Genomic DNA, 123,251 nt, shown 5'->3' on the forward strand with positions numbered 1-123,251 from the left:
GATTTCCACATTAATAAATGGTTTTCTATTAGCATTAAGTGTTTTTTTAAGGACTAACGTAATTTGCATGGGTTGGATCAACTCAATTAAATTAAGTTCGACTCAACTGGAGATGAATAAGTTGAGTCATCATTAATTAATTAGGTCGGTCTAACTAAAGTACATTAAGTTGGAATAACAGAAGCAATATAATCACTTGGAAATTCCTTCCATGATTTTTTTAAATGTTCATTCAAAGAGTTATTTTTTGAGTGCAAGGCTGAGTAGGTATAAAAAAGTACCTGGTACCAGGTACTACCACCAAATGGAAATGACTAAAAACCACATTGAGTTAAGTCGAGTCAAGCCATAGGTGCTAGTGGAAAAGGGGCATAATAGTAAACAAAAAAGCTACTGCTTATTTATTTCTTTTAATGTAGGCGCATTTTATTAAGAGATAAGTAATCATTAAATACATTTAGAAAGGTCAAAGACAAAATTTGTGTTCTTTTAGCTTCATAGCATTCTGAGCGCTCTGAATTTGTTTCACCGCATCTTTTTCAGTCCAGCGACAACCTAACTTAGCTTCCTTTTTAGCTAGCAGTCCATCAGAATGAATACTCAAATGGCTCCTTTAGCCACTTAGTTGTGGGAAAAGAACAGGTAGTAAAGATTCTGGACCACATTTAAGACTATAAACTTGACAGAAAGGTCTTTTAAAGTATTTACTTACATGTAGACTATATCAATGACAGCATCAACTGTCTGCTAACCTTTTCATGTATGTTAAAGATTATTTACTGTAACCTGCAATAAGGGGAAACAAGTGAACAGTTACAAACTGAACAGATAAAAAAAGTATGAAGTTGTTATTACACTTGACTGGTTTAATCTTTTTTGCTTAGCAGGTAATGGCAACATTAAGCTAATGAGATACGTTAGCTTACTTAGCTATTCTAGTATCTAGCATTTGAAAAGAAGAAAAAATTCAGGGTGTCATTTGTTTAAATTCATAAAATTGTATTATTTAAACATATTATGGATTCAATTTTTATTCATTGTGTTGCCTGACTTCACTAATAATAGTGCTTTTGACTTTAAAACGCTTCCACACATTAGGTCTGTATTCTTTCCTTGTCTGATGTTGTGATTTTCTTTTCAGCAAGTAACTTTCAGGTTATGATATAGTTCAATGTGCATATTTAAATACAAAAGAGGTATTTCACAAATCAGCATTTGGGGTGAAATAAAAATTCAGTTCAGGGTCACAGGTTCTGCACGACATTATAAACAGTAACGAACAAGTTACTGTTCTTGTTCGTTAAAATATACAGAATCTCATCGTTTCCTAACATTAACGCAGCGTTTACACCCTCTCACTCCTTGGAAGGCATACAGTTACTCCTACAAGAATGAATGTAAAAAGGGCCCCAAGTCTGCACAGTGGAGCGAGTGAAAGCAGAAACAGGCCTATAAAATGGTAAGCAGGCATAAACAACAAAGCTGTGCCTGTCGCTGAGCCTCTCTCAGCCTCACACTGTTAACTCGACTATAATTACTGCACCGTGCAGCAGGCTATCTGAGATTACAGAAGTGAGTTACACCTGATGCCAATGGAAAGTACTCCATACTTTAAATATTTAATCAGCCCCTTCACCGTGAAGCAAATGAGGCGAGGTAAAAGTTGCCGAGTGGTTGGAGGAGAAGAGGGACGGAGGGGGGCTGCCCCGGCTGCATTTTGTGCACATGTGAAATATGAGTGAGTTCACACGAGAATGTGCCAGCACACACACTCACACAGACACACACATAGCTGCACACAGGGGAGTTAAGTATGTCATTACCTTGTGATTTTTCTGTTGATAGATCTTTTGCAGTCTCTTATTTCAGGGCAACTTGAGCACCTCTAAAGTGAATATGTACAGCATGTGTGCGTATGTAGTAGGTGTGTGAATAAGTGTGTGACTGTGGAGGGTTGGGTTGGGCAGCCTACACACCTGTCCAGGGTCAGAGTTGAGCCTCAGTAGGTCTCAGCTACATCCAGACACCAGGCGTGAGGAGACAAAGGAGAAATTCTCCTCCATGTTAAGCCGGTTAGAGCTCAACCTGCTTCAGTTGAGCAACACGGGAAGTGACACAATCGGGCGCTAAACCCTGCATGCCTTGTATGTTCAAGTGACCATGAAATGAACCATCCGCAGAGGTATATTTAAAGCGACACCTGATATGCTCAAAGAGAGAGCCCATCCACGAGGTGCAGCCTGATATTAGCAGTAACTACAAACCGAAGGTATCTGCTCTGTTTATTGGCACAAAAGCCATATTTAATTTATTTTACAGATTTTGAAACGTGCTGGTTTATGTAGTTGGTACTGGGATAGCCTTCCAAAAGAGCTACTGTCATGTTAAATGTGTGATTTGGATAAATGTGTGCAAATTAATTAAACAGTATATTTTTTGGTCTAATTTAGAAGGAGACTGGTTACTGAGACTGTCCATCGCCAGAAAATGAACAGACAGGTTGTATGTGCAAGCAGCTGTTACAACAAACTATAGTTTCATTCTAAAGTTAAGGGATCTCCAACACTCGCATGTAATGTGTCCTTTGCTGTCATCACCTGTAGGTGGGGTGGAACCCAGGAAAGCTGGAGGGTGGTGCTTTTTAACCATGTCAACATTGTAAAAGAATGTACTTTAACCCAAAACATAATCTTTTCTTAACCTTGTCCAAATCGTCTTTGTGCCTAAAGCACAAATAAACAGTGATTGAAAGTGAAAGTTAAAGTGAAACCACATGTGACTCAGACTGCAGTTTCCCACCCAAAAAGAGGGTGTTTTGTCTTCATAATCTCTCTGCTGCATAGTATCGATCCAATTATGGCCTGGATGACATAAAGGAGGTCTGATTTAAGTTTAGAATGAAAATTGGCATTGTGTATGACAGCTGATTGTTTTATCTCCCATAGTTTATCCTAATGGACATCTGGAACACCTAATGTTTGATGGGTGTGTCTTCAACAATATGAGCACTGGACCAGCTGTTGAAAGACTGGTGAAGGGCCATATATTGGATCACTGACTCACCCCATCCAGAGCCTCATTCTGGTGGAGGTTTCTTCCTGTTAAAGGGGAGTTTTTCCTTCCCGCTGTTGCCAAGTGCTTGCTCATAAGAGATTTTTGGAGTCTTCTCTCGTTATTGTAGAATATTGTACAATATAAAGCGCCTTGAGGATTGTTGTTGTTGAGAGTAGAGCTGCTTCTCCTCCACATTGAAAGGAGCCACTTGAGGTGGTTCGGGTATCTAATAAGGATGCCCCCTGGGCACCTCCTGGGTGAGGTGTTCCGGGCCTGTCCCACTGGGAGGAGGCCCCAGGGCAGACCCAGGACACGCTGGAGAGATTATGTCTCTCGGGTGGCCTGGGAACACCTTGGACAAGCTGGTGGAGGTAGCTGGGGAGATTCAGGTCTGGGCTTCTCTGCTTAGGCTGCTGCCCCCGCGACCCGGCCCCGGATAAGCGGAAGATAGATGGATGGATGGAAATATTAATAACAACCTTTGCACTGTGTTCCAGTGCAAACGTTAGTGATCAAACACGTTGCATTGGAATCAAGTTAAATAGAAGTTCAGCCTCACTGCAGTCATTTATCTAGTTATTTCTTGGTACAATTTGGGTGTGTATGTCGAGGTGAAGGTGGAGGTCTTTTTACAACTCCACAACCACTTAAACAGGTGGGTGTGAAGATATTTACATCATGTGTTTCCAAGGTTTACTCCATTTTTCTGTGACGTTCCACAGCGCTCAGTCACGCCAGGGCCGTGCCCACATCATGATTTCATCACACGCTGACATCAACCTTGCACCTCTGTCATCCGAGAGTGATGCGTCCGAGGTCTGACGCCATCTCTGCCGTGTTTACTGGACTGCTCTGTCTGTCAGGATGACATCAGCACAGCTTTGCCTCCCTGAAAATGGTGAGTCAGCCGCTCCTGTCCGCTTGACAGAGAGGAGGGAGAGGAAAAGCAGAAGATGAAGAAGAGGAGGAACAACTAAGATGCAAATATGTGTGCCCTTTAGAAATGCTTTCAAGCTCGGTGAGATTGAACACTGGATGTTTTTCGCTGCACCCTCACTTTGAATTCAGGAGTATTTTAATAATTTAAATAAAGTTGATCAGAATTGAAAATGTGTACAATTAGTCCTTTCCCTCATTCTCTTTCCTGCAAGATAAAGATTACTGTGGCTGATCAAACTAAAGGTAGAAGATCAAAGAGACTGAGCCTAGAAAAAGGAGCTTGGCAGGGGACAAAAAGGTGATTCCACTCGGTTTTTTTTATCTTAATCAAAGCCCTTTAAGGGAAAGACAGCATTTAGGTAGTTTGTCAGACTGTGTGGTCACATAGAATCGTCTACGAAGGGCTTGTCATTTGGTGGTTTGTAATCCTTGCTGGGCTTTACTTCTCCTGGCCCTTCCCCAGAGAGAGTAAGTAGAGATGGCTGGAGGAGAGTGATGCTCTTTAGACGATGGATCTTTTAGAAAGCTGAGCAGGCAGAGCCTGTGATAGATGCTGCTCCCTGGAATAGCAGTGGAACTGATCTTTAGGGAGAGGAGGGAAAGAAAGAATAGGAGGTGAAGAAAAAGAAAAAACAGGCATCTGAAGAGTTTCCTCTCCTGAGATTTTCCTCCGCTGCTTTCAGAAGTGGCTCTGGGTGACGTTGCACTCTTTATTAATGCGTGGCAATTTACTGGGGGGGAGTGAAGTTGCAGGCAACATGATGTCAGGTACAGTATGATCAAAGAAAAAGTCAGTGAGTGTGAACTCGGAAAGGCAGGCTTTTTCTCTCATGCCTTTGCCTCTTTTTCCTTTGTTTTCCTTAACGTTCTTATTTGTGCCAGTGTGTGTGTGTCAGGAGGAAGAAAGGGTTTGTTTCCGTACAGAAACTCTGTATGATTCATGTTTCCTCTGCTTTGATCTGTGAGCTGTGCACAGCCCCAAGATAAACCATTTCAGGTTGTCTAAACAATTTCCAATCACTGTTTCCATATTTAGGTTCTTATAAGGAGGAGAGAAGAGAGGGTCTTGCATGCTAACACACTCCTCTCTGAGCAGCGGAGAGGAGAACCTTGTTCTAGCCATTTAGAATGAGGCCAGATGGAACAAACATACATATGGACACACACACACACACACACACACACACACACACACACACACACACACACACACACACACACACACACACACACACACACACACATCTGTAGAGCCATATGCCCTGTGAGGTCAGCTTACTGGTACCCACCTCAATAGCTCATCTCTTTTTCCAAACACACATCTGCCCCCCATCTCTGTGAAATCAACCCAGGCCCACCCTCGCTTACTCTGCTCACCTTTCCAATTGCCCAACATCCCACTCTGCAAACCAGAACCCTTCAAATCCGAATCCAGCGCTTGATTTAACAAGAAAAAAAATACTTGTGCATGACATCATTCAGCTGTTCCTCTGGGCAGGACTTCATCCAACTAAATAATCCAGGCCAGCTCCATAAAGCAGGGAGTGCCGCCACATTACCCCAGCCATGAAATATCATGTGGTATTAAGTCACCGTAACTGTCAGCCTTCTTCCTTCCTTTCCCCTGCACTCACACATTAGCGTGCACACTTCATTTACTTCAATTCAACTGCCATTTGCTGCATGCAAACTGTAAAGAAATCCAGCAGCACACGCAATTTTTTTCCCTCGTCTGTCTCCGTTTGCAGGACAGTATCAGATGTGCAGTACTTGCAGCAGGTGGCTCCACATTAACCCTCGCCCCGTAGTCTGAGGAGCGCAGCAAAAGCGCAGTGCAAGGATCTGGTTTCATCCCCCCCTCACCTCACCTCACCTCACTCTTCCCTCCATCCCTCTATTCCTGCATCCCTGTGGACTCCCATTATACATGACATCAGAGCCTCTTGACAGCCGTGCACAGCTGTGGCCAGAGTGGAGCTGAGCAACACCCAGGATCCACCCCATCCATGCTGTCCCTAAACATCGGTGGAGCTGATTTAAACCCTTGTTTTCTGACTTTTTGTGTAATCAAAGCAGTTCTTTAACATGTTTTGAAAAACAAAAATGCAGTTCAGGTAAATGCTGGCTTTTAAAAGAGTAAGTAAATGGTTGCATTCTGCTTGGCTGAAAACTGCCGATTAGCTAATCCTGCTGTTTTTGGCTGAAGGAGACTGTCCAGTCTCGAAAGATCAAATTTAACAGTGTAAGCCAATCAGGAACCTTTTTTAGTGACCAAAGTAAACTCAGTTGTAACAGGTTTCAAGAGGTTTTAAAAAAATTCTCATAACAACTTTTCTTTAATTGGATTTGTGGAATGTCACTTCCTGTGTGAAACATTTGTATTTCATCGCAGTGTCTTTTTTCACAACTGCTGAGGAATGCTAACAGGTGCTAGCTCTGCTTTCAATCTGCGTAATGGGACAAAAGAACAACTGGCGTGAGCACCTGTTTTCTACCAGGCTGGGAAACTGGATCTCATTCCCAAATCACACTTGAGAATCAAAAACAAAGCACCTCTATCCCCGGCCTTTTTTTCTTTTGTCGCAGCCCCAAGATAAGTACATACAGTTTTCATCCAGTTAACCCTTTGTGTTCTGTTTGATGGACAGCCTGTGAGCTGTGATGACGAAGATTACAGTTGGCCTCTTCAGGCTGCACCACAGAGACACCCTGTGGAGGCGATGCACAAGTATGTTTAGTAAAATATATTTACAAAGCATATCCAGTTCTCTCTAATTAAGCCACAGCCCCATGTTATAAATTATCTTTGATTTTTTTCGTATTGAATTAGAAGAAAGCATCTGTGCTTTGGAAACTGGAATGTTTTGAGTGAATCTTACTTTTTGTTAAATCATGCTGGTCTGCCAGCACCTGAAAAAGATGAAAGATGGTGGTTATAATGCATGAAGTGATGGAAAGATCTCAACATTGACCTCGTTAGGTGTCAACTTGTGTTATGTAGATATTAGCACCAATACACATCAAAAGTCAGTGAACAAGCACTTGGCGACAGTGGCAAGGAAAAACTCCCTCTTAATAGGAAAAGAGCTCCGGCAGAATGATGCTCAGGGAGGGGTAGTGACTGATCTACAGACTATCTAACTTTTATTTCTCAAACCAGCTAGAAAGGTGGACTAGTTCTGCAAAAAGGTCCATTACAGAACTGGTTATGCACTCACTCAGACCAGTACAAAAAATGTTAACACACTGGTGAACCCTTTGTTTCCAGGCCCTGGCTTTCCTCCTTCTTTCTCTGTGTCTTATAGGAATCACCTGATCCAGCTGTCCTGAGAGGTGCTGCTGATCCACAGTGAAGTCTTCCCCAGGGCTATTCATTTATTTGTCTGCCACCATTTCCATCTTAAAAAACATTGCTTAAACATGGCTGGGGGTTGTGACCCTTGCTCGTGAATGTATACACACAGTGCACATTTATGTATTAGTACACTGTATACTGTGGGCAGCAGACTGCTGCTTTTACTGTGCGACCTGTGTTTTATGCTCAACTTAAAAAAAGAAAAGAAAAAGGGGTAACAGCTTCAATCACCCTGCAGAGGGGAGTGATGAGAAAATTGAGCTGAAGCCACCTGAAAGGCATAAGGTCAGCCATTACCCAGAGCACTCTGCAGAAGACAGCTGTTACAGTCTGTTTGCACACACACACAGACTCAGGAAGTCATGATGGCTGGCTGTGTCTTCTACGGGGTCATAGGTGTTTTGTGGAGCCATATGGTCGTCGTGGATCACCACCTCCACTCAGGGTTCAGAGGGGCCTCATTTCTCATTGACATTAGATTAGACACATTTAGCAAGCTTTAACCAGACACACCCTACCCTGCTCCCATCCCACTGTCAGTATACAGCGCGCTTTGATTTGACTGCACTATTTATTGTAACGTTCAGAGACTACAGCCAAAAGAAGTGCGTGTCAAACGAGCTTTCAAAAGGCTCGGAGAAAAGCCTTCTTTGCCACCATCCAGGAAATTTGACTTGCTGCAAAGAGAAAGGTAAAGTCTTCCAGAAGATTGATGCAAATGAGACTTAGAAGCTAAAGCTCTTTTGTGTGTGTGTTACTGCCTCTGTGTGATGCGGTGAGAGCTGGCAGAACATGCCCCTCTGAGGTTAGACACGCTACATGGAAAATACCCCTCAAACACCTCCAAAATAATTCAACAGCCTCTCCTTCGTCTCCTTTTCTGCACTATCTTTGATCTCTCCGACCCAAGGCTTCTCCTCTTCCTGATTAATCTGTCTGTACCTGCCTCTTCACGGCACCACCCTCGTGCTGACTCCGTCTCTTTTCACTGAAATTGGATTCAGAGGCTGCTTTATTCAGAGGGATCTACTTCAGCATGTGTCATGCCCCCTTCGTCTTCTTCTCCTTTCCTCTACAGGCAATAGCACAGTGAGAGGAGGATAGCAAAGAGAGAGAGTTAGAGAAACAGAGGCCTCTCCAGGATTGTATCTTCATCAGCATGGTCTGGTGCTGTTGCTGCGGTGCTGTTGCTGCAGCTCTGTTGGCAATACTGAAAACAAGCTTTGTGAATAAAAATGCACCCTCGGTGCGTTCTTCCATGTCTCCTTACCTTAGGGAAAAAAAGACACATTGGACAAAAGCATGGGCGCTGCATGTTTCTCTGAGACCTCTTGGGTGGGGTGGGGGGTGTTCCTGATTGGAGATGATTGAGTGGCACCCTTGGGCAAGGCTTTGCATCTCCTGAAGTGGGCCCCATCTCCCCACTTCTCACCTGAGTAAATGGCCTCTTGTCTGCAGCAGCTCGTGATTACCACCCTTCATCCGAGATGGCGAGGAGAATGGATCGAGCGCAAAGAAGAGGGAGCTGCATGAGAGTGCCTGGAATAATTAAAACCAGAAGGTGCAAAGAGGCATCTGCAGCAGACGTTCCCTCCTTATGACTGGCCTGCAAGAGCCAGACAAGTTTGTTAGCGGTTTTTTTTTCTTTTCGCAAAAATATAGCAATAAAAATATAGTTATAATGAATGATTCATTTCAATTAAATTTTATTTGTGTAGCGCCAAATCACAACAGCCGCCTTGAGGTTCTTTATATTGTAAAGCAAACACCCTACAACAATAGAGAGAAAAACCCAACAATCATAGCGCTTTGGCAACAGTGGGAAGGACAAACTCCCTTTTAACAGGAAAAACCTTCAACAGAACCTGGATCAGGGTAAGAGGAGGGAAACAGGATAAAAGACACACTGTGGAAGAGAACCTGAGATTAATAATAACTAATAATTAAATGCATATTTTTGTATAAACACTTAGTGAAAAGAGACAAATGAAGAAGAAACACTCAATGCATTACAGGAAGCCTAGGCCTATTGCAGCATCGCTAAAGGAGAGTTCAGGGTCTACACATACATACATATATATATATATATATATATATATATATATATATATATATATATATATATATATATATATATATATATACACACACACACACATATACATATATATATATATATATATATATATATATATATATATATATATATATATATATATATATATATATATATATATATATATATATATATATATGTATAAAATGTTTTCCCTAAAGTCATTTTATTTCTCATTACTTATAGGTCTCATGTTAGTATCCATTTGTGTAGGTGTGTGTTCTGCAGAGAGAGCAGAACTGTGGGGAATCAACCCACACAAAGGCTACAGAGTTACAATTGCAGTCTTCCAACAAGCCAGCAGTGTGTAGACTATGATGATACCATGCAAAGGTAGAATACTTAGTGGTGGAAAAGTTGGCTTGAACAATGATGGGAAGCAGAGTTCATCACAAAGAGGAAGTCACATGCCCAAAGATCAAATAAGCACAGATGTGAATCACAGATGAGGTCTTCATTGAAGTGAAGAATACTTCTGTCTGTAATCTTTACAATAGAAAAAGCCCCTGAACGTGTCTGGTTGTTGGTGGGAACCCCTGCTAAGTCTAATTTAAATGGTAAATGGTACTTTTCTACACACTTTTTACTACAAGTTCATATTCATACAAGCACTTTTTTCTATACCCAAGTGCTTTTACAAACACACACACTTCGATGGATGCATAGTGGGCAATTGAGGTTTCAGCATCTTGTCCTGACTGGTGAACCACCAGTTCGTCTTAGTTTTTGATGGATCATTTTTCAGCTTCAACTTATTTTAGGTAGACTCACAAATACATTATGGTTAAGATCTTTAGCTATTTGTTTTTCTTTTCGTGATATTCAAGTCAGAGGACTGTGGAGGTCATTCCAGATACTTCAGCTTGTGTTGTTGTGGGAGTAGTTGATGGTGCATTTCAAAGCCTGCTTTGGATCATTTTCGTGTTGCAGAAGCCAACCCTTCTTTTCAATTGCACTTTCTTGGCTGACTACGTGATGTTCACAGACATTTCCAGATTTTTTGATATGTAGTGCAAGTAGTGAAGGGAAATGTAGGAGTGAAGATATAATCTTTGGAACAGCAAGAAAGTTTGTATCTGCTTGGCAGAAAGGTGGAAAACCCTGAATATGACTGCAGAGGAGCTGCAGGAAGGTTCAGCTGACACAGGAGTAGAGGTTCCACTGCACAGCACTGATGGACCAAGAGGGTCTACATGGAAAAGTTATTACATTGAGATTTGCCCTTAGATCACTATTTGGCGCTAGAAGCCAAGAAACCAGGTAAAATTTCTAAGTCCACCTTCTGCTATTTCCAGAAACAAATGCCGCTGAAGCTTTTGCCGTGTCCCTCACTGTCCCCTGAGTGTCCATGGGTATTAGCAAGTTCAAGTTCAGATTTTTACAAGGTCTTAAGGCTAAACTTGTTATAGAAATAGACATCAAAACTGCAGCAGGCAGACTCTGAAGGAGTCAGACTTCTGTTTCTACTTGTTCATACCTCTAAAGTAGAATTGCCGTGGCGACCACTTTAAAGTCTCTTTGTGCTGGTTTTCCTGTTTCCTTTGTCCCGCCAGCTTTGTATTGATATATATATATAAATACTAACATAGCATGCACATCTTCATGCCATGCAGGCACAGGGAGAACATGCAAAACCCACACAGAGCGCCGCATCAAAACAGTCCAAGTAGGATTAAAACCCAGGACTGTCTTGCTGTGAGGAAGAGTGTATAAAGATGTAGATATGTAGTTGAAGTAACACGAGTAAGAACATTTAGGACCTGTCTAAAATTAATTTAAAGGAGCTCTGCCTAACCTCAAACGACCACTGCTGTTAATGATTTCAGCTGCTTTGTTGCTAACGTTTGGAACAAACTTATTTATGCTAACTGTTGTCACTGGAAGTGGAGGACAGATGTCGAGGGAATGCAACGGGGAACAAGCTCAGTCGTCACATCCTGTGGATTTTGGCAGACAAAGTATTTCCATGGGGTTTTAGAGCCCAAGCAAACATTTCAGTGTTTGTGTCCTCCCCTGGTGGTCTTTTTCTCTACATTTTCAGTCATAGTTGAGCTAATTAGCTTCATGTTTGGCTAGTGCCATCACTGGGTTTATGATGCTGACATCAGGAACAGAGAAGCAATATTTATAACAGTCTGACAATGAAGTTCACCATATAAACAAACGAGAATTCTAGATATACATGAATGTAAATGGCTTAAAAGTGCTGGTTACTGTTTTACAAACAGGTCTGGGTATGTGGAGAAGCCTCAGTGAGGCTGCCTGTTCATGCCTGTTGGGCTTGGGAGGTACAGAGTATCTGCTATTTACGAATAGTTGCGTCAGTCTGCGTGTGCGAGTTTCTTTGGGCAAGACACTGAACTCTAGGTTGCTTTCTAATGTGGAGTGTGAATGTTAAACATTAACATGTACTGATTAAAAGACAGATGAATTGAGTTTCTTCAGTGTAATAATCTGATCTGTGTCTCTCACTTTGTAAGAGACACTCTAGCCTATGTATAGACGATGTCAACATCATAATGCTTTCATTGGTAAATATGTATTATAACAATTTCAGTACAGTGCTGTGTTGTTCTTTTTCTATGGCTGGATTTTGTCTGATAAACACTTCACAGAAAACCCAACATCACAGTACCCTTGGTGTGTGTTTGCTGCAGACCTTGTATTTATTCCTTTTTGCTTTAAAAATCTACACCTAGGGGTGTCCAAGCATTTGGAGGATTTGTCAGTTTAAAAAAAGAAGAGAAAAAGGAAACAGCACTGTTCTCAGTCAGTATTGCACCCGAGCTCTCAGATTCCCATGTTTTGGCCATCTGACAACAGCTAAAATAAACCTCCAGCTTCCATTTATCTCCTGCAGCACTCACCTAGCTCCCAACTTCCTTCCTCAGTCGTCTAATCACTCGGTGCACTTTGTTCCAAACTCCTGTAGAGATAAGTTATGCAGCAGCTGCTACATTTTAACTTGATAGTCTGCATTCAAAACAGGAAGAAAAAAATCTGAAAGACAGCACACACCTGGGCAGGCGTTTCTTTTTAGAGTGCGTCTGAATAAGATCTGTGCTCTGTATAATGGATTCATGGGCTACCTGTGTGTGCTGATAAACTCCAGAACACACAGGAAACGCAGCGGCGGCAGACCGTCAACTCCAACCCGCTCGCAACGCCGACCGGCCTCCATCTGTTGCCACTTTTGAAAAGAGCGGCTGAAAACACGTTTGTGTAATTTGGCATGTTCTTTCAAATGGAAATAATCCGCCTGTTTTTCCTTCCGAGGGGAGGCTCCCCTCTGTCGTGGCTTTCAAGGTAAGATTAAGAGGACGTTTTTATCGTGCAGGATTTAGCTCTCTCTTCCTCTGGTGATTTCACTGCCTTCAGTCTGGCTGTTTGAAACGCACAGGAGGCTGTGAGCGGCACTCCAAGCCCACTATCAACCGGCGAGAAGGGAAGTGCGAATGTAAAAACTGTTTTATCTTAAAAAAGGAGAAATGAATAAAATTAAATTGTAAGATTTAATATGAGAATCAGAAGAAAATATAAAGCAGCTCTTGGTAACTATTTGTATGTTGTGAAAAGCAGTTGCTGCTAAGAGTGACATGGTACACAAAACTGAATGGAAACACTACATCTATAGCATGGAGACAAATAAAAATGACACAAATACATCCTTCCAGTGTGTATTTGTGTCATTTCAGATACATTCCATCACACAGTTTACCCAGTATTTACACTCAGTTTTGAGGATGCTCTTTATTAAATTCATATACAGTAGATGCACCATTATTATTATTTGGTGTCTTCTAAAGTCTGAAATCATAGTTGTTAAATAATATCTGCCACAGCCTCTCATGCACATGAAATTAATTCTGAGAAACATGTAGTGTTGATCCGCAAGCATTAGTTTCACCTTCTGGCCTGAGAATGGGTCGAACAGATTGGAGATCTGTGACTCTGTCCAAATGACCAGCAGTGCAAACAAGCATGACTCAGGTGGAAGCATATGATAAGCGGTCTGATCCTGCTGATGAGGAGACTGGAGGTCAACGTCTGTGTTTTCTATGCATGAAAACCCAGGCAAGGAAACTGCTTTCAACAGTAAGTGAATGTGGCCCTTTTGTTTCCCATTAGAGGCTCACAGTGCTGAGGGCTCATGGGCATTTTTACTGCTTAACCCTGTTTGAGACGTCTACATGATTAGTGTGATTTTTTTTTTTATAACCCCCTTTTAATTAATTGGCCCAAAATGTCAGATGTAGCAAAAATTAAAACTCATATGTGCAAACTGATGTTTAATTTATTGCTTTTAAAACAATTCTCAGATTATTTCACCTTTTAGGCTTTATGGCATATTAGCCTGCATATAGCACAGTAGGACAAACAAGGATTCACCATAGCCCCACGATGCTGTTTAAGAGTCTGCAACAAGCTGTAGTTGAGTCTCGCTATATTATTACCTCTGCAGACTGTTTAATTGTTCAGTTCAGTGAATCTGAGCCCTGTTTATGTAGACTCAGATCCAGCCCCCTGTTCTCCAAGAGATCTGTATCTGGATATGGATAAGGTAAAACACATGGGATAGTGTGGGATGGTAGCCAGTGTAAACGCAATGTGTGTGTGTGGCATTTAAAAAAAATTAAAAATCTACCCAGCGGGTTCATAAATACAAGCTCACCTCCAGGAAGACTTTGCAGCACTTTTGGCCCAGCATTAAATCATGATGCGACGTTTCCCCCGACAAAGATTCACCTTTCAGTTTAAAAAAATCAAAAAGAGGGACTGTTTTTTCTTTTTGTACTTTTGTTGTTTGGCCTTGGGACAGAGCTTAACGTTTTGGCCCCTCCGAGTGCATCCAGCTGATGTAGGAGAGGTCAAATAAACTGCAACTTTATAAAAACAAGTGCTGCAAAAGCACAAAAAACAAAACAGAAGTAGGAAAAAACTCACAAAACACAGGGGATGCGTGTTTTTGACAGAACAGCTGCGTGAGTGACAAAAACCAGAACATGCAGAGTATTGCACTGAGTCATCTGTGTTGTGTAAAATACTGAAGATACGTGTTTGCAGTCAGCTGTTTACTATTAGCTTGTCACTTTCTCAGCTGGTCAATCACTTTACAGTCTTTGTGAGCTTTTGTGGCATTTTGTTTTTAATTTCTATTGTGTTTTATTCAACTTCCACTCTATTTTGTGTGAAGCATTTTTCTATTTGCTGCTGTTTTCTTAAGTTGCAGTGCATTTGACCTTTCAGGGCCACCGTACCTACTTGGAAAAAAGAGGGAGAGCATCAAACACTAAACATCAAAGTTCTAATGCAGGCTACAAACTGGGGCGTCAGCTCCCCGTTAGAGTAAACTGACTTTAACTTGTTGTATTTTTTTTCATTTATTTATTCAGAAGTAACCTGTAACTAGTCCTTGTCACATTTGTGCTACAACAGTGTAATTTTCGTCAGTCAGTTGGCCAACTGTATCCCTGCCAGTCAGATGGTTTGAAGTGCAGGTGGTGTTCGCTGCTGTCTGCAATCCGCCAGCTGCTGACATTTAGCAGCAAACATCACATGTTAGAATGTTCACACAAATGTAAACACGCACAAGAAAGCATTCAAGCATAGACAAACACGGGCTCTCTGTGTTCCACCTCCGCATCGCAACCACATCACACACTGAAGCCAAGATAAAACTACCGCAAGGATTGTAGTGGAACGGCGCACACTCACGCTATGCTTTTCAGGCTCTTGGAAGAGAACCTGGGCTCCAGCCTAACCCGGTCCGCCGGTTCTGAACATGCTGCTGGAGGAAGACGGGGAAACGGCAACACAACTGGCTGTCATGGCTCCTAGACTGGATGCCCGAGAAAGGGTGATGAAAGGTATCCAGCGTGCAGCTACACACCAGTGGAAGGATGCAAAGTTTTTAGTCAGCCAGTCATGCCTCAGGCGTATTGTTCTGTTTTAGTTCTGTTTTGTGATACACCCAGAGAAAACATAACGTTACTCTGAGTGTAACTCGTTCACCTCTGTGAGTCAGTTCAATCCCGCTGACCGACGGTGACTAAGGCGCAGTAGAATTTATTTATTTACGTTCACGTGTGTTACAAAGAGCTCCGAAAGGTGAAGATGATTGAGAGAATTAGTGGTTGAGACTGTAGCTGGACCTCAAATGATAAATATATTTCAGGGGAACGTTTTGTTTGGTTCAGATGTCTAGGTGTTTTTCTTTTTTTTTCTTCTCATTTCTATACCAATACAAAATACTGTTAGGCTTACTACTTTCTTATTTCTGAGAAAAGCTGATAGTGAAACTGTGCTGGCCTCAACCTGAAACTGCAGATTGGATGAAAATGTATTTCTATCCACTTTGTGTTTTATCTGACACCAGGACATGATAACCATTCAGGTTTCTGTGTGCACTAAGACAACCAGTTCTCCAATGTGCTGCATTGGAGAACTGGTTGTCCAAATTGCAAAACAACATGTTTTCTATCTAAAGCCATCCAGGTTTAGTTCTCCTGTTTCTGCTGTCATTGTTAATGACAGCCTCAAATTTCAGCCTCAACTCTCGCGGTACCGGTCCATGGCCCGGAGTTGGGGTCCGCTGGGTTAGTACATAAGACTGTGCTGCTGGCTCTAAAATGGGTGTTAGCAGAGGTAAATATAAGTACATAGAGTGGTTTCAAAGTGCCATTTAAATACTGGGCAGGATGTTTAGCACTGGAATGAGTAGACTTCTTAACTATGAACAAACTTTCACTGGATTGGATTATTAAGGCTTTTATTTATTTCCTGGTTAATTATTCGGCAGGAGATACATTAGCAAGGCCTCGGTACAAAAGTAGCAGTAATTCATTAAGGTTTAAACCCTGGTGGACTCTTACGTTTCCCTTCTTTTCCCCTTTATAATTAATGTTTAAATGCGTTTAACAGGATGCAACTTTAGCTCACTGGTTGAGTAGGTGTCCATGTGCCACATGGCTGAAGTACAGCAGCCAAGCTTTGAGTCTAAAGTGTGGTGCTGGACTCTGTGTCTTCTACTTCGCTCGCTATAACAAAATAACTCATTAAACAGGTGCTTCATGTTGGTGTTATCAGCTGTGTCAGCTGGTGTAACTGTACACTCTATCATTGCTTTTTGCTCCTGCCTGCCAAAAAACATTTAACTTGTGAACTTAACAGCCAACAACAAGAGTATGTTAGTCGGCTCAAAGCAAACAGAGCCTGCTCGAAATCACTATTTTAATCCGTTTTTCAGGTTTTCCATCTGTTTCCTGGGAGTCTGCGGAGGCTTTGCAAATACTGGTTGTATCTGCCTGATGTTAGACGATAGCTTCTCAAGTTGAGTGTTGGGGACGGGGTACGGGTGTCTTTAACAAGTGGACACATGCTCAGACGATGTAAACAAGCTTCATGCATACTCGAGTTGTCACACACATATAAGCATGCTCGCACGCTCCTCACCTCTGTTACGGCTCACCTTCTGGTGCCTGCAGGACAGTTGGATGTGGGCCTTCATCTTCATCTAGTAAACATACACTCTCACTGTCGGGATGACACGCTTTCCAAAGTGCATGCTGAGTCTGAACGAATACGCGTGGACCCACAAATGAACGCTCGCGACACCCCACTGACAGGCGTACAAGTGCACACGCGCGCGACCCCCACAGAGGAAGTGAGATTAGCTTTTTTGCTGCTGCTGTAATTCAGTTACCCCTCACTGCCGGAGGCCAAATGGCGAGCAGGGAGTAGGATTCTGCTGTGTCTGTACTTTGTGTGGCTGTCGGCTTGCTTATCCCTGCCGTACACAGGTGAGTGTCTTTTTGCATGCCTGTCTACTCAACCCCTCCACATCCCCCCTCCCTGTCTCCACACAGCCTCGACACAACCTGGGTGCCCCCTCGCTGCTAAGCTGCCGCCTTAAATCCACTATTGTGATGGGTAATGTGTGACACGCTTCCCCTTAGGAATATTACCATTGGCATCAGGGTGAAATCTCAAACTCTACAAAAGTGTTTGTATTCATAAAAAGGCCCTATTAGTACCTAAATTATCCAATCCAACTTTATTTAAAAATTACGACAGAGTCGAGCAAACTGCTTTCCAGTTAACAGACAGCAGTAAAATACACAAACACATTAATACTATGGAAGCAGTACTGAACAAATTGGGGAAAACATTTTCCTTCTCTGTTAGCTCCTTTGTTCTTCAGCTCACTAATGGTTTCTTTTTTTTAAAGCTTTTTTTCCCCTGTGTGGCTTTCAATTGTATATTAATTCCTTACATGACAACCTCCCGTCAAAGGGTTTATTTTGCATGTCAAACAGAGCCTGATTTTAGAACAGCTAGAGTAGCTTTGCATGATTCCCAGTTCAGAATAATCCTGCCTTATACTGTTCTTTGGTCTAGGCCTTTCCATTTAAATTTAAAACATGCCATTTTAGCTTCTCTCCCTCTAGGTCGCTCTCTAGTTACGCCAGCTTTAATCTTTATTCTGATTGGTCGGGGTTCTGTACTCCCAGTTCTGAACTATTGGTTTGTTCCAGTTCCTGGTCGGAATTTTCAAGCCCCTTCAACTAGGAATTTGTACTCGGAAAGCCAAAAGAAAACCCACCAATCCCGAGTTAAGAATTCAATCCAAGATGGGGGCAGTGAATGTAAACGGTAGTAAAATTGTAAAACTCGTAATCTATTTGTGACTCACTATAAATAAGCCATAAACAAAGCACTGATCAGGCTCTGTCCATGGATGTGCTACACTGACTTGTTCCTAATATTATAATATGTCCCTGATTCGACCATATTGGGAATATCTCCTGTCTATAACATCACAAAGATGTATAAGTGACACCAGTGAGGAAGTGCAGTATCCTGGATTCTTTCTAATTACGAGTACTGTGAAAGATGTCTGGATGTTTAGAAGTCTGTGGGAAAAGCTCGTGTCTCTTTTGATTCATGATCTCAGTAAACACTTTCCTGATGAGTTTATGGTCTCAATCACTAGTTTCAGTTCCTATTAAACACGATGTTCTTTTGGGAACGATTGTATTCCTGAGCGCTTCGGTGACTTATTTTGGCACATCATTATTTTATCCATTCGGTTGATTAGACCTGTTATTGCTGCTGACCTGTTTCAAATTAACTTTAAAGCATATTAACTTTTTGGCTCCTAATCACACTATACCGGGACTTCTCGATGCCGTGCGAGACTTAAAAAGAAAAAAAGATTAGCTTCATGATCTCAGACAGTGAAAGAAGGGCTGAGAGGGAGAAACTCGGGATGCAACAGTGGAGACAGAATCAAAGAGTAAGTTAATAAGGTGCAAATGAGTGAAGGTTTAAAGAAGAAGATGAAGGCGAAAAAGAGACAGAAACTGATTAGGAGTGGGTCGGAATTCAGCTTGAGAGAGTCTGCGAAAAAAGAAACTGCTCAGGTCTGACTTATCCATTTTTTAAGACGTAGAGTAAATGAGGCCCAGTTCAGAACAGGGTCTTTTCATATAAGGATTTACATTGTGTAACAGCAATATTAATGTATTGTCATTTTACTATTTAAGTAAGCTTTGTAGACACAGCAATAAAATGTTGATTTTTTTTTTCATCAGCAAGTCAAACTGATCAGATTTCTATGAAGTCATGATAAATAAATTACCCATCAACTTTGAGGTCGGCTGGTCCTTGTGTCCACCTTGATACACCGTAGTAGCCGATGCAAGGGAGGGTTCGGCTACCTGTTATTGTACCCCTACAGCCGTGATCTATGTGGTGTGTTCGCTCTCGCCAACTCTGCCCCCAACAAGCTCAGTAAAAGCTGAAACCTAGGGTACGTTGGCACGGAGGAGGGATTTTTGGGCTGAGATTGTGGTGGCGACACCAACGGGGCCAACCAACAGATCACAGACGAGCGGTGGAGCCAGTGAGCGGCTGGCGTGCCAGAACCAACGTCACTGAGCTGCAAAGTTGCAGTGCACACATACCTTGCATGTAGTGAGTCATGAGTGCGCACACGCATGTATTCACATGGTGGGAGGCAGCTGTCTGGCACAGGTTCACCACAATCCGGGGCTCTGCCTTCCCATCACCGCGGACCCCTTGCCAGGCCAGGCTTGGAAAGAGGTCACATTCTCCAAGGTGTGTCTAAACAGAAATGACATGTGGATGTGCTGGCACGAGATGCCGCTCTCGGCTCTCTACCACCGCATCTCATGCTCCTGCCAGAAAAGCAGCCGTGGTTGTTTTCTTTCCCCCTCTTTTCTCTTCTCTTTTTCTTCTCCCTCCCTGTGAAATGCAGCCCGGTGCCAGAGAAAACAGAATCAGTGTTTGTTTTAATGGTTGTTCCATTCCTCAGGTTTATCCTGACTTAAAAATACCAGTAAAGTGGGGAGCGAGCTTGACAACTGGAATGATGCTTATGTTAATTTGGGTATGCTATTGCTTCTTTTGCCTGAGGAGTTCTCTCTGTCATCTTTCATTAAACAGCTTTTCTACTGACTGACATGTTTGTGGAAATGTATCCCCGTGACTTATTCCCTTCATAACATGACAGCATAGTATTTATGGTATACGATGTATCATCAGATCTTTCTCAGGGCAAACGTCTAATTACACACTGATGGACAGCTCTAATAACAAATGCATGAATTAGTAGAAGGTGTCAAAACACACGTATACACACTGTTTTACAGAAAGAGTAAGATTAAAAAAAAAAAAAAAACGGGAAAAAAAAGAAGATCTGTTCTGGAGGATGCTGGTGCTGGCCCGATTCCTGATTACTGCGAGCTGTATAATTTGTGAGTGACACCTTCCTGTGAAACAGGATGTCTCCATTTAGACTGAGGTGAGCGGCGCGCATTAAAGATCCCCTCCAGACATCTTTTAAAACATTTAAAAATACTTTGCTTTGAACAATAATCTGTCCGATATGGTATCAGTAGGTGGATGTGTTGCTGGGAGTTTATTTAAGTTGCTTTCTGGATTACGACTGGCTTCCAAGCTAGCTGTGATGTTATAAAATTGGACTTGTACATGCATGTGTTCAGCTCAGACTTGAAGTAAAGTTTTACAGATGCAAATGGAAAAAAAAAAAGTAAAGCTTAGATTTTAAAAACTGTCTTTATAGTAAGTGCTGGATGTGATCATCGCGTGTTGTGCTCTTGTCTGTTTGTCTTTGAAACAGCACAAGTGAGCACTCACATCGACGGAGCATGTGCTCTCTGGCCAGTCTTCTAGTTAGACACAACATGATGCCCTATGCCTAATATTTTGTTGGTTCCCCTTTTGTTGCCAAAGCAGCCCTGACCCATCGAGGCATGGACTCCACTAGACCCCGAAGGTGTGCTGTGGTATCTGCACCAAGATGTTTGCGACAGATCCTTTAAGTCCTGTAAGTTGTGAGGTGGGGTCTCCATGTTTGTCCAGCACAGTCCCACAGTTACTCGATTGGGTTGAGATCTGGGGAATTTGGAGCCAAGTCCACACTTCAAACTCATTGTTGTGCTTCTCAAACCAATTCTGAACCCTTTTTGTTTTGCGACAGGCTGCATTATCCTGCTGGAAGATGCCACAGCCATCAGTGAGTACTGTTTCCATGAAAGGGTATACATGATTTGCAACAATGCTTCGGCAAGTGGTATGTGTCAAAGTAACATAGATGGCAGGACCCAAGGTTTCCCAAAATCGCCCAAAGCATCACGCTGCCTCTGCCAACTACCTTCTTCCTGCAGTGCAAATATATGAAATATTTAAAAATAAGCTCTGGTATAGTTTCTTAAAATTCCTGAAAAGAATCCAAAAACAGCTGCCGTTTGATTTCAGGGGCTTGATGTTCTTCAATTTCAATTTCAATTTTATTCAATTTTATTTTAAAAACACCAAATATAACCATAGAGTGACAACCCCAACAATCAGATTACCCTCTATGTCCAACTCCAGGCCTCGAGGGCCGATGTCCTGCAGGTTTTAGATCTCACCCTGGGCCTCAATCAAATGATTAGTTCATTACCAGGTCTCTGGAGAACTTCAAGACACATTGATGAGGTAATTTAACCATTTAAATCAGATGTGTTGGATCAAGGACATATCTGAAACCTGCAGGACACTGGCCCTCGGGGCCTGGAGTTGGACACCCCTGCTCTATATGCAACCACTTGGCAACAGTGGGAAGGAAAAACTCCCTTTTAACAGGAAGAAACCTCTGAGAGGACTAGGCTCAGAGAGGGGCAGCTATCTGCCATGAGCAGTTGGGAGTGATAGGCTGTGGAAGCTGGAAAAGAGCCAGAGAAAAAGAATAACCAATGATTAAATGCAGAGTGGTGGAGTCCCGGCATAAGGGAGGAGTCAGGGTCACCTGATCCACCTCTAATAATAGGAATGTTTAAAGCCTAATCTTAAAAGCAGGATGTTAGATATTATCAATATTAATATTGTGATATTCATATAAATCATTAAATGTGGGATATTTATGGAAATTAGAAGAGACATGAACCAAAACAGTAAAGCTGTAATCCTGACAATCAAAATAATGAGCTGAAAAAATGTATCCATCGTTAACAGACTTTTTGAAAACGAGACATAAAAAAACTCTTGCAGGTTTAAAAGTCTAACACCAGCAGAGTTTAATGTGTTTCTGGATAAAATATTCCTGCTTTGAGATTTTAAAATGGTAAAAAATGTCAGGGATATCAAGTCAACCTAAAATTTGGAAGCCTAAGAGAAGCAATCCTGCTTTTCAGGGAACAAATTAACTGCTTCGAGAAAAAACATTCAGTACAATTAAAATAAGTAACATCTTAATTCGAAGTCGCTCAAGTCCAACGCTGCTGCTGTGCTTTCCCTGCTGATAAGCTTTTTAAAGCTGACAGCGCAGGATCACAGCTATCTGGTGAATGGAAATGCGATGAAAGCTACCCACACTCAGCGGATTGCTTTGGCTTGCATCATTCTGCATCCCTGGCTGAATTAGTGCTTACTAGGTGGTAATAAAACAACTCTAAGCTGCAACATTGAGTTCAGGTCGAAAATGGCTCAGTACAGTGCGCTGGGAAACTACACTTCTAAGTCTAAGGCGTGTCCAGGTTTGTCGCAGAGCTGATTAAACTCAAACATGTCCTGTTTTTGATCGACTGCCGCCCTGGAAGAGAGCGTGGAACATCACCTGGATCTAGTTTGCACTGACAAATCAAACCCATTTGTGGTGGGTGGGCAGGGAGTTAACCAAAACAGGGACTTTAATCATTTTATGTATGGTAGGAGTTTATAAGTTTTAAATATACATTTATGTGTTCTGGCCCTTATAACTGAGGATAAATCACAGCAGTGATCAGGCTGTGGAAAGGACACAGACACACACTGAACACAGCAGGCCAGGTAGCACGCTGAGCTCAACACAAAGAACAGGGATGAGGTCCCTGGGGACAACATGGAAGTGGACAGGATCAGGTTTGCAGTGGACTTACAGTATGTGTTTCAGAGGATTGCAATGCACGCACAAACTGAAAGGTGAGATGTCATTTGATGCCAGACTATAAATATGATTGTTTTTATTGGCAGTATGGTAGCATTAAATAGCGTGTGATTGCTAGTTTAATCAGAACATGATGGAATAAACTCTGTAGAGCAGTTATGGATTTAAAGATTTCATTTGGCAGCTGCACAGTCGCTGAATTAGTTTTTAAATACACAGTTGTAACCCACATAAAATGGGGGTACCACTTTAAGGACTGATATGAGGAGAGATGGACAGCCTGCCCAACCAATCGAAATGCACAGGTCCCAGTATGTTTTGACCAATGGGAGAGCAGTCTGCCGCTGTATGTCCCACCTACGTGCTCTGTGTTTGCTGCTATGTGTGGAGGTAGTCGCGTGCTGGCAGGAGAAAAGAGAGACTGAAGCTTTTGAGCTGGAAAAAAAGTATTAGATATAAGTTGCAACCAACTGTGTTGCACATAAGTTCACTGGTTATCAGCTACCTTTCATGTTAAAAGTAGCCACAGTGAGTAAGCAGGCAAATGCTGCATTTTTCTGGTGACTTTAAAAAGTACCGCGTGGAGCTAAACTGTTAGCCTTTGTTAGCTCTGGTTGCTATCAACTGCCTGGAAGTTCATCTCAATCTGCTTCCAGAAGTAAGGTCAGGTTTTTTTTGTATGCTGAATTGTTCCTGAGGTGGATTCCTCCGGTGAAATAGATGGCGAGCCTTCCCACCTGGACTTAGAGAGACTGAGATTCGCTTCTTTTCCACTTGATGATCTGCTGCACCTTGCGGTGTGGTAGGACTGTATCACACTTTCACGCACAGCTGGTTATACATAAGACCACTGACTGACATTCTCTCATCCCTATTCTCTTTCACACCCTGGGAATTTTTTGGACTTTACCCCTTGGACATTTTTTATTTGGGACTTTAAATAACGAGCTGTTGTGTAGAGCATTCTCCACATGTGAAAAGAGTGTGAGATTTTCATTTGAATGTACATTGGATTTGTGTAATCTGTTTCTATAAGAGTTAAGGAGTCAGGTTACTAGGGTGCACCCGAGCATTGAAACCCGAGCATTGAAACCCGAACATTGAAAACCAAAAATAACACTTGGCCAAGTCATTGCTTTAGTAGTTTGTGTTTTACTTTTCTTTTAATTTTTGTAAGTTTCCTTTCTACCGTTGTAAAGTGTCTTTAACCTGTGCTTGTCAACCTTATGGTTTATGTCACTAAAGTTGGCTGGTTCTTTTGAGTTACATTCTTGTCTCTGTGTCTCATTTGAACACACCCCTGTGCTCCTATAGTCGAGCCTATTGGCCCATTGATATATTCTTTTCAACAATTCCCCTTACTGTGTTACACAGTCATATTGTTTATCTGTTTGTGACAGCTGCACTGTCCACCTGCAGATTATCCCCTGAGTCCATTAGCTGTATGTATGGACCCGAGACAGAGAAGCTGCACATTTGTGAGGTTGTGTCAGTATGTCATAATAACCGCACCATTAAAGGTGCACCCTGATGAGACCCAAAAACCAAACATTCAAGCATCACCAGCCCCATCAAGATCACCCGAGTCACTGGAACACAAACATTATAACAAAGAGCGTTGATGATGAGAACTCGCGAGCCCAGAATCCCTAGTCTGGAAAACAATAGTAAAGACCAATAAGCCGAGAACATCAGTGTGCTGTGTGAGAAACATGTATGAAAGTCTGCACGGAGAGCTAGTGTCCACCAGCACAGCATCACAGATGTAGTAAGGACCCAGAACACTGCAGAAGCTGAGGGACACCGAACAGACCCGAAGCCCAAGCGGGGCACCGGCCAGCACGACCCAGGCGCCACAGCCCACCCCCAAAGGCCTCAGACCCCGACCAATCGTGGAAGCGAGAGGCACTCACCCCAACCCAGTGAGCTGGGTGAAGGGACGGGACAGTGGGCACGGAGGGAATGCATCACACAGGCCAACACAATACATGTGTCACGGTCTGCGGAGACAGGCTGTGTGGTGGTGTGTGTGATGGACCCAGGTGCGTACACAAGTGAGTAGACGGGAGTGAACTTAACAGAAAGCGAGCCTTTATTATGGCTGAAGACAAAGTGTACAAACAAAGCAGGGATAGCGTGACTAAACTAGACTATAACTAAACTGGGAAAACTAGTACTGTGACAAACTAAGAAGACTCAGAGACTATGGTGATAACTGCAAAGACTGACCGTGAAAACATGGAGGTGGGAACACAGACGACGCGACACAGACTGAATGAATGAAACACAGAGACTAAATACACATAAGGGATGATCAAGGGAAGTGGAAACACATGAGGGGAACAGATGATACACATGAACCTAATGACAGGACTGGGAAAGTGAAACTACATACACTGACATTAGACACAGACTTTCAAAGTAAAACAGGAAACATGGGGATTAGACGTGACCTGAACTGAACATAACCACACAGACATGACGCATGACAGGTAGACGCACGGACCAGGGAGCCTGAATACAGGAGGAGATGACACAAACAACTAAGAAACAAAGGACTAAACAGCAACCTCGAAATTAACTAGATGAACTAAACTAGGGCACAAATGAATACCAAAATATATAAGAACTCAAACACTGGGTCACAGACCCAGCCCATGACAACATGGGAGGCAGATCAAGGAAAAGGGAAGGGTGGGGAGCCAGAGTGCCAAGTCAGACAGAACTGGCAGGATCTGGCAGTCTCCCCTGACATATCCTGCATTAATCCAGCCCCGCCCGGGCGGTCGACGCAGCCCCCACCCCCAGGACTCACACCAAGCTGGACCAACCCAAAAGCAGTTTTTTAGTTTTTTAAAAAATTGGATAAATATATATTTAAATCATGTATGTCATCCAGCTTCCTGATTGGGGACATCTATAAATTCTTAAAGTTAATTAAGTACATTTTCCTCATGCCTGATTGGTGTGAGCCCCACCTATAAGTGGTTTAGTGAGTTGCATTAAAATTGATGGAAGGTGGAACAGGAGAAAACGAGGCAGTCGCAGATAGTCCGACCACCATCCCAGCCCACCCTCACCACTTACAGTGAGTCGTATTCTGCTCTGCATCAGTATAGTTATGACTCGTATGTGTCAGTGTCAGTGCACTAGTGCTGTGGATTAAAAGAAGCGAGACAGGTGCGGTCATACCAACCCGTTGAGAGATAGTAAAGAAGAGGCAGAGTCATTGACCCCCCATCCTCCTGCAGACCCACAGATCCGGCACCCAGAGGAGTCTCTAGCCCGCCCCCACCAGCGGAAGAAAGAGGGCAGCCCAGAGCATCCACCCGGGAATCTCCAGAGAGACAGAAAGTAACCGATGAATTATGACCGGCGGTTACATCTCCTGCAGTAGTTGCGGTCACAGAGGCGAGGCAGAGGAAAGCAACCAGAAAGGGGTGGAGCTACAGAGAAATCAGGGAGGGGGTGAAAACAAGCCCACCAGACCCACGGCTGGGCCCGTACGTGCAAACTAAGCACAGTCGGCCAAATCAAACGTAATAAATTTTTTAAGGAGGCAGATACTCTTTTCACTAATATTTCTTCAATTGGTATTATTCAACCAGTGATTAATGCTAAGTGATTGCTTGATTTTCTAATAATAAGTATTATTTTCTTGGCAATGGCTGAAGCAGTGAGTGTGGGTTTAGCTCTTTTGGTTGGAAGACTAATTGCAGTTGTCTCACTGAGGAAGCACAAATGAGGAGATAGAGGAAAGCTTTTGAGTTGTTTCAAGCCACGGGTGAACACACTCATAGCTCACTGTAAGGTGGTAGAGAATATTTTGGCTGTCTAATCCAAATCTTTGGAACAGATTAGAGGCTGACATGAACTTTTACCATGAAAGATGTGATGAAGACGTGAGATTCCTTTCTGCTCCCATGTTGTAAAGTGAAGTGTTGCTGTTAAACTGAAAATCTAGATTGTCCCAAATGAGTGAGAAAGCACAGGGTTCAATTAAGGAACTGTATCCACACAATGGCTGAAAAAGGAATTAGGTTACTACGTTTGTCCTGGAATACTAACTCTAAATAGTTCACCAAGTCAGTCACTTTGTTTTTTCTGTAGTCATATCACCAAAAAGTTCACATAAAGCTCTCTGGTACAGGAAAAAGTCTGTCTAAAACTCACATTCACCCACTAACTCAACAGTTATGTCATTAACCTGTCTTTTCAGGAAAATTTTGGCCTTTTAAATTTCAATTTTATTTAAATTGAAACGATGCACCTTCTGTTTTCTTCACCACTTACGGTCATCACAGTGGAGCTTCTTAGCCACGATCTTCAACTAGGCCATCAGAGATAAATGGTTTAACTGTTCTGACTGTGAGGCTATAACAGAAACAACAGTAACACCTAAATTTCATAAATGGTACTAAAGTACAGTTTACATTTACAGTAATAGGGTGACCGTGTAGTGTCCACTCCATGGACAAAGACTTAACACTTTTTTAACATTTAGAAAAACATGTTAATTATCTTCCGGTTTCATTGTGTGATTTATGATTTGAAGTTATTTTCAAAGGCCTTTATTTTTGGGGTAAATAAAGGCCTGCTGAGCAAGTGCTTAAAAGAAGTGTACAGACTTCATAAGACACAAGGTTTAACACAACATTACCACAAACGCCAACCTGTTGGTGGCAAAGCTGAGGGACGACATATCCTTGGAGTAGAAGTGGCTGACCAATCAACTGCCAGCAGCATGGCTAAAGTCATCCAGAGAATGATATGAACCCTGCATTGCGGACTGCATTCTTTCTGCCAACACATAACATTTTATTTTGAGTCCCTTGACAGAGAAAGTTTGGAGCAGCTTGTAGGTCAAACATTTTATCAGTCAGATCAGACCGCCAGCCTGTCCATGTCCTCCTCTGACTGATTTTGTTCAGCTGTTCACTACTCAAAGTAAGTCCTTATTAGCCTCTTTTATTAAATGCTAATTACGCTTCAGACATCAGCCAGATGTTTGCACACTGCAGCTCTCGTGCTCTCCAGATAGCAGCTGTATGTGTGTGTTTGCGTGTGTGTGTGTGAGAGAGAGAGGAGGTGGGATATTAAATGAGTCTCTTAGTCACCTGAGATTGAACTGTGCCATAACAGTGATGGAAATGTGCTGTTAGGGGGCTCAGAGCGTTCAGCTTGTCTCCTCATCACTCTGCAGCGTGGCTGAGGACTTGGACAGGGATTACACACTTCAACATTTGGAGATGAACTAAAGAGAAAAGTGAGGTGTTTTTGTTTCCCCAGCTTTGGGGTTTGGAGAGCCCAACACTGAGGCAGCGAGTCCTAAGGCTGAGTCACTCGCTCCTCTTGGTTACACTGCTTTGTGTTTGTGTTTGGGTCCCTGTTTGTCTCAAATTACACACCTGACACCCCCCCCCCCCCCCTTCCCTTCAAAAAAGAAAGAAATTCTGACCAGTACGTGTTTTCTTTATGACACAAGCAACCTCTTCCTGCTCCGTAAATCCAAAAATCCACCTCTGGCTTACAAGTGTAGCAGAAAATAACTTGTGCAGCGAGCTGCTGAACAGAAAGCAGGCACAGCCATTGTGTATGTCAGTGGAACTGAGCTGGAATTTTAGCGAACTCCCCTTCACTAAACTACCACCACCCAGCATGCAGCCAGCTCTGCCTTCATCATCACCCACCTGGTTAGCAGCACCCACCCCCGCCCCCTCAAACATCAACTCGTCTGCTCTCCACAGCAGGCTGCCAGGCCCGGGGCTGGGCCACAGGATGGAGGAGCAGGAGGAGGATGGGAGTGTGTTTGTTGGTGTTGATTAGAGGATCAGATCTCTAATGATGCCAAGTGGTGGTGGTGGTGGGAGGGCAGTCTCTTGACTCCGGTCCAAAGGCTTTCGATTTGAAGGTGTGCTGAACACTTGGAAAAGCGCACACACGAATACACGTAATGATGAAGAGCGTGGTAGGGGAGCAGCTTTAAAAAGATACTTTTGATTGATTGGCAGATTCTTCACGCAGCAGCTACACTTCTTTACCCTGGTGAAGGGAATAAGTTGACCTAGACCTGTGCTTTGAGCCATCAATTGCAGAGGGAAAAGAAATTATACACAGGATGTAGCATACACAAGCTGGAGCCTCATAAGAGGGAAATGAATGCCAACATCTCACCAAGCACCACGTAAGTTGTTTTTTTGGGTTAAATCTGGAGTCAGCCAGTCATCAACCTTTATTCTATCCAAAAACTGATTTTTGAATTTTGATATATAACGTAGAGCACAAGGAGTGCAAATGAGTCATCCATGACTTGTTATAACAGCAGTAGAGCAGCCAAATCTATATACCACACAATGTGACGCGAACAAATCACCTAGGTACTGTTATACATGTGCTGGTGGTCAGAAAGTAGAGGTTTTTATGTAGAAGTTGGTTGGCAGTAGTGGAGATACAGGTTGGTAGAGGTCAATCCCTGGCTGCTCCAGTTGCACACTGGAGCAGCCAGGGATTGACTCTCTTTGGCATGCACTGCCAAAGTATCCTTGGGCAGGAAACTGAGCCCCAAGTTGCATCCATCGATGTGCGAGTGTAAGCTAAAGCTCTGAGGTGTAGAGTTAAAAAGGACCTAAGTGAATGAGGCGTATTGTAGAGCAGAAAAGTGCGATATAGAACCATGTGTTTTGGTACAAACCAGCCAAGTGTCCCAGTAGCTACCAATGAATATGGGCTCTGACGGTGTCCCACTCTGACCACTGAGCCACCAAATGTGGAAGAAAGTGGCAATCTTGCCCCCTGCCTGGCCTCAGTCAACTGGTGCACAAGTGTCAACTTCAACAGGGACTTCATTACACTGTTACTGTTTGTGGCAACAGATGGGAAATGCTGAAATAAAGAAAGAAGGATGTGGTTCTTCAGAGCAAAAGATTGGAGAAACCAATCTGCACATTGTGAAATGGTATCATAACCACTCAGTGACTCCTCTAAGGAACTACTTTGGAGTACCGAGTTGGTGACGCTGAGAGGTGGGACAGCAAGCAAAGGCAAGGCAAGTTTATTTGTATAGCACAATTCAACAACAAGGTGATTCAAAGTGCTTTACAGAGACATTAGAAACAAAAACAAATAAAAAGCATGATTTAAAATTGATTAAAAACAAACAAGCAAACAAACTAACTAATTAACAAACAAACAAACAAAACAGTATATAAAATCAAAACAGATAAAATCAGAACAGTAGATAAAATCAGTAGTTAAATGTAAGTTTTGAAATTTAAGCTTAAAAGTGTGGATTTGGTGCTTTATTCAAATGCAGCTGAGAACAGGTGAGTCTTCAACCTGGATTTAAATAAACTGAGTGTTTCAGCTGATCTGAGGCTTTCTGGGAGTTTGTTCCAGATATAAGGAGCATAAAAGCTGAATGCAGCTTCTCCGTGTCTGGTTCTGACTCTGGGAACTGATAAAAGACCGGATCCAGATGACCTGAGGGATCTGGAAGGTTCATACTGGGTCAGGAGGTCACTGATGTATTGTTGCCCTAAACCATTCAGAGCTTTATAGACCAGCATCAGGACTTTAAAGTCTATCCTCTGACGGAGAGGGTAATCACCTGGTTTCCCTGCCCTGCTGTGATTAGGTGGTGGGGATCTGCTTGATTCCTTGATTGCACTGTGGCTGATATTCCACTTGCTGGATATGACCGTTGTGATAGAGGGGCTGATAATATGCTACCGCCTTGGTAATTTCTCACACTTGAATGTTTCAGATCATCAAAATAATTGTAATATTAGACAAAAATAACCCAAGAAATACAAATTTCAGTTTTTAAATCATGATTTCATTTGTTAAGGGGAAAAAATAAATTTAATAACTTTTTGTGCAACCCTGTTAATCACAGTTAATTCATAACTTAATATATCAACATGGCTCCCAAAAAGTACCCCTCACCCCCAGACGGTTGTGCCAGATGGCTACCCCTGAGCCTGGTTCTGCTGGAGGCTTCTTCCTGTTAAAAGGGAGTTTTTCCTTCCCACTGTCACCAAAGTGCTTGCTATTAGGAGGGTCATCTGACCATTTAAGTTTTGTCTGTATTATTCTAAGGTCTTTACATTACAATATAAAGCGCCTTGAGGCAACTGCTGTTGAGATTTGGCACTATATAGAGAAAACTGAATTGAAAAAAATGTAACCAAATAGAGCATAATGTATCGCAGAATATATGGTCACATCCTACCTAGCATAAACTCACTAAAAAACACTTATAATGTTGATGTGGGCATTTACACCCAGATGTTCTTGAAAACTTTGTGAACTCCTGATGTAAATAATGACTTATGGTGACAGTAAATGCAAACAGTAATTTTGTAAACAAGAAAACCAAATGGGGGAATCTTCAAATGAAGGACTTGAGTTATGTAAAGTCCTTGTTCACACACTTCCTCCAGGAAATTATGACGTTTATTTAGGCCCGATTCTGTTTTGTCAGTCTCTTCAATTCATCTTCCAAGTAGCTGATATTGTTCCATTATACTCTTTCATAAATACTATAAAGTGTGCAGTGGGGGAGCGGTGAGTATTTCAGAATAAAACTTGTCAAGTCTCTTCTTTTTTAGAAAGATTTTCACCATCAAACTGAAAAAAAAAAAAAAAAGCTTATAATTACCCACATATGTCTGTCTGATGTCCCATCTATTACTCGAAACGTGTGCAGAGGAAGTCCAAACCTGTGGAATGAAGTCTAAACTCCTGTAGATCTCATAATGTGGTGTGCAGTCCCCTTCTTTCTTCTCCTCCAGCTGTGGAGCTTCAGGTAGTACAGAGCCTCCATCCAAGCCTTTAAAAGAGATTGTCCAGGTCTGGTCAGGAGACAGGGAAGAGATGCAGTGAGTGAGGGCGACCTGAGGCACGTGGCTACGCTCCACATTATATAAATCCACAGCACTTTTATGGGCTCCATCAGGGTAGAGATCTAAATCTGGGTTAACAAGCAGAGCTTACCGCTAAGAGTCCAGGGCACGAGAAAAGAGAGAAAAAGTCTCCTGTCTGAAACTCATTTCCCATAAATCATCTCGGCTCACACTCTTTGAAGTGGCTTTCTTAGAGTTTGGACAGGAAGTGTCGGGCTTAGGGGTTTTTTTCCAACCCAAAGACAGAGAGGGGAGGAATGAGGAAAGGAAAGGCAAGGAAAGGAAAAACAAGAGAGGAGGAACACATATGTGCTGTGATGCTTAGAGCAAGTAGTAATCCACACATAAATAGAAACGCTGCGCAGCATGCAGAAGAATATGTGCTAAGCCCGGTTTGGACTCATTGTTTGCTGCTTGTCATCTTCTGCGGATGCAGGAGAGGAGGAGGAGAGGGGAGGAGTGGCGCGGTGTAGGCTCCCTGCCAAATGCAAATATTGTGGAATAAATGGCGGTAAAGCTCAACCGTTGCCACTTTGCACCTAAGCCTGTGTTGAATTAACACTGTTATCATAAACAAAACATTATGTTAACGCGGCAGCGGGCTGAGCATCGACAGATGGGTAAGAGCATTAGGGAGATACCCGCCAAAGGGTGCTTTTCACCTCCTGTTTGGGCTATTACAATTCACAGGCGAGTCATGGCTGCAAAAGCGCCCATGGCATATGGCCCAGTAAATATTGACTGATATTTTAATTACCCTCTGCATAATCTAATAATTAATCACAAACATTACAGTTTCACCTTTACCCGGTGCCGCTTTTAAACAGGCACAGTCACTTTCTGTGGATTAAGAGTTTTTCATATTTTTAATGTGGCGGCATGGAGCAACACTCTCCTAATGAAATGCCTTCCGGTGCTTTCATTGAATATGTTTTTCTCAGCAAATGTTTCTCTCATCATCTAATCAAATGTTTTCTTTTCTATCACAGTCTACATCTGAACACATATTTGTGGATTTTAGGGCACATTTTACAAATCCGACTGGCTTTCACATGCTTGAAAATAATATTCCCCTGAATTCTATATCCAGGCTGGAGAGACTGGAATTGGACCCAGGACCCTGTGGACCTTCTTCAAAGCGGCCTAAAAGGGAAGCAAACCAGCTCCTAATGACAGACTACATTATGTTGATGAACCCCAAACAGAGGCCTCCATTGCTTTGCAAGTCTATTAGAGAGAGCTCTAGATTTCTGCCTTTTCTGTGCTTGAACCGCAACAGGTTTCAGGTCATGACTGCAGACTGTATATAAAAAATGGAAGTAGCACCCATTGATTTTGCAATTCCACATTTAAAAATGTCAATACTACCACCATGGTGGGTTTATGGCTTCCACCATGGTTTTATTATTACTGTCTTTTCAACGTTGGAGTTTATTTAAATAAATCCTGCATGTGTATCCTGCAGTCTGGAGACTGACTTGCGTTTAGAGCCAGGGCCAAGTGGCCACCTGAGGAACTGCACGGATGTAGCTGCAGATCTGCATCTCGGACAATTAGCAAAATGTAGGCTCATTTAAAAGCTGGCACAACATTTGAGCGCATTATTTTATGAAAGCAATATTTTCTTTGTAACTGCAGAGATGCATAAAGTTGAAAACAACAGTTTTTTTAACAGATATTTCTTGTTGTCTGAAACAAGCACACAAGCTTACTGTCACGGCTCAACGGCACGAGGGAACAGGGATGGACACAGGCGCAGAAACCAACCCGGAAGCGAGGTGACAGAAAACAAATGATTTATTTCCGCCCACAGGTAAACAAAGGTGAAACACAAAGCGACGCCACCACACTAGTGGCGCGTAGGATTCGTCGGTGATAATGAGGGCGACCTAGACACCTCTAGGAGACGGCTGAACAGCGGGGACAGCGGGGAGGTAGAAACAGGACTAGGTAGGGGCCGGGGGCACTGGAACAAGAGGAGATCACGATCAGAGGGATCCAGCAGACAACCAATAATCCTCCGCAGTTGAATTGAATTGCCTTACTTGGTTTCAGATGGAGGGGACAGGTGGAGCGGAAAACCCGGAAGGGGTCGAGGCGTGGGGAGGCAGGCAGGTGAGCGGTGGGCCGGCAGGCCACGTTGTGTAAGCAGCTGGCGGCCCAGGTCCAGGAGGACGGGAGCGAGGGGAACAAGATCTCCACTCCGGGTGCTATCGCTGAGGACAAGAAAAGACAGGTCAGTCATCACACGGCGTTAAGACAAGGTTTAGGATGCTCCACTGAACTAACATGGGAATAGCAGATACTCAGGCGATGAGTGGTTGAGAGCGCAGGTCTGATATACCGCTGGCACGATTGCTCACAGGTGGTCAGCCAGGGAGGGGCAACCGGACTCCGCCTAAAGGAGGAGGAGCCGCTGTCTGAGACCTGCAGGTGCCCCCACCAGACCCTGTAAGACAGCATTGTCCTCTGGGTAAAACGCTGCCTATGAAATGTGCTCAAAATCCCCAGACTTAGCAGCAGGGTTTTTTTTTTTTATTGAGTTTACTGTGACACATAAATGTTTAACGGGGCTTTTGGAACATTTCAGTCCAAATAAAAACATTTAACACACGTCACAGGAAGCTGATGAATGATGATGTAAGTTGGGAAAATGTTCTAGTGCATAAAATCATCAGGAGGCAAGAAAAGTCTAAATATTTGGCCAATCAGAAAAGAGAAAATACAGGAGGAGTTTCAAACACTGACACTGCACTCATTTTTCCACAATACAACAGGAGCATCTGAGTGTGCTGCATTCATGTCTTGCATTCTGTAAAGGGGTCGTATGCAAAGAAAAGCTGGTGGAGCTAAGCTCAGAAACTGGGCTCGGAGTCAAAAAACGAGATACAACACCCTCGTGCACACACACACACCTGCAGGGTGCACAGCAGCATCCCACTGTCTTCCAGGAGACACAGAGGGGAGGGATGTGGAGGAGCGGGTGGGTGGATATGCACCGGGTCGCCACATCAAACTCCTCGCAGGCCAGAGGAGTTCAGAGCAGGCATGTGTAACACAGCGATTCAGCATCCAGCAACTTAGCATGCAAGAGAGGGCGAGCAGATGAAAACCAGCGAGAAGCACGCAGAACCTTGCCAATCTTTTCGGAGAAGGCGGCAGCTTCTTCTTCTTCTCCTCGCTCTTGTTGCTGTTTCTAGGCAGGCTGTTGGATGGGTGGAAACCTGCTGTGTATATTGTTCTACTGTGATTGCATGAAATTCCCCTCTAATTGCTCTTGTTCCTCCACACAGGCCAACAGCTGATATTGAGAACATCTGAGAGCTCTTAGTGTGTGTGCGTGTGTGTGTGTGTGTGTGTGTGTGTGTGTTTATGTGTGTTTATGTGTAGAGTTGGAGGACAGCCTGGAAAATTAGGCAGCAATGTTTGACAGGTTGGACAGCTGATTGTAGCTTTCACCTGCGACTCGGTGTAGGTGGGCATAGAGGGGTCCATAAAGGTGCCATATGGAGACCATACAGACCAAAAGTGACAGGAGACTCTGACAGACATGCCCCCGACTTCATTTAAAGACATACATCTGATCTTTTTCTTCTGAACAATGCTGTGCTGAGGATTATCATCTTCGTAGTTTTGGAACGTTTCCTCTTAATTTGTCTTTGGAAGATGAAAAAAGTAAAAGCCTGAAAAGAAACGCAAAGACTTAGTTTGGCATGAGAGTGGTGCGGTTAGTGCTGCACCACCCACAGAAAGCAGGTCCTGGGTTTGAGTCCCCCATCTGGTCCCTGTGTAGAACGACATAGCGTTTGACAACTTTAAATCATCTCTCTCTGTGACAGGCTAGAACCTTTCCAGGTCGCCCTCTGTGGCAGGATAAGCCCCCCCCCCCAAAAGAAATCTGAAAAAAAAGAATCTGAACTGGATAAGAGTTACAAAAAATATAATGCATAATTTTTTCCCTCCTGTTTCTAATAAACTTCCATTGTGCGCATGACATAATCTATGCTTACACAATGACAACCTCTGTGTCGAGTTGTCATTGTGTAAGCAGCTCTATTTAGGTGAAAGTAGCATCACCAGACTGCAAACAAAGTATTGCCTCAGAATCCTAAACCTTCAGAATCTTTAGCATCAGCGTCCTCGGTCAGTCTCAGCCCTCTTTAATAATATTAACAGAAACTAAGGTGACAACACTAATTTAGGGCTGGCTGTGGCTCGGGAGGTAGAGCAGGTCACTTGCTAAACTGAAGGTTGGTGATTTGATCCTTGGCTGCTCTCTGATGTGTTCATCGGAGCAGGAAAGTTAGATAGAAAGCACTCAGGTGTAGGAAAAAACTGCTCAGTAAGACTAGAGCTATATGCAAGCACATTACATGATGTAGTACAAGACCACTTTGCTTCCATTTAAACTCAAACTGTGACTGAACCTTCAGCTACAGCTGAGGCCAAAGAGCGTCAGGAACGCCTCACTCTGTTGTTAGAAAAATATAAAATGGCAGAAAAACTGTCTGAAAGGAAGAAATAATAACTTCAATTGCCGTCCTCTGATCAGACAAATGACTGGACGAGTCACATGCTGGCTTTAAAACTTTGGGAACCTCTTCTTTAACTCCTTTCTATAATATTTGAGCACATCCAAGTCTGCAGACCCAAGAGTTTCTGTACTCATAGAAACTTGTATTTCACTGCCCTCTGCTGGTTGATTAAGAACGGTTGACACTCTGGTCTCACACAGTCCAACACCACTCTGAGTTCTGATTTAAGAGTCTTAGCTTGGTATGCATAACAATTTTGAGACCTCTTCTGAAAGAAGACATGACACCAGAGGTCAGTTAATAAACAACAATATTTAACAGAAACAATTCATTTTTCTTTGAAAATATTCCTTTTGAAACGTCTTGATGTATTCTCAATCATCCAGGTAAGTAAATCTCCAAAAGTTGATTCTGTTCATCTGGACGTAGCGTTTTGTGGGAGAAACGTTTCGTCACTCATCCAAGTGACTTCTTCAGTCTCAGCTGACTGCAGGTTTCAATCTTATAAACAGTACATTTGCATAATGACTGAAACCAGCCCACTGAAGGGACAATGGGCTGGGAGGTCAGTAATGGAGGACATCTAAAAGCTGACGTGTACCGTAAATCTACACATACGGATCAGCATTTAAGGTTTGACTCTCATCATCCACTGGAGCACAAACTGGGTGTCATCAGGACGCTACAACACAGAGCGAACACCAAAACGTTTCTCCCACAAAATGCTACGTCCAGATGAACAGAATCAACTTTTGGAGGTTCCTTTTGAAATTTACTATTTAATGATGGCGGAAGTGGGTCCTTGGTTCAAATCCACCTACTGGCTGGGTTTTGTCTGTGTTCTCTCTGGCTTCCTCCCATAGATGTGTATTTAGTGAACTTGGAGCTTTTACATTGCAGATAGGTGTAAATGGTAAATGGACTGATTCTTATATAGCACTTTTCTACTCTCCCGGAGTACTCAAAGCGCTCTATACAACATGCCACAATCACACCCATTCTCACAAGCATTTTCTCTGTACTTAGCGCTTTCTGACTACATTCACACACACATTCATACTTCGATGGAAGCATCGGAGAGCAACTTGGGGTTAGTATCTTGCCCAAGGATACTTGACATGCAGACTGGAGGAGCCAAGGATCGAACCACCAACCTTCCCATAAGTAGGTGACCTGTGAATGGTTGTCTCTGTGTTAGCCCTGTGTCACATTGGAAACCTGTCCAGTGTGTTCCCCACCGTTCATCCTATGGCAGCTGGATCAGGCTTCACCCGACACAGACTATACGCAGTCCTGTGAAAAAGTAATTTCCAAAGATCATAGTAATTTGATCTTTTTTAAAAAAAAAAATTTTTATTCTTTTTTAACAAGCAATAAGTGGTAATCACTGTAATGAAATCAGTTCACTATAACAATCAAACGATGGAAACTAGTTGGAACTAAACTGACTTCTCAGCTAAAAGGCTTTTATTTATTTATTTTTTTTAAATCACAGTTTACTCATTTATGCATGAAGGTAGGTCCTCTTTGTTCAAACAGAGAGGCTGTGAGCTTCAGAGTAAGCATGGAGCCAAGCTGCACCCAGCAGGTGAGAAGCTCCATAGAGCAGATACTCCTCACATGACCGCTGGTCAGTGCTGGGCCCAGATACAGGCATGAATCGATGCCCGGCTTTAAATCCAAAAACCACCATCACCACACAAAAGTGAACGAGCTCTCCCTGTGATGTCAATGAACCTCATGGGAGTAGGTCAGATCTTACACAGACAAATGGATAAATCAGAACTTTAATGTTTACGCGAGACAAATCATTTTCACTATCAAAGAAGGACATGGCCACTGCGACATCAGCCGCGTGAGTTGAGGATCACTCCAAAAACACAAGGGTTTGACAGGAAACTGGAGTGCATGTAGTGTCTGTTTGGTCAGCTGAAAAAGATGAAAGAAAAATGAAAAAACCCAGAATGTTCAGATATCAAACTTTCCAGGTTTATTTCTAGAATACATCTTTATATCACAAAACAGTCTCCAAAATGCAGACTAGGATCTGTATATAAACTGTACAAAGCAAGGCACTATACACTGAAAGAATTAAAAATCAAACATTTCATCATCATCCTTTGTTTGCCTTTAATCAGGTCTGTATCTGTCCCACAGTAATGACACCGTCATTCATATCAAGAGCTTCATTTGATCAGTAAACAGCAAATGGTGATCTGTACAGCTGGAACATGAGACACAAACCTCTGCAACATTTATTATACACTTTATTTTGTTAGGTTTTCAATATCTGTTGAGTTTTTTCTTTTTTTTTTTAAAAACATTCTACATGGATGTAATATAAATATAATTTATTTTTAATGCACAGACATACATAGCAGAGAGTATCATGTGGAGGGAGTTCAGCAGGCTGACAGACCTGCCGACACCAACATGGCTGCAAGGCTGACAGTGTAAGGTGCTCCTGCTCAAAGTACACAAGTACATACATTAACAGAGTGGGAATTTACATGACTGCCATTAAAACATGCATCCACTCACAATCCTCTCCTACAACCAAAACACTGGAGTATCTTTTCCCCACACATCCAGGCAGCCCCACCCTTGGAGTCTGAGTTTTCTGATGACATCAGCAGCGCCCAGTTTTTCATCATTCAGAAAAGTCCTTTGGCTTTCTTCAAGTTCATCTGCTTCCAGCCGGGCAGAGCGCCGAACTCCTCTTTGCTCATCTCCAGGGCTCTCTGTGGGATCAGTCACACTCAGAATCAAACAGACACGACGCTCTGCTGCACACACTGATCGCAAACTCAAAGTACTCAGTCCTGTAGCCTGCACTGTGAGTGACAAACATCTGAACACATTCATGCATCAGTGAAGTTAAAGACGCATTCGATTTTCCAAAGTGCTCACAACTCCAGGATTCAGTTCACACGCGTGTGAGTTGTGAGTGAACAGCCTGTAACCAAACATGCTATAGTAGAAACACGGTGTTAGAAAGGAGAGAAAATGGGTGACAATGCTGAACAAGGAGTGAACATCCCAAATCAGACAACTCACCTTCCCATAAGCCCCCACACCCTGGAGGGTGGAATCAGTGAAACAGGCAAGTTCATGAAGGGACAAAAGGAGCAAAACATGACACCATTAAAAACAAATGGAAGAAGTTGGAGAGTCAGAAGGAATGAAAGGAGGAATAAACAAGAGAAAAATCGTTAAAAAACAAACAGAAGTGAGAAGTAACGTTTGACTCATACACTGTCCAGCTGTTTGAAAAAAGTCAAACTACACGCTGGCTGCAAAGATGCATGACCTCAGCTGAGAGTCACAGATAAGGAAAAGACAAACAGAGAGGATAAGCTGGAGAATCAAAAGGTGCAACAGCAGTACTCATGCTCTGGGGAAGGTTGCTAACATTCTGGGTCATTAAACCAAACCAATGACTTGAAAGACAATTTCCCTGAAGTGCTGACTGAGCTGCAAAATTAGGAGGCGATCCTGTCTTGGTTCACCACAACAAGCAACTACTTAATGTACTGTATGCAGCACTTCAGTAGAGGTTGTACTACCTGTTGTTGCCTATGTATGAATGAACTTAAAACAACTTAAAAACAAAAAAACTGAGGTTCCTTCCTGGTGCTTCCTCACCTCCTATGACAGATTTTCTGGAAAATTAAAAGGCCGCTCCTTCCCTAAGTGCCTGTCTTGTGCTCTCTTACAGTGTTTTACAGTAGTGAATACTAACATTTAGTATTCTAAAACTAGACTACAGTCGATGTAGTCAATCTATGTTGTGACCGGCACAACAGAGTCCAGAGAAACTCTATGAGGACACAAACTTATGTGGCTTCAGAGCGGTTAGCTCGTAATGCCCAAGTTACCAGGTAAATTAATGCTGACCATCATTAGCTGGAGGGAAGCTAGAGCTAATAAAGCCCTTCTGGCCAAATTTAAAAGTGGAGGGCTGACATCAGCAAGTAATTTGATTCATGGTGGTGACCTAAATCGACCCAAGGCTGTTGTTCTTCTGACTGAAATAAGCCAACTAACTCACAAGCCAACACAGACCAACTTTACAAAAAAAGATTGTTGTCAGCTTAGTTGGAAAATGTTTTCTTAGAGACTTTTTGACAAGTCATTTATCAGTTCTAAAACGAAGCAACCTTTAAATAAATCACGGGCTCTTCACACTGGACATTTTTACCTGGAAGTCCTCATCAGACAAGTAGACCTCCAGGCGGAGGGGATCCACTCCCTCAGGCAGCGGCCGAGCTAGGAGATCGGCCAGCGGATATGTGGTCTTACAGAGCCGGGCCAACACATCCTCCACCAGAATAATCTGATGATAAATTTCTGCCTCCTAGAAACCAAAACAATACAACATAATTTTTTTGAGCTGATATCCAGACGGACCTGTATGCGAGTCTTTGACTTGTGCACTATTTGCTTCATATGTTGATATTAGTACGCACCCTCTCAGTGATCTCAGCGATGTCCTCTCTGTGCTCCCAGCTGGGGAACATGTTTGTGAAGGTGAGTGGCTCCAGACCAGCGTGGATCAAATATGCTTTGGGAGGCTTCTTCTCATTCTTTTCTGAGGAGAAAACGCAAGAAATGCATTTTAAAACAAGCAAACATCCTTCATTAACAACCAAGATTTCATTTATTTATCTGGGTTCCAAGATCCTGGGGTTGGTTTAGCAAAAGTGTCCACAACTACTGGATGGGTTGTATATTTATTAGGAAGAAAGTGGAATACCTCTGCAGTACTGCAGAACCGTCTCCATGGCACACTTCCTGTCCGAGTCCCAGCGGATTCGGGCCGAGCCAGTGCTTTCACTGTCCTGAGGCCACCAGCCCTGCCACAGGTACACCTCATGGTGGTTGTCCACCAGGAACAGGGCTGATAAATAGGTGGAAAAAAAAAAAAAAAAAAAAAGACGATCACATCTGGTATGCTTCATTGTCAGATTTTCAAGTGTTCAGTTAAGTGGTCATTTTTGTTCAGTGCAGCGCTGGACATGACTGATGGATTTGTCCTAACAGTTGAAAACCTAGACCTGCTGGTTCTGGTGAAAACTCTCAGCACACACTAAAGTTGTCATTCCTAGCATTCATTTCAATGTCTCATTATGGGATGTGCCTCAATCTGTATCCCTTCACGAGCATTTATGTCCTCATGCAACTCTTGATTGGCTGGTGATTGCAATGACCATGTTGGACAGAACCATCCACCAACTAGCGTGCACCACTACGCTGTTATTATTCAAACAACTCTTCTTGTTTTGGATCATCTCCCAACCGAGGGCTAAACAGGCTAGTTAGCTTAACTCTCTACAGACAGCTGCATGGTAAGGTAGTTTAAAATGCCAGGCATCACATACAGTCCTCCTTGTTATCACTCCAGCTAGCAGTGACTGAACCCTCTTTCCTCTGGGCTCAACTGTGCGTTGGAACAAAGTATCGAGTAAAGACACCAGGGCTGCTTGTTTTGCTTGAAAAGTCTCCAGCGATGGGACGCTTCTGCTCCAAGTGTAGCCTCAAGCAATGCTCAGGTCTGTGCCCTTACTGCTACTACTGAGATAAGCTTTTCTGGCAAAAACAAACAGCAATAATACAGAGAGAACCCCAACAAGAAGACAACCTCCTTTGAGCAAGCACTTCGCAACAGTAGGAAGGAAAAACTCCCTTTTAACAGGAAGAAACATCTGTCAGAATCAGGCTCACAGGGGAACAGCCATCTGCTGTAACCAACTGGGGGTGAGGGGAGGACGACAGGAAAAAAGATACAAAAAAGACAAAAGAAGTGCTTACCCTGAATAATGACTGTATAGTAGTGCAAGCTACTTAATGGTAGTTGGTTATTGTGGTCACCAACCAATCAGCAGCCAATTAAAGGAGATAAATGGTTTATTTGAACCATGCAAGGAGTCACACCCCATAGTGAGGGGTCTCATGCATCTCATTCTGAGAACTGGAGTTATGGAAGTAACTTTAAGTTATAGGGAAGTGATTCTGGCAGACATTACAAACATTTAATCCTTAATCACACCGCCCTTTGAGATTCTACTTCTTTTTCAATTATTAAAAATATTTGGTCTTCTCTGCTGAGTTTAGCTGAATTTCTAAAGCTGTTTTCATATTAAAAATACTTTATCAACCATGTCCAAAGTGCGACCCTTACTTGTAGCACTCTGGATGCAGCTGATGACATCAGCAAACTTAAAATCTCGAGCACAAGTTAATTGTCACATCCCTCAATAGACAACTACATTTAGAAAGTTGTTGTTCAGCCTGAAAACCTGTTTCAAGAAAACTCTGGACTTGTGTTAAGCGATTAAAGCTGCTTCAAAATGAGTGCAGACACCGTGTGTGTCTACTGTACCTGGTTGGGAAGCTGCATACAGGTCCTCCTGTAGGAAGGGCATGGAGTTGACCTGCTTGGGATCTCTGGCGGGATAGAGAAATTCCACAGCTGCAAACTCTCCTGAACTGCTGCTCAGCTGGTACAGATGAGGTGTGAAATTAAATCTGCCTGGATCTGAGGGTCAGAGGGAGAAACAGACAACGAAATGACAAATTTACAGCTGAAAAAAGTTAAAAGAATTAATACGTACAGTTACTTAAGTGCTGTGTTTTTGTTGTATACTGTACTAATACACAGAGCTTAAATATGTTTTTTCTACCACAATCTAAAATCTGAATTATATGAACAGCTGTGAAATCACAGTAATTCGTGTGGTTTTTTGTTTTTTTTAAATAGCTGGATACATTCAATGGTTTTTGCTTTTGAAAATTTTTTAAACAAATATATTAGTCAAAAAATAAATGGATAAAAGGAATACTTTGAAATCACATCAGATTTGATCATATCCCGATATAACCTAGGTTACGTATTAGCAATGGTGTGTCCAGCGGGGTGGCCTGGGGGGGGCACAGGCCACCCCCCCAACCAGACTGGCCACCCCAGGTGCCACCCCAAAGGCAAAACAATAAAATTCAATCAAATATCAAATGTCCGATTATGTTTTCACGGTGACGCTCAGATATCCGAGTGTAAGTGAATGCAGCATCGGCTTCTGCGCTATGTGCATCACGTTAGCAAAGGTAGGAGAGCCAAGCAGAAAGACGGCACTGCAGGAAACAATTTTTCGGTGAAAGAAAATGAGGACAGAATAAATGTCCCGGTAAGTAATATTAAGTTTGTTGAGTTTAGTAAACTTCGGCGAAATTAGAATACCAAGGAAAAAAATAACACTTAAAGAATTATTGCAGCCGTGGAATATTTCTGACAGTATGCTACTGAGGGCAGCTAACATAAGAGTTATGAGTTATAAGATTTAATCTAAGTCGTAACATTGCTGTATGGAGCTGCAGATTTGGTTGCAGGTTAACATAGCTGGACTGGCCATCGGGCTTATTTGACTTATTTTTTATTTTTTTTGTAATGGCATGAACAATGAGAGGTGGTGGATTGGCCAGATGCAGGTCGATGTGTAAAAATGACTCAGTTGTTTGGTGGTGGCTATGGCGGGGCTTCCACAGAGGCAGCAGGTGGATGAGGGAAGGGGAGGCAGGAGGAGAGCCCCGAGGCAGCCGCCAGTCCGAGTGTCAGGTGAACTGAACTTCAGGTAAGAAGTTATGACCTGCAGTCTATCTGGGTCAGATATAAACTAAGTTTAGGTGGAGTTTATTTTCGTTGTGCTGACTTTTTACTGTCAGTTGCAATAACTCATACTGCGTTCTAGCCAGCTTGGAGTTTTTATACAGCTGTTCGGTTGCTATGATGTTACTGATAGTGAACTTTATTTTATTCATAAGGTTAGTTAGTAGAGTTGCCAACGGCTCCTTAAAAAATGGAATGGTCCCTCAATCAGAGAAAATATTACGCGTTTCGTATTGAGCTGAGAAGAGACGCAGTTTGTCCCGAACTTCAGCTAGAATGGAAAAAGACACAAAGCTGGATTTATTCTGTCTTTACGCTGCACAGCTGCCTCTTCTCTCATCCTGCCTCTCCTGTTGCTACTTCAATCATGAAACTGATCGATGATCAGCTGATCGGCTTTTCTCTCTTGTTTATTTATCGCCCACTTTGCGCCAGAAAGAGGAAACCAGCAGATGTCGTGCTAAACAACAGCAGCACGTTTAAGCTTGATCGGCTGTTGTTAGAATTTATTTAATATTAATTTCTAGTATCAGCTGATGTTTGCTGGAGCCACAGCTGTAAAGCTGCTGGTCATGATGTCGGTTTGGATATCTGGTGAGAGGGAAACGTGAAGACCACCCACCAGGATCCTTTTTTATGTAGCTGACAGCTGGTAACTGTGCAGGGGCGGGTCTAGCAAAGTTTTGCCAGGGGGCCAGGTAGGGCATTAACAGGGAAAGGGGGCACAAAGAAATACTTTTCTTTCTTATTCTCAATTTAAATATCTAGCTTTTATTAAATAATTATCTAAATCTTACAACCAAAGTTTTTATCTGACGTAAAATGTATAGAAATCATACATATACCAAAAAGACTGTACATCACTGTCACAACAGGGTTTGTTTTCATTCAAAGGCTTTATGGCTTTAATACCTGGTGGGTCGGTCTGTAGTCAAAATGCCCGATTTTCTGTCCCAGTCCAGCCCTGCAGGTTAATACTGGCAGTGTCACCATGCCAGCTGAATGTATTTCATCATCAGCCAGTGTTGTTCTTTATCAATATTACCAAAGTTTACCATAAGGCAGCATAGAAAGTATTTACTTGCTTTCAGGTTTTATTCAAATATTAGTCTTTTCAGTTGTTTCCCCACTTTTTTCCTGTTTCAAAATCAAACACCCGTTTGTGAGAAGATTATCTTCTTTTTTTAACAGGCAGATAAAGTTTTGCATTGGCATTGGCTAATTTGTCAATTGTTTGCTACAAATGTTCGTATTTTAATATTCAAAAATGTTTTTGCCCAAAACATATGTGCAGTATATGTCAGTAAAAATACTATGCAAATATTGCTGTCCTTGAATGCTGAGTAAACACTGACAAAACACTGATTGTATCTCTTGTACTTTATCAACGCAGTATCTAAAAACTTTACACCGTAGTGGTTAAAATCTCATTCTAATAAGAGTTAAAAGCGCATTTGGTTATTAGGTTTATAGGATTATTGAATTATGGTTAAGGGTTGGTAGAATTTTTTTTTAAACATTATCTGCCAATTAAATCTGCCACCCTTCTCCAAATCTGTGCCCCTACCTGGCCCCCCCAACAAAAATTTTCTAGACACGCCACTGCGTATTAGGAACAAAAGGATGCCACATCCTTTGATGGAAACGAAAATTACAATATCAAACTACATACAGCTGAAATCAAAGACAGCCTGAAAACAACTCAAAAATGGCACTCAGTAGTTTGTATGACTCCTACATGCTAGTATGCATGCCTGACAACGTTGGAGCATGTGGCTAATAAGACAATGGATGGTGTCCTGGGGGATCTCCTCCCAGATCTGGCCCAGCCTCTCACTGAGCTCCTGGACAGCCCGAGTTCAACCTGGTGGCGTTAGATAGACCACAACATAACGTCCCGCAGATGTTCTATTGGATTTAGGTCAGGCGAGCGTGGGGCCCAGTCAATGGTGTCAATTCCTTTATCCTCCAGGAACTGCCTGCTTACTCTCACCACATGATGCCCAGGACTACCTGCACCAGCGCAAGAATCTAATCCTGATACTTAATAGCAGCCAGAGTGCCGTTGCCATTTTGTTACCGTTTTATGGTATCATGTGACAAGAAGATGATTTCATGGCCACAATAAATGTCATATTTAACAATATTATCCGTAGTCTCCATCAGAACAGGACAATAAAGAAACAATATTATGTGAGGCTGCAGTGTTTGGACTTGCAGGCACAGATGAAAAAAATAAGTCCATGGATCTGCATTAAGTGTTTAGCTTGTGATATTTTCTTAACATCAAAAAAAGATGACTTCCAGTTTTTATTATTACAGAATGACATGCATTTTTGGAGGTTTGATGTAAAATAATTCTGCTCTCTTACACAAATTAAATTCTTCCCAAAGCTTCCCAGATCTGGATCCGTATCATCTGTGCACATTATTATGTCGTTTATACTTTTCTAAGTATTAAAACTGCTATAGATCAAGATTTGCACTTGACTGCTGAAATTACTCTTTTTTTTTTTGGTCGTACTAAGTAATAAAAGCCATCGGTTAATTAAAAACACTAAAAATATCTTTCAGGGGAATAACCTCTGAACAGATATGATATTTACTAGTTCAGTGAAGATGAATATTGAGTTCATGTGCTCAGTAATTCCAGGAGCAAATCAGCATTTTTGCCTTTAATAATTTATTTACTGATGTTTTAGAGGTCCCTTAGAGGTAATCAGGAACAAATTTTGGGCTTAAAAGACTGAAAATCTAATCTCTGTCGTCATGAGTTGAAAAAGCATTATATATTATAATGCTATTCTGCATTATTTTATGCTAAAGTGTGATTTAAAATCCTGCTTTGAACACTGACCACCACAGCTTAAGCTTAGAATATCATATTTACTAGTGATACTATTCAGAAATGCCTGAAATGAGTGAAGTACTTTCTCTACAATTGTGAATGCAGGACTTTTACTTGGAAAGGAGAATTTTGACAAGTGTTCCCACCTTGCAGCATGCAGTCGTAGGCTTTCCTGTCCCGCCTCCCGAGGGCTTCCCAGAAGCCCGTGGGCTCTGCTCCCTCATCACATTCCTGGATGGTGACCTTGCTGCTGCTGTGAAGGCCGGCTTCCAAAGGACAACTGCAAAAAAACAGAGTGTGTCAGACTACGTGGTCACAACTGAACTCCTGACAAGTGGAAAACAGAGGTTTGCACTCACTGTTCTTTGATCTTATTGGCAGCAGTGCGCGCCACCTCCCGCGTGTGCACCTGAGACTTGCAGCCATGCCACAGGTAGATGAGGGCCTGGCTGATGCTCAGCAGCACCATGGAGACTCTTGAGCGCAGGCTACTGCAGTGACAGGCGACCTCCAGCAGATGGCCCTCTACCTCCACCTCCCCACGCACACAGTACAGACGCCAATCATCTGAGACAAAGAGGGCAGATGAACGGAAGTGAACGAGATGGCCAAGTTATTTGGAGGTGTTTAAAACAAAGAAGTTAAAAGCTGTCCACTGTAGTAGGCTTACTCTGCGAATTTTCCTCCTCCTCTTCCCTCTTTCCTGAGTGGATGACCATCCCTCCCTTGAAGCACTGCAGGAAACATGGAGGCTCCTTTCCCTGCTGGACTTGAACCTAAAAAACCCCCCCAAAAAACAAAAGATGTCAAAGCAATCATACTCCCATAAAATGAAACTGTAGACTAAGAAAGGCAGGAAACAAATTTCTATTCCATGCAAACTTGGTCTTTCAGACGCTCTTGTTGTACCTGTGCTCCACGCTCTTCATCCAGCTCCACCGTCATGAGTGCTGATGTTCCTTTCTCGCTGACGGTGGAGTTGCGGCCCTGCCAGAAGAAGTAGCAGCACTTTTCCTTCCCCGCTCCTGTCGTCTTCAGCTGCTCCGGGTTCTGTCTCTTCCCAACTGTAAGGGAGACATTCATCTGAGGTCTGTGTCTGCACACGGCCACAAAACCATGATTCATGAACATACATGCTGCTCCTCAGTGTCCTAGTAGATGCACCTGTGATATAAATGTGGATATCCTAGGTCCTCTGACCTTGAGGTTAAAGTCATCAGGATTCAAACTCGCCTGAGAATTTTAGTAGATCCATCTACGGTATGAATTAAAAAAAAAAATCCTGTTCAAGTTATGAAGATCCGAAATGATTGTCATCTCTGAGCTGATGAGAGGTTTTTGTATCTGCAGGCATGAAGCTGGTGTGTGACTCAATGAACAAACGAGCTCTCTAATAAATCAATAAATGTCTGATCTGCTTCGAACTTGGCAAGCTTTCTGCAGAGTCCAATTTTAGGTCATTTGGGTAATGTGTGGTCTCAATCTTTTCAATGTTGCTAGGCAATAACCACAAAGAATATAGCAGATTATGTAACAGAATAACAAGTCAAATTTAAATGTCTGTTTCTGTATCGATTTTTTAGTCGGTGCCCTTTTCCAAAACTCTTTGACAGAGACCTGGTGCTCATGAATCGACATCTGGGGGGAATTCCACAACAGCAATGATACCGCTGGAAGTACAACTTCCAGGAGAACAAAGCTTCTTAAAACCCTGTTCTGAGGCAAAGGCTGCCAAGCAGCCTTTAATCAGATGTGGCTGGTGATTTTATACATCTGGTTTTTATGTCTTGGTGGACGTTTAAATTAGAGTTCATTTAGATGCTGCTTCAACATAACCGCTCAAATATGCTTCTGAGGTATTTCAAGAAGGCTGCGCAGCAGTGAGACTGATTTATAGACATTTGATCAAAGCCGAAGATATCACAGACCGACTGTCACATAATTCTTCTGATCTTGGAATAGAGTATAGACCATAGTTAGACCCACCTACAAAGCACAGACTGATTGTATGAGAGATTAAGACCATCACCTTTGCTACTGCTTATATTCTGAAAAAGGTCCCTATAAACAAACTAAATCTCATACCATTCTCACATGCTAACGGCACGTTAGTGTGGAATTTTGGATGTAGCTTACACGATAATATTAGTAATAATATACAAGTAGTATTACAGAATTGACAGAACAGAATTTGAGTATTGGGAAAAAACAGTAGTGTACCACCATGGCACCAGACACAGCACTACTCAATTAAAACACAGCAGACAGGTCCAGCATAACCACTGATTTTCTGTGGCTGTCTAAAACTGATCACAGCAGTGGTGAAACCAACTCTTTCTTTCCTCCTTGTACTCTCCCCCTCTTGTATTCTAACAAGCATTTAGTTTGTCTAATCTGTAACATAAAACTGGAGTTTGTGGTATTCTGCTTCACAAGTCAAGAGCAGCGGCAGGAGCTGAGCCAGCTTCACTGAATCTGCAGACATTTGGCTGCGTGGTACATAACTGATTTCACCAACAGTCCTCCCCAAAGGTGTACTTTGGTGTTCTTGGAAGTACTCTGAGTCAGAGAGGATGTGCTATGTGGTTAAATTGGCCTAGATCTGCAGTAACAGACATAAAATCAAGGATCCTGTGGTTCTGTGGTTTAGGTAAACTGGAAATAAATGTATCAGTATTGTAGTCAATACTACAACTCACTCAATAAGACAACTTTTAGCAGTGGAAAAAGCAAAACATTATGTGCAAACTCTGCATACAAATGAAGAAATTATAACAAACATGCCTGATATACTGTCTCCACAACTCCATCTGCTGGCCAGTTTGAATGATTGACTCTTCTAAACACATCCCTGCACAAGTGGTAGATTGGACACAATCTACACAAACAAGTCTGTTTTGACTAAAGTGGTCCTTTAGGAATGCAGTTCATCAACTACTGCAAAATTACAAGGTTTACATGAATATATGTGCTCAGTACGCACCAGCAGTGCTGACCATGTATTTCCACTTCACTACATAGGTGTCACCCTCGTGGAACTGGCCAATGCTCTGGCGCGGCAGGCGGCTGTAGTCGAACTCCAGGATGTGCCAGACCTCCACTGCCAGAGTGCTGATCTCGTAGCTGCGCCACTCCTCTGCCTCCACCAGGCCGTAGCCCCGGCCCACATTGAAGCCATCCAGAATGGTGCAGACGGGTGTCTGATGGAGGGTCAGCATCAGTGAGGTATTGCACGCACTGGGCTGATCACGGGTGGGCTGCTCCTGGTGGGGATTGAAGTAGAAGAAAGAAATAAGTGTGCTGAATCTGCTGAAGCATGTTACTCCCACAAAAACAAAAAATGAGGATGTAGGTAGAATAAAGTGTTTGCTGATACCTTTTGATCAGTACTGTGATCGCTGCTGTTTTTTGTAGGACTGGGAGTTTTCCTGGAGTCGCTCCAGTCCAGGAACTTTTCTTTAAACAGGGTGGTCTCATTGTGTTGAGTCAGTCTGCCAAACACTGCCCAGTCAGGGCGACCCTGGCCTTTTCTACATGCGAAGCGGACACAGTGTATAGTGCATTATTATTAAAACCAATGAAGATGCCTGAAACACACTCCTGCAATGTCAGTTAATTTCTGAGGCGTTACTTAGACCAGAAAGTAAAAGAGAAAACATGACCATCTCTTTAAAGCTCTCTGCACAAAGGGCAAAAACACCATGTGTATGCAGACTTCCTGTGATTGACATTCTCAATATCTGTACATAACCATGCATCTAAGCTGTAGTATGTGTTTCCATACTTGGGTATGAGTGGGTTACACTCTCCTGGGTCCAGTGGGTTGATGTCACAGTTTGTATAATCAAAGGTGCCATTCCACAAGTGCTTCGCCAGCTGGAAAGCCACCTTCCTCTGCGCCAAAGTCACTTCCTTCCCGTGCCAAATGTACATCTCACTGCCAAAGTCAAAAACCAGAACCTGCAGAAAACAGAACGTGGTGTTTTCTCCAGAGCATTTATATCACCACTAGAGGGAGCCAAAAGTCATTTTAAATCTTACATGCTTGCACATGATTTTAAAACTTTATTTTAGATTTGAGATGGATTTACAGTTTGCAACAGTTTTAACTTAATTTGTCTCACCTCCTTAGGATTGAGCAGACAACAGCGAGGCATCTTGGCCCAAAAATCATCATCTGGGACCAGTTTGTCATCCATCAGGCGATAAATGCAGTTGGTCTCCACAATGGCGCCCTCGTACAGCTCATCTTCATCTGGCGTTCCTGCAGCTGCAAGAGCAAACATGGAGGCATTGGATTTCATCTTATTGAAACAGTTTCTTGGAGTTTTTCACATTTGAATCCTTACACTGATAACTCGACTGCCCCCCCAGGATCTTCCAGAACTCCTTGACAGCATGGTTTGTGTTAATGCCCTCTTCAATGACTTGGACATAGTTGGCTCGACAACCCAAATCTCTTTTGCTCTGGATGAAATTGGCCAACTCTGAAGCCTGAAAGACAGACAGACAGACAGACAGACAGACACACACACACACACACACACACACACACACACAATAAAAAAAGTAGACACTTCCATCTTAACAAGTATATTTATCTCATTTCTAGTCAAAATTTATCTCATTACACTTAAAATAAGACAAAATCAGCTACAAAGCAACATTCCAGTAAGATATAGAAACTTCTTCACACGGTGAATCTTGAAACGAGAGAAAAACTAGAGGATTTTCACTTGTTCCATTGGCAGATTTTTTCCGCTTATTTCAATGTAAAATATCTTGTATTAACACACGAAATAACTGTTAGAATATAAAGTACCAAAGTTTATGAAGTGAACTAGAACAACCCCATGAAAGCTGTGGACACCGGCTCACAACAGTCCTTTGTGTCAGATTTAGGTCACTAGTTTATTCAGCTAAAAGGTCATCAGAACACACACACACACACACCTTCCTGAGCTATGCCACTGTAGCTTCCTCCTAACACTGTTTACATCCTGCACTTGAAGCCCGTCCCACCTGCAGCAGTGAGACCCTTATACCACATGATTTCAGTTCTTAGAGGGCTGTAAATTCCCAAACAGTAAGTATACTGTACTCAAATCTAAGCATACCAACAATAAGCCGTTTTGTAATCACTGCTTTGCAGCGCTCTGAGTCGTAACCCACCTTGCTCTTCTCAATAACATTGGCAAACTCTCCGATCCAGATGAAGCAGTGTTGTGGCGTGATGAGCAGGAAACAGTCGCCGCTATTCAGGGAGGATGCTCGCGGCTCCACCAGTCGGGTCTGGATGTGCCGGCGGCCTGGTTTCACACAGACAGGTAGTCAGATCGTCACATTATTGTACTTGCAGTAACAGGGCAAGCATCTGCGAGTCTCACCACTTCATCAAGTATGTTATCTACATTAACTTCTAATTTTCCTGCAAATAAATTAGGGCAGCAAAACAAATATTTGTTAGAGTTTTGTGATTTTAGGACGCTTTTGGCTTCTACCATCTACCAACCATCAGGTTGGGACAGCTAACCTCCAAACAAAACAGTAACCCCAGTGTTGAGGATTTACTCTGCATTACAGACAGCAGGCTTTAGAGGAGTGGATCAGCCTGGGGCAGTGTGAGGCACCCTGGTGAGAATGATTTGGAACCACAGCTGTCACCAACAGACATAAGGAGGAGATGCACAGACATGCTCTCATCTCCAGTTTTAGATATCCTCCGGTCCTCTGGAAAGGACACTCTTGAAGAAGCATCCTCCAGAGCTTTGTGTGAACTGGTTTTTGTTTTTCCGTTCCTTAAACGATTAATTGTAGCAGCTGCTACAGACTCACTGACTGCAATTTAAAAATACTGAGCACACACAGTTTATTAACTTGTTATTCGGTACTACAAATTATTGCCTGGAATTTTTTTTCCACTTTACACTAGCTGCACTGTTTTTATTGTATTTTATTATTTTTCTTTGGCAAAATAACATTCAGCAGGCAGCACAGAGTTTAGCATCTTAGCAAGATGCTGCTAGATTTAAATGTGGGATTAATGGAAATAAACCTGCATGAGTGCTAAGCCTAAAATGTGAACCTGAATTAAAACATTGCAGAATCACAGCACATTAATCAAAGAATTTCTGAAAAACTGCAAAAACCAAAGAGCTATTGTCCTCGCTTTTAACAAAAGTATTCAAATATGGTGCAGTGGACTGAATAAAAAGAAAAGTAGAATTATTCCTGTTGTGAGGGTAGGTGTTTCTGTACATTTAGTGCAGTGTTTCCAGTATCTTTAACTGACCTTTGACCTGCAACAGCATTAGTTTCTTGTAAGGCACAGCGCTGTTGTTGGACATCTGCTCTGAGATGTTGACGCTGCGCAGGTTGACACTGCTGAAGTTCTCCTTGCTGGCCAGACCGGCGAGAGCCACTTCAGAGAAACCAGAGTTCTTATTCACTGCAGGAAAAAGAGCAGAGCACAGAGAACTGACATTAGACTGCAAGAAATACACACAACAATTTTAATTTATTACTCTTCATTCTTATACAGCAAAGACACATCCACCCAGTACACACAGCCATGACCACAAAGCTCTACTGTGTCTCACTACAGCAGGTACTAAAGGTTTAATGCTATGAGAGGAGGTGAAGGAGGATGTTACACATCAAAGAGTGTGGGTTCTTGTCTTCACAGTCAAAACAAGCTGCTGTGCACGTGTAGCTCGTAAACAAAGCTGACTTTTCCGAGGACTGCTCAGCACAATAACAGGAAAGGGACACGCATGCAGGTCTGCTCACATCCCAAAGCGGTGTGCGTGGGTTCATTCAAAGCAAGTGGAGAAGCTTTTAGAGTGCATGATACAAGTGAGCCTTTCTATATGAGAGTGATGCTATATTGCCCTCTTTTTCCATAGAAACACTGACTCAATTGGTCAATACATCTCTCTGTCAATATAAGGGGCAAGATATTTGCATTTGCTGATAACATGAATGCACACATCACAGGGAAGAAGAGAGAAGAGATTTTTGGCCTCTTTGTGCATCTGTCAATTTCACCAGCCTCCCACAACACGGCACAGTTTGACATGCAGGGTAAAGTAGGAATGGCAGTGTCCAATGCGCCTGGCAACAACCGCAGGAATGATAAATTACAACAACCTGTTGGTGCTTGGACAAATAGAGCATCGTCAAGGAGACTGTATATTATTTTAAACAGCTGCTCCTCATCCATCCTCACTCACTCTTCTCAGCCTTCATCCTTTTGCTCTCCAGCAGGCCGATGTTGAGCCTCTGCTCCGTGTACTCGTGTCTGATGTCCTCCCTGGCAGCCAGCATCTTTAGAGGGTTCCTGGATGACTGGACGTTACGTGCTGGGCGCACCGCCCGCTTGTGCTGTACCATCTCTGAGGTCAGCCTGCAGAGAGGTCAGCGGTAAAGGGTCACAGTTAACAGGAACAAGTCTCACCCTCAGTGATGAGTCAAAACCACATCAGGCATCGAGAGCTTACTTTGGCACCTGGGGACCGAAGATGGCATCAAAGTCGTCATCTATCTCTAGCTTGTTGGTGACGGAAGGAAGTTCCTCCACTTGGCGGTAGAACTTGGAAAAAGTTTCGTCTTCGAGGGTCATCACTTCCTTTACCTTCTTTTCCGTCACTGTGATGGTTGCTTCTGGCAGTCCAGACACTGAGGACAGACAGAAAGAAGCGACTCTTTAAAAACCACAAAAATACAGAAAATGGAAATTATTCACTTTCTTTGTGACTTTTAACTGGTGTTTTAACAAGCCCCACTAATAACAACCAACCATTCTGTGTGAGGGCTTTATCTTAATCATAATTACACAAATTGACTTTCATTTATCTTAGGTGTCTAACATGATGCTATAGACACAGTCCGCAGTACATGGTTTAGCTGTGGCCTACTGTCTTCTATTACAGGTTGCATGCTGACCTGCACGGGATGAATATGGATCAGATTGTCACACAAGCCCACTCAGAAACGTCCGAGTGAAAAGATCAAAGTTTACCTGGTTCTTCAATATTTAAAAAGAACAGTTTTGCAGCAGCTCCATGTCAAATGTTGCTTTTGTAGAAAATAGTTTGATATCACTTGTATCGTCTAATGATATCAAGAAAAGATAGTTTCTGCAGCTATCAGCTTCCATACCTACATGTAAGCAGGCACCATTAATACTCGTGTCTGTGAAGGACTCACTTTTATTGTTGAGCTTGCCCAGGAATGACTCCAATTTATCCAGCTTCATGTCTGACTCCAGGTTCAGATCTGGCATGGCCTTGATTTCTGCACACGCACACACACACACACGCACACACACACACACACACACACACACACACACACACACACACACACACACGCACGACAGAGCCAACAAAGTGTTTGATTTTAGGTGAAAAGGAAAGCAACATGAGGTTCTGCTCATACATGTCACGACTAATGTTGCTTCTGTTGACTGAATAATGAGTATAATGGAAAGTTACAGTCACAATGCCGTAAATCTAAACATGGTCACAAGCACTTCCAAGGCCTCCAAATGTGAACTCTTCAGCACTTCAGACTCATGCACATTAGTCCAGGTGATTGCCTTCCCCTGGGCTACGTTCTATTAGGCTTTACAAGCCAATAGAAGTCTCACAGCAACACGAGTCACATTAGTGTTGGTGATATTGGTGGTTTGGATGAGCGGCGTGATAAATGGCAAAAAAGACAAAAAGAGTAAACCTTCAGTATCAGACATCTGTTCCATGTCTTTGGAAAGAAAAGCAAAAACAGAATAACACAAAAGTATACATTTAGCACCTACGCAACATGAGCTCAGAGGCTAACGAGGTAACAAAGTCGCGTCATTAATTTAAATCGGATTTAAGCAATGGCTGAACTCTTAAAGTCCTGAAAAACCCTCCTGAAACCATCTGTTAACATGAAAGCAGGGTGACATGCTCTAACAGGGAAACACAGAAATGAAGTGCAACTGACCATCCTGTGGTTTAGAGATGGCAATGCTGCCATTCTTGGGTTTGGACGGCACAGGATTCTGAAGAGCAGCAGGGGAGGCCAGACCTGCAGCAACAGAGACGTACATATACATGTGATGACTCAGGTACAATCTGAAGGGGAAGGGCTGTTTGTGATTTTAGTAAAAACACAAATTCATTTGTTTTCATAGTTTCACAGGCAGATGCAGTACTATCAGTTTGTAGGTTCACACAGAAAGCAACAGGTGTGGGTGTCTTTGCATGTGTTGTATGTTACAGAGCTCTGGAATAATAAGCAGGAATAGTTAATGAAACTGTCCATCGTTTGCCACGTCAGGGTAAGTGCACAGCTAATGCGGAAAGCTCCAACCATTAAATAATTTCTGCTTCAGCGAAGGCCTTGGAGCAGCTACTCTGGCCTGATGGAGGGAAAACGAGAGTCATTCTCCCCAAGCTGCTAGCTGTGGAGCAAGCTTTTTTTAAGCATTCAGGACACAGAGCTGAGGCTGACGTTAACTCTTTATTGCTCTGCAGCAGTGCATAACGAGCACAGGTATGCCAGTGGAAAGTGAGCGTTTTTGCCCTCTGACCTTTCTTCACCATGCGTGCAGCCACAGTGAACTGGGTCGAGTCATTGGCAGCTCCGTGGCCTTTAGACTTCCAGGATTCCTCTCGGGCCACGATCAGCTGCTTCCTCTCCTCAATGGACATGTGAGCCTCGATGCTCTGAGACTCCATCTCTGCCTCTGCTAACCTCTGAGAAAAGAGGGAGGACAAGTCAGTGTCAAGTGTAAGAGAACAGGTGCCTTACTGCATCATTTGTAATGTGCGATGCATTCCAGGGAGCATTTTGTGAATGGGTAACCCATCACATCCCTGCATTTATTTAAATGTCCTTCATAAAAGTGCTTGCTATACAAACTCAAAGCCCACAGGACAAATATGGCCCTTTACAAATTGTCATGTGGCCACAAAATCTTTTAAGACTATTTATAAATTTTACCCTGCTTAGCTGAAGCTGCACAACGATCATTAAGCACCACATTTGGAGTCACACGCCAAATTAAACAGCGTTTCCTGTACTTTCATGGAAGTAAACAGACAGTTGATAACAAGGTCAGAAAGTCTCCAGAGACGTGGGAGACCGAATGCTTCTCGGCATCGACCCACGGATCCATTTGCTGAGATATAAACTCAGTTTTCTATTCTGCACGCCAGCAGAGGTTTGGAGTCGTAGAGGCGCTGCAGAAAGCTGCTGAACTGTAACGCAAAATATGTGTTGGATCCAAATGGCAGTGAAGAAGGACGAAAACTGCAGAGAAGCTGCAGTTTATTCACAGCTTTCAGGCGTTTATGCACAGAAACTTGATGCCAGAAGATTCGACTGTACAGTGCAGCTAACTTGCTCTGTTAAAGCTGTAATGTAAAGACAATGATTTTATAAACACCTCCAGTCTCCTAGTAGTTGTAATATTCAGGCTTTTGATTAACGCTGTGGTCAGCAGGGCTGTGAGGTGAGGAAGCGAGGTTGTTGGGCTAAATGGCACGTCCATTAAGTTAACTTTGTATGGACTTCTTAATGCCTGGATGTGGGTTTTATCTGGACAAAAACCAACAACATTTTGGGGAAATGCCAGATGTGATTCTCATTTTTGAGTGTGGCCTTTGAGTTTGACACTGTTCAAACTGCACTCATCACTAAAATCTACCCATCAAAATGGACACAGTACTGTATCTTTTCCTGTGTGTTTAAATGTTTCCCACATTCATAAACAACAAAGTGCCCAAATACACAAAGAGTACACACAGAGAAAATGAGAAAATCTTTGCCTCACACAGCGCTAAAGTCATTCACCTCTATTTGAACAATATTAAGAAATGACACATGACTGTGTGGGTGTTTAAAGTAACTCGTGACAGTAAAATGGAAGAAGTCTATTGAATATAGCAGACTGCAACTCATGGTGCTGGAGCTTTGATTGCTGTGTTTGTGTGGAGGCTGCCAGCGGTGAGTGGGAGGGGGAGGAATTGCCCAGAAAGCTGTGTATAGCTTCGAAAGGGTCACCTTTCGTCTCCAGGGGTGTTTTTCATCCACCTGCACGGGTCTGCGAGATCTGATGGCCTTCACAACCAGAGGGATGGATGAGGAAGGTAAGAAAAGATGAGGATTATGGATGAAAAGACGGAAGAAAAGATCCAAGCTCTGCACAAGCACGAGAAGCTGCAGGGGCTGCCATGCTGGCCCTGTGCTGATAACGATGTGCGACTTATATCAATATCAGTGTGCTAGTGCCTGAATGGTTTTGCCTCCCATACACCGCAGTGGATTTTAAATCAAAAAGTGCAGACTTCAGCTCTAATTCACCAATTACCAGTTCATTAATTAACCATTAAGGACATTTTTATACAGTCTCAGTTTTTCAGAAACTCAAAAGTAAATGGTGGTGTACAGAGGCAAAAATTAAAGAAATTCCACCACTGTCCAAATATTTCTGAACCTCAGAATGAACACATTAATAATGCATATTAACCACAGTGATGTGGTTAAGGAGCAAAGTTGTAGAATAGGGTTTGTAATGTGTGAGTTTAGTGAAGCAGGTGTGTGAGCAAGTACAACAAGCAATGCAAGGCAGCAAGACCTGTTGACACGTCCTACCTGGCTGGCTGATTCGGTTGCATTGTAAGGAGGCTCAGGAGGAGTAGAGAAAGTAGCAGCAAACACTGGCTCCTATGGAAGCCACAGAAATAGGAAATGTACACATACACATGAAGGGGATGATCAGGAGTATAGCAGCTGCAGGGGTGTCGCTGGGATTTTAGAAACACTGGCATCATGCGAAACAAGGCTTTAATGTATCAGTTTTCTAGTTACATGTAGTGTGAGACTCTTTGCAAAAACAACTGTACAATGAACTCTGCAGCTCTGGAGATTTTTCAACGGGTTTCAGGAAATAACAAGTTGTGTCACAGACGAGGCATTGGGATGATCTCAGTTTGGGGTTAGAGGCTCCAAACTTACAACAGAAAGTCTTCATTCCAGATGACCAACAAGGGAGGGGCTGATGAGGAGCTTGACTTGCATTAGTAAGTAAAGGTCAGGGTATTCTAGCCTGTGTCATATTGAGGGGAGTGTAACAATAAAAGAAAGAGATGATCTAATTTAAAGTGCAGTTCAGTTACTTTGCAGAAACCTTGTTTTGCTGTAACATTACAACAAAATGCAACAGCAGTTATTTAGACTCAAACCTGTCGGGTATGTTATCCACCACTACCATTCATTCAGTCTGGTTCAAGTGTTGTGGGTGAGCATTGTGTATAAGACAATCTGATCTCATTTGGTTGAATGGTTCTCATTAATTACCAAAACGCTGTTGCCTCAGTAGTGTTTCCCCAAGACGTACAGCTGCCTGCTCTACTCTGTATGTGCACAATCATGCTCGCTTAGCTGGTTAACTTCACAGTGAGGGTTTAAAAAAAGATTCACAATATGGTTCTCATGGACATCTTGTTTACTTTTTCCACTGATGTACCATAAGCTGAATTTAAAGAATTATGTCATGTTTGTGTTTTTACCATTTAAAAATTTCCCCGTTAGTGGTTATTGATGGTTTTCCTCACTTTTAATCATTTATATTCTTTCTTGTTACTTGTATCCACCAATGAAACAAACACATTGTGCAAACAATACACATTAATAATAAATTAATAAAAAAATCCCTGCAGCCACATTAATATGCAAAGCCACAGCCCTGAACCACTGGAACAGAGATGAAACTGGAAGCAGATTGAAGCACGCCAAACTGACTCTTGAGATTTTAGACCAACTTTCAGACAAATCTTACACCACAAGAAACATTTGTCATAAATGTGAGTCGATTAGAGAAGCAGAGGTTGCGTGCCAAAGTCAATATGATAAATGGGAAATTTTTAACTCAATTAAATTAGATTCATAGTGTAAGACAGAACAGGAAATTCTAACACAATTATAAATCTGAAACCTGATGAGCAGTGGTGGGATGAGGAACACAGCATAATTACAACAATCAGAATGATTATTAATACAATTTGTCTTTAAGACACACCCACACGCAGTTCCACCACCAGTACCACCACAAACAGACACACAAACGTAGCTCTGTGTGTTCCACCAAGGCTAAGAGTTTTCAACAGGAAACAAAGTTAAAGATGGAAAAATGAAAACTAAATGCATTTGACACATACGTGCACACACGTTTGGTTTCTGCACGGGCCTTACCCAAAGCTGGTCGGACACAGCAAACTCGTCAATCATCATCATCGCTTCATCATCCTACAGACGAGCAGCCAAAGAAAAAGGGACAGTTCCCAGCATTCATTTCACACACAGGCCAAAGCACATTACTCCCGCTCCCTGTGAGTCTTTACAGATTCTATACTCCAGGTATGACATTTATCACGCGGCGAATGGTTAATTTCTAGGTAAATATCAAGTTTGTAGTATGTGTAAAGTAAAAAGAAACAAAGTCCATCAAAAAGCAAAGTTGTCCAAACAGCCTTTATTCTGCTCTACTTGCCGTTTTTCTCTGACTCGGTTCTGTATCTGCATTATCTGTAGTTTTGCACTTCTTCGATTCAAAACAGGAAACCTGATGAATCATGTCTACTCGCTCGGATGAATTGGAGGATGGAAACAAGATGAAAAACATCAACTGCCCTTCCCCTTGACCTGGACCCAGCCATCACTTCAAATTGATTAGGTCTTGAAAGATTTCCCTGATTTGATTAAGACATATCTTTAAAAAAACCAAAACAAAAAACCCCCCAGAAAAAGCTCCTCAATCAGTGTGTCTGATTGCACACGATGAATCAAAGCTACGTAGGTAAAGTACTTCCTGACCTTAAACAAACTACTAACCCAAAATGAAAATATGTATGTGTAAAGCTGTCGAGCTGAGCAAACCTTGATAAGCTGCTGGAAACAAAAACAGCTGTGCCACGGCAGCTGAATATGTCTAAACAGAGAGGTGCGTGTCCTGTGCCTGACCTAACCCTTCCTTCAAAAACAGAAACGCAGTCAACATGCAGAGGAAAGAAATCAGGTTTATTTTTTTATTTTAAAAAAGAAAAAGTAAAGGACATGCAAACAGAGACAAACAGAAGAGTGAAAGTTTACATGTAACATGCAGTTAACTAGAAACAAAGGCCTAGCATGACTAAACACAGAGGCTACATTTTACAGTTCAGTTAGTACAACACTCACATGTAGCTGACAGTTTGAATACTTTTCAACTCTCAGAGAAAAGTTAAACTCTACAAAGTGCTCTCAGCTTTTCTCTGGAGGGGAAAGCCATCTCAGTATGTGAGTCATTCAGGCAACAAATAGGATTAAAATCCAACTTAATTAAGCTTCTTTAATATTCATAACAAGTATAAAACATACATGAGGCAAAACTTCAAAATTTGGAAGTCAAAGGCTGCAAATACTCATGTTCAATCATGTGTTCCAAGTTTTTATGAGTGACTGGCTACTGTTTCCAAGATGCTCAAGTTTTTTACATTCTACATTTATATACACACACACCCTTCAAATGAGATTAAATCCTGACTGATTAATTTTCACGTTTGTTCTATTAATATTTTATCGTCATAATGCAAAATAAAACTCTTAAACAGCAGGATTATTCTATGTCAACTCCCCCCAAAACTTATTTAGAGACTTGAGATATCCATTTCAAGTACCAGGTATACTATCACAAGTACAGTTATGTATAGTTTATTACATGGCTACATGTAGTAATACATTCATTCGAGCGGGGCTAAATGAATCAGAATTAAGTGAACAGCTTAGGAAGAGTGGCCCTATGAATATTATAGCCTGCGTGCTTTCACTTTTGCTACTCCAGAAATGATTCATCACAACGCAAAACTGCATTTGTGATTGTCAGCCTTGGGATTATATTACTATTATATAAATAGGGTTTCACTATTTATTAGAAATCTGATAAGCTAAAATGTTGGGATAACGTAAAAGTTACCCAAGTATTTGAACTGCGTGCGTTTAATTTCACTGCATTTATGCATTTTCGGCCTAAAATCAAATTGGATTTTAAAGGTTTGACGTATGAAAAAATTAGTATACTAAAAAGAAAGGAAAGGAAAGAAAAAAATGTTCATGATTGAATAGTGGCAGCCGCAGGCTTCCATATTTAGGAAATAAAAACAGCATGCCCCATGAAGTATTGTGTGACTGATCCAGACACCACAGTATGTATTCTACTGCCAGGATGGAAGACATGCAGATTATCTCTTGATACAGTCCAAGAACAAAAACATGCAACAGCTGCTTGAGACAGAACAGAGAAAAGAGAAAAAGATCAAAAGACGCAGACAAAAACACGACCTCTCTGTTTAGAGATATTGAAAATTGTTACCATGTTCCTTGTAGCTCTGTTCTACAGAAGTGATTGTTTAAAGGGTATCAGTCTTTGATCAGATTTTTCTTTCTGTACACGTCAGCAATAGAAGATCGAGAACACCTACTGAGCGGCATGATCTCAGAGGCTGACACATTAAATACTTGCTTTCATAATGCGACACAGTCGATCAAATCAAATTAACCAACTCACTGCATCACTTCTGCATTCAGGTCTTGTGGACACAAAGTAGCAGAGTCAGTCATGAATGCATGCTGCTATGACTACGTGCAAAAACATGAGCGATACAAGGGACAACCTCAGGCTTCTCTGTTGACGTGCTAATTCAGCAGTGGGTGCTCACGTCAGGTGGTTACCTTCTTCTTGAAGCTCTGCTCCACCTCCCAGAGTTGAGCATTCTGCTCTGCTGCAGCAATCTTCACCACATCCTGCTTCTTATTGATCCTGTTCCTCCAGTCCTCCTCGCCACTCTTCTTTAACAAGGCGACTCTGAGTGGGGAAGGGGAGAGGATCATGAGCTGTAGCATACAAATAAATGGTATATGGACTGATTCTTATATAGCGCTTTTCTACTCTCCCGGAGTACTCAAAGCGCTCATAATAATAAATAATGTTTTTCAGTTGAGTTTTTTGTAGTTAGAGGACACTTTTCAAAACAAAAAAACCCGCAACAAATCCTTACTTTGGCTAGGCTTTCAAATTTAATCCAGAGCATTTATGGAAAACTTGAGCAATTTGTTTAAGAGGTGAGTTTTATGAAGATGATTTTGAGACACTTTGTCAAACGTGACATGACAAACTGTATGTTAAGGATGGCACAAAAGCAACTACACGCTGTGGTTTTAATGAAGAGCCATTGAGTTTGCAGCTGCAGGCAGACTCTTTATTTCCACATGTGCCGAAGAAACACAAAACCTTACTTCCCCAGAGCTTTTAGCCCAACCTGTCACAATAGTAAAGCCAACAAAAAGCAGCCATGCTCCTCTACATTTATGAATGAGAAGACAGCAGACATTAAACAGAGGCAGCGAGCATGTCGTTTAGGAGCTGCAGAAGTAAACAGTGTACAGACAGAGCAATGACAGCTCTGATCCAATTACACATAAACATTGATTAGAGAAGCCAGTCAGTGTAACAGGAGCTGGGAAAGCAACTCAAACCTCAACCCTGAATTTTTCCATCTTTTTAATAAGGAAAACTGGGATTAGGTTTAAAGTACTCGACAAGTCTAAAAACCTAAACGTGAGCAAGAACAGAGCTTCAATTATTGAGCTCTCATCTGTGAGCTGGGGCAGACAGGACCAATATATGCAAGAGGTCAGGGTCCTGGCTGTGCCCCACTTGCCCCCCCATCACAAGCACCCCTCTGTGACCCAGCGAGGAAATGTCCTGTTCTGCCCCCAGGGCTACACAGCAAATGCAAAAACAGGATGAAAGCAGCACTCAGTCCAACTTGCAAGCTGTATCTGGGATACAGACCCTTGCTCCAGAGAAATGCTTTGAACGTGGGAACGACACAAATTAGTCAAAACATGGTCAAAGAGTCAGATTTACGAGAAGCACAATAACTAGTACAAACTCCACAGGCTTTAACACCAGTTTACATGCAACTTTATTATATCATCAGTCAGTTTAGAGCATGATTAGTGTCCTATGTCTGCCAGTCAACTAGCACGAACAGCTCAATTATCCCAGTATGACATAACAGGACTTATGTAAGGATTTGCTCAGGAATCCAATACTCAGCTTTAGTTTTGTTATATAACAACAATGAAATGTAATGAAAAAAAAATCTATAATTTCTTTTCTTTATCATTTTGCTTCTGTTAATACTCCAGACTTCATCCCAGGAAGCTCAACAGTAAAGAAAAAAACCCTCTAATACCCTAAAAACTCCTCCCTCTTTGCCCTCATGATGTAATTTTGAGTCATCACATTTTATCCATTCTTAATTTAAAAGTAAAAGAGCTGATCACAAATGTGCTATGACTGATGACCATTCATGAATAATGAAACCATTGGTCCTAATCATTTAGCATTTTTATGCACCGACGCCTGTTTTCAGTGACCACGGCATTTTGTCTTGAAATACATGTATTTTCTTTAAAAAACAAAGACATTTAAACTTATTTTTATTGTTAATGAATTAAAAAAAAAAACATGTAGCTAGCAGAGCAAACTGTGATTTCTTTTGCGTTGCTCTTGTAGGATTAATTTACCGAGAAACAGGTAAATGGTATTCTGCAATACGTGAATATGGTCAGACATGCAGTAAATATATATTAAATCCTATCTTAGCACACTTCCATGCTCACCTCTCTCTGATGGACATGTGTCGGGCCATCATCCTGTCGCTCAGTTCGTCTCCCTGCTCAGGTTGAACCGGGTCAGCTGGGTGTGTGTTGCTGTCTGTGTCTGCTGCTTCGGGGAAGCCAGATGTTGCTCTGGATGTTACCACAGTTGATTCCAGCAGGTCTGTGAGTGTGAGCACACAGAAATAGTGAGAGGAGAGGGGGAGAGAAAATAAATAAATAAATAAAAATCAGTAACTCAGCAGCAACTCCATAAACATTAACTGTGACCGCTTGTATGATCTTTTGAGGAAAATACATTAACTAAGAATCGCTGTGTAGGGTGTAAACCCTTTAACATAACAGTCAGAGGTGTCACAGTGCAGACTCAGCATCTCAAAGCAGCATCGCAGCAATCATCTTTCATGCTCACCGAAATAATCCCGTCCACCTCGTGAGAAGCAGCAAAGACACTTTTCACAGCTTTAAACATCTCTGCCACAGCTGTAATCAAACAACCCACACTGGAGACTCAGGTCAACGCACTATTCCTTCCCCCTGCCCCGAAACAAGTTCCACAGTTCCAGTTTGACTGATTTCTATTTTCTGACAAGCCACATGCTGACACAGAGACAGTGAACGGCCCGGTGTTACTGCAGTGCTCAGATACAAAGGAAGCCTGAAAACCACAGTCTGAACTCAACATTTTCACTCAGACACACAGGAAGTGGGTTGGATTAGAACTTGTTGACGGAAACCGATACCAACTGTTAGCATAGTTTGCTCTTTAAATTTTTAAAACCTATTTTAGTCTTCTGATTAGCTTCACTTTTTTCATTTATTTCTGTTAAACTCCAGTGTTCTACCCAGAAACACTAACTCTGCATGCTAACCAAAATAAGCTTCCCATTTAACACCAAATTAAGTTGCAGGTGCACCTTACTAACCAAGATAACAACCTACTGCTAGCTTTAACCTACAAGTCCACAGCACTACCCTCTGATCCAAATATTTCCAGTTACTAAAAAAAGGAAATATGCATCTAGCCATTCATCCATCCTCTTCTCCTCTTCAGGGTCTATAACACATATCGCTGTTGAATGTTAATATAGACAAGTTACAGTTATCATTCTCCCCAAATCTTAATGTAAACTTGGCAAGTTTATAAACTTCAGTAAAGACAGAACAAACAGCAGAGTAGTTCAGGCAATAAAAAGCAGACTGATGCTTTTGAGCTCCTCCTCCTGCTGTTTTCTTACCTCCGCTGGTGGCCCTGCTCCTCTGGCTGTCCTGGAGCCTGTGGCTCTCTGAGCTCCACAGCACTTCCTCTTCTATCGCACTGTCTGGCCGCTGCTGCAGCTGCTCCTCCTCTGCTTCTTCCTCCTCTTCTCTCCTTTCTCTTCCACTCTGGGGCTGGGGCAGTGCTGTCTGCCTGACTGCTCTCTCAGGAGACGGCAACTTCCTCTTCCCCCCTCCCAGATCAATCTGGTCTTCCCCTTGGGGCAAAATGTGATGCCTATGGTGATCTGAGGATCCCTGGGACCCCCCGACTGGGCCGTCTGGTTGGCGAGGGGGTAGAGACCTGTCAGAGCTGGGATAGGTGGGCTCCACGCAGGCTGCAGTGGATATGTGGATGTCTCCGGCGTGGTCACTGGACACCGTCCCGCCTGCTCTGACTGCTGAGGAAGACGAGGAAGATAGGTGGTGTCCAAACCGAGAGCCTGTGCAGTTTTGAAGCTGTGTAATGCAGACAGACAAAGAAGTGGGTCAGTTTGCTACAGAGGCTGAGAAACGGCTCGGGCAAAGTGCACACACAAACAATCGAGAGAATAACGCTGACTAATCACAGCCTGCCTGACTCAGTGCACTTCCTGGGCATCACACAGCAGCCTCTCTTAATGGTCAGCCCACATCACAAAGCCATGCCAGCAGCCGCCGACGCACAACGCATGACAAACACTTTCAGTTTATAACAACTGGGTTCATAATCCATAGAGGAGAACTAACCTGGCACTTCTGCTGAGGAACAAATGACAAGCAACAGAAAGCAGCCATGTCAAGGAAACTTGCAACATGTATCCATCCATTAACTCGCTTTTGCTTCAAATTTCTCTCTCATACTTCCCCCACAATCAAACTTTCAACCCCTGTGGCTGTAGATGGGAGTTGAACTGCTTTTGGTTTCCCTCTTCTTTGTCACAGAGACATCTTTTAAAGCCCACAGACTCGCTGATATGTGTGCTTCATCCATCCACGCCTCTTTATTGAACTGGGGTTGATGACTCAGAGCTTTATCACAAGCTGGGCCATGCAACGTACATTCAGAATGAAATCACACCAATGTGGAGACGAGCCAAAAAAGAAAACACAGAGCGTGTTGTTCACAGAAATGGACGGTCATTTCTGAGAAGAGTGCTCCCGCTGTGTCAGCCTCCACTGATGCAGGCAAGTGGTGGTCGGTGACTGTTCAGAGGAAGCTTACTTGTAGGTCTTCTACCAGACTGTCACACAGCTCCTGCTCATCACTGAGGTCTACGTCTGAGAGCTCCTGGAGCAGAAACACCAGCATGCTGCAGTTCTTGTTTCATGGATTTTCTACTTTAGTAGCAGGAGTTTAATTATAACCCCTGCAAACCCACTGACTAACAGATAACATGTCATCATTGCAACTTCTCAATTTTTCCACCTTTAAATGTTTTTTTCCCTTTTCCATATATCATCACTTCGGTGCTCTCACATTTCTTCATTTTTCAGTGAACACTAGAATAATTCTGTCATATGATTCCATCCATGCCCAGTTGAAACTCTGTTAACATTCATTACCCTTAAACAGCAATCTGCTCCCAGAGCTGGACAGCAGCTGTTTAGTTACATCATCATTTATATTCATTAACAGAATTTTCACTTTTCCTCTTGTGTTCTCTAAAAATATTAATTCACGTACTCTGTGCATAAGACACTGGATTGACCGAGTAAGTCATGACACATTATTACTACATTTATACTCCACCTTTGTATTGTGTGGCACTAACAGAGTGAATGTGTACAGTAAGAAAGCAAAGTTAAGAGGTCTTCTCCCAGTGAACCGAAGCACTGGAGAAACAAAGTGACCTTGCTGCTTCCCCACCTGTTCCATATCTCCCAGTGTGATGGGCTGTGTCTGGTAGCGAGCGTTGGCCCTCCGCTGCCGCGTGTCCCCTCTTGTGTGGGTGACCCTGGTTGGGGGCTGAGCCAGCCGGTTGAACAGCGCCATCTTTTCAGCCAGGCTGAGGGTGCAGAGGTCAGGCTCCTCCTGAGTCTCGCTCTGCTTTGTATCTTTTTCTTTTAGTGAAGACGTCTGCGTCGGGCCCCGGATCTCCTTGGTATCCTGCGCCCGCCGGGCCTCCCTCACTTGCTCATGGGCAACAGCACTTTGCTGTGAGGATGCCTGCAGGCTGAGGAGGGGAGAAGACATCCAAGAGACAAAGAGGGAGAAGAAAACGGAGACTTCTGTAAGCTTGTGGGGAGCTCATGCAAGCCAGCGAGTGGCATGTCAGAGAGAGTGCATTTTCTGACAGCCAATAAAAGTCGCCAACACAGAGCCAAAAAGGTTTGCTACACATGCAGGGTGAGTCATGCTCACCAAGCAGTGAGTTAAAAACCCAGACGTCCTATCTTAGCAATTAATTCATGTAGTTTCCTCCGATCACACATGAGGGCACCAAACCTTAAAACTGTGCATTAGAACTTTACCAGCAACTCAATCCTATAGTTTAAAACACAGTGAACGAAGAAAAACTGCATAGCAGCCAAGACTCAAACGTGTTAGTCAAACACCGCACTTCGATGTGAGCATACATATCCGTGCACACACGTCTGCTGTGTACCTGTATGGTGGGACAGTGCTGTAAACTAGGGTGGGGCTAGGGACGCGTGCTACGGCAGCGTGAGCGGACACCATTTGTGGCACGTGAGATGGGGCGCTACAGTGGTCAAGGACAGGGACACAGTCATACACACACAGAGGACAGAGAAGACAGGAAGGTGCAAACATGAAGACTAGGATGGTGGTTAAAGTTTCATGTAGATGTGAGGACAGTGAAAAAGTCAGAGGCACAGCTTTCTTTAAGAAACAATTTCACGCAGAAAGAAAAGTTTAAATCTACAAAAACTGGTAACACCCTAGAACTTCATCTTCACAGCAAGGTCTCTCCACAGATGGATGTCTACACACAAGTGCACAGTTGAGTTTGTTCCGCTTTGATAATCTAGGAGAACTTCCCTTTAGAGCACTTTTCAAATAGAACAGATGTGCATGTATTTGCTTTAATGCACTTAAAGATTTTACACCTCTGATTTATTGACCTGATATGTGCTGTCAGGAACACACAGATCTGTAGATGGAGTCTTAGTGGTCATTCCCCGGCCACAGCTTGTGACAAAAAGGGGAGGAGGGTTGAGGTTTTGCTATTATAGCCCCGGAACTATGCAATTCTCATCATACTGAGCGATTAACATTTTTGCTCCTTTTAGATAGTCTCCAGAAACATTTCTTTGTGAAAGGTTTTAAAATGAGTACTATTATAGTAATAAAAATTAAAGTAATGAGAATAAAAACCCACATGTGAAACATTTTCAGAGTAAAAAAAATCAGAAGGTTCTTAGTAAAAGGACCAGACGTACTTTTTTCTTGTGTCACATTTGTACTCACCATGGGCTCATTTTCAAGCTTACATTTATTTAGTCATTCTTCCTGATAGAACTATATAATTATACACTTTTTCTTTGCCTATCAAGAAAGTAAGTTACCCTATTATTGTTAGAGGTGTCTTTCACATTACATAGCATCAAACAAGGTGACAGAGCCTTACGTGGCTGCGATGACTACTTCCTCAGTTGTGACCGGCTGAGTTCTGGATCGATCTTGTGTCCGTCTTAGTCTCCTGTCCACAGCAGCATTCCTGGACCGCAGTTTAGGAGCTCCGCCATCGACGCTCTTCTCCAGTTCCTGGATGGAGATAATTAGGGTAAACATTGGTCATCTTTAGAAATGAACACAGCTGATTACACAAACTGTATAGACCTTCTCTGGTCCTTAGCAGATCTTGCAACTAAATAAATAAATAAAAAATTTAATTGCTTTTTTTTTTTTTTAAAGCAAAATGAACAAGCAAAACTTCCTGCACCTTACTGCTTCCATATGAAATAAGAGCAACATCTGAGACTCTACAGGCTGAGAAATGAACAGGCTTTGGATTGAAGCAACACTGAAGAGGACAGAGACACAATTCTTCCACAAAAACGTGAGAGCCTGACACGATCATACAGAAAAGGTTTCCTTCAACTCCTTCCTGCTAAAAGTGATTCTAGAAGCCGCTGAATTATGGCACAAATCATTTCAGGAATAAGGCTGGCTCAGTTGTGACTCACATCTGCAATCAAAATTTCTAAATCCTCAAAGTAAGAGAAGGACAGGAAATTGAAATCAGAATACTTTATTAATCCCAGAGTCTGCAATCGTACCCATAACTGGAATGAAGTTTTTCCTCAGCTTGGAAGCTCGTACTCAGACAATATAAGATGCTCCACAGGCTGAAGTCAAAACTCACCCTGAAGAGAGAGCGCTTAGCTGCGACGCTCAGCTTGGCCCGTTCATCTAGCTTCTCTTCATCAGCTGCAACAAAGGAAAAAAAAGTTAGAGTTAGAAACCAGTTCTAACTACATAAATTCTGCTTCACAGTTCTCTGTATCATCTATACTTTGTTTTACGTTTTGGTTTTTTTATCTTAATATTTTATTGTTTTATGCTACCATAGACACTCTGTAAAACACTACTTAAATTTTCTGCCAAAGACACTAAAACACCAAATTATATTGCCAGAAAGAGCAAATAAGTTTTGTAATGTGATTATTTACATATATTTCTATTCATACACTAATGATTCTATTAAGTGTACACTTTGAGTACACAAAATAAAAACAAGGGTTTCAACAAATGTCCTTGAAACCACGGGGTACGACTTTACAGAAACAACAGAGACTCTTTATTTCTCCATGAACACCAACACATTCCAGGCTTCTTGCATAAGTAACCCTCATTTCCTCCTCAGTCAACAATATCCTCCTCTTCCATAGCTGTCACTTCAGTCCTTTGCCCACCACTTCACCCCAATAACAGCTCTGCATGGCTACGAATCTGTGAGTTTTATTGACCGTACACAGTCTCTTGTTGCGAACTCAGTGCTAGTTCAACCCTGTACAGTATGTACAACGCATTATACTTATAATATCGCATTAAACTGCCATCATGTAAGGACATTTCAAAGGCAGACAATTTGAACAAACTCGTTAAGCTAGTATTAGCTTAATTAGCTAGCTTGCTCTAGTTTAAAATGTACTAACAGTGGTTATTTCAAATGACTGTAGTCACTAGTCGCTGATTAAAGATCCTGCTTTAGTCTACATATTTACTAAATTATAGGTCAATAAAAAAAAGAATGTTATGCAGTAACACTGACATTATTATAATATGCAAAAAACTGAAGTCACTTTAAAAGAAACTGAACACTTTAGCACTAGCTAGCTTTGGATAAAAATGGTAACAGAAGAGCATCTTAAGATGATAGGTACATTTATGCTCGATAAACCTTTCCCAATAATCTAATTATTTAACACACAGAAGTATGACAACTATTGTGTGATACCTATCAATCGTTATTAACACCATCTGGCTTAATGGCAGGGAAAAAACAAACAAACCACTAAACCCGTCACTGGAGTCACTCAGGAGACTATAAAAAGATGGACAGGTGTGAGGAATATACACGCTTTATTCTCTGCAAGACACATGCCATGACATCATTAAACAGCTATCCCTTTGACACTCCAGTGCTGAGCTCTGGCCTACATAATACTCGCCAAAGCATCCCGACCAAGTCATGTTTATAAGAAGCAGATGAGCTGGCTCTGCCCTAAGCGGGGCCACAGTGATGTTATGCTACTGTGAGCACCATTAATGACTCTGTAAACTCCACTTCAAAATATCACGCTTTCATATAAAATAAAGACGACCTAAAAAAAACAGATTTAAGTCACCAGGCCTCCATCCATGTGTTTATTACTGAAGCCACTGAAAACTCATTCTGTTCACTTATAGATGAGTGCAGCTGTAAATAATCAGTAATGCTGTTTTCATAGTTAGTCACTGACCACTGAACTGCAGATACTACTACATGAACCTATGCAGTTATGATACAGAGCAGATATAAATGGAAAGACAGTTGAACTAAAGCATGAATGTAACTGCATTCTTTTTCCATCCTCGTGATCTCAGCAGCCATCCAAAGAATTATAAAAGAACTGTGCTGTATCAGTCTGTGGCATGACAATGTGTAGCGTTTAAGTTGGCTCTCATGTAAAATTAACCAAGAAAACCCTGAAACTGAAACAATGTCCATGTGATTCAGCATTTCCACATGGATGTCTACAGAAATATTAGATGTGGTTACTTTAATTCATGAGCTTTACTTTTGTTGTATGATATCTATACCGGAGTAGAAAATAAGATGCAATGAGCCTAGCATTATATCTACTTATTATTATACCTACTTACTGTTACTGTATTCTGAAAATCTAAATCTGAGGTTAGTGAGAAAAACTACTTACCTTCAGTAGAAGCAAAGTCTGAACTCACACAAGACCTTCAAAAGCACAAAAAGAAAAAGGTGATCAGTTCGAAGCTTATGTATAACAATAAAAAGGGTGAGTAAATCAGTGGCGAGTGGTTAGAAGGCTAGCGGCGTGCTGAGAAAAGCAGTAGTTTGTGGTATGCTGGAAATGTGAGAGAAAGCAGACCAAGCTAGAGAATTAGACAGCATTACATTAGTCTGCTCTGATCCATGGTCTCGGGACTTGATTACTGACAAAGGCCAATTCATGCGTCCTCACTGTGGTCACGTGTGATGACCACTGCCAAGGCCCAATCAGAGGGACCTTTGGCCTTTAAGCTTCCTTGTTTGCTAATGTCGTTAGAATGAAAATCAAGGAGAGGGAGGGTGTTTAGGTCTGTATATGTGAGCATTATTCTCACTGGCCTGTTTCACTGTGATGATATTGATAAGACTATGGTACCTTGGTAGAGACTAATATATATATTTGATTACAGGTCACGACTAAAATCAACATTTCGTTGCATTCCAAATTAAACAAAGTTGTGATTTCTTTTAACATGCATGCGTTTCACACTCAGCTGTGCATTCTTGAATCCAGAGCAGTACCTATCAGTTTCATGGCGCTCAGCAGAAGTGATGGGCTGTGTCCTAAACCTCTCAGAGGTCTTTCTACTCTCCCCAGGATAGATATACTGCCGGGGCCTGCGCCCCCTGTCCCTTTCCCCTCTCCATGGGGCCTCGTAGCCCGTCAGTGCCCTGCACTCCTCCATTTCACTGGAGGGGCCATTCAGGGAGAGGGATCAACAGACAGAAAACCCAAAGGAAAGAGAGAATACAGAGTTGTCAGGGAGAAATAGAGAGGGACATGGTGCAAAATAAAACTGTTTAAAAGCAGAGGTGTTGAACATTCAACCACACCTCTGGTTTTTAAAATCGAGCCTATGAGCAAGCCCATGCAGATTTTTTAACAGTTTAAACACACACACACGAGCTCCAGGCAGTATCCAAACAACTCACAGTGCCATTAAAGCAGAGACAAACACCGTACTGCAGGACGATTAGTGTTAGCAAATTAATGCATGTATGCCATGTCTACAGATTAAATGAACCACTGTGCTTGGGATGTTAGCATCACACCAGACGTAGCTGCTTGTTAGTCGTTGAGTAGCCAGATGATGTTAGGTAATAAGCGTCAGCGAGTACAGGCCATGCAGCATTTTACCACCTACAGTTCATTCCTGCGGCTGGTTGGAGGAGTGGTGGTGCTCTCCATGTAGGAATGTCTGAGCTGTGCAACAGACACCCTGGTGTCCTGGTGACTCTCTCCATTACTCAAACTTTCTCCTTCTCTGACCTCCTGGGGTTCCTTGGTTTGGTGTTGCAAGGTCCTCTGATTGGGTCCTTGTTGATTTCCAGCATCAGACACGGATCGGCTCAGAGCTGTGGTGGAGCTGGAACTTCCTGGCCCTGTGTGAGATGTTCTGGGCTCAATGTGGGTCGCAGCCGGTCTTTTGTGGGCACGATCAGCGTTTTCCCGCTCTCTGGGTCGGCGCTCCGCCGCCTGCAGACAGGAGGTATACTCTGCTTCCTCCCGTCTTGGTCTGCCTCCAAGTCCCCCTCTAACAGGTTCCTCTGCTTCAGCCTCTCTTTGCATCCTGTACACGACCAGCTCCTCCTCACCTCGCCCTCTCCATGGGTCTTCAGTGCTCCTCTCTCTGCGCCGGATCTGTGAAGGCAAGACTGCTTTTCTGCTCCTCAGAAGGCCCTCTGTCTTGACCGCCTCAGCCTCACCAGCTTGTTCCTCTTCCACCTGCTGTTGCTGCTGCCCAGTTCTGGATGTAGAACCAGAGGTCATGGACAAATAACTGGGGTAATTGCCAACTTCTTGCCCTCCCTGTGGACCAGACTGGCTGTGCTGAACTTGTGGATGATGGTGGGAGTAGGCCTGCTGTGGGCCTAGTGGGTCTGCGTGGTAGCGTGTAGAAGCCTGGGGCTGGTGCTGAAATTGTCTGCGGTACACTAGGCCTTCTGTAACATTTCCGAACTCTGGGCTCTTCTGGCGGCCCTCCTCCCTGACAAGCCTCTCCCTAACTCTGATTCTTCAGGGAGACAAAGGACTGGTTAACATTTGGAAAACATCAATAGGCAAAGCATAGCTCTCATAGAAGCTCAGAAAGATGACTTTGATTGTGATCCTTTGTGTGTCAGCCTTTGAGCACTAAAGGAGGAGCTCAGCCTCTTGTTTGACATTAGGGCTGGACACTGACAAAGCATGCAGATTTTATATTTGGATGTAAGACCAGTATAAATACTGGCTCAGATGTTTAGTCTTCCTGACTCAAATATTTCATAAAACCATAAACATACCATACAAGCCAGATTAAAACCAACATACATCTTTGCCTGATATGAACTGGTTTAGAATTATTTCCAGGCTCTCTCTCACACTGGCAATAATGGTTAAATTCTTACTAAGATCTGATTCTTGAAGAAAGTATTCAAAAACAAAACAAAACACCCACAACTCACAAATCCAGTCACCGACAGCATAATTGTTAAAAAGGCAATACTGTACGAGCATTTGTCATTGTTGATATAATATGATCCATCACACAGCTGTTACCAAATGGGGTTTAAGCTAAACACAGCAAAAGGTGAGTGAGAAATGAAGTTATGGTTGGAAGCCAAGGGGACTGGAGCTGGTGACAATGAGGATGAGGATGACTGTTCAGCAGACGTCCAGAGCTCAAAAGCAGAGATTATTAAACAGTCGCCTGCCGGTCAACTCAGGACCCTAAGTGAGTAAATGCAGCATCATCACAGAAATTTATAATAATAATAATATTTAAAAAACTGGAGCCCTGTAATGAGCTGCTGTTTAAAAAGCACAGCTCACAAGGGTTGGTCCAGATGAATGGGAACATGGTAGATGATAACTGGGGGTGAGAAACAACCAGCCTTTGTCTACCTTGAAGGCCAGTTGATGAGGGAGTGGGTGTCGCCTTCAGCATCAGTCTGGAGGAACCAATCAGTACTAAGTTTCGTCTTTGCACTGCACCAAGAGAAACCCAATGGGAAACGTGATTGACTGGGCAGTTGGGTCTGAATTCAGTGTTGAGGTCTTTTTCTTGAAGCATATAAGCCGAGACAAAACTATATTACACACTCCACTGACTTCACATTAAGACTGACTGAAGAGACACTGAGTTTAGCAATCAGCACAATCCCAAGAACACAAGTTTAACTCCCACACGATACATTTAATTGCCACAGTAAAAATATGAATAATAAGTCTCATATTTAAGGCTTGTTGAATTATGACCAATGGTCAGATAGTGCAGTTATATTACATCAGATCTTATTACATAGATGCTATCTATAGATACACTCATTTGTTGATAACACTGATGCTATCTGGAGAGAGGGCTCTTTAAATGTACGCCTCTGTAGCTGAGGTTTTATCTGCAGAAGCAGATATTCAAGGGAAATGCCATCTCACTCCACCAGAGCCAGATGAGTCATGCTGGCCCTCTGATGCTGAGTAAAGGCAAACAGTGTGAATTTTTCACTAAGCACAGATCAGAGTTCAGCAGAACTGGAAAAAATGTTGATCAGTTATAAATACATTAAGAGATCAACTGAAGAATGAAGGGAGGAAACAAAAATCAGTTTGTGAAGCAAATCTCTTTTTTAGGGATACAAGAACCTGAATTTAACAGCTCACTACACAACACAAAGTCATATCTGTTAGCCTTGGATTCAAGTGGGGAAACAGACCTGACGCAGGTCATGAGGTAGAAATGTTTTACTTGAGTAACTGGAGATTACAAATTACAGATAGTCTTCTGACTGGACCAATCAGTTTGGCTCTTCCTCAACTATAGCAAGCCTCATGTCTCTGTGTGGAAACATTTCAACTCCTAAGCAAATCGATAGTTGCAACAGAATTAATTTTGACCAGCTGACTGAATATTTAGAAACCTTAGACAGTCTACTGAATAAACTGCTAGCTTCCAGTACTGACACTTGTGGTTCTGTAAGAATAATAAGTTATCATCTGCGTATAAACGTATTGTGATTTATTGTAGATTATACACCTTTGATGAGGCTATTCTGTTGGACTGCTGCAGCGAGCGCCATTTGTGAAGCAAAGATGTTAAAATCCTTAAGATATCCACTTTATTGTACAGCACTTAGGAAAACACTACAACTTGATACTACTACAAAAATAACAAACTAAACTAAACTGTTAGTGGATAATCAGTGCAGCTCTGCACTTAGTTTGCAGAGCTGTGGCTTGGGTGGTAGAGTGGGTCTACAAACTGAAGGGTCACTTGATCCCACGCTCTTCCAAGTCCAGAATGCATGAGACTTGCAGTAGAAACTCATTTGTTGAGCTTGAGTGCTCAACTTTGTGGAAAGGCACTATATAAGTACCGTTACAGTTAATTGTTGTTTTGATTATTTTCTGTCACCAGTTCCAGAAAGTTTCAATGCTGATAAAGGAGATGAAAATGATCGTGCTGGAATAAAAGTGCATCAAGCTTTTGCTAATGATGACATTTGGGTTGCTCTGAACATTTCACTACAAGAGCTAAAACGTAGCATTTCATGTTAGTCTCCCACACATCCAATGAAAAAGGAGAGCGGAGACACTCCTATTTGCTTGTTTCTCCTCAGGGTTCACTGGTCTTGATCAGACCCAGCTGTGGGTCAGAGATGTAGCTGTGGAGTCACACTGAGCTGCCCAGTAACACAACACCCTCCCTGCACCATGGACACACATACAACCTGGCCAAGTTTTGAAACCTGAGAGGGAAACTGAGGAAAAGAAAGAGGGGGCGATGCAGAGGGGAACACAGATGGATTGGGAATAATGTCCCGGACGGATGTAGAAGCAAGGAATGCACCTTCATATGTTTGTTTGCAGTGGAACAGTGCAGGGCTGGAGCCTGGTCATGATCTGGGTTGGGCAAGAAACAGGGGTGCATACACTGATTCTCTCTTTTCCAACAGTTGTGGAGCTGAAACAACTCTTAGCACGTCCCCTCTAAAGAGCTGCTAGCTCAGGTGTTTTAATATTCAGGTGTCATTTTTGTCCTTTTAGCCACCATTTAAACATACAATTAAAGGATGGACTCACAACGACAGTGTTATCCATCCCTCCCCTTAGGCAAATGCAGTGTATCATTTTGGTGCACATGCTAAAGTACTATCTACAACTTAGTAAGAGATTCTCTGTGAATCTGAAAAACACCCCAATTTGTTCTTCAAGACATCCACCTGAAATCTCTAGAATAAACATACAGCACAGAACAGCACAGGCAGACCAATCTGCCCAGTTGTAGGTGACTGTGGGAGCTGGTCTGTTCCAGAATGAGCTCGGATTGCATGACCTTGTATCAAACAAGAGTCCTGCTAAGAGAACGACCTTGGACATGTGGAACGAACAGAGCAACAGTGACAGAAATAGATGGAGAGATGGATCCATCCTTTAAACACAATGCAGTGTGAACAGCTGTTAAAGTTCTGGTTCTGGTTCAAACCCCATGTTTGTATGTGAAGGGGATCTTGGGAGCTTAATGCAGAAAAAGCCTCCCGAAACAAGGGACAATTTATGTATAAAGTAAAATATGAAACCCCTCAAAAATCTGGAGTCACGTAGAAAACTCAGGGTTGTCCATTTTCAACCAAATCAAACTTAAAAAAAAGAAAACGGTTTGCTACAACAATGTGTCTTCCTCCCTCCACAAGTCACAACAAGCTAATCTTGTTGTGACACCATTGTTACAATTTAACAATGGTGTCTCAGTTACCAGCAGAAAAACATGGATACATCTATGTTTCTGCAAATGCAGTGACGTCTGACCTTTTTTATTCCATGCTGTGTTGAGAGTGTTGCTGTGTTAGAGGGAGTACTGCACACTTTGGTATAAAATTTGATCTTTGCTTTTTTCAAAAACAAAAACAGTTAAAGTACCCCAAAAACTTTAGCAAAAGTGTATTTTACCATTGTTATGTATAAATGGATTTATTAAAATAAAAAAAGATCTACCCCCAACAAAAACAAAGATGAGATCAAAACACTCACCCCTGTCTGCTGAGGACGTTCTGGGCCTGCTGCTCAATGAATAGGTCACCAGGAGACGCACCATGTTTAGGCGAGGAGAGGGAGGGGTGCCTGCCTTGCTTGGGTGAACTGGGTGGTATGCCAGTCACTGTGTAGTCTTTTGCAGGCACCTTAGCAGAGGAGGACGATGATGTCACATCCATGTATGAAGAGGAGGATGGAGGCTCAGGCGGAGCGGCCCTGCGCTGATTCTCCAGGTTCATCAGCCTCTCCCTCTCTGAGAACAACTCCACCCTGGTGTGACCAATATCACAGCCTGGGTCCGGGTAGCCGTGTGGCGGAGCTGAACGGCCTGCCCTTGGGCTAGTAGCTAAGGTACTGGTGTAAGCACTTAGGGTGATATCTCTGCCTTCCTCTCCCACCAGCTCCCCTCTATTACGTCTCTCTGAGCAGTCCGACTCTTTGTGAGAGCGGGGGTAGCGGGAGTGATGGTCCAAGTCGGGTTCCTGATCCAAAGAGATGCCGTAGCGTTCGGCCAGCTGCCGGCGCCGCTCTGCCTTGTAGCGGGCGATGCGTTCAGCCTTGGACTCCAACTCAGGAACACCTTTGGTCGGACCCGAAATGTGAACTGGCTCAGTGTGGATGAAGGACTGAGGCTCAGGCCTGCATCGAGCTCTGGACTGGCGCTCTGGAGCCATCAACTGCATTTCTGGGCTTTCAAATCCCTCCATGCCATAACGCTGAACGGTAACTGGTGCAAGAATAAACAAGTCATGTCTTTGTTGTGTAGAAAGAGACACGATAATCTGTAGTACTGTTCTTGTCTCACCAGCACAGGGGTCAGAGGCCCTAGTGTATCGTGGAGTGTCCTCCTCCAGAAGCCGGTTGGCCACCAAGGTAGGCAGCAGAGACGGATGTACTTCACCCTCTATACCCTCCAAGCGCCGAGCAATGCGCTCCTTTCTAAGCACAGAAGGGAAGAGTCATCTTTACACATTATTATCCTATGTAGTATTATCTTTATTACTGTAGCATATTTATAGATGCATCATTATCTCACCTGTTCATTTCCAAGTCACTTGTGCTTGTGGTAATGCCCTCAAATAGTTTCCTCAATTCAGAGACTTAACAAAAATAAATAAATAAGCAATAAAATCAGTACAGAATAAGCAGATCTAATTAAATGTTTAATTGGTCTAAGATGACAAATTTTGGATAGATTTTGGCTCACAGGAAATATTTGTAGACATGCTTTGGTAATCTGTAATATGAACACATACCACTGAGCTCACATATACATATTATCATAAAATGTTAGTTTGATTAAATCATTGATGTTATATGTTTAATGTTTCTGAATCATTTCCAAAATACTATTTTCCACTAATCGACACAAAATCTCACAAAACCAACTTACAATTTATGTTATTTAAAAAACAAAACAAAACAAAAAACCCCAGAAAAAAACCCCATGAATAAACCCTCCTGAGACCACTGGTTTAAGAGCCCTTATGAACTCGGATGCGTCTTACTTCTATCAGTGGTCCAAGCTGGTTTGAGTCCACCCATGAATCAATGAAATTACAAAAGCACACCCACCCGTCTATATATATAGACTACACAAGTCAATGTCAGCATAAAAACCAACAGGATCGTCTGCATCTTATAAGACAGGATTGCAACAAGGCACAAAAACAGGAAAATTTCTAAAGGGGGGGAAAAAATTCTCAACCCATCAACGATAAAAGCTGGGAAGCACCTAAATCTGGCTGCCCAGACTTTGGTTATTTAAAATCTTACCAGAATCTATAGCAACAACAATTACCAAACACCAATGATCCCCATCTAATGGAGCAGAATGGCAGAAACCTCCAAAACAAAGGTTTGCCAAGTTTCAAGGATTGTTCTCAGGAAAGCTTCTGACATTTCACCATTTCACTTCAGAGATACTTCAGCCAAGGCAAAAACGTCTGCCTTTCATTTATTTACATAAAAAAAAGAAAAAACATAGTTTTGACTTTGTCAATGCAGAGCATTGTATTGTAAGAACTGCAGAGTAGGATGAAGCTGATCTGTGGAGTGATGGGTTCACCAAAGAAACGGCTGATTGTAATTATTGTAATTATTTGTCACAACATAAAAAGATGGATCCATCCACCCACTTCTGCTCCTCTAATCCAGGATCACTGCCGTTTCTCTGTACTTTATTTTTAAGAAAAGGTATATTTCAAATATTCAACACGTATTCTCTAGTGAATGAAGAAAAATCAAAAATCATATTCAAAATGTTTACTTTTGATTTGATTACTTACTATGTTACAAAAGTCCACAGAGTTTATACATGAGTCAGTTTATAAACAGCTAATCAAAAGCGTCTTCAAACTTATGTGTACATTCCAGTGTGAACCACTACAGGATCTTTATTGGAACTTACATTAAATAAACCCTGTCAAGAAAACAAGTGCAGCATAATAACAGCAGTTCATACATAACATTTTGCAAAGCTGGGCCTTGTAGAAAAACTGGTTTTACACAAATGTTGACTTAATTCCAACCTGGCAAACAAGCTGCTGTTACACAACAGCAACTCTGAAAAACTGTGGGAACATTGACAACGTCAGAGTCATTTTCAGCAAGAAATAATAAAAAAAAGTAAAAAATAAATAAATAAAAATCACTTCACTCACCTTTGGGGAGATTGGCTAAGAGACTAACATCTATATCCTTGGCGCTTTTGGCTGGGTCGTCCTTTTCGTCACAGGAGAATTCTTTCTGGAAGCTGAGGGGTGCAGAAAAAATACCAACTCTTATTGAAACAGGGCTGAGCTGTGGGAAACTGGATTTGTTTACATTGTAAGCAGTTGTGAGGGGCTCACTGAATCAATCTGAATTTGATCAAACACAAATCACTGAACTATTTGCTAGAAGCGTGGTTGGTTTGAGAGGTGGTCAAGAATCTAATCAGTCAGTGGATTGCGGATGAAGCTACAAAAGTATGCAATTAATCATCCGAACTGTGCATTTGGAAGTGAGACTGTAAATTTCATCAACTTCTCCATCTCCAAATATTCATCTAGATATTAGACATTTCTGACCCGTTAACACCCCGAGCCTCGCAGATATGCAGCAAATTTCTCTGTCTCTCAAAAAAAACAAAAAAAAAACAAACAAACACAAAAACCCCCCAAAACAACATATTGAAGTCATTTATGGATTTGATTCAAAACCACAAATTTGCAATATAGCTATAAAAGAGCTGGCAGCAGATTACTGCTGTGAGGAAACAGTCAAGAACTGGGAAAACCCAACTCGCTTGAACTCTGTGGCTGCTGTAAGGGACAGAAACCACGGAGTTGTGAACACCCTGATACACGCGTGCATGGTGGATCCTTTCTCATCACAACACAGGAACATCTCTTTTCATCACTACTTCTTCATCTTTAGATATGTTCACCATGCATGCAAAGTGCTTTCAAAACAAAACAACACCCAGATTTTGGGCATCGATGTGCCCAACAGTGTTCTAAGTGTAGTGAAGGAAACTTCACAGATTAGAGTGTTAATAAGGAGGCCTGATGGTGTATTTGACAAACAGCCAACAACATTATTGAGCACAAGTTAGTTCCTCACCCATCTGAAGTACTGTCTTAATAAAGAAATTTACATTAAAGAGAATATTTTTTAATGTGATTCATGTATGAGGAAGAGAACACAGGTGTTTATATGTGGAGCTCTGATCATAGAAAGAGAGAGAAAAGAGAGGAGAGGGACACGGGAGAGACCACTGCGAAGGTTGCTTCTTAGTTCTAGAATGAAAAGAAAATAACGTCTCCAAGAGAGCCAGAGCCACTTTGTTTATGTGCAGCAGTCTGTATCAGCAAGTGCGTGTATTGATGAACAAGTAAAGCAGTGTTGTGCAATGTCATTGTTCCTATTCTTTATTGTATAGCATGGGAAGAGTAAGCAAACAAAACATGGAAAAAGGAAAAAGATTATCCCGGTTGTGAGGTTGACTTACGGTGCTGGATTTGTAATGAGAGGAACCCCTGATAACGGACAAGGTGCAACTCTTACAGTTCACTGTGCATTACCATCAGCAATTCTGCAGTATTCAAAGTAACTACTCTGCATACAGCACTGTGCCTTCAGCTAAATTCTTCACTCTTTCTCGAGGCTTTTAAAGTGTTTCTTTGCACTTTGGTTTGCTTTTTCACTCATTTTCAGCCCAGTCCTTCTACACGACCATCGCAAAGGAACGCTTGTTTGAGCCATTTAACACTGACCTAAGAATCATTAGAGCATAAAATGGGACCCAACTTAAGGGATAACCAGTGTTGGGTCTAGATAACAGACAACTTAAAGAACGAGCTTTAATTATTTATTTAGACAATTTGTTACCATTAGCCTGTGGCAAAAACACATCATTCTTTTTAATTTCGTGACCTGAATCTATGAAAATGTTCAAGATAGCACAAGCATAAAATAGCATTTTTGCAGGAACAAGGTGAGAGCTATTAGCTGAACACGTGACATATCCTAGCATGGCGTTGGTATGCCCTTTAAAAACAAGAAAAAAGAAAATAAATTCAGCAAAGACCTAAAACAGGACCTGAGCGATGCATCTGGCCCTTTGGTTGATCCACTTCACTGTTCAGTGAAACCTCAGGCATGGCTGTCAAAAAAACGCTCTTAAGGAAGGGAAACAGGAAGGAAAGGCTGAGGTATGCCAAACTATACAAGGACTGGATTGAAAACCTGCGCCAACTGATGAATACAAATTTGAAATTTTAGGTCAAAATCTTTGTCAGTATGGAAGAAGTACAACAGTATCGATACAGCTACCTATAAAACTCAGAGTCTGTCATGGTTTGCGGCTGGATTTCAACCAGTGCTTGTTGGACAAAGGAATTTCATCCACCATGAAGTACTAGGTGTTTGATTAGAAATGGCTTCAGTGTTCAGCATTACAATGATCCGAAACACATGACATACCTGACACAAACACAAGGAAACACTATCAGTCATGGATTTGAGCTCCCCTGCAGGAGCATGATGCCTGTTTGCTACATTTCTAAGTAGCACCTTTACTTTTTAAAGGTCTTTTTGCACATCTTACCTCAATGCTCTCTTCTGTAGCAATCTGGGATTGCTTAGTTTAATGGGGTTCTCACTCCCAATTCCTGTGGACAGAAGAAAAGAGTAACATTTATTCATGTTCCACGGTCCATTAATTTCACTTTGAACCCGGGGTTGTGTCTTCAGATGAACAGATGATCAGAGCAGCGTAGGCATGTTAACGTGAAGCAGCTCTCTCTGCAGCTCCTTGGCACAGGACCACATTAATTAAGAGGCCTTCCACAGAGAAAACGAACAATGTGGAAAACAATCTACCTGTCCCACTGAATCATATCGCACAATAAGTAGTCTATGTTAGTTCTCACACACACACACACACACACACACACACACACACACACCATTGTTGCATTTATATTCAGACACACCGTCTCCTTCTTAAGCATCAGTCTATGTGTTGTGCATGAGATCATACATCAGAGCGTTTGACGGCCTGTGTACAGTGCAGTTTCACCACACATCAAAGTTGCAGTGCAGATGGGATCATTGTCACTGGGTAGCATTTCTACACTGCACCCTCCAGGAATACAGAGAGCACAGATAGTTTCCTCAGCCATCAGAAGCATAATGTATGATAAAACCTAATTACATACACAATCCAACTTTCTACAGTCTGGTGTGTATTAGGAAGAAAAATCAAGTCGGTAAACACGGGAACAATGTGGTATAAACACCTGCCTACAGAGACATACAGCCTCAGTACCCCCCCATCCCACCAAAATGGGGCATTAGTGGGTATTAAACATCACAACAGTCTCATGAGAAACCCAAGTTGTGCAACACATCCCTGTAGGGAACATCTATGCTTGCTATTTGCTCTAAACCTCAAACGTGCGGTTCTGGCTGCACTTGGACCTCTGAGTAGCCAGAGCTGTGCAATTTTGGGAGAAACATGTGGTCCTACTTCCATCCCCTCCGAGATCACCTCAAGGTCAAATCCCCCCACCCCATTAAACTTGCCCACTGCTCCACCCAAACCCCTAACATCTCCCCAGTGGCTACCCACCCCAAACTAACCCCCGCCCCTCCCTTCCCCATTCCAGATCTGTTAGTCCCTGTTAAAGATGTTTGGGTTGATGCTTTCAATCCCTCCTACTTAAGCAAAACATCATCTGAGACATTTGAGAAGAAAGGAGGCCTATTTGGAGAAGGTGGTGTGCGGGTATGGGTTTAGGGGTAGTTGAGTATTGTTTCAGCTGGATGGAATAGGGCTGCTGAAACACAGTGAGCCTTGAATGATAATCTTATTCAGAGTTGACTGCGTTTTCTTTTGACCAGAGTCAAAAAGATTAAGTCAACATCATTCAAGCAGGTATAAAGTCTCTTTACTGATCACACATAGATGAAGTTTAGATTTTATACAAGCTTAATTGCAACTTAATCTTTGGCAGTAACAGACTTTTGAACATCTAATTTTTGAGACCAGCAAAAGGTTGAGGAAGCTATCATTTCTTGATATTTCTGTGATATCATCTCAGACAGATTAAGGTCAGGACTAGGCCATTTTTTTTCTTAATTTAGTTGTGCTCTTTGGGTCAAAGTGTTTTCATCATTCCATTTTGTACCCCGAGATTCAGATCTAGAACTGATATCCTGGTTTTCTCCTATAAAAAGCTGAATCCATTGCTCCCTCGTGACTACGATGCTCCCTCCACCGTGCTTCACACTTGAAACGGTAAGGCATTCGTGTTCGGTGGTTTTCTCCTTTCAAACAGTATTTTTTTTTTTTAAAGCTTAGCTATATGTCTAATTCATCTTGTATATGTTTATTTGGTTTGCACCTAGTATTTTTTAAATTACAGTTGTTGAGATTTCCATTAGCAATAGAAAATGAGACAGTCCTGAATTAAGCTTCTCACAACTTTGAGTTAAAGCTATAAATAAATGCAATAGAGAGTTTTCTACACAATGGAATGACCACTATTGACCAAACGTCAGCTACAAAGCAATACGCGATATTGATGATACACGAAGCAGTATCACTTAACATGTGGATGACTTTACAAATGTAGCCTTCTTTAAACAAGTAGTGTTGAATATTAGACTGCTGTACTGGAGGGCAGCCTTCCAGCTCTGGTCCAGATGCCAAACTAAACATGTGACTGTGTTGGGCTCAACTGTCACAGTTAGGTTCCAAAACTCTTCAATAAGTGAAGGCTTTGTTGAGCTCCACAGACCACAGCTAATAGCCATGTTGGAGACAATTGAGGTGAAGTGAAAGACAACATTTATCCAGAGCTAACAATTACAACTCCTCGTAATTTAAGTGAAATCGAAACCTTTGTTACTGGTAAAAAGCCAACGTGTGTCTTATATCCCACTGCTTGTTCAAGAAGCATAAATAAAGAAAGAAAGTGATCATTTACCCTTTCTCCACAATTAATGCTATCTTTTACATAACCATACTAAATTGATACAAATTGTTGGGTGTTTTAATACAGACTACCACGGCCACAGCAACCACAAGATTACTTTAAAAACATCCACAATATTGCATCGCCATTTCATCTTTCTGTACTGTGATACCCACATGGAGCCATGAATGCCAGGTTAAAGGAGGTGAAGTCTGATGAAATCTAAAGATGTCTAATGCTGTTAATTTAATGAGTAAACTGGAAATACATGAGAATAAAGGAGTTAATTTACTAACATTTGGATAAGAAATAATAATAAAAAAATAATAATAATCAGGCTTGTTCGAAGGCATTTTTGAGGCTCAAAATGTGGTTTTAGTGCCAGGGCTACAGTTGGGTTATGGTTAGGTATAAGGTAAGGGTTAGACATTAATTTTTCATGGCTAGAGTAAGCATTGCCAATTAGATGTCCTCACTAAGATATGAAAGTGTGTGCGTGCGCGTGTTATGAAGCACACCGGTTTCAGTACTCGTCCACCTTACCCCAATTGTTCTTGGCATCATTCATGCTTTTCAGATGTCTATAATGTAAGTGGTCAGTGGATTTAAATGTTTAGGAATAACAAAACTGAAAAATATCTTAATTTCCATTTAAATTATAGTGTGAAACAAAACCAGATGTAAAGTTTAACTAGCTGCTTTTGCAAAAAATAACCCACGCCTTCTTACCCTTGGGGGCAGCCGTCTTATGCTATTGTGAAGTCTCAGACTTAATTCTTCACAAACCAGACCTGTACTCCTTTTACACCTCATATACTCTATATGCTGTGGCATGTGGTCCATCAGGAGTGACACCACCCTCCACCACCATCCCCACGGTTCCCAGAAAGGGCCTCAATTCATTCGTCATTCCAGACACAGGCATAAAAACCTCCACAAAGATCACAGATGTCCCACAGCCTTTGATGCTGGCTGTAATCTACAGAAACACTATGGCTGCTATAGCCGCAAGGGAATACGCCAGGAATTCCTCAGCACTGTGCCCCGTGTGTGTCGACGACGCTGTAAAGGCAGCTTGATGCAGATAAAACATGAGGATAAAATCATTTCACGATTCAGTGGAGTGTCATTGAGGTTCTGAAGTGTACAAGCCTTTTATGTGATGGTATCAAAGGTTGTTGTATAACACTGTCTGTTAACAAAGAAGCTAAGTTAACTTTGGAAAGGCTCTGATAAACTTGACAGTAACATGAGGCTAAAGCTCCATGTCTTAACCCACAATACACCCAGTGTGGCAGCCAAAGAGGCATCAGTGGCTGACCATATGTCTAATTTACGATCCAGGATTAACTTTGATTCCTGGGATTACAGCAGGCCCAAAAGTAACCACCCTTTATCTGTATGAATTACATCACACCTGAAGTGCCTGACATTTAAGTCTCAGCACCCCCCACCAATTTTCCAGTTGCCCACCGATTCTGTGTGCTGGGAGGCTCAAGCTGCAACTAAAGCCTCCACACTAACAGGAGCTTAAGAATTAAGGCATTGAGGGGGGGGGAAAAAAAAAAAAAAAAAAAAAAACAGATGGAGAGACAGAAATTAGGTGAGGCCACTGCTACCAAACAGTGTTCTAAGCACAGGGATGCCACAATAAGCCAATTAGGTCTTAAACACTAGTATTAATGGTTATAAAAGCAGTTCAGCTGCAAAGTCTGAATGAAAGCGTACTTCTACAACCTAAACTCCTCAAACAAGCTTCAAAGCACATCCTCCTCCGAACAACACAAGACTATTCTGTATGCTCACATAAAAGCCTGACACTGAGGGCCACCTGCTGCAGATTCACATCCATCTTAACACAGACAAGCAGATCTAAACACTCAGGTGTCAGTTAGAAAATATAATGAGATGCATTCAGACAAACACAGGTATCAACTAGTGGCCAATCAGTGGGTGTATAAACAGGGGTGAAGGAAATAATGCAAAAACTGTAACGTAGACCTCAACACTGATAATATTAATCTGTGATGCCACATTGTCTCTAATGCCGAGTACTGACAGGTACAAACATGTCAGTACTTCTCACATGTTTGTACCTGTCAGGACGTCAGCCAGTGCTTCTGATATACACAATATGACATTTATATATTACAAAGCCATGAATAATTGGGTCATTTAGAGCACTAGACCAAGCTTTGCGTTCTATTCAAACCTTTCGAATTCAAAATTGTTGATTAATGATTGACAGCACGGTGGTTAGCACTGTTGCCGCACAGCAAGAAGGTCCTGTTTTAAGGAGGTTGTCGTTTTGAAATGGCGTTTTGCGATGTATTTGCTGGCTTTTCACTGAATGCTGTTCTTGTCCAGTTCACAAATTTCGTCTGAAAGAGCTGACCTTAAACAAGAAACTCAAGTTCTGAAGCAAAAATTTTAACAAAGTTTTTGCCAGCAGTGAAGTTGCAGTGTGCCCTCTGTTGGTCAACCTATGCAATGACCCTTTCATTTTTCAACTTTTATAAATGACAATACTGACAGATCAGACACTACTAGCTTCTCTGACAATTCGCTGTTATAAATGAAGGACATGTGTAGTGAAAACATTTAGTCAAATAAATTGTGTCAAGTACAAAAATATGTTGAAAGTAGATATTTCTGCAACACCCCATGTCTTGCTTAAAAATAGTTACTTTGTCCTGATTACCAGGTTCTCCTTTTCCCTGCACATGGAGACCGTCTTTAACAGCTTACTGAGCTCAGCTATTCACTGCTCTCTTATGACACAGTGCTTAAGTGCTATGCAACAGATCATATCCATACAGCATCTCTGTGTCCATCTCTATCTCTATTTCTCCATATCTATCTCTGTATCTAGACTGAAAAAAAGAAAAAAAAACCTACTGAATACTCCTAATGACCCAAATCCAAAGTCAGTAAATTTTGTTTAATTCAGTGCAAAACCATATACGCCTTCACAACACATCCATAAAACTACTTTTTCAAACGTCCAAGTAGGTATGGAGCCTTGAAATAGCTTCCTACATAAAACAGCCCCCTGCAGTATTAAGAATCCCTCATCTTTACATAGTGTCCTTGGAGGCTACAGCTGCAGTGCAAGGACAGCTGGCTGGAAAGCAGGACAGTGAGCAGAGAGGAAGGGAGTCTGCGGTTTGTTGCCTGCCAACTTCTACGAGCTTAGAGTCCCAACAGCCCAAACCAGAGTAACCTGTCCCCAAGCTCACTGCCTGAGCTACAAAATCTGAGCTGCAGAGCCCTAAGTCACTGCACTTACCTTGGCTGCAGAACTTGACGTGACTCAGGTAATTCGAGATCCATGGATTCCGGTACATTTTGGCAACAGAGTCAGGTGAGAGTTTAAGACAGAAAAGAAGTGAAAGACACGGGAAGACAGAACAGCTGACCGAGAAGTGATGCAACTACAAAAGTACTCCGTCAGTGCTCCGGGACAGGCAGAGAGGGAGGGAGAGGCGAGTCAGGTAGTATTAGAGAGAAGCAGGATAGAGGGAGGGAGGGGGAGAGAGAAAGATGTCCCAGCCGCAGTACCAGCATAAGCAGTGGTGGTCCTGACAGGCAAACAGAGGAGTGCTCAAGCTTTTGCTGCACTACACCTCTTCTCAGATTCACTCCTCTGCTCTGGCTCCTCTCACCAACCAATGTGGACTAACCGGTGCCCGCAATAACAACAACCTGCAGGTCTAAAAGCTGCTCAGCATGGGCTAAGCTCATTAGCCAAGGGAGCAAAATTAGGCCCCTTCTCTACTGCAGACTGGAGCAAAGTGTCCTGCATGCTTCAGAGTGAGCCTCAGAGAAGAGAAAGAGAGAGAGAGAGAAAAAAACAAAGCAAAACTGTGCATGCACGAGAGAGAGAGATAGTTATGCGAGTCCCACGAGAGCACTGCCTTCCCTTGGCTCACACACTCGAGTGGGATGCCAAAGAAACCGGTGCAGAGCGTCAGAAAAGGGAGGGAAGAGAAATAGTACGGAGTCTGGAGAACGAGAGTGGAAATAATGAGGGCAGGAAGAGAAGACGAGAAAGTTCAAATGACCCTCTCAGTCTGATGAGAAATTCCAGTCATCTCTCAGCAGGGACAAAATAAAAGGAACAGCATGGAGCTAGGCAGAAAAAAAAAAAAAGCTGGGAAGGGCAAAGAGAAGGTACGAAAGAAAGAGCGAAACAAAGTCAGGAAAAGAACGAAGGAGCGTGCGAGCTGTAATGGGGGAAACAGAAATGTGTCTGCTCGTGACTAATGTTACCATTACACCAACAGTTTGCTTCTTCCTAGAACAACTAATAAGAGGTGCAAAGGGAAGAGAACTAGGTTGATTTATTGATATCCCCACAATTCTCCTTTTAACACACTAATCAAACGTGTTTGTGTGATTCAAGCCCACATACACCAATGTTACACAGTGAGTCATGGCATGTAGAAACCCATTCTATTCTATTGTATGAATATGCTTTACGTGATTGCCAAGAACAAGACAAATGTGCTTGCACTCACACACCTCACCTATACGTCAATGTGACAACGACATGCTTATCACTGTAGTGAGAGGGCACTACAGGGAGGCTGGCACAGTGCCTGATGGTGCCTTTAACAAGATACTGTGGGGGGGGGGGGGGGGGGGGGGGGGGGGAGTGATGCATCTTATCTTTCTGCAGCACACAGAGAGAAAGCTGTCAGCGCCAAACACACAGCAGTCAACATAAAGCAGATCTTTTGGATGGAACCAGCCACAAATGTCAGTTTCTCAATTCAGTGGCTGAAAGGTGTCAAGGGGGGGGGGGGGGGGGGGGGGGGGGGGGGGAATAAAAACCACCTTCTTTAAAATATATTCATCTCAATGGAGCTCTTTTAAAACTTCCTGCAAATCTAAACTAGGTTATTGGACTGTACCGAAAGCACAAACATGCATCCATCATAACATTTGACGAAGAACATAAATCAGCCTTTTCCCACCACCTTGGACTATAAAGGTGTGCTAAGATGTAACAGGACTGTCTGACGATGGTGTGTAAACTGTAGAGGTGGCATGTCTGGATCCCTCTCCAGGATGAGCTCATCTGGCTCAGCGTGTGAGTGGCGCACATGCACACATCCATCACAGAGCTGCCAGTTCACACCGTGGCTGAGTGGGTGGAGAAAGCGCTACCTGCACGCAACGCTCAAAGTGTTACTTTCAATGTCAGTAGTTTCGCAGACTGACAGACACCTGACAACTGATGCAGTGTATTCATAAAATGAATGAGTTTGCATACAAGTGAATTTTACCTAAGGAGATAAAGGAGCTAGAGGACACCGATACTATCAGCCAAAGCTGGCCGTTAGCCGACCTTTAGCTACTGATAATCACAACTGCTGATAAATGGGGATTTCAAAACGCAAGAAACACCCATTGACAATATTATGAGTGTTGCTGTTTAACTAGAGGCCACTCTGCAACTTCCCTGTTCAAGTGAGATTTCAGGTCCTAAGTTTTAATTAACCCTCAGCTTTCTGCCTTTTACATATCAGTGGGCCTTTCATGCACTCTCAAAGCTTCGACATGGCATGACCAAAAATACCTACAGTACTTTCAGTAACAGGGTATGAAGGCTGGAGATATACTTTAGATAAACTATGCAATGATTCGTGCTGAAAAACAAATTATTTAACCATCAATGGTCTGAGGATGTTTTTTTTCCCCTTTTGAAAAGGTTATCAGAAGAATATGTTAACAGAAGCATCGTCTTTTAGTCTCATCCACTCACCGTGGGTCCGCTTACAGCATCAGGCAGTTATCCGTTTCCATCCACCATTCAGCGTTTACAAATGCGTGCAACCAAAGCCTGCTTAAATCTGAATAATCACCAATATCACTCAATATTGTCCTTGCCTACAGTCTCTGTATGTTCATACCTGTTTACAGAAGTTAAGGTCAGAGGGTTTGAATAATTAACCAAAATCCTCTTTAAGCAACTTCTCAATAAATTGTTGAAAACATGCAGACATTTATTTAATTTGCACTTTTAATTTAAGTCAACCAGCCACTTTAATTATGTGCATTTAGCCATTTGTCTTGCCGTTAATGCCAACATATTAACCCCCCCCACCCCACCCCCCAAAAAAGAAAAAAAGAAAAAAAAAAACAAAACCACATACACACCACCCACACATATTTCTAAATGTGTGTGGCAACTGTACTAATGACGAAGAAAAACTTTTACCTCCCATCTGGATGTCTGCCTTGTATGTAATGTTTGATTTTGAGTCATCGGCTTTAGGGGTGACATCAGTTCAACAAAACCACTAGACTGCTTCTGCCCTGTTATTATCAATCATGAGTCTTCAGTGCCAAGGGTGGGCAAGACTTTACAGGTTGCTGCAATGATGCACTGTTCTTGTTTTCTTCGTCTTTGTGGTGTAATCAGATTTTACTTGGCAGGATTACAGGATGACGCAGTACTGTATAAACAAGCGCACACAAAATAATTTTAAAAGAAAAAGATTTTTAAAAGCTGTTTCATCAAATATGGGGAATGTGAACAGAGTATTGTTTAATACTTCAAACAAATCAGATGACCTAAGCCTGCTACTGATTACCTAATTTAAAAATCAGTGTTTAAGCTTAATTTCACTGTGTTTACTTCTTTTAAACTCTTTTTAAATCCATGTTATAATGAAACACAGAAAACAATTCCCATTTACTCTCCTTAGAAACTCTGTGGGAGCTTGCGTTTGCTCCTGTAAATGCTCACATGCAGACTATAAACCAGCCTACAACACGTAAACGAATGGTTGAATGGAGACCATAAACTGGAACAAATGGCAGCGAACATAGAAATTTAAGACATCTTTGCTGTCACACAGAAAAACACTGACGCCCATGATGAGGGTATGTAAATGTCTGACTACAACTGTGTTTCTATTGAACGAGAGCTTTTTGAGGAAACCACTAAAGTATCAAAACTCATCTATTATATGAGAGAAGTGAGAATTTGTTCTGATGGTCAAAGCTTAGGGATGATGGGTTTATGCCAAAATAAGCATGCATTCAGTGTGAGTGCAAAGCTTTTGGTATGGTCAGAGATTGTGACAGCTCAATACTGACGCTTGGAATGATAGTAAATAATTCACAGTATTTTTTTCTTTAAGGGCAAGTATTAAAATAAGTTGAATTGTCACATGCAGTCATTCTGCTAGTTTGCCTAAGTAAAGCCTAAGCAATAAAAACTGAAAACAACTAAATTGTCAGCTAATCAATTCATAGCTTAAGCCATGAAAACAAATGAAATGTAACTAGCATGAAAAGAAAAGTAGCTTAACTGTTAAAGTTATGAAAGTAATATTTCAGATGAAGCTGCGTTACCCAAGATACTTTAAATATGTACTACAAACAGTGTCATTTGGTACGTAAGCAGTCGGTTGTTAAAATGCGAGGATGTATGGGTAGGTTAAGGCGTTAAACACTGTGAGAAAGACACTTTACGTTTTTGAAGTTTAGCATGACTGAGAGTGAAGAAGTTTGTGCTTAATATCATAATAGCAGAGACACACCTCACCACTCATCATTCCCCAGATGTTCACATTCAAGGTGGACGTTGTTTCAGTCTGGACAAGCTCACATGTGCAGCCAGTCATGGGGTCATTATTAGATAAACACTTCCAGATAGGACATGTTTGCACTTAGAATGACCCCCTGTGTGGAGAGGCATCACAACGTGTCTGCGAGGAGAGAAGTGCCTAATGACTGCATCACATTCCCGGTTGGAAAACCTCTCTAAAGACAGAGAATGTGGAGAAAGAGGGAAAAGTGCGAGCTTTTCCAAGGTACTCTCTTTCTCTGGGCTCTTTTGCAGTGCTCCTAGAAATAAAGTCCAGATTTATAGCATCCCCGAGGAAAGATATCCATTTTGTCTGGCCAGAGAGCAGTGCACGGTTCCAGTGCATGTGGCCATGCTGTCTCTGCAAATACATAACAGAGCTCAAACCCCGGCATCACAGTCATAAATTCCATATAGGGGGGCTGCCGAATGAAAGGTAAAGATATTCATATGCACACGTGAAGGGAGTTAGAGGAGGGGAGGCTGAGGATAAAACTCCATTTGCCATGTTGTTAAATGTCTTTTACTGGGCATGATGGGTTTTCAGTATGATGCAAACAGATTCTTCTAGGTGCCCTTTGACCTTCAAATAGTGTGTTAAGACAGAAGGTTTTTGCAACATGTCACTGACAACTTGATCTCAATATAGAGCGATTACTTTAAAAGAAGTTTGGTTCCTCTCCCAGTCTGGATGCTGAATTTATTGGAGGTTTTTGAACTTATGACTACTTTAATTTGGACCATTTTAAATCATCAGACGAACTTCACACTCATGAACTGATGCCAATATCCCCATCTCCATGATCACTAATTTTTTGTTCTTATAAATGTAACCCCACAGTGATTCTGGGTCTGCTGACCCTTCTTAGAACAGCTCTGTATCTAAAATAAAATGCCAAAACCACCCAAATATGATAAAACAAGGTTTAAAGTCTTCTCTTCAACTAAAACACAGGAGTGCCTAGAAATGTTATATTTTATAATATATATGAAAGACACAACTGCTGTCCCATCATGGTTTCTGGACTCATTTTGCATCATTAACATTAGCCTCACGTCAGTTTTATGGAGAAGTAGGGCTGTGCCATTTCATAGCATCTGCACACATTTCTATGCAATATGAAAATGTCACATTGTTAGGTCATTGCAATGTCTTGCATCCAAGTTCCATAGTATGAGCAATGAGTGTGAGAGCTCCATGCCCCCTCTGTTTATGATTTACTTCCTAAAAAGGGAGGTACTTGAACAACCTTCAACAAGGTATAGTATTTTCAACATATGCAGATATTTAAAAAAATAATAATTGTGATGCAACTTTGAAGCTAGGCTGTCTACCCCATCCAGAAGTGAAAATAGTTAGACCAGATGGTGGTGTACCAATTTATCATCCAATGCTAGCACGCTTAGCAAGTTACATTCATAAATTGTATAGAAGTGACAACTGCTCCCTAAAGGTGGGTGGGTTGTGTGAAATAAAAGGACTGAACTGAAGAACCGTTTCTAAACATTTTTCACCCAATAAAAAAGCCCAACATATGTATTCCTATTAAAAGGGCTAGTGTTAACATAAGTTGGCTAGCTGACTCAAATATGAAACTTTATGGGATACCTGAGCTCTGAAAAGCCGTTCAGGTCAGATATATCAGACCTCAAACTTCAAAAGACGTTCCTGGACAAGATCTTAAAACTTCGTTATCAACTTGCTTTCTGAACGGACTTTGAAACTTTACAGTTATACTGAAAATAGATCCTGCAACGCTGACCTTCTCTGGCAATAGTGCTCTATTAACCCCCAGAAAACCCCCCACAAACACCTCAGCATAGCTTTCCCAGAATAACACAGATAAGAGGTCTTAAGCAGACTTCATTGTCTCTGAAGTGCTCCAGCAACTCAACTCTAGGCCCAACACAGAGTTAAAACATGAGCTAACTAATGTTCTAATATTGTATTACTTTTTAAGAGGGACGGAGGTGGAAAATAATTTAATTACCTTAATTTCCCATAAAGCCATTAGAAAAATGTCATCCCTTATTTTTGTTAATCTTGTTTGTTTTTTCCTCTGCATTTTGGTTTTTAATTATCTTTGTTTAAACAAACAAACAAACAAATTAATAAATAAAAAGGTGAGTGAAAAAGAAATACTCAGTGCATCATGGGTAGCCCCCAGGAGCCTTGATCCATTGCAGTGTAACTCAGGGAGGTTTTGGGGTCACCTGAACCAGCCCTAACTATAAGCTTTATCAAAGGGGGCCTGAAAGCTGAAGGCTCTGCCTCCCATTGTACTTTTCCATGCCATAGGAATTACATGTACGGCAGCAGTCTGAGAGCAAAGTGCTCTACTGGGGTGATGCAGCAAGATAAGACAACGCCTGATTATTTAAGACCTTATATGCGAGGGGAAGGATTTTAGATTTAATTCTGATTTTTAACAAGGAGCCACTGTAGAGGAGCCAGTATAGAAATATGAAAATATGCTCTCTCTCTTTCTGCCGATACCAAACGCAGATCCAATACCTGCAAATAAATGTGAGCTTATCTGAAGTCTACTTTGAATAAATTATCCAGAAAATAACATAACTCAAAAAAAGAACCTCAACAAATTTTGATGAATTATTTCCTCCCGTGATTAAGTACCTAAAATATTAACAGTCAGTGGACAACACGCTTTCCATACCTGTAACTGCAATTAGGATTAATATGTAATTATATAAGCCATCTGCTCCTCAATGATTATGTGACCCACGAGGCATGTGATGCACCTGCAAAGCTGAAACAAGTCTAAACTACCCGATTCCAACTGAGCCCTGGGGAAACATCTATACCCAAGTCAGCGTGCGTACACACATACACGCATCCGCACACACAGCTTTGAGCGCTTAAATAAACACGTGTGTGCTTTAGAGTGATAAACACTGCACATCTGGTGAGAGGAGAGAGCGCTACAGAACCAAGATTCTTTATCAACTCTGCTTGCCAGAGAATTTGTTTCCACCCTCAAGCGCCATGGACACCTTCCCAGGAACTGTCATCCTGGAGGATGGGAACGCTTAAGGGTATGGATAGAGATACTGGAGGAAAGCTCATGTCTCGACCCAGAGTGAGGCGAGCCAGCAGAGTGGAGGCTGCCACTGGTAAAGGGAACCAAATGTAGCTACAATGATCAGTGCCTGGCAAGATGCAATTATTTCCAGAGTTAAGAGCTGGGAACTCAGTGAACTATGGGCTTGGTAGTCCAGCTCTGCTATGTCCGAATAAACATTATCAATGGCACAGGTACTCAGCTAAGAGCAATGAAATACCTAAATAAACTCAACTATTTTGCTAAATAGTCTCTCCTAGCAGTGATCGTCATGTCTTGGCCAGCAAAAGCAGACGTGGCAAGTCAGCCCCCGTGTTTGACTTCTACATGGTGATTAAAAAAATGAACAACGCTTTACCTTGAAAGCATTTCAAGCACGGATGCAAAGTCCCAACTTTTTCCAGATTCATTAAGATTGGCAGATACATGAAGCATAAAGGTATCTGCCAATACCAAGTGCAGATCCATTAGTAGGGTTACATTCATTTTTATATCTCTGAGGAAGAGAATTGATCTAACGTTTTATAACAGAATGTAAAAAATAAATACATCGAAAAAATATATACCATTACTGGAATTTATTAGAAAATGTTGGAGAGTAACAGGGTTAAGTTAAAGTTAAATGAAGACGTTTAAAAAAAAAACAAAAAAAACAAAAAAAAAAAACCACGTGTCCAAGGTTTTCATCAACTTGCTTGACAACAGTTTGCAGTCCAGTTAAAAACGATTGCAAACATTCAAAGAAAAGTTATTGCACATGTCAAATATTTCCGCTGGCCCTTTGCTACAAACTTCCTGCATTCCTCCATTATGTGTTAGCTTCCCTGCTAGCAACCTGCACACTTTTGGAGTAAACAGAAAATATAATTAACAGAGTCCAAGCCCCACTGACTGGCTCAATCAGTGGGCTCACTGATCCAATCCAGGATCGCAAAGATATCGGATCAATCCGTCCCTAGTTTACAGAACATAGGGAATTATGTCTTCTCTTAGTGTCAAACCTGATGATTCCAGTTTTTCAACATTCACATCAGTTTAAGAGGAGTTCTTGAGCTTCATTAACATATAGACTTGTGGATAGACTGTCAATACAGTGCTGGCAGTACATTCTCATAGAGTTAGTTCACCCTCACTTTACATCAGCTACATCTCATCTACTAAATCCAACACCACAGCTCAATGCTGCAGCTAACACTTAATGTTTCAAGATAATCCAGGCAGACTTCATGCCAAAATGGGACATGGATTCAATGACACAATCTGATTTGAACATTTGAACCACACACGACTGTAACAAAAATCACAAATGACTATGCTTTCAGCTGGAGAACAAATCCAAAACCAAAATTTGAGGTCAGTGCCAAGGACAAATACTTTACCTCCTACATGCTATTACTTGCGCTCCATAAATCACCATTCATAAGATATCAGACCCAGAGCTTGTGATTTTAAAATAAAAGAAAAGCTGTCATGTAGGAGTAAAAATGAACAAGAGTCACCACAAGGGATCACAAAGACTAATAAGCGTCCTGCAAGACTCTGGCTGCTACGTAAAGAATGGTGTATATGCATCTAAGTGGCTTCACGGCAAAAAAAAAACAACAAGCTTTCAGCACCACAAAACTTTCTAATCTCTCCAAATTATGCATATTGTCCTTAGTATATATTTTTTTAAGTTTTCTCTTTCTGAAGTATCTGTGGCTCGTTGAATTTTCTATGTACTTCCTTACAAAAAGTCCAGGATTCCAGAACCTTGTGAGATGTTACAGAGACATGGTTAAAAAAAATGCAAGCATAAACACAAATCCAGAGGACTTTCTCCAAATGACCGTACCAAATTTCAATCCTTTGTACCATAGACAATATACAAACATGGACTAAGCTCGTGGTTCCATAAAGTGAAGCCAGTGCCGAAGTGCCTTCAATAAGCATTCTTATAAAGACCAGTAGGGGGCGACTGCTTTGGTTACAAAAAGAATTGTACAGTCTGTGGATCCCTCACTCTGTGAGCTCAGCAAACACTTCCCTGATGATTTTATGGGCTCAATCATACTGAAGGAAGGTCAGTTAGTAAATTTTGGTCAGGAGGATTAACGCCTGGTAAGTCTTCACTAACCAACTGGTGCTAAGCCCATCCTTTAGATGCAATCTATGCATTTTGATGATCCAGTGTTTGACTAAAACATTAAAAAGGTAGAGATACTTTTTGTGCTTTGCCAACACAGCTTTGCTACATGGACACATTAGCACAGTGCTAATTCAGTGTTTAAAAAGTTTTTAAAGTCACAGAAAGATCAGAAGGAGCTATAAACAAACCACAGGAAGCCAGTGTACTCCTAGTGGCATTTTACACAATTTTATCATCACTTTCCTTAAAAATATTCAATGGCTAACCAGACAATGGAAAGGTAAAGCTATGACCTGTGAAGCCAAGTGTCATGCTGATCCAGTGATTTGACAAAGGCAAAGTATGTCAAACGAAGGAACCTTACAAGGTTAAAGGCTGATCTGTAATGACAGAACAGTAAACAAAACAAAGCTTAAGCTATTCTAAGTACTATTTAATACATCAGTCCTGTGGTTTAGTGAACCCCGGCTAATGACAAGAGGATGTCCAGGCTAAAATAAAGCTGTGGACAACACTAACCCTTCATAAAGGCTCGTTCTGTTCCTTAAATAAAGGTCCAAGTCAAATTTATTATGTCCTCTGATAGAACAGCACAGGACCACACTATCCATCCTGACAGATAAACCAGCCATCAGATCCTGAACTCAAGTCGCTGGAAGGAAATGATAGACAATCACACTGCCTCAAGTTCTCCAGATGAGAGAACACATACATTAATACTCTCACACACATACGCGCGCGCACGCACACACACACACGCGCTTCCTGGATTAGGTGCTTTGGATCTCAGCCAGTGAAATCATAGAAAGTCTGACATCACGACAAACAGCTGAGAAAAGTAAATGACAGTCAACCACTGACAATGTGTAACCAAAGACGGTCACAACGTCACCGCTCTGCTTTCCCTTCTTCCTCAAAGTCGGAAACCAGATCAGACCTCAGCCAATTAAGTGACTGTGAACCAGGGCTCGTGTATTTTTGGAGCAGAGGTAAAAATAACTCCCTTTGCTCTGGGTTTTCTGACTAAATGATGTATACAGGAGTGTTTGTATATGAAGCCTGAATATTTCATTCCAAATAGTTTGGGTGTTTTCTTTATTTTGTTTTTTTTCCTCCATGAAAATTATTTTTAAGAAAGACTTCCTCACACACCACCTGCAGGCAGTTTGACTGTAGCTGGCTCAAGAACACTGCTAAAGCTCGTCATGAGTAATAATTAAAGATGGGGTTTGTATAAACGGAAAAGCTTGTGTAAAATGTTTTGTGTGTGTTGCCCTGTTAGGCAGGGCTCTATTTCTGTCTGTGTGTCCTGACGGAGCGAGAGCAGGTGCAGCACAATGAGCAACTGTAGTCTCCCCAACCAGTCACTCACCACTGAATGAATCACACATGGAGGAGCTCACCAGCCCCCCAGATTCAAAATCTCACTCAGGCCATTAGTTTGCTTGAAACGTACACAGATAAAACAAATCACTGAATAACTCCCACCCGACATATTTTCTACAAAAATCATAGATAAGATATGCAACAAGTCACTGTTAAAAGAAGGCATGTATAGACTGGTGCAATTTAAAGCTGTTAAAGTTCAAATACACATAAAAACTCAAATACACCGGCTTATTATTAAAGCCTCTGTATTATAATCTAAACTGTATTTCAACGACACCACTTAAAAACGACATTTTAGAACAGCAAGTCTGAAAAAATATGGTGTTGATAGGAAACAATCTCAAAATCATCTAATATTTGGCTGCATTATTAAAATCTTTAAAAAAAAAAAAAAAAAGTAACTTAAGCACATTATTTCACTAGCCGTAGAGAACATACCTTGATAATGTAGGTAATCAAAGAGCCAATGATCCTTAGTAAGTGTTTCTGGTGGATACAGAAGTCTTTCCAGGATATTGGGGTCTAACAGTTCTAAGCCTTGTGGAAGGTCAGCGCTCTGGAGGCTTGTGGGATAGGACTACTGGGGCATAAAGATAGACTGACAGGCCCAGATACCCCCCACCCACCTTCTATCTACAAGCCTCCTTTAGGGACGCATGTGCGGTGGCCAGATCTACAGCAGGCGTGAACTCGAGAGGTGGGTAGGTGGGTGACAAATTTAGAACGGTGCTTTCCCAGTCCAACAGCGGCAGGCCAGATCAATCAAATGATGAAAATCACAAGTACTAGTCATGAGGCCAATTAAACCGAGGACAGTGAGAAGTCAAATCAAAGGAAAACGCTGCACTCAAAAACTGTAATCGAAATTTGCATTTATAAACTTGGGATGAATTTAGGAACTTAAAAAAGCTCATAGTTGTAGTAAGGCCTGATTTGACCATCCCAAACCTGAATTCCCTTCTTTTTAAAAAAAACCTAAGCAAAAAGGTTATGGACTGCTGTCATGACACTCCTCTAAAATTTATTGATAAAATTTTGAATTCATTGCTCACTGTGAAAACAAAGCAGCTGCTTTATAAACTTTATAAATAAAAAACCATTTACCATTTTAGAGTTACTGAGTGTGCTTTGCAGTTTCTTTGCTTCTATTAAACTTCTTTAAGGTCAGATGCAATCTTTGCAGGAACTGAATTCAATCTGTTCCCTTTGAATAATGTGGTTCACAACAACCAGTCTGTCTTCAGAAGAACAGATTTAGAGTCTTTATGAGAAAGGGCATCTTTACAACCCTCATCACTTTAACTGGAACATCAAAATCCAAGTAGTTCTTGGAGAAATTGCAAGCGCGTATTCTTTTGAGCGTAAAGAAAAAAAAAAAGATTAAATCAAATCAAATCACTTTTTATTGTCACATCACATGTGCAGGCACACTGGCACAGCACATGCGAGTGAAATTCTTGTGTGCGAGCCCCACAAGCAACAGAGATGTGCAAACACAACAACACAAACGAGCAAAATACAAGAATGGCCAACCTGAAACTAATAAATATATGTACAATATATAATAGTGTATGCATTTCTGGATGTGTATACTAAATATTTTCCTACGTGTGTGTGTGTGTGTGTGTGTGTGTGTGTGTATACACATTTTTACAAATTAAATAGTAAAAAAATAAAATAAAATAATAATAATAATAATAATAAAATATATAAAATATACAGAGTTGAATATGTGCAAAACAAGTGGCATTTATATACAGTGTGGAGTGCAGTAAGTGCTCACACACACACTATATTTTGTTATGGTAACTAAGATAAGACCTGTTTTAAAAAATAAATAAAAACCTGACAGAAAATCTGGAGTTATTAGCCAAATTAGTTTGTGACTTTGATAAACATCAGTTATCTATGCAGGAATTTGCTGATTCCAAAACATTCCCACTTAATAGTACTATTAATAATAGTTAATAGTACCACTCCTCTTACAGACAGTATAGTGCTGCAGAGGTCAAGAAAACTGTATGGAATAGTTGTGAGTTGTTCTTCCTTGCTTGCGCCTTGGACATAAAATTAACTTGCTTTTAATGGAAAGTGTCTAAAAATAAACTCATTGGCAAAACTGGTTTAAGAACTTTGACATTGAGGTTCTGACAGCACTCAATCTCCCTAAAATAGACCTCTGCTGGTCTCTTGGATCAATTTCAGCTGTCAGGCCAGTAATCCTTCCAGTGTACACAAACTAAACAGACAAATGCATTTGCATTTTGTCTGTCTCGCACAAAAAGCTCAGGTCATCTTACTGGTCTCCAAACACATAAACTATGGACTTAGTAATGAGCTTAGGTCTGTAAACAGTCTGTTCAAGAAGCAGAGAAAGCTTCATCTTTCTATTACACCTTCCTTTCAGTCTGTCCACTCTTTGGACAGACTTAGAGGAAGGAAGGAACTCAAAGACTCAAAGATAAGGGTGGGGGCTCTGCAACGCACAACGTGACAGGCAGCCTCATGTAGTAGGTAGGCAGAGAAAACGTTACATGTCTTTTGGGTTTTTTTTAAATAATAATAATAATAATAACAATAATAACAACAACAACAACAACAATTATTATTATACATATTTTGGAGTACAGAATCAGAGACAAATACTTCCACTGTGGCTTGAAGCTTTACAGCAAACAGCACCATCTAGTGCTGGTCATGCAGCATAACCACAGTATAAATACAGGCCTCAGTAGCTTTCTAATTCCTGACATCACCTCATTCTCCAGAATTTCTGGCTTGTTTATGGCTGTGTGAAAAGGTAAACCGTAAAAGTAATTCAAAGTTTTTTCAGCTGGTATAAAAAGCAGCTGCAGGCACAGGGCCAAGCTTTGAGCTTCTGTAGTATTGTGCTCTGAGCTTTGAGAGCGATGGGGTTCAGCTGCTCCAGAGCTAATTAGCAGAGCAAAGCAGTTGGAGAAACATTAGCTCTTCCAAAGCCAGCAGAGAACTGTGGGAGCAAATGTGATTTCAATTTAGCCCCTTGTTAAGTCAGAACTGAATGCTGATTGCAAACATGCCCCGACCACACTGAACTGTCAGCAAAACAGAAAAATCAGGGCAAAAAGCACTCCACTCCTGTTTTTCCATAAACAGTTGCAAACAGACCACAACAATGCCCCAGGATGCAGAAAAACTGGAACTATGAGTACTATTAAACCTGCTCCCTTCATTGGCTGATGTCCTTTGATGGGGATCAGCCATGCAGGCAGTCTGAGCATACTCAGCAGCTCCTGTTTTAAAGGAAGATTCTGGAATCAGCACAATCAAATCCAAGACCATGATTCTCAGCTGGAAGAGGGTAGAGTGTCTACTCTGGGTCAAAGACAAGTTACTGTCCTACATGAGGGACTTTAGGTGTCTTGGGGTCTTGTCCACAAGTCCGCAAGACTGACAGATGGGGGCAGCAGAACAGATCTGTTGTGGTGAAAAGAGCTGAGTATAAAAGAAATTAACATTCCTACTCTCACCTATGGTCCCGAGCTATGGATAGTGACCAAAAGAATGAGGTTGCGGACACAAGCAGCGGAAAGGAGTCTCCTTCCAAGAGTGGCTGGGCTCTGCCTTACAGATAGAAGCTCAGTCATTCAAGGGGGACTTTAAGCACAGTAGCTCCTCCACATCGAAAGGAGCCAGTTGAAGTGGTTTGGGCATCAAGCCTTCTGGACGCCTTTTAGGTGAGGTATTGTGGGCATGTCCTACCATGTTACAACTGTAGAAATAAGATGTTTCGTGTTGTTGCCAGTTGAATTTCTCAGTTGCTCCTGTTACCTTTGTTGTTAAGAGCAAAGCTCTGACCCATGCCAAGCTCAAGAAATATCCTGTCTCAATGTGATGCTGAAAAACAAATTCTCTAATGCATTCATTACTTCTATATAACATTGATGAAGGGCATTTCTTCTTGTCATAGATCATTTTGCAGAATCCCTGTACCAGGTTTTATGCACAAAACCAAAGCATTATGCAAAAATATGTGTTTAAATAAACCTGGATGATCGTTTAAATCTTTAGGAGAAGAGTTGCATGGAGATAACATGTAAACAGTCACAAGAAATAAACTGCAAATAAATAAAGTAACTAAAGAATCAACTGTTTTCCATGACTGAATATCATTCAGACTTTAAGGAAAGAAAAGTCACTGTCTCACTTTTGTAATGAGCAAATATAACAAGTCAATAAAATGAGAACAACCAGCAAAAGCTGGATCTCCCAAATGTTTGCTAATTTTCCAGAAAAGTGACAAGTTTCAAAATCTATTTTAACCTAGACGTCTAGCTTTTAAATACATAATATCCAGTGAATTCATCTAAAACATTAACTGAATAAAAAGTACACCAAATATTTTGCAACCAAATGCTCCGTCTACAAAAATTAAGTGGGTGGACATGTACTATTCACATGTTCAGTAACACGGCAAAACTTCAAACCTCACCTCGATTTTGCTGCTTGTTTATGCCCATCAGAGCCCAGCTTGAACCTTCATTCAACACAGCTCTGTTCTCTCAAACTACACAGTAAGCATCCAGATGAGTCGGCACACTCAAAGTTTCTTTCTCTTGTTAAACAGTTCACAGTCTCTACTTTCAGCTTCTAGTGCAATGTGCATTAGGTCCAGACCTTCCATGAGCACCTTATACTGCAGCACAAGATTTCAAGGTGTCACTAAGTGGCCATAAATAGACAGTCAAAGAGCTGATAAGAGCTTCAAAGAGGGCAGATAAAGGAGTTAGAGGGTCAAACAAAAAGGAAAAAATTGGGGGTAAAAAAAGATGTGTCTGATTAAAAGTTAAAATTGCAAAGAAAAGCAAAGAGATGACCATAAAAAGATGCATTTTTCCCCCGAAGCTGTATTTACACAGCAGACATCTTATCTTGACAGCACCGTCGATGACAGTTCCAGGCCCTCTGCTCCCTCTGTGTCTATCAGCTGTACTCCAGTCTTCTCTCTCGCCTTCATCATCCTACACTGCCACTGACCTACATGTCTACTTGGCAGCAGCAGAAATGACATTACACTAACCAGACCCCTCTTTCACCAAAGCCTGCCGCTTGGGCCCCCAGTTAGACTAACGGGCTTTCAAAGGACATTAATGGGCGGATATGTCCAACACAAGAGCAATCATACAGCTCAAATGGGACAAAAATGGAAAAAAAAAAAAAAAAAAAAGAGAGAGAGAGCAGCTATAACAAGTAAATGATTGGCCAGAGCATGATGAGTGGGCTGTACCTTTCATAGCTCCCCTGCTTCCAGTTTTTCTTTATGAACAGATTGTCTCCAGGAAAAATATCCAGTCAGAAGAAAACAAAAGAAGCAGGACAGTGTCAGACTGTCAGAAGGTTAGGACTGGACAGACTAGTGTGGAATCAAATGGTGGCTCACCAGTAACCACAGCTTACAAATCAAAACAGGCGGTGACGAGTGCTGACCTGCTTAGGCAGCAACAGTTAGCAAATAAGTGAGACTTCTGGGAAGGGATCACTATGAAACCAGTCAGGGGAAGTACAACCAGGAGTGTGTGCCTGACATCATGCTGGTGATAAACAGAAATGGGAATCTGTCCTAATCAGCTCCAACAAAGAACGAGAATTAAAGGGGGGGGGGGGAGACCAAGTCACCCGGCAAAGATAGGAAGGGGAGGAATCCCTTTCCATTCCTTCCAGCGGCCCTGATGACTCAAACAGGGGAACAATAAACCAGAAAAAGCAACAGCTCAGAGGCCGCTACTTTCCCATATGGCCGCAGCCCAACAGCCATAAGCAACAAACGCATTTTAAATATGATTACAAGCATCTTTTACATTATCCTGAACTTTAAAAAATAAAATAAAATCTGTAGAAGTGAAAAATAAAAACAAAATATCGCTTCTTCTATAAGTGTAGCTGTCAGTTTAAAGAGCATGGTGTTAGTAATCATCAAAGTCTTAAAAAGTTAGCAATCAGCAGGCATAAACGAACATTTTTTATTTGGACCTTCGGTTTGGTCTTCAATGCAGTGTCATCTGTCTATGTTAAGGTTGAATGCTCCACTTTCGCTGGGCGGAGAACAGAGGGTTTAGCAGCTGCCTGCTGCTTGGAACAGAAAGTGAGCCAAACAGCGAGCAACAAGAGCAGCAAACCCAAATAAATCTGACTTAAGAGCATTAAGGGAGAATGAATATTGTGAAAAAGTGCTGTAACCATCTCAGACTAAGCTGACAAACAGCCCAAGTAAAGACTGGTTTAGGGCAATCAAACAACAAGAGAGTGTGTAGATGTGGAAAGGAAAACAAATAAAACTAATTTTTAAAATCTACTACAGCTGCTGATTCTTATAGCGCTTGGTAACCTAACTGGTTTTCAACATAACCAGCAGGAAATGCATCATCAGATTAATATGGATAAACAAGTATCACTGGTGTGTTCAGAAGTCTTCAGCAGCTCTGCAATTGTGCATCAAGGTTACACATACAGCCACGTGGCCGTGCCATCTCAGGCATTCTGCACAAATGCTTTCCTATAAAACAGGGGTAGGCAACCTTTCTGATGACGAGTGCCATCTAAAATTTCCCCAGACGTCAATGTGCCATATGATTATATTGTCTGTCAGCCTGTGGCACTTAGTGATGACTCCGTCTTTAAGTCATCACCTACTTCTGATCAGCCCTAACTGCCTAGACGTGACAGGAGGAGGGGTGATGATGGGAGCACCTGGAAGCACCTGGTAACATCACACATCATGACCTCACTCAGCTGCGTCTGGTCTCTCGTTTCTGACTAAGTATAACTAATTTCAAATATTTGAACTGACACAACTGACATGACCTAACTGCAACCTCTTTCTTGTTTCAAGCCTGCTGTCATAGAGAGTGTCCTGTTTCAGCATGAGTCATATTTATCTCACACAGCACTGCGAGCTACAAGTTTCACACACACATACACACAGATTTTATATAAGTGAGAAAGAGAGAAGTTAAATTGATGGGTGAATGTCAAAAAAAAGGTTTCGTAATAAGAATGTACAGTAGACACATAACATACACATACTCCTAATTTATGGAGAGAACCGTGTGGGTGGATTTGGAGAGAGTGTTTATTTGTACTGGAGGTGGGTCCGTGTATGTATGGACACTGAAGGAACTCAGGAAAATGAGGACTAAATTATGGTTTAAGCAAACAGCAGGAAGCTGTAACAAACCTGTCAGCAAAGACTCCTCTGCTACTCAAATATGCACAGATTCAGGTTCACAAGGCCAACTCCACAATGTTTCTTCCAGTTCAAAGAACAACTTCATCCAAAGGCTTAAACCGAAAGGTTTTGTTTCAGAAAGAGAGGGGAAAAATAATGTATACCTCCACCAAACCAGGCAAGCTGCAAAACACAGTGAATGTCAAGACCAGTGGACAACCTCCAGAGCTGAAACATGAAGTGAATCCAGTAGGTACTCAAAATCTGAGTCATTACCCATGAGCTTCCAAACGTCCAGCTGTAAGGCATCATCATAGCCACAGGTGTACTGGAGCCAGACACCCAGTCTCTGAAAAGACCACATCCACGATTAAACTGTATGGGCACAAACACTGTTAAAGCCTTTTCTCAGTTGATTATTCTGACTGTGTCGTATGGAAAGCTCCAGAAACTTCAGTTCTGTTGACTGAAGTCCAGTGTTTTATTAATGTGTTAGTTAGCACTAAGAATTCCACGTGTCTCTGTGTATTCTTCCTTTACACTTTATGAATAAGACTTACTAACCAAGCTAGCTATTGTTAGCTGATACGTTAGCACTTTACCTTATATGGATGAGAATGTAATATCAACAACATGCCAGCAGGCAATATAAAAAGATAGGAAGGAAGGAATCCATCCACCCTCTTCCACTTATCCAGGGCCAGGTCACGGGGGCAGCAGTCTAATCAAAGAAGCCCAGACCCTCTCCCTCAGGCCACCTCCTTCAGCTCATCAGGTAAATCGAGAGCTTCACTTATTCACTCAGCTTTCTCTTCACCACAACAGACTGGTAAAATGTTCACATCACTGCAGCTGCAGCACCAATCCATCTGTCGATCTCCCGCTCCCTTTTCACCTCACTCGTGAACAAGAGTTATGCCACTTGACTATGCCAGGAAATTCTGTCCATAAAAATTATGGGTGACAAAGGGCAGCCTGGGAGTTGCTCCCCAGGAACAAGTATGACTTACTAGATAGGACCCATATTTTATACTGTATATAGTCAAGATTGATAATAAAAATGACACCCTTCATTAGACGTGTGGGAAAATTCACCACAATTAGCCTCCAAGTGGTACAAAAGATTGCAACAAGAAGGTTCTGGATTCAAACCCACTGGTCGACTAGAGACTGTGTGAAGTCTGCAAGTCCTCCCTGCTTGTATCCATGTACTCCGACTTCCTCCCACAGACTAAAGGCATGCACATGTTAAGTTAATTGATATTCTAAATTGGCCGTAGGAGTGAATAGAAGCGCGCGTGGTTTATCTGTTTTAGCTGTGCAATAGTCTGGCCCATCTCTTGGCCTACAATAAAGGAGGTAGGCTCTAATCCCTCCACAACCTTGAACTGGATGAGTGGGAGAAAATGAATGAGTGACTGGTTGGATAATAAACACAGGGTTTTAAAGGGTTACACGTGTTTTCTTAGCCTCTGAAAAACTCTGGATTGTTACTGCAGATCTCAGGTTAAAGCCAGGTTCACTTTCTGTGGGAAGGAAGGTTGTAATCTGAAGATTCCCACCTTTAAAACTTGCCAGCATTCAAATTCCAGCTGTCTGAATATATAAACATTAACCAAATAAAACTACACAAGTGATCAAAATGGAACACTAACCTTTAGTGCCGCTTTACTGCCGTGTGTGATTTAAAAATTACCCATTTACTCTGACGCAATTTATTTTCTAAGACCTCTGGCAGCATACACTGTAAACTTTTTAAAAGTTCTCTTTAAATGATTTTCAAATTGATATTCATAATAAAATATTGTACAATTAATAACTTTGACCTTTTCTCCAACTACACTAGATTATAGGACCACTGATCACGCTTAAGAAAAAAAAGAACTGTAATATATTTGATTATTTGTAACAACAAAAATAAAAATAAAACATTGGTGTGACTCAATGAGGGTCTCTATATAAGCACTCAGTGTCACATTTAGGCCACTTAAGCCCGTGTGTGTGTATTTGGCAACATACTACCCTATTATGGCAACACAACAGCTACTGAGGTTCAATCTTTGTAACATCTACAAAGACGCACAACATAAACAGCAGAAAGTTTGGCCATCAATGGCAGAGACGATGCTAGCTAATTAATAATAAAATATTGAATTATCAACATAAACTACCTAGATAACTGCTTTGGAAGAACCAATAAGAAACTATAAGCTCTGCCTACCCTCACAACCATGATTGCTACAACAGCAGGATGAGACACTATAAATCCGAACTGGTTGATGCGATTTAAATCCTACAGGTATCCATGTGGACAGGAGAGAACGCCAGCTGCCCAGAGGAGGAACTGTTTGTATGTGCCAGGCTCCCCTCAGAGGTACAAAGCAATGGGGAGAAACAGACACGAGGCCAGCCGGAAGCCAACAATAAAAACCGAACAGGCTGCCAGGGCCAGTTCCTCCAGGTTGTTAAAGACTAGCAGAGAAATATGAAGCTTTTCAGTAACCCATTCGTCTTCTTCACCTTTAACTCAGCTTCAGTAAAATGAGCAATGAGAAAACAGGCAACAATGAGAAAAGAGCCTCAGTGCTACAAGTCTTTGAGTAGGTTGTGCCATTGGGGCCATTAAATGAGCTTGCTTCATTTCTTCATTGCTATGCTGATGATATACAGATTTATTTAAACATTACTGACGATCTTGCTATGTCTTTTCACTATTTTTGTGAATGCATGCGAGGTTAAAGATTGGTTCAAGAGTAATACTCTTGTCCTGAACGAAAAGAAAACTGAGATCGTGGTGTTCGATAGTAAAATCCCCCGCGACCAATTGTGTGCTGCTCTGATGCCTTTTGCTAGCTCCCCTTCTGATTATGGAAGTAATTTGGGCATATTACTGGATAGCTCGTTTAAATTTGGCAAGCGTCTGCCGTAGTGAGGTCTAGTTTTAATCAGCTGCGCCTCATTTCTAAGGCTAAGCGCTATATTCCGCATAATGACCTGGAAAACTTATTCACGCATTCGTGACTTCCAGGTTGGACTATTGCAACTCTCTTTACATTGGCCTGTCCTCCTCGTAGGTTACACACTCCTGTCAGAGCACTTAGATCTGCTACCCAACTTCTTCTGGAGCAACCTCGTTCTCGGCTGAAGTCTCGGGGCGACCGTGCATTTGCTGTAGCTGCCCCAGTCTTATGGAACAATCTTCCTGTTGCTATCCGGGCGTCTGACTCTATGCCACTGCTTAAATCACGGCTGAAGACTTATTAATTTAATCTTGCTTTTCCACCTAGTTAATATTTGGTGTGCGTTGATACATTTTTATCCGTTATGCTTTGTTAACTACTTTTATGTATTATAATTGTCATGGTTTTATAATTGATACGTGCCAGGTCCTTTCTCTTTTCCCTCCCATCTCCTTTTTCCTATTTTATTTTATTTTTTTGTCAAGCACCTTGGTTTTTTTTTAATGTGCTTTATAAATAAAGTTTATTATTATTATTCATTTCAGAGAAATCTGAAGTAGTCCAAGGTGTAAATAAATCTGGTCAGTTTCTAGAAACTTCTATAAACAAAAGGGCCGACCCAAATACCATTCTCGGAGCTTTAGAGCTTAAGTGGTAATCAATGGCAAATAAAGCCGGCAAGTGCCAGCAAGAGAACAAATCAGGTCAGATTTTCTAAATGCAGCAAATATGAACAAAACCATGAAGAAAGGCTATGGTGGGATTTCAGCTGTTTTTACATGCAAAATGATGGCTGAGAGAAAAAGTTAGACGCAGCACAAGGGTTCTCATCCTCCCCACACCACCACAATGTGCACTGATCACATGCTGCTCTGCCTCACTGCTCATTCATCCAATTAAAACAGCAGAGAAACAGCAGAGAGAGGCAAAGACGGCTCCTGTGCAAGAAGAGCAAGATGTCATTGTAAAGCAACATTGGAAAACCCTTCTTTATGGGTATAAAGAGGATCTATCCAGTGACAAAAGCATCAAGGTGGCAACAGTAAACTAAAGCAGCGAGGAAGAGGGATGTTAGGGAAACAAACTGAGCTGGTTTTTATTTTGATATTTAAAAAACATAAAATATTTTGTCTTTTACAATAAATTAGAGCCAGGAATACGACACAGTATTATAACAATACTTCACTGACGATACATTATTGTGACTTTTAACATGTTGCGGTACTGTGGTTGAGTATTTTAATAGTATATACTGCAATTTTTCACCTTTTGCATCTACAAATATCAATTTTATCCAGTGAGATCACTTTTTTAATTTTCTAGCTGCAAAGGAGGCTGTCAAACACACCAATACTGCCACTAAAACCTGCAGTAAGACAGACTGCCAGCTATTAAAATGGCGTCAGGCTGGCAATTACATGCAATCCGTTTGTAACAGGACAGCAATTACTTATGAAAAACAATAAAAATAAAAAATAAAATCAAACATCTGCAGTTGTCTACATAGACAGAAATTCATATTTAACCATTACATTTGGTCTTAGTCTCTGCACTATAGGAATATAACCAGAATATAATGAGCTGGCAGCCAGTTGAGCTGTGCTCGTTAACAAAGACACATTCAGACTGACGGCAAACTGTCTGCATGTATAAATTAAACAGCAATTATTTGCATTTCCAGGGCATTTTAATTTGTTTTTGTTTTTTAAATCTGAATACACAATATAATATTGCCACAAAATAACCCTTAATGAATTATTTTTGCATAGATAAATTATGTAAAAACAAAAGTTCTGGCAACTTTAAAAACACAGCATAATTAATGTGAATACAAATATTTCAAAGGACTTTATCAATCTCAGCTTTTTTTCCCCATTATATCACAAACATTGTGCTGATTAAACATTACTTAATATAAAGTACATGGTTGCAGGCTACATCAAAAACTGGAAGCTCATTAAAAGGAAGAGAGTTTGAGAGGAAAATATCAACTGATGGAAAATTGGAAACATAACATAACAGCAGCCACCAGTGAGAAGTTGTCTATTGTATGCACAGCCAGGGCCCAACGTTCATTCGCCTCATTATCGCTGCACATTATTATGTCCCTGACAAATGGTTACCAATAACTGGTCAGCCAAACACACAGAGGTTCATGCATGGGTGATCGCAGGAAATATAGGACATGATTGTCCTCTTATTTCTTTCTATCGTACAAAACATTCAAAGTTTCAGAGAGGAGTCGCTTTTTACAAGAAGTGCAAATGGACCCAACTTAAATACTTACAGGATGAATACTTAAGAGTTCAATTTCCTTCCTCTATCGTCCACACCTCTCAATGCCACTTGATCCTGAAACAACAAATCATTAACTCAGTCACTAGGCATGCTGGAAATTTCAACTTTATATCAGAGCAAGTACAGAGAACAAATACAAATTAACATTGTGTTCTGTTCTTGTGACTGCACGGACATAAATGAAAACAAGTAGTATAGCTTCATATTTATAACAAAGTGTGAAAATATCTGGTTATTCTCCACAACATAACAGGTCATAATGCTGTGGACAAAAGAAAAAGTATGAATTTGAAGAGATGAACTGATGAACTATTACAAAAGCTACTGACATGCCTGTGCAACACTGTCTCCATGACCTACATCAGCCAATATGGAGGAACAGGCTTCGGTGCCTGACAGCACTTAATGACAGCATCTCAGCAGTTTCCAGTACACAATGGGTAATGCCATGAAATTTATGTTGTTTCAAGATTTGTCAGGATCAAAGCAGACACCGTCCAGCCTGAACAGCCCAATACATTCTTCCTTTTAATGGTCTTGAGAAGGCCATTTATGCTTTCATCGTATCAAGACAAGATTCCTGCAGTTTTGTTGTTGTTGTTTTTTATTTTAAATGCTTGATTCAATGAAGCACCTTTCAGCATTGCATTCAGATCAAACTGCCACAGCTGGACTTCTGATTAGTAGACATGAACGCAGGTTGCAGTCAGTTTTACTTTAGAAAGTTCCTAATTGAGTGATGCGGCACGGTTGAGTGGCAGCAAAAATGAAAGCTAAATATTAAGGAAAGGTGCTTCAGTAGTTCCTTTATTATTACCCCCCTTAAGTAAACAGTCAACAGAAGTGAGGAGGGACACAGATCACCAGGTTATTTTCTGCTGCACTTCCCATCTTATCTGATAAAATATATCTGCATATTATCAAGTTAACAACGTTTTATTCCCACAAACAAACGATAAGTGTTTAAGAGGCACTTTTTGTAGTTGATCTTTAGGACACTGTAGTTTCAACAGGGCAGATATACAACATCACTATCTGCCATTACACTGTAAAGCAGTCTAATGTGAGTGCACGCTGCATCATTTTTGGACTATTAAACTGCAAACACTGACACATTTTATCTCTCTCTGCATTGTTCCTTACCTTCCTGGGAAGTGTATGATTATGTTTAAAATAAAAATGCTCACTTGCAGGAGCTTTCCTCAGGTTATCCATCCATTTTTAAATCAGCCACACTTTCGGCTTAGCTTTGCTGTCCAGCAGTTTTTAATAGTTGCAAGCTTTCAGACTGGCTCTTACAGCCTGCTGGGATTCTCAGTTCTGGAACTCTGGACCATCCTCGCCCTCCAGATCAGGTCATCCACCCCTCTCCGTTATTCAATGTAACTTCTTAGAATGGTTTAAATGATGCCTTTAATCAAACATTTGCAGCACTTTGGTTAATTTGTGTTTTGCATGAATTTGCTAAAAACTGACTCAACTAACACGTTATCCTCCCAAACCATTTACATTTCCACCCAATAAAGGCGGCCATGCTCATTTTTTCTTGCTCAACGCTCTACATTTGTTACTTGGGGGCAGACAGGGTGTGGGTACTGTAATGAGAGCCAGCTTTTAGAACTGATTTTTATGACGAGAGAAATTAACCAGACTACAAGATAAAGCAGGAGAGGGACACCAAAGACTCTGCAGTACAGTTCACTTACTTGGGACACACCTGAGGCTCTTACATTTGCAGGTCTGGGGAATTTCTAGCACGCAGAGGGAAACTCTGGGTTACTTACAAGCTTGTTTTCAAAGAGCACTGATGTGGAACATAATATGCGTGCAGACCCAAAAGGTCACTCAGCCACTTAAAAACACACAATTCCAGACTTTTTCTTTTTGGGTTTTCTGTGCAGTTTGTTCCCAAGATCCAGTTCACAGAAACACTAAAAAGGCAAAAACGTCCACTCCCGATCGTTTGATGAGGGCAATCAGAGGGTATTGCTTTTGGTTTTGTTTTTCAAACACCACTGTATTTAACTAGAAACCAACTCAGACCCACAACGTTTTTATGAATAATTATGAGAGTTTGGGAGGTTGATTTATTTGTACCGAGGCTAAAGAGGTGGGGATGTTTTGAGGATTGTAGATCTATAAATCATTGCTGTTTTGCATGTTTTCCTCTTTGATGTCATGGCAACCGAGCCCACCCGAAACAGATTTCCACATCAGCTAATCAACAGACACTGATAGACAAATGCATAAGGTCCATCCATGCTACAGGTGGAGCCTCATTTCATTGCCAATACTGAGCCATGTCTCCCAGCAGGAGAGTCATTGAGCATCTGCTTTCAATGGAGGGGGGTGGTTGGATTTGTGGGAGGCAGTGGTCCATCAGACCCAACTGAAGTCTCAGCCCCAGCTCTCTGAACTGGGGCCCCCAAAACAATGACGCAACACCCAACAGGCTTATGTAACTAACCTCCTCTAGCAGCTTCTCACTCTGAAACACAGAAGGTGGAGACCCTGGGAACACTACACTGTAACTGAGAGCACACATGCGCTTGTGCTTGCATACAATGACCCAGAGGAGCGTTCTTCTCAACCACATCTCCTTTGGAGCCCAGTCATACCAGCTATTTGGAAATTAAAACTTAGCCTAAAAGCAAGTTCACATAGGTCATCATTTGCACTTAACTGTGTAAATAAATAAAGCTGCACTTCAAAAACTAGTTCTCATGCTAGAGCTCAGTTATTATGAGAAGGAAAAATGAGCAAAGCAAGGTACACTGCCCTTCCAAAATGCCTACATGACCCAACTGAGCTGTGAGGAGAAAAACCACACCATCCTCCTGATCAGCATCAAGAGTCAAACATAGCTGTTCCACAAGTAAACCACATTGGAGAAGAGAAGATGGCGTAACTTGAGCTGATAACTCGCTAGGCTGCAATAACCACTCCCAAACATCTGCAAGTCTGATGGGAGGGGAATGGGTTTGGGATTTAAAAAAAAAAGAAAAGAAAAAGGAGGAATTTCACGATCAAGATAACAATAACAGAAACGTAGTCAAGGCTGCAATTAGCACAAACTTGGAAAGTCAGTAGGAAAGGCATGGTTGTGAACATAAAAACACTGTTTATGCCAGAGACTGACCACAAGTCACGAGTCAAAGCTTGAAAGGACCATCATCATCAGTCCATCCAACCCAAACTCTTCCCCACACATATACTCAATTCCACGGCTTTTACTTCCTCCTTCGTTTCCGACATAACTAAGGCCACTAGAGGGTGAAGTGACAACCAAACATAATTATAGGTCATCATAAAGCTGTTCAAACATGCATTCTGTTTCTCTCTTTTTTAATATTAGTCATAAATATCACACAAACTTTTTTTAAGAAATTAGGATTACCAATAAAAAAGTTAAAACATTGTGACCTTTCCAACAGATGATGTTTACATTGTTTAAGGTTTTCAGACTATCCCATACACACAACACCACAGACTTCACTAGCTAAAACAAATGGATCATGGATTTAGAACAACTGGTGTAATACAGTTGCGTGAAATCTTAGAGGATGGGTAAAAAAAACAAAACAAACATTAGATCAGGCTTGTGAAACTCTTTTTTTTTTTTTTTTTTTTATTAATATTTTTGGATGGACAGAAACATTAATAAATAAATATACAACTGCAATAATCATACTGTCAGTTCTCTGTCCATTTCTAAACAAACAAACAAACTAAGACAAGCAAACAAACAACACACTAACAAACAAAAAAAAAAAAAAAAAAAAAAAAAAAAAAAAAAAAAAAATTACATAAATAAATAAATAAATAAAATAAATAAAACCCAGGAGAAACAAAATAATACACCGCCTCCTGGAAAAAGGCTTGTGAAACTCACAGTCCACACATCCAGGTAAGATCTAGGCCAAACTGGGTTGTACACTCACTCAGATCTAACCTAGATGTAATGTTTAACACCACTGGCCTACATCATGGGCCAGCAGCGGCACCAAAGGGTGCATTTTATTCCCCTGGATGGATTTGCAAAGTGTTACCACTGCAGTAAAGTTATTACTATTTCCAATTTTTCAAAAGAAAAAAAAAAACACTTTTATAGCTGGTGTAGTGATGTCAGCCCCATTAACATGGAATAGAAAAGACCACAAAAATAAAAAGATTTCTAAATCTTTAAAATTTGTTTGACTAATAAAAAAAAGACTAGTTTAGATCCAGGATAGACTCCATGCAGAGGATTTATGCCTTTGCAGATCCACTCCAATATCTAAATTGGAAATATATTGTGCATTAATTGTACAATGACTTCTTCAAATAATTGAACAAATAGTTCAACACATACAATATTACCCAACAACAATAATAAAAGTTAAACTCTAACGTCTTATGGTGACAAGAGTCACCTGAATAGCAGTCTGAGGTGGAGACAGGACCCATGCATTAACACCTTGGTTACACAGCTAATCACCACAGATTATTATTAAGTCCTCCAACAGGTCGGAGGCTTAATCATCACCACCGTGATCACTCATTGATATGAGTCTCTCTAAAAGTCTCTGGATAATAATCACTAGCTACACATGCCCAGGTATCGTCACCAGTGATCAAGAGTTCTTTCTCCTTATACTTTTAGGACATTGTTTCTTTTGCAGGCTAAAGGCAAGGGGCCCTGAAGGCCGAGCTTTTAAGTGGACTTAGAGCCAGTTTAACAGAAGCATGTACAAAAGCTATGAGCCACCACTTATACGTAAGATTATGAAGCCAGTGTCCCAAAAAACAGCAACAAAACTGAGATGGATCTTACCTTCTTCAAGCTACACATCAATTTGTAGACAGGGCAACATGAACAAAGGGAAAAGCTTCCTGTTCAGGGCCATGACAAACTCTTTTGTTGTTTAAAAGGATCAACAAAAGGTCACGTTAAATGTGATCCACAGAGGGAGGGAAGCACCAAAATTTGGCACAGGGAAAGCTCAAAATTCACACCTCAGTCTACAGTCAGTCCACTCTGTGGCTACTAGAGTAAGCACAGGGTTGTCACGATCCCTCTGCGTTTGCTGATCTCACATCAGTTTGGTGAAGTGGAATTGCTGCTGATTAACTTCCATTTCCAACAGTGAAAACAGAACACAGAAGTAGCCTTCCTAATTACCTGCAGGTTATCTATTTTGGCAGACTCCTAGCAGCAGACTATGGGCCAAAGAAGGAGGAAAGGATAAAATACACTTGGATGCTACTCTGTGTATGCATGTGGGTGTGGGTTTGTCTAAAGTGTGTAATATAATTTGACTAAATGTGCATTTATCCAAGTGTGTAAGCACATTTGTTACTACCCTGCAGTCCAATGATGGATGACACTGTTTAGAAGAGAAAATGTTTATTTTTCCATTTCTCTAAATGTAAGCACATACATGCTGCATGAAAGTCAGGGGTGTACTGGTTGGTGCAAAACCTAAAGGTCCATCCAGCAGGCTATGTACAAGTTACCAACACAGAAATATACGAGTTTTCAGCGCAGCTTGGCTTTGCTGTCCTTCCATACAGAAGTGTCGGCCTCCCTGCAGCGATCTTAGGTGTCATAGTACATGGCAACATAAAAGAAAAATGTCTACCGTGACATAAGCTTCGGGTCTTTAGTTTCACTAGCTGTCTGAACCAAGCCTCATTGCCGTCCTGTAATGATGTGTGGATGGTGACGCCTAATGTAAGCAGCCTCCTCCACCTGTAGAGAGGATGGGCTCACCTGGATGTACGTACCGCGCGCGACCCAGTGTTTCAAGGCTCACGTGATAAATGCCACACCGCTTTATGTTTAAAATACACCCACATTTAAATACATTATATAAAGAGCCACAATAATAACTAAAGCACCGACGCTCAAGAACTGATATCAAACGTTAGCTCCAATCGCGTCTTGATACAAGTTATCGCGCTGACAGCCTTCAAACTTCTTAAACTCCACTTATTCTGCAGCTCTGAGAAAAAACGGCCAAGTTCAAACGATGTTTTAAGTTCTTTGTCGAGCTAGAAAGCCGCACGAGCTCAGTTTACACGCACAAACACTCAGTCGCATTCACTTACCGACGCTGTCCCGGGTGAAAGAGCTTGTTTCTAAAGGGCTGTGAGAGCACCACCAAACGCAAACTCTGTTAATATCCCGGAGACACGCACGCGCACAGACTGTCACTCACACGCATAAATCCGCCGCCCTCTGTAAACGCCTTCACTTCAAGCCCACTGCATCTACAAGGAGAGCTGCCGGCAGGAGATTTTCAAAATAAAAGCTTAATTGAAATAGTTGGAACTAGGAAAAGCCAACACTGGCCAACCAAACATACACTTATAACAAAGCGTCTGTTTGCTTTCATATTTCAGTTCTTCTAAAACAGTTCTTCTTCTGAACATTATCGCGATTTGATGAGCGTTTGGGTATTGTACTCAAATATTTTGTTGATAGGAACCATAAAAGGCAGACTGTAGCACCGCTTTTACGCAGCAATTAAAGCAATTATTGCCTGAAATATGTTTTCAAGTAATTTGAAAACGCCTCGGAATGTGAAAAAAAAGGGGTTTTAGTGGTTTAGTAGTTTTGTTGGCATTCATTTAATTCTGATAAGTGCTTTCTGCTATGCAATAAGATGAATTTGAATATAATTTTCTATATATAAGATACAAATTTTCATATTTGTATTTTTTCAATTAGTTGTGTCTGTGTACTTGTGTGCACGTGTGTCTCTGTTAATAGATTTAAACCGTATCTCACAGGGGGGTCATATCCAGAGACTACAGGTGGAATTTAGCTTCTAGCTAAATCTGGTACAAAGCATATTTTCCCTTGTATAGTAAATGTATTTTGTACATGAAATAAATAAGCAACAAACAAAATATATTTATTTCTTGACTTCTATTTTCTTTTGTTATTTGTTTTCACTGTTATACTGTCCCTTATTGTCACTCTTAGCACAACAGTATAAACAATGCATTTTGGACTTTATTCTGAAGGCAACATCCCATTAGCGCTGAACTCAGTATCTTGGTTAAGCTCTACAGTATGACTTGACTCTGAATGTTCTTTTTCAAACAGCACATTTACTTTTCTCTTCAGAATCAATGTGAAAGTGCATGCCATCTGTCGCTGGTGCGCCTGTGTTTAAAAGTGAAGCCGCTACTTCCTCCTCATTCTCCATGAAGCATTGCTTGGCCTGTATGCCAGCAATCTCTCTAATACACACACATGCACGAAACACAAAGCAAAGCACTTAAGAGATCAAAGGACAATCAATTACCATTCTGCTCTAATGGCAGAGTTAACTGTCCACATGTCCCCTCCATTAAAAACAAGGCCAGATCAACATTCAGCGTGACCACAGTTTGAGCCGCTGCTATCTCTGTGACTCCATCCTTTAACAGCCTTGTAAAATGCAAAGTGCTGAAGGTGAATAGGTCTGTGTGGTTTTTTTTTTATTTGCTGTCACTGAAAGAGAGGATACATTATTTGGAGGTTTAAAGTGTTCCATCAGATGTGAGTTGCTGAGGTGGAAAGATAACCATGTGACTTTGTTTGACTGACTTGTCACCTCTGCTCTTTGTTCGTGTTGCCTCCTTTGAATGGTCTGCGCAGCAGCAGGTTTTGAGGCACGTTGCTACGGGAAACAGGCCAATGGCAAACAAATGATCCCCAACCGCAGTCAGAATTGCTGATGAGCCTGTAGTAAACATGAAACTCTCCAGCAGCCATATGGAAAACACTGAGCTGCTGGTTGCAGTGTAGGATAATATTCCCAGTTATGCAGAATTGTGGTTGCAGTTCTCTGTCTTATTGTTGCAGTTATGTGCTAACCATGAAAGAGAAAAGATTCTTTGTTTACAAAGGAGGACTCATACATAAAGCTTCTGTTGATGCTGAAACGCTACCAAAGATGTTTCACGCTGCTGAAAAGGACTACAGTTATGATGTTCAATGGAGCATTCCATAAATGCCACCAGCTATATAAAAGCTGTAAATCAGACACACAGAAGACAGACAGAGCAAAGGCTGCCAAGTGACCTTCTGCTGTCACTGCTGATATCAGATGATTTCTTAGTTCTCTCTGATTAGAAACAGGTTGCTTTCAGTAAACACTGGATGGATCTGAACGCAAGGCATCTGATATAGCCTTTTTGTGTTTTGGTTTTTTCAAAAGGCTTCTTATGTTGAAATCTGTTCCAGTGGGTCCCAGCAGGTGGTGAATCAAGATGAATGCCATGATGTGCTCCCATGGCACGTTGCTCAAAGTGCCAGGACCTGCAGCTCTTAAAGCATCCAGTGTGAGGGCAAACGTGGACATTTTTAAAACCGTTTTGGTCTCTGGCTCATTCTTCAGTTCACGAAAGACATCAGCTTGTGTGAATTTTTACATTAACGGCTTTCATGTATGAGGAGAAATGTCATTCTTAGTGAGAGTCCAAGTGGATCCAGTTTTGTCTTCCCTGGAGTTCAGTTGTACTAAAAGACAGTTAAAGAGTTTACTGTTCAGTTTGAAGGGTGACTTTCTGCATTGGCCAGATTATGTAATGGATATTCAAGAAACATGCTCAGGGGCTCACGCATAGTCTGGGACTCATCCAAGAGGCAAAAGGGGAAAAGAAGCAAAGAAAATCTTGGGTATGTTTGTTATTTCACATATTTCACCTGCCCCTTCCTGCCCTGCAATGCTGAGGTTAGTAGTTTTTCCCAATCTCATCTAGCTATCGCTGATTGACTACTTCCAAAAAGAATGAACCAGGTAGAAATGAGGTTAGCCAAGGACGAATGCGAAACCTTTTTGAAAATTGACTTTTTAAAATCCATTCAATTCAGATAGACATGAAGCAGTTAACGTTAAACTTGCTGAGACAAGACAACATGTGAGCTAATCCAGAGGTCAGCTGTAACAACAGCTCACAATCAGCCCAAACTCTGGCCGGACCGAAATGAAGACAGTCATCAGTGCTGCCCCTCGCAAAAAAAAAAGAAAAACAAGTGTTGAGGAAGTTTATTTGCCTTTATTATTATTATTATTATTAATTTTTTCATTTTCCTGACAAAAATACAAACATAAAAGTGTTCATTCCTTTTTGAAGTGGACAGATAACAAAAGAGTCATTTTTATCATGAGCGTGAGTTACATATGAGTAACAGACAGCGAGAGAGAAACGGTACAAGAGGTGCTTAAAAAAGGAAAAAAGGAAAGGAGGACAACAACAACTGTGTGTGTGTGAGAGAGAGAAAGAAAGAGCGAAAGGACACATTAAACATATTAATATTACAGTATCATCCATATAAAAACTATTAGGAAACAGTTTATTAATATTATATAATTTTAAGCTTTTAGTGAAGCTGTGATATTTATTTATTCAGTAAGGCAAGTCTGTGTACATGCACCTGTTCCTATATGATTTCTCTAATTATTGATGAAAGAATGAGTGGCTCAAGAGTTGGGAATTCGCCTTGTAATCGGAAGGTTGCCGGTTCGAGCCCCGGCTTGGTCTGTCTCGGTCGCTGTGTCCTTGGGCAAGACACTTCACCTACCGCTTACTGGTGTTGGCCAGAAGGGCCGATGGTGCGATATGGCAGCCTCGCTTCTGTCAGTCTGCCCCAGGGCAGCTGTGGCTACAACTGTAGCTGCCTCCACCAGTGTGTGAATGGGTGGCTGACTGGGTGTGTAAAGCGCTTTGGGGTCCCTAGGGGGGCACTAGTAAAAGCGCTATACAAATACAGGCCATTTACCATTTACCTGATAATCAAAACAGGTTGACTAGGGTCCATCAAGCAGTTGTGCAAATGGTTACTTAATAAGCTGGACATGCTTCATGCTGACTATGCCTTATTTCTAATATCTTGTTCAGAAGATATAATATATTTTGTCTGGTTAGATGGCTCCTGTGTCAGATTAGGTTAGTAATAAATTTAAATTCTTTGCAAGACTCGGCAAAGACCGAGTATTTATACCCAGTACCTTACCATCTTTCATAAACAGTGTGATATTATCCTGAAGGGGGTGCCAGGGACCCAACACTGTAGAAGAACTACTGTCTTGTATTCAAAATGGCCTAAAAAGGTACAGAAGACACAAGACTTTAGACCAGCAAACAGCTTTCACTCGTACGCACAGCTATTAGCTAAATGCTAACAAGCTTAGAACAATGATAACATGTAAATATCATGTTATGTGCGCTATACTAACATGCTAATTAGCAATAACTTAATGGAAAACAGGTATTTGGATGGCAAAAGGGTTAAAATTTAGACCAAACAATGCTGCTAAATGAAGGGCCTGGGATTTTATTCTCTGAGGTCTCTAAAAAAACATTAGTTCAAACATTTTAAAAGCAGCAAAGCATTTATTGGTGGATATTTTATGTCAGTCCAGCTGGTAGTTATAGCAATACTTAAGCCTGATCTCAGACTAGATGGGACTTTAGAAACATACCAAATTGGTATAAATGGTGCAGCAATCAAAATTCTAAACTAACATTAATTATAAACTTGGATTAAAATCAAATCAAACAATCTGAAGATGATTTATGTACTTTATCGGTTCCACTTGTTGAAAAAATCCTTAAAAAATGTAAGAAAGTAAGAAAGTTTAAGTTAGAAGCTTGTGTTACTACTTCTGAGGGTGGGGAAATAATTAGCCACAGCAAATTAAGTGAAATATTCTCAGTGAAATATTCAGTGTAAACTTCTGCTTTTTAAAATAATGTATTTACTTTTAATTTTAACAAACCAAAGTCGTTCAAATATGAGAATCCTACCTTCTGTCAGTAGAGCTTCAGGGGAAAAACAACCCACC

The 123,251-nt window shown here is 41.7% G+C and overlaps 1 protein-coding gene and 1 long non-coding RNA gene across 16 annotated transcripts; both read right to left on the minus strand.

The window, feature by feature from the left end:
* Positions 1-29,854: 29,854 nt before the first annotated feature.
* LOC146661614 (uncharacterized) lies at positions 29,855-34,239 on the minus strand. The gene is made up of 3 exons (XR_014913190.1): positions 34,107-34,239; positions 33,863-34,033; positions 29,855-31,766 (listed from the first exon to the last, which is right to left on the minus strand). It is a non-coding gene; the product is annotated as an uncharacterized LOC146661614 (long non-coding RNA).
* A 4,086-nt stretch (positions 34,240-38,325) lies between these two features.
* On the minus strand, positions 38,326-118,609 carry svila (supervillin a). 15 transcript variants are annotated; one of them, XM_085418123.1, is made up of 43 exons: positions 89,056-89,512; positions 83,393-83,456; positions 80,964-81,055; positions 79,337-79,400; positions 79,106-79,239; positions 78,298-79,027; positions 75,175-75,258; positions 73,436-74,305; positions 72,813-72,980; positions 72,202-72,236; positions 70,146-70,210; positions 69,408-69,544; positions 68,424-68,519; positions 67,685-67,991; positions 67,040-67,105; positions 65,817-66,294; positions 64,582-64,741; positions 62,623-62,755; positions 60,109-60,162; positions 58,510-58,581; positions 57,919-57,975; positions 56,444-56,609; positions 55,855-55,938; positions 55,072-55,158; positions 54,363-54,540; positions 54,096-54,268; positions 53,156-53,311; positions 52,036-52,172; positions 51,213-51,357; positions 50,988-51,133; positions 50,648-50,823; positions 50,240-50,393; positions 49,847-50,126; positions 47,773-47,927; positions 47,534-47,639; positions 47,223-47,430; positions 47,010-47,143; positions 42,735-42,890; positions 41,109-41,252; positions 40,822-40,943; positions 40,554-40,709; positions 39,410-39,430; positions 38,326-39,093 (listed from the first exon to the last, which is right to left on the minus strand). In XM_085418123.1, the coding sequence occupies exons 1-43, from the start codon at positions 89,111-89,113 to the stop codon at positions 39,007-39,009; spliced, it is 7,095 nt and encodes a 2,364-aa protein (XP_085274249.1). In that variant the 5' UTR covers positions 89,114-89,512; the 3' UTR covers positions 38,326-39,006. The 15 variants fall into 15 exon arrangements, with proteins under 15 accessions (XP_085274249.1, XP_085274245.1, XP_085274248.1 ...); XM_085418119.1 differs by lacking the exons at positions 67,040-67,105; positions 75,175-75,258; positions 89,056-89,512 and adding exons at positions 112,418-112,482; positions 118,519-118,609; XM_085418122.1 differs by lacking the exon at positions 75,175-75,258 and having other exon boundaries at positions 89,056-89,511.
* Positions 118,610-123,251: the final 4,642 nt, after the last annotated feature.

Source organism: Rhamphochromis longiceps, linkage group LG9 (genome assembly GCF_057381845.1).
Source record: "Rhamphochromis longiceps isolate RC_006_pf linkage group LG9, R_longiceps_female_GT1.1, whole genome shotgun sequence".
NCBI lineage: Eukaryota > Metazoa > Chordata > Actinopteri > Cichliformes > Cichlidae > Rhamphochromis > Rhamphochromis longiceps.

Bases quoted from the DNA above. Each gene is read 5' to 3' on its own strand.
- svila (XM_085418123.1), bottom strand. From the start codon at position 89,113: ATGTACCGGAATCCATGGATCTCGAATTACCTGAGTCACGTCAAGTTC. The intron at 72,237-72,812 runs GTACTGCTCTGG...GTGCTTTTGAAG, and splicing joins GAGCGCCATGAAACTGATAG to GTCTTGTGTGAGTTCAGACT. The intron at 53,312-54,095 runs GTGAGTGAGGAT...TTTTTCCTGCAG, and splicing joins AAGGATGAAGGCTGAGAAGA to TGAATAAGAACTCTGGTTTC.